The 144,179-nt window shown below is 33.1% G+C and overlaps 3 protein-coding genes across 10 annotated transcripts; 1 reads left to right on the forward strand and 2 right to left on the reverse strand.

Annotated features, from left to right (window-relative positions):
- Window positions 1-7,249: 7,249 nt before the first annotated feature.
- C1H18orf54 (chromosome 1 C18orf54 homolog) lies at window positions 7,250-44,262 on the reverse strand. 5 transcript variants are annotated; one of them, XM_031945944.1, is made up of 10 exons: window positions 41,766-41,783; window positions 41,324-41,392; window positions 40,489-40,793; window positions 38,706-39,452; window positions 38,271-38,421; window positions 34,751-34,853; window positions 33,126-33,257; window positions 22,851-22,901; window positions 15,500-15,561; window positions 7,250-7,470 (listed from the first exon to the last, which is right to left on the reverse strand). In XM_031945944.1, exons 3-10 carry the CDS (start codon window positions 40,787-40,789, stop codon window positions 7,401-7,403), a joined length of 1,617 nt encoding a protein of 538 aa, XP_031801804.1. In that variant the 5' UTR covers window positions 40,790-40,793; window positions 41,324-41,392; window positions 41,766-41,783; the 3' UTR covers window positions 7,250-7,400. The 5 variants fall into 5 exon arrangements, 4 of the variants coding, with proteins under 4 accessions (XP_031801804.1, XP_031801806.1, XP_031801805.1 ...); XM_031945946.1 differs by lacking the exons at window positions 41,324-41,392; window positions 41,766-41,783 and adding an exon at window positions 44,179-44,262; XM_031945945.1 differs by lacking the exons at window positions 41,324-41,392; window positions 41,766-41,783 and adding an exon at window positions 44,128-44,227.
- A 220-nt stretch (window positions 44,263-44,482) lies between these two features.
- Window positions 44,483-121,279, reverse strand: POLI (DNA polymerase iota). Of its 4 annotated transcripts, none has more exons than XM_031945940.1 (10): window positions 121,043-121,279; window positions 119,627-119,752; window positions 117,184-117,348; window positions 113,345-113,497; window positions 110,126-110,362; window positions 104,956-105,134; window positions 97,500-97,591; window positions 94,344-94,474; window positions 92,449-92,654; window positions 83,652-90,769 (listed from the first exon to the last, which is right to left on the reverse strand). In XM_031945940.1, the coding sequence occupies exons 1-10, from the start codon at window positions 121,194-121,196 to the stop codon at window positions 89,948-89,950; spliced, it is 2,265 nt and encodes a 754-aa protein (XP_031801800.1). In that variant the 5' UTR covers window positions 121,197-121,279; the 3' UTR covers window positions 83,652-89,947. The 4 variants fall into 4 exon arrangements, with proteins under 4 accessions (XP_031801803.1, XP_031801800.1, XP_031801801.1 ...); XM_031945941.1 differs by having other exon boundaries at window positions 119,627-119,749; window positions 121,043-121,263; XM_031945943.1 differs by lacking the exons at window positions 83,652-90,769; window positions 92,449-92,654 and adding an exon at window positions 44,483-44,618.
- Window positions 44,609-84,310, forward strand: STARD6 (StAR related lipid transfer domain containing 6). The gene is made up of 7 exons (XM_003759551.4): window positions 44,609-44,739; window positions 50,253-50,346; window positions 50,526-50,575; window positions 76,535-76,661; window positions 77,856-77,973; window positions 81,600-81,693; window positions 83,743-84,310. The coding sequence occupies exons 2-7, from the start codon at window positions 50,257-50,259 to the stop codon at window positions 83,939-83,941; spliced, it is 678 nt and encodes a 225-aa protein (XP_003759599.1). The 5' UTR covers window positions 44,609-44,739; window positions 50,253-50,256; the 3' UTR covers window positions 83,942-84,310.
- Window positions 121,280-144,179: the final 22,900 nt, after the last annotated feature.

The raw sequence follows: 144,179 nt of genomic DNA on the forward strand, positions 1-144,179 counted from the left end.
TAATATAGATTAAACATGTATAATTCTTCTCAACATATTTCCATATTCATTATACTATGCAATAAAATTCAGATCAAAAGAGAAAAAAGAGGGGAAGAGGCAGTTAGATGATACAGTAGATAGAGCACCAGCCCTGAAGTCAGGAGGACTGAGTTCAAATCTGACCTCAGACACTTAACACTTCCTGACTGTGTAACCCCAGGGTCCCCCAACTGCCTCAGGTAAAAAAAGGGAGGAAAAAAACCCAGCAGGCAAATAAACAACAATAACAACAAAAAGGTGAAAATAGCATATTTTAATCAGTATTTATTCTCCACAGTTCTCTCTCTGGACACAGAATCTATTGGAATTGCCTTGAATCGCCTCATTGTTGAAAAGAGCCAAGTCTATCATAGTTGATCATATAATCTTGTTGTTACTGTGTACAATGATCTCCTGGTTCTGCTCATTTCACTCTGCATCAGTTAACGTAAGTCTTTCCAGGATTTTCTGAAATCAGCCTGCTCATAAGTTCTTATAGAATAATAATATTCCATAACATTCATATTCTATACTTTATTCAGCCACTCAATTTCCAGTTCCTTGCCACTACAAAAAGGGCTGCCACAAACATTTTTGCACATGTGAATCCTTTCCCCTTTTTTATGATCTCTTTGAGATAGAGGCTCAGTAGTAACACTGCTGGATCAAAGGGTATGCACAGTTTGATAGCCCTTTGGGCATAGTTCCAAATTGCTCTCCAGAATGTTGGATCAGTTCACAACTCCACCAGCAATGTATTAGTGTCCCCATTTTCCTATATCCTTTCCAACATTTATCATTATCTTTTTCTGTAATTTTATCCAATCTGAGAAGTATGTAGTATGTAAGAGAACCTCAGAGTTGTCTTAATTTGCATTTCTCTGGTCAATAATGATTCAGAGCATTTTTTCATATGATTAAAAATGGCTTTCATTTCTTCATTTGAAAATTGTCTGTTCATAGCCTTTGACCATTTATCAGTTGGAGAATGGCTTGTGTTTTTATAAATCTGAGTCAATTCTCTACATATTTTATAAATGAAGTCTTCATCAGAAACCTTAGATGTAATTTTTTTCCCCTCAGTTTTCTACTTCTCTTCTAAACATGTATGCATTGGTTTTGTTTGTTCAAAAACTTTTAAATTTAATCTAATCAAAATTATCCATTGTGCATTTTATAATGTTCTTTAGTTCTTCTTTAATCATAAATTCATTCCTTGTTCACAAATCCGAGAGGTAGACTATCCCTTGTTCTTCTAATTTGCTTATAATATCATCCTTTATGTCTAAATAATGAACCCATTTCAACTTTATCTTGCATATACTATAAATCATTCAGCTATTTCCCAACTGATGAGCATCCAACATTGTCATATGCCAAGCAGAACATCAGAGAAGATTCAAAATATTCAAAATACAAATTACCAGATCAAGAAAGTATATATATTAATAGAAGAAATTATATTCATGAATGTCCATATTTTCTTTACTTCCTTGTAAATTGTACTTTTGTTCTCTGCTTATTTACATTATTCTTTTTTACCCCTTTCATCCCCCCCCACTCCTAAGCAAACTATAGTTAAGAAAAAATAAATTTATGTATACATATGTACACACACCCATCACATACACATAGACATATCTGACTTTGCTTTAATTCTGCTTCTTAACTTGCTTTGCTATTACTTAACCTCCTCTATCCATGAATCCCTCCCTTATTTTCCTCCCACATCCTTTGCTTCCCCATCCATCCATCCATACCCCACTTATTTCTTTATAGATTTTGGAGGGTGCTATACCTTTCATGGTATAAATGTAATGTTGCTTATTGAACCAATTCCTGATGTGAGTAGGTTTTCAGAACTATGAGCCCTCCTCCCCCTAATGCTTCTGGGTCTATTCTTCCTCTGCACTGCATTTGTATAGTTACTATTTTTACCTTAGTCCTGCCAATCTTTCTTTTGAGCTACCCTATTGTTGATGTGAATCTTAAACATAGAGTATACATTTCCCATGTAAAAAAAATAAATAAATAAACTATTTGTCCATGTTGAATTCCTTGAAACTGATCTTTGAAATTGGCTTTTATATGTTAAATTTTTTAAGTTCGAGTTTGGTTGAAAGTCAAAAAATCTGCAAATACATTGAATATCCATTTTTTTCTCATTCAATATTTTGGTGAATATAATGTTTTTGGCCACAGGCCTAGTTCTTTTGATTGTCTGTAGATATGATTCTCAGACCTGTGATTTTTTATTGTAGCTGCTACTAAGTTCTGTTCAATTCTAACTGTAGCTTCAGCATATTCAAATTGTCTTTTTTTTCTTGTTTCTTGTAAAATTTTCTTTGATCTCGGGTTTCAAAACTTGACAATAATATTCCTATGTGTATTCCACAAAGGATCTCTTTGAGGTTTGTGCATTCCATCTATTTCTACTTTCCTCTCATGTTCTATTATTCTAGGACAATTTTCTTGGATTATTTCCTGCATTATTGTGTCAAGGTTTTTTTTTTTTTTTGCTCACAACTTTCAAGCAGTCCAATTATTCTTATATTTTTTCTTCTTGATCCGTTCTCTAGTTTTTCTTACAAGATGTTTTACATTCTTTATAATGTTTTGTTATTTCTTGGTCTCTTATAACTTCACTGGTTTTTCCTTGCCCAATTCTAATTTTCAAAGAATTATTTTCATATTTGAGACTCTCCTTTTTCTGTTGGTTAACTTTTTTTTTTTCATAATCTTGTTTTTCTTGGATTTTATTTTAGTTTTCCATCAATGTCTCTTATTTGATTTTAAATTCTTTTTTGAGTTCTTTTATAAATTCTCTCTGGGCAAGTGTAGGGAATCCTAGTGAGGAATCTCAACGAATCTCAGGCATGCCTTTGTATAAATTTGTTTGTTGAGAACTTTGGAATATGCACCCAGTTATCTAATAAATCTCAGTTGGCCATTTTCCTGGTGCCTTGATTAATGAACATCCTTTATGATGAGCCTGTGTTTACCCCAGAAACCTGGCCAGTTCCTGAAGCAAACATAACCCTCCTAAAGGAATAAACAAATATTCTCTTTGACTGACCTCTTTTGACAGAGTACATCCCTGTACCCAAGGGAGCTGTTCTGTCTCAAGAGTCACTTATCAAATGAGAATATTAAATGTAGTGCCTTTTTGGTTCTCAGCCTACAAAAATCCCTTAGTGGAAAGGAACTTTGAGAACTCAGTTAGGAAGTTTGACCACTTGCCTAACAGTGCTTTCTGCTCAAAACTCTGGATAGTTGTATCCTGGGTTCTTCCCACCTGTTGGAATTCAGATGTTGGCAATTCCTCGTAGTGGTGATGATGTGTGTTTTCTGTCGTCTGTTTGTTTCTTATATTGTCTTGGTGATCACGTTTGTTAATTGTGCATTACTTTTATGCTATAAGTTTCCTCTTTTTCTTATATCTTGTTTAAATCAAGGCTTTGAGCAGTAATAAACTTGTATCCACTCTATTTAAGACTATGCTTGTTGAATGTGAATTCTGAACCCAGATTAATCCTACAGCAGGTAGCCATTTCATGGTATTCTTTGAGATAGAAGTTTTTTTTTACATAGTGTCCTCCTCTGAAAATGAGCTCTGGTCTTCCTCAAGTAGATTTCTATGGTGGGGTTCTTCTCTGCTAGTTCATTTTTTAAAAATAAGAGGTGTTAGTGTGAGAACCTTTAATCATGGGGGAGGGGAATGGTGTCTCAAGCTTTCTTTCAGCTCTCCCCTCGACCAGGAACTCCAAATCAAGAGCTCCACCCTCCTGCAAGTGCCCACAGCTAGTAGCCCCTGCCCTATTGCTTCTGTACTCACTCTTGGTAGTGGTGACATCTCAGCAGCACTGCTGGCCCTGGTGTTCCTAATCAGCTAAGGTTCCCTCAGTCTTGTGGGACTCCACAAATAGTCTGGGAGGTAAAAGTCTCTGTGGTTCCTGCTGAGGCTCTGGACACAACCCATAAACCTTAGGGGTCCCTACTTGATCCTTCTGCAGAGCGCTAAAACCCTGGAGTGTTTGCACTTCACATGGGTTAATCCCATGCTGGGGTTTTACTTCAGATCTTGTTGAGTTGTAGCAGGGGTCCTCAAACTATGGCCCTCGGGCCAGATGCAGCAGCTGAGGACATTTAACTCCCCCCTCCCCCCACCCAGGGATATGAAATTTCTTTATTTAAAGGCCCACAAAACAAAGTTTTTGTTTTTACTATAGTCGGCCCTCCAACAGTCTGAGGGACAGTGAACTGGCCCCCTATTTAAAAAGTTTGAGAACCCCTGACCCTGCTCTGCCCCAAATTTTGATTTTTCACCAATCTATGTTTGTTCTCAGGTGCAAATTTGTTCTATTTGTGAGGAAATCTGGAGAGCTTGAAATTTACCAACTTACTCTGCCATCTTCCCAGAATTTTTCCCTGATAAATTAGATTTCAAGAAATTTTAAAAGAAAATTGTCCAGATATCTTACAATCAGGAGGCAAAATGGGAATTGAAAGAATCCCTTATCATTTCTTGAAATCCCCAAATAAAAATTCCCAAATCTTATAGCCAAATTTGAGAGGTCCCAAGTCAAGAAAAAAAATATTACTGTCAGAAAGAAAAATTCAAAAGTGTTAACATCTAGTTAAGTCATCAAATACAATTAACCCTAAAAAACCCCACCACTACCAAAGATACATTGCCTTGTACCACCACTGTTCAGACTAGACTATTTCAATCAGTTCTGGTAGGAAATTCTTTTCTGAATTATTTTTGCTTCAATAATAAACAACCAGGTCAAAGAATAAGTATCTCACCTCTGAAAGATTTGATCTGAAAGATTAGACATGGTTTTGCTTATATCTCAACCACACGGATATTAACAATTAATTTCATTCATGCATTTATTTTGTTGAGGCAGTTGGGGTTAAGTTACTTGCCCAGGGTCATACAGCAAGGGAGTGTTAAATATCTGAGGCCACATTTGAACTCAGGTCCTCCTGACTTCAAGGCTTGGTGCTCTATCCACTGCAACTACTGCCCCAACAATTAATTTTGTGAATCATAAGCTGTATTTAATATTTTCTTGTCACTTCAGAAAGTAGTAATTTTGTTAGTCTGTGAATATTTTTCTATTTGTGTAAGTTATAGTCCTTATGAAAGTTTTTGATAACTCTTTGGAAAGTTTTTATTACCTGATTTTTCATTTTTTCATTTTTCATTCAATTCAGTTCAGTGAGTGTAAGGTTTGTTTGTAATAGGGAGAAAAGTATTCTGTAGTGAAGTAGGTAAATGCCTATATCATACGAAAATAGGTTCAGTTGCTCTTTGATATTCCTTCCTTTCTGAAATTCTTGTCAAGGCCCCTTTCCAATTAGCAATTGCAAAATCGATTTTGCAAAAGCACAGATCTATACTGTACCTCTACCCTATGAAAACTCCAATAGCTATTGCTTCCAAGATAGAATATAAACTTCCCCATTTATCATTTCAAGCCACTCACATGATCCTAACTTAGCCTTCTAAGCTTATTATACGTTATGTGACATTCTATTTCCATTATTAATCAAAGTCCTTCTTTCCTGGAATGTATTCCTTCATATTGATATTTTCAAAATACCTATGTTCTTTAAAAGTCAGCTTGATGTAATGGAAAAGAGCACTGGCTCTGAACACAAGAGCACTTGGTTTCAGATCCTGACTTGAATATCCTGTATGGATTCGTACCTTATGCAAAGCACAAACTTCTTGGATAAGACATTTATTTATTAAGCCAGGCACCCTACAAAGCACTGGTGATAAAAGCACATGCAAAAAGGCAGCTCTTGCCCTTAAATAGCTTATATTCTAATAGGGACAACACCCACAAAGGAGCTGAAAAGCTGAGGGATCTGGAAGGAAAGGTATCGCTATATGGAGGGTGTGGACATTATAAACAGTGCGATGACACACTAACAACATATTTATTGTCAAGGCTTACGTCAGGTCCCTTTTTAATGAGTGATCACTATAGTTAGAAACTGGAAAAACAGAAGGTTGTGATTCACATATCTTAAAACAACAACAATAAGAAATTAAAAGCCTCTCAAATTAAAGAAAGGAAGAAGATACAAAGGATGTTTCAAAGTCTTGGAGCAATTTTAAGATAACAAAATTGAAACCACACTAAGACTTTTAGGATGCTTTATATTTCACAACTTTGCTGGAGGAGAATTCTTACTTAAATACAGAGATGATTAAAAAAAAAAGATAATCTGGACAATTTTGATTACATAAAATCAAAAGGGTTGTGACAAAAAAAGGCAGAGAATTAAAGAACCAATTGGGTAAAAGTTTATAGCAATTTTACCTGATAAATGTCAAATATCCAAATATGTAAGGAATTAATCTAGTAAGTCTTGAAGTCTTACTATTTTGTATTGACATTTTATAGATATTAAGCTTAATCTTTTACTTTACCTTATTTTTCAGAATTTTTACGCTGATGTCTCCAGACTTCATATTCCCTTTTTCCCCCAATCATTTTGATAGCATTTTTTTTTAAAGTTTCTAACTTAAATCCTTGGAATTTAGTCTAGCAAACCAGCCACCAGTCTTAAGTAGAAACCACTTACTGACATTAAGTATTACAAAAAGATAATTCTGTGAGACTAAATCCACACAGAATTTTTATTACAAATGTAATAATAAATTACAAAAACAATCATAAATAAAGGATAAAATCTTACATAAACTTTTAGTACTTAAGGTAGAATCAAATAAATTCTGTAACTCAATAAATAAACATCTTAATTTATTAAGCCATCTCCTCCACTTGTAAGACATTTTTTTCCCTAAAGTTTTACTATAGAAAATACTCCTTTGGGAGGGGTATTTGCATTAGGGACTATTTAAAGTGTAAAACCTATTGCAAAAGGTGCCTCCTCTTTTCGATGACTTACTCCAAGGGAGGGACACAGGCCTTTCAGGAGAACATCCTATAAACTTTTGCTTTGCTCCTAGAGATCTCTCCAGCTTTTTATTACATTATTTTATTCACCATTCTGAGCTACACAGTACTAAAACAAAGGAATAGATTATAGGAAAAAAAATTCATTGAAATCTTGAAGGAAAAGAACAGAAATTATTCGTTTAATGTGACAAACATTTACTAGGCTGAAAACAGGTAGGTGGGGCTTTTTCATACATCTCCAATTCTATTATTTGAGTATGTAATGAAGTTAAGGTGCAAAACAATGTCACTTAAAATTTTTTATTTTAAGGGAACAGGATGATTTACAGTAATTATCTCTGAAATAACAAAAAAAATTAGCCCATTTATGAACATTTAAAAAGAAATCTCAATTTTTGTTTTTAAACAGTTTTTAAAATCTTCATTCTTCTGTAATTATATTAGGTTCGATTTACCACGAGTATCCTCAACTAGTTCTCTCAGGCGGGACAAATGGTGCAAAGCCCTTTTAGAAAAACAACAACAATAATACACAGTAAATATTAAGTGCATAGAGGAAAAAGATAGTACAATTCTTATATAAAATAAAATAACTATTTAATAGTTAAAATATATTATATAATATATATTGCATTATATATTATATAACATATAGTATATATTATATTATATAACATGCTATTATATTGTATAATATTATAATAATGTTAGTATTGTATAATAAAATAATAAAAATATGTTAGACTATTCGATTTTGAACATATTTCTCAAAGGAACTTCTTGTGTTTTTTTTAACTTAGTTATTTAAAAAAGGCATGTAAATGCTATTTAGGACTAATAAATAATTAATCTTAGTATCTTTAAGTATTGTGAATAATTCCAGGAACATAAGTATTTTATTTTTACAGCATAAATATCCTAGTATTTAGAAGTATGCTTTTGTATAAGTTTATGCAAATATAACTCTTTGGTGTGAAATAACGTGCAAATATAGTAACCTTTTGGCCCTAGAGGCTTTCTCTTTAGGAAAAGAAGTAATGTGAATCCCTTCTCCACTTAGCAAGAACATTCTGAATTTAATTGATATTTAAGAAAATGAAAAATACTGTGCACTCCCCAAAAGAAAGATATTATAGCAAAATGATAAATGTTTTAAGTAGATATTGAATCTCTTACTTTTCTAGGCCTCTATTTTTCATCTGAATGTAAGGTAGCACACATTCAATTATATGAAAATATATCCTATTTTCTATGGCATTCATATGATGCTTACTCTATTATTATTATTATCACCATGTCCCTAATGTGTAGAGATCATAAGTTTCTAGGACATTCTCTCAATGACATTTTCTTCTGTTATTTCATTACCTGGCTCACAAACTACTCTTTCCCAAAACCTACCATTATCATCATTGATTTCAGTATTCAACATTGAATCCCCTTTTAAAACTAGTTTCACAGTTTATTACTTCAACTCCCATGGCCTCCATCTTTATTATATTTCATCTGCACAAAATGAAAATGCCTTAAATCTCAAGATCACCCAGAACTATTTCACTCCTCCTCCTATTTATTTTTACAATATTCTACCTTATCATTCCCTTTTCCCTCCCACACCCCACTGATAGGTTATTTAATTTAGGGATCGAGTTGGCTTTCATTAACATATGAAGCACTGTGATAAGATCTAGCGATAAACAATTTTTTTTTTTTAAAGTGAATCAGAAATGGTCTAAGGATATGAACAGACAATTCTCAGACAAAGAAACTGAAACTATTTCTAGCCATATGAAAAGATGCTCCAAGTCATTATTAATCAGAGAAATGCAAATTAAGACAACTCTGAGATACCACTACATACCTGTCAGATTGGTTAGAATGAAAGGGAAAGATAATGCGGAATGTTGGAGGAGATGTGGGAAAACAGGGACACTAATATGTTGGAATCTTTACAAACTGTTAAGCCATTGGAGTTGATTTGATCTTAGAAAGAGATATTTTGGGCCAGAACTTGAAACAAGGTACTAAGTGAAGCTGATAGAAACAATGGTTAAATCTAGTTTAGCATTGATTTAATCCTACAACAAATAATGGTTTCCCAGTGATATAATGATGGGTGTGTGCTCAGTGCACAGTATATAAGCAAGAAGCTCTTGGGGCCAGAGGAGACTCTGGAAGAAAGCCTATAAGCCCTATCTTCGAGGCAAGAGAGATTCATCATATCTTCTACCTTGCATGCCAACCCTTGCCCAAACTAGGAAGCTCTGCCCTGTGGGATCCCTAACAAGGGGTCACGGCTTCTGCTTGAAGATTTCCAACCAGCATCTTTGGGCCTCAGTTCTTTCATTAATACATTGTTGGTGGAATTGTGAATACATCCAGCCATTCTGGAGAGTAGTTTGGAACTATGCTGAAAAAGTTATCCAACTGTGCATACCCTTTGATCCAGCAGTGTTACTACTGGGCTTATATCCCAAAGAGATCTTAAAGAAAGAAAAGGGACCTGTATGTGCACGAATGTTTGTGGCAGCCCTCTTTGTAGTGGCCAGAAACTGGAAACTGAGTGAATGCCCGTCAATTAGAGAATGGCTGAATAAATTGTGTCATATGAATGTTATGGGATATTATTGTTCTGTAAGAAATGACCAGCAGGATGATTTCAGAAAGGCCTGGAGAGACTTACCTGAACTAATGCTGAGTGAAATGAGCAGGACCAGGAGATCATTATATACTTCAACAACAATACTATATGATGATCAATTCTGATGGACCTGACCATCTTCAGCTATGAGATAAACCAAATCATTTCCAATGGAGCAGTAATGAACTGAACCAGCTACGCCCAGAGAAAGAACTCTGGGAGATGACTATGAACCACTACATAGAATTCCCAATCCCTCTATTTTTGTCCGCCTGCATTTTTGATTTCCTTCACAGGCTAATAGTACATTATTTCAAAGTCCGAGTCTTTTTTGTACAGCAAAACAACTGTTTGGAAATGTATACTTATATTGTATTTAATTTATACTTTAACATATTTAACATGTATTGGTCAACCTGCCATCTGGGGAAGGGGATGGGGGGAAGGAGGGGAAAAATTGGAACAAAAGGTTTGGCAATTGTCAATGCTGTAAAATTACCCATGCATATAACTTGTAAATAAAAAGCTATAATTAAAAAAAAAAAAAAAAGAAAAGAAAAAAAAAAGTGAATCAGGCTTTTCCTTCAAGTGACTTCCATTTTTATTTGAGGAAACAACACATATAAGGAAATGGTGACCAAGGAAGGGAGTTTTGATTTGAACAGTCTCAGGAATGGTGATAAAACCACCAATTATCCTTCCTAGAAATAATGACAGTATTATTTTGATAAGATGTTTAGGTAAATGGCTATAAGACATGCTCTGACCTGGCTAGATAAAATGAGCTAGGTGAATTCACTCACCAGTAAAGACATTATAGACTCAGGGAGAATACATGATCACTGACATTGAGGGATAAGTCCCGAAAAATAGATAATAAAAAGTAAACCAAAACTTGAAAAATCAAGATTATTTGAAATTATTTTGTAGAGACAAATAGTTTGAAACATTTCCATATCTACTTCAGATTTTCATCATAGCACAGAATCATAAATGATAATAATAATAATGACCTGAATCAAGAAAAGGATTAAATACTATAGGTATGGCAAACATCTATATAATAGTGTTTTGAAATTTTTTTATAAATGGAAAGTGATTAGAATTTTTAAAAAAATATTTCAATATTTATAGTGAGGCAGTTTACTTTAGTGGATAGTACATTGGTCTCAAAGTCAGAACTACTTGAGTTCACAGCTACCTCAACAAAAATTGGCTTTGTGACCTGGGACTTAAATTCTTAGTTCCTTAGAACTATAAATTGCAGAGAAGATATCAACTTGCATCGTAAAGGGAATTTTGTCACTCTGGCATTCCCTATACAAATCTAATCCCATGTATAATCTCTCCTACTTAAATCCTTACATATGGATACTTATTTGGAAAATTAGATTTTGTGGTTAGGATAAAGGATTGCTCTATCCCTGAAAAGGGAAAGTGAATGGAGATACCAGATTATAATATGTGTTTAAGGTCTCTCTGGGGGAAAAAAAAAACCAAAAACACAAAACAATGAATCTTAATGCTCAAGAAAAATGCTCAAGAAGCCCTTAGAAATGTTTTACACCTTCTCCAAGGTTATTTTAACAACTGTTTTTCTCCCTTATCCCTTGACTTTTAAAGATACATTGGGAGAAAATATTTATGATTTAGTGATAAGTAAAATGGGTCTAAGAAAAAATATAGCATATCATGTATAATGATGCACACCTGTAATTTTTGCTATTGAGGGAAGCTGAGGCTGGTAGTTTTCTTGAGCTTCTGACTCTGGGTTATAATTAAGCTAACACTGATTAGGTGACTAAAAAAGTCAAGCATTAATATTATAAGTCCCAGTGAACAGGGAATCCCTAGGCTGTTTAGGAAGAGACAGATGGTTTCCTATCAACTATAGATCAGCAGCACAACAAGCCTGCTACTTCTAGTTTGAATCCCCTCCTACTGCACTTCTAGTTTGAGCAAAATAGATTGACCCAGTCTTTCTTCGATTGCTTCCCTCCCCAAACCCCACCATAGATAGATAGATAGATAGATATGGATGACTATAGGTTCTTAGTAGTATGTTTACTCATCTTAAATCACTTTTATTTCTCAAACTTTCTCTTTTTGGAATCCACAATATTAGAATGGGAAAAAAAGATGATTGTAACTCACATTTGGGAGATACTTAGGTTCTACTTCGGTACTACCCTCATTTATTCAAAACTTATTTAATAAATTATTTCTAGCAGTCAAAAAAGGAGCTCAAATTCTATCAAGCAGGAGAAACAGTCTGTCTCCATTTCTCATCAAGCTGCACTCTAGACTTCTCTATCATGTCCCAGAAACCTCTTCATTCTGGAAAATCACATCAACCCTAGAATTCACCTTGGAAATATGTTCTGGTAGTCTCCCTCTGATTGGATAGCTTCTCTTAGAATCTCTATCTAAAGAGGATACCCAGGTTAGACATTTCTTTATTTCCAACCAGGATGTACTCCAGACTTTTCCATCATGTCCCTCTGCTTGGCACTATCCTACCCACCTCTCCTTTTATGTGTTGACTTCTCCAATTAAAATGTAAGCTTTGTGAGCACAGGAACTAATTTTCTTTTTGCTTTTATTTGTATTCACAGCACTTAGAACATTATCTGGCAAAAAGTAACTTAATATATGCTTGCTGACTAACATGTAATTATCAAAATATATATACAATAAATAGGTATACATATGTTGTATTTAACATATACTTTAACATATTTAACATGTATGACTCCCTGCCATGTAGGGGAGGGGTTGGAGAGGGAAGGAGGGGAAAAGTTGGAACAAAAGGTTTTGCAAAAGTCAATGTTGAAAAATTACCCATGCATATGTTTTGTAACTAAAAAATTAATGTAATGTAACTAATAATAATATATGTATGTATATATATGTATATATATATATATACACACACACACACACACACACAAAACAAATGTATATACATTTATGGGCATATAAGTATATATTGCATATAGTATTCCAAAGGTCATTGTTTTAAGTTATTAAAGTTGCAAATTTTTTGTATGTTGTTTATATAAAAATAGAGGGTAATTTTGGGAGAAGAGGCACAGGAATGGAAGACTGAAAGTGGCATCTGAGCTGAGTTTTATTATGTATAATGAATTCTCTTTGTTCTCTCAGCAATCTTAATTATCATTGAGATCATCAGAAATTATTTAAAAGGGAAAAAGGAGAACTTATAACACTTTTTTGATACAATAAGTACCAAAATAGAATCTAGAAATAATATTTCTTCTTTTCTTTTTCCATGCCGTTGCTAACAGAAAGCTGCTTTAAATGAAGTCATGAATTTGAGGGAGATGATTTGTGACTGAAAGATTAGATACACACACACATACACATACACATTTCCCTTTTAAGAATCAGGTTTGTTGTTTGAGAACCCATGAGACAACGAATGACCAGAAAACTGCTAGGACCCCATTGCACCTCTTCACAGGATTGATGGGACAGGATGAGATGTAATGAAATATCTGTCTGTACTGCTATCCCAGGAAAGGCAGGGCAGAGAAAGTAGGGATCTAGTATCCAATTCCTTTTTTCCACTCAGTGTCTACTTTACTTTATCTCCCTTAGATTATTTTAATGGCCTCCTAATTGGTCTGTCCTTCAATCCAATCCATCCTCCAGAAATGCCAAAGTGATTTTCTTTATTCAATAAACTCCAAATCTTTCTGATCTCTAGGAGAAAGTATAAACTCTTCTGTTTAATTTTTTAAAACATTCACAATCTGGCTCCAGACTATCTTTTCAGACTGGTTCTATATCACTCTCCTTTTCACACTCTACATTTCCAACAGATTTGGCTGTTCCTCACATACCTTTTCACTGAACATCCTTCATGTCTGGTTTGCAATCTTTTCCTTCCCATCTCCCTCACACTATCTTTCCTTCCCTTCACAAATATCACTTTCTACATAAAGCTTTTACTGATTCTTCCAATTGCTTATGTCTTCTCTTCGGAATTTCCATTTATTTATTTGTACTTTATCTCTTTATATATTCTCTGCATATACTTATTTATGTATTTGTTGTCTCCCTCATTAGAATATAAACTCCTTCAAAATGGAGATTATTTCCACTGATTGTATTAGTACTGTTAGCCTGTAGTCTAGCCTGGACCATATTAGGTACCTAATAAAATACTTGGTGATTGATTGACAAATCTCTTAAGTCTATAAATTAGACGACTTGCTGCATTAAAGGAGGGAATTTCCATACAGATGAAATCATAGATCTGTGTCCAAAAAAATCACTACACCAAAAAGTCATGCTGGTTTTTCAAATCATGAAATACTACTGACAGGGCAAGAACAAACTACTTTTATCATGGGAAAAATCAATGTTAATGTTCAATAATTTGTGAGCCTGCTGTAGTAGAAAAGTACTGTATATACATTTGTTCTAGGTACAATTTGTAAAAGGAGTCATGTACCTGCCTCTATAGGTACATTTATGAGGGTTGCATTTGTATTTGCTTTACCTCTGCTTAACTGAGACTCAAATAGTATTTGAAAATTTCAATCTGCTAGCTAAGCACAATGAATAAACAAATCATCAGTGTTCACTTAATCTTGCTTGACAAAATCCATTTGCTATTCAAAGAAACTAAAAGCTAAATGAACAGTCTGTGTATTTGGCTTGAGATAGTTAATGAATAAAAGCTAAGACCTAATCAAGGTCTTTACAATATAATTACAAAATTGTATGTAAAGGCAAAACAACAGTCACCACTTAAGAAAAGAATCTAGAGTCTTGTGGCATTCTTTGGTTCAGTAAATATTTTAGGGATAAGTAGATTATGAAAACCTAGGGTTTGTTCATTTTTATAAGCTAAAGTATCTATCACCGTAAATAATATCTTTTAGATTTGAAGTTCAGTGTCTAAAAATTGTAGTCTGCTAAGAATCTTGCTTCTCTATATCGTTGTGTTCTAGAATCCACTTCTTAAGACACCTAGCTTACTTTGGTGTCTAAAAATGGTTCTAAATGGGCTGAATCACTTTGTCACTTAAATCCTAAAACCTCAACATATGTTTTATAAACAATGAACTTACACTGACTTTTCTTGTGGACAGTCAATACATTTGGCAAATGATTTTGCTAGATGGAATCTAAAGTGAAACTTTGTGGAACATTAATTTAAATTTTTCTATTCTGATTCTCATTACTGCTAAGGTATGAAAAGGATCTGAGATAGTCTACAATGCTCTTAACCTATGTGTCTATGAACTTGTTTTTTAAATATTTTGATAAATATATTTCAATATAATTGAGTTTCTAACATATGCATGTACATATGTGTGTGTGTGTGTGTGTGTGTGTGTGTGTGTGTGTATGCATTTAAAAACATTATTTGAAGAAGGGATCTATAGGCTTCAGCAGTGTGCCAAAGGGTTTCATGACTAAACAAAAGTTAAGAATTCTTTTCCTAATATCTATGCTTTAAAACAATGCAAAAATAGACCTAAAATTTGGAAGTAGAATAAAACCTCTATCCAAGACCATCAAATAAGTCTTAAAAATGTATTTAATTATACACCACATACATACAAATGTTAGAAACTCACTTGTATTGAAATATACTTACCAAAATATTACAGGATCCTTACATGGAGAAATGTGCCACAAAAATTATTAATAACTTGTTCTCAAAGGAAACTCTTTAAGTTATCAGTTAAAGAAAGACAAGTGGCCAAACAGATTCAAATAAACAAGAAAGATTTCTTGAAAATATTCAATAATGTTATACCTAGGAACTTTTAATCTTTTTTAAGGCAAAGGAATAAGTTAACATATTCATTTAATATTTGAACTAACATTTATGCTTATAAGTAAGAATACTTACTTTTGAAGAGATCTAGTAATAGGAATTACATCTTCCTTTATAGAACTTTCATCCTCTGGACACTATCAATAAAAATAGCAAATCAAGTTAAATATTAAAATTTACATTATGTAACATATATACATTTATATGTATATATGTATATAAATGTATATACATAGCTCAATATGTATATCTACATATATAAAAATAATAAAATTACAATGTATATTTTAAACAATCTGGTATATAACATGTTTAAGCAAAGAGAACTTTAAAAAATATCTACTGGGGCTAGAAACTGGAAACTGAGTGGATGCCCATCAGTTGGAGAATGGCTGAATAAATTGTGGTATATGAAAATTATGGAATATTACTGTTCTGTAAGAAATGACCAACAGGATGATTTCAGAAAGGCCTGGAGAGACTTACACGAACTGATGCTGAGTGAAACGAGCAGGGCCAAGAGATCATTATATACTTCAACAACAATACTATATGATGACCAGTTCTGATGGACCTGGCCACCCTCAGCAATGAGATCAACCAAATCATTTCCAATGGAGCAGTAATGAACTGAACCAGCTATGCCCAGCAAAAGAACTCTGGGAGATGACTAAAAACCATTACATTGAATTCCCAATCCCTATATTTTTGTCCACCTGCATTTTTTATTTCCTTCACAAGCTAATTGTACAATATTTCAGAGTCTGATTCTATTTGTACAGCAAAATAAAGGTTTGGTCATGTAAACTTATATTGTATCTAATTTATATTTTAATATATTTAATATCTAGTGGTCATCCTGCCATCTGGGGGAGGGGGTGGGGGATAAGAGAGGAAAAAGTGAAACAAGAGGTTTGGCAATTGTCAATGCTGTAAAGTTACCCATACATATAACCTGTAAATAAAAGGCTATTAAATAAAAAAAATAAATAAATAAAAAATAAAGGAAAGAGCAAAAAGGCCCTAAAAAAAAAAAAAAAAAAAACTACTGGTTTTCTGAAGCAATAATATCAATAAATGAGGTTCAACAGTAAAACAAGAAGAATGCTTTTTTAGATGATTCATCTTTCCATGGTCCTAAGACAATTTTTGTGAATATCTGTATTTAATATGATTACACTAATACATCTATTAGTGTAATTTTTTATTGATTTTTAATACAACTGTATGTATTTTAGTATAACTGTATAATTATCAAAAGAAAATGATTCTATTAGGGTTAATAACTGAAAATAAAGAAAATGTGTTCCAAAGTAAATAGACTACATAATTTGAATACTATATAAATTCAAATATTGGCCATAATTTTTCAAGACACAACTCATTTATAAACCTATAATCTTGGACAAAAAACCCAGTCATATGATCAAAAGTAGTAGATACTTATCTTTTTTAAACCTATCCAACTTTTTCAATGTGCCAAATCTAGAGTGATTACTGCTGAATCCACAAGATAGGAAGTTAAATAACCATGGGGAAAAAAGCTTCATGAAATAATATAAGAAACTGAAACACTTAACGCTTCCACTTCCACTCCCCATTCTCGATCAACAGTGGTAAACAAAGCTAGTTTGAATAATCTCTCCCAGACTTGTGTTTCATATCTTAACTGTGTAGAGCTTTGCCAAATTATCCAATGGCAAGGATTCCTCCTAATTCTCCTTCAATCCTCCCCAATACACAGGGAGTTGCAAATACTGATGATGCTCAGTCACGGGAAGGAGAGGAAATTTTTTTTAAAATTTTTTTATTATAATAACTTTTTATTGACAGAACCCATGCCAGGGTAATTTTTTACAACATTATCCCTTGCACTCACTTCTGTTCCGATTTTTCCCCTCTCTCCCTCCACCCCCTCCCCGAGATGGCAAGCAGTCCTATATATGTTGAATATGTCGCAGTATATCCTAGATACAATATATGTGTGCATAACCAAACAATTTTCTTGTTGCACAGGGAGAATTGGATTCAGAAGGTAAAAATAACCCGGGAAGAAAAACAAAAATGCAAACAGTTTACATTCATTTCCCAGTGTTCTTTCTTTGGGTGTAGCTACCTCTGTCCATCATTGATCAATTGAAACTAAAGTAGGTCTCTTTGTCAAAGAAATCCATTTCCATCAGAATACATTCTCATATAGAATTGTTGTTGAATAATGATCTCCTGGTTCTGCTCATTTCACTTAGCATCAGTTCATGTAAGTCTCTCCAGCCTGAAATTATCCTACTGATCATTTCTTATATACAATAATATTTTATAACATTCATATACCATAACTTATTCAGCCATTCTCCAACTGATTAATGGGCATCCACGCAGTTTCCAGTTTCTAGCCACTACAAAAAGAGCTGCTACAAACATTTTTGCACATGTGGGTCCCTTTCGCTCCTTTAAGATCTCTTTGAGATATAAGCCCAGTAGTAGCACTGCTGGGTCAAAGGGTATGCACGGTTTGATAACTTTTGGGGCATAATTCCAGATTGCTCTCCAGAATGGTTGGATTCGTTCACAATTCCACCAACAATGCATCAGTGTCCCAGTTTTCCCGCATCCCTTCCAACAATCATCATTATTTTTTCCTGTCATCTTAGCCAATCTGACAGGTGTGTAGTAGTATAAGAAGAGGAAATTTAACTTGGGTGGGGAGAGGGAAAAGGTGCAGAAGACAAAATATTATAGAACCAGCTAGACAGACTGGCTAGAAGAAGTTTTCATGTAAAAAGGAAAGGAGACTAAAAAACCACCCAAGGAGTGGGACTTTACTTTGGGCAAGGATCCAACCAAGGTCCCACATTTCATAAATGAGAAAATTGAGGGCACCCAACCAGATACAGGTTCAGAGAAAGTATATCAGAGAAATAAAGGGGGAAAGGAATAAGATAAAAGAGAGGTACCAGAGAAAGTTATTCTGAATAAGAAAAAAAAAAAGGCTAAAGAAGAAAAAGCCTAAGAGCAAAAAAGCCTGGGTATAAGCATAGCATAAGATTTGAAGCAAAGATACTTACAACAAAGTGTTTACTCAGTGTGATTGATGAGATAATGGTTCTCTAGTTCACCTATACTTAGTACTAAGTATGGTGATGTAACACATACTTAGTGTGCTGTAATGATGTAATCATACAGAGGTATTTAAGGGCTGAGAAGGACTGGAAAAGAGACATTCCATTTTTGACCATCCTCCTGGTGGCTCTCCTGCCTCCTGCACTTCTCCACTAAGGTCAAGAGTGGATTAGACTGTGACAGACACAGACTGTAAAGGAGACAGACTGTGAAGGAGACAATAAAGATTTTAGATTCATAGTGGCCATCCTGCTGAGCCCAAGGCCCTTCTGGAGGACCTCCAGAAAGTTAGCTCAGACATTACAAAAACAGTGAGACTGAACGACAGAAGAATTAGTAAAAACAAGCAAACAAAAAAGACTATAAACACTGAACAAGTATTACTACAAAGAAAAACAAACCAAAAATCTAAAATGGAAAAAAATTCTACAGATTTCTCAGAAATCATAAAATAACAGCGAGAAAATCCAGAACTGTTCAAAAGAGAAATAAAATATTTAAAAGATGATATTAGGATGCTAATTAGATAGTAAAATACAGTTACTGATACAGAATTAAACAGCAAAGCAGAAAACCTAAAGTACAAAATGTAGAAAGAATGTATCAAAATTGTAGAGGCTATGAAAAAGCAAATGATATATTAGGAATTTTTCCACAAAAGAGGAGATAATTTTTTTTTCCCCTCTGAGGCAATTGGGGTTAAGTGACTTGCCCAGGGTCACAGAGCTAGGCAACTAGGTAGTGTTAAGTGTCTGAGGTCAAATTTGAACTCAGGTCGTCCTGGCTTCAGAGCTGGTGCTCTATCTACTAGGACCCCTAACTACCCCAAAAGTGGAGATAAATCTCACAAAAGAATAACAAAAGTTTTAACCAAACTAATTCTTTACAATCCAAAATGACTTGACTGTGACCACAGGATAAAGAGAAATAACTTTAAGTCCCACAGAATTCCCCCAAATGCATTCTACATTAATAGACCTGAATACCACATAAGGACAGGAAACATTTCAAGAAAACTGACTGTAACTTTTGAACTTTTGAAGCAGCACAACACATTTGACTTGCAAATGGAACAACCAGCAAAAAAGAGATACACAGAGTCAGAAGATAGAAAAGCAAACAAATATATAAATGTAAACTCAAGAGAGAGACAAAAAACATAATAAATGTAAATTAAGAAGAAAAGCCTGAGAAATGATATAAATTCTATTTTGTTTATGGGCAATTGTTGCCCTCAAAAAAGAAAAAAAAAGAAAGTTGGATTGAAAGGTAAAAGAAAGTAGTATTGTGTTGTGGCTATTCTTCTTGGATAGAGGGTACCTAGGAAAAGGTAATAATTTTTTTTTATGCTCTCAGGATCAGTTTGCATTATAGAAGTGATAGAGAAGACATAGATCTGGAATATAATTTTATAATGAATGGGAAAGACCGTGCCAAAAGCAGATGGGCCCATCAAAAGGAAGAGAAAGAAATAGAGTAAAATCTATAAAAACAGAAATATATAAATGGGAGTTAAAATGTTGTATCCTAAAAGCTCCACTACTTATGACATAAAATAAAGAATAAATAAACCCAAGAATGGGAAAACAGATCCAATCCCAATAGACCTTGGACAGAAAGAAATGCCATTTACATCCAGGGGAAAAAAAAAAAAAAACTATAGAGACTGAATGTAAATCAATACATTCTCTGTTCATTTCTTTTTTTTCCCCCTCTCCTATGGTTTTTCCCTTTTGCTCTGATTTTTCTTTTCCAACAAGATTCACAAAGCAATGTGTCTTAAAAATAAATAGTTAAAAAAGGATTGGAAAACAGGATTAAGAATCAAGAAGAGGAAAGAAATAAAAAGTACAAAATAAATGAAAACTTTTTGGAAGAATATATCACAATCAAGAATTATATTTAAAGTTAACAAACTTTTTTTTTTTTTAAATTCATGGATTTTCCCTGAAATTTAAATATAGATTCTTGGTCAAGAACTTCTACTTAAAAAGAACCCTAGTTAATGAACCAAAATAATATAATGTATAGTTACAAAACATAACATCTAAATTCATAAAGTGAAAGTTAATTAAACTAAAAAAGATATTTATAAGAATACAGTAACTATGAACTTTTTTTGTTCTTTTTTTTTTTTTTTTCAATCCTGGATAATCTAACAAGGCTTAATTAGGAAAAAGAAAAGTGCATAACTGAATGCATTATCCAACCATTCTGGAGAGCAATTTGGAACTATGCTCAAAAAGTTATCAAACTGTGCATACCCTTTGACTCAGCAGTGCTACTACTGGGCTTATATCCCAAAGAGATCTTAAAGAAAGAAAAGGGACCTGTATGTGCAAAACTGTTTGTGGCAGCCCTGTTTGTAGTGGCAAGAAACTGGAAAATGAATGGATGCCCATCAGTTGGAAAAAGACTGAATAAGTTATGGTATATGAATGTTATAAAATATTATTGTTCTGTAAAAAATGACCAACAGAATGATTTCAGAAAGGCCTGGAAAGACTTACATGAACTGATGCTGAGTGAAATGAGCAGAACCAGGAGATCATTGTATATAGCAACAAGAAGACTAAAGGATGGTCAACTCTGATGGTCATGGCTCTCTTCAACAATGAATTGATCCAGACCAGTTTCAATTGTTCAGTAATGAAGAGATCCATCTACACTCAGGGAAAGGACTGCGGGAGCTAACTGTGAACCACAATAGAGCATTCATTTTCACTTTCTGATGTTGTTTGCTTGCATTTTTGTTTTCCTTCTCAGGTTTTTTTTTTCTTTTTAGATGCGATTTTTCTTGTGCAGCAAGGTAATTGTATGGATATGTATCCATATATTGGATTTATTATGTATTTTAACATGTATTGGAATACCTGCCATCTAAGTGAAGGGGTGGGGGGAAGGAGAGGAAAATTTGGAACAGAACGTTTTGCAAAGGTCAGTGTTGAAAAATTACTCATGCATATGTTTTGTAAATAAAAAGCTATTAAAAAAAACTAAATGCATTATTGAGGGAATCCTATTTGAAAGATTTATAGTCTTTTAAATGGGAAGATTCAAGAATACATATATATTTTCATAACTACATTGTACCTTTGCAAAAATAGACCATGTACTACTGCACAAAAATTAAAAATAAATATAAAAACTCAGTATTACCCAGATACTTTGTAGGCCATAGCACATTAAAATGAATATCAATTAGCAATAATTAATAAAAATTCGATTATACATAGGGAATAATTATGGATGACAACATAATTATTAATAAGCAATATTATATAGAGAAAACAAATAAAAGATTCAGATATAAATGGAGACTTAAGAAGTACTGAATAATAAGAAAGTCAAAAAACAATTTGTTGTTGTTGGTTTTTTTTTTGGGCAGATCCTCAATAATTTTAATAGTATAAAGGAATACTGAATACAAAATTTGAAAACCACTGATCTAGACACTCTGGCTTTCATTTCTTTGTTTTTGAAATTGAAAGTTTGGACTAGATTATGTGTAAGATTCCTTACAATGCTATTATTTATGCATTTTTCTCACCCTCCTTCCTGATGTTACATTTCAGTTTATTGTGCAACAATTATTTCAGTTCCTATTTAACAAGGCTAGTTTGATATGATGAGTATTCCCTCAATGAGTTAGACTAACTTTATTCTAGGACTTTATTGCTTTTCTTATCAGCGTACATATCTGAAATTTTAGGGGTATGATACTGGTATTGATTGTTGTTCTTTGTTCTCAAAGGAGACCAAACTGACATCACTATGTTAGAATCTAGTTGGTGTGTCTATGACTGATCAGATCAATATAAGCTTGGAACGTTCTTCCACAAGTCAGATACAAATACTCTCTATGAACATTTGAGGTGGATTCTCTAATTTTGTGCATCATACATTTCTTTTGAGCTACTTCAATTCTGCTTTGCTCATAGAGCACAGCACCTTCTCTGATGAGGGCACAGCATGCTGAGTGGTCCTGTGCCAGTGTCTCCCATGTCATAAAATCAATTCTAAAGTTCTTAAGAGACCTTGAGAGTGTCCTTGTATTGTTTTTTTTTGACCATCTTGTGAGTGCTTGATTTGTGTGAGTTCTCCATAAAATGGTCTTTTTGGCAAGCAGAAAGAACCTCAGTGTCTGGTATTTTCTCTTGTCAAATGATCTTCAAAATCTTCCCTAGACAATTCAAATGGAAGCAATTGTTGACTGACATGGTCTTGATATACTGTCCAGGTAAAGAACAATTTGTAAAAAAAAAACAACTATACAATAAAAAATAGTAACAGTGACACAACATACCAACATTTTGGAGATGCAGCTAAAGCTATCATCAGAGTAAAAGTTCTCTCTCTGAAAAGGTAACAAAACAGGAAATGAGAAAATGAATGCATTCAGTACACAGTTAAAAACTAGGAAAAACAACAACAAAGTACAAAATACTGAAAATTATGGGAGAAATAAAATAGAAAACAAAAATACTTATAAAGTTATAAATAGGAAAACTTGATTTTAAAAGATTATTTTAAAAAGATGAATTTACAACAAAGAAGAAATTTTAAAAATTAACATTCCTTAGACAATTATAGACTAGCCTTGATGAGAATTTAAAGGAAATTAATATTTATTTATAAAAGTGTAAATTAAAACAGTATGAAATAGAGCTCTTAATTCAAACCCAGAAAATAAAATTGAATAAATCATAAAAAACAGAAAGGTAGAGTTGGCATATAGGTATATATGGATTTATAGATGAATTCTATCAAAATCAATTCATACCTGTACTACAAAAATTTTCTAAATATTTTTTTAAAAAGCTACCAGATTCCTTTTATGAGAAAAAGTATAGTTCTTATAAATAAAACAAGGAAGGGTAAAGCAAAGAAAGAATTACATACTAATGTTACTAATTGATACTGGTGCAAAATTTTAAAATAAAATACTAGTAAAAGCTTACAGCAACTTATCTAAAAATAATTATTCATTACTTCAAAGTTGGTTTTATTTCAGGAATACAATGATAATTCAGTATTAGAAAAACAATTAACATAATTATGTTAAAAACAAAAGCAACTACATTTATATCAATATATACAAACAATAAGCTCTTTCAAGCCATATAGCCCTCATTTATGACAAAAATTCTAAAAGTTTAAATGGACCTATTTAAAAATTTTTAATATAATTTTTATTTAAAATGATAAATATAATAATTCTTTAATATGATCAAAAGCATAAAACTAAAACCAACAACAGAATTAATACCAAAAAGAAACAATGTATGTTTTCATAATGCAGTACAGGAATAAAATAAGAATGTGTTTCCTCTGTACTATTTTTGACATATCTAGAAACATTATCTATAGGATTAAGACAAGAAAAAGGAAATTAAAGGTATAAAATTTTGATAAAAAGGAGCCAATTACCTCTATTTTCAATGACATGATGGTTTACTTAGAAAACTCTAGAGAATCAGCAAAGAAACCAAAGTCTTAATGGCTTCATTAAAGTAGAAGATAAAAAATGAATCTACCTAAAATGTTAGCTTTTTATATAATAATAAAATTTGGAAGGCAATAATAGAAAAAAAAACTTATTCTCAAAATAATAGGGAAAAGGCACAAATATCTAAAAGTTAATTTACCATTGACAAGTCATATAGATACCATTATTTTTAAAATAATAATAATCTTTTAGAGAGAAATAAAAGACAAAAAATTGTAGAGATATTCATTGTTCATAGTTTGGCTAAAATACAACAAAAATGATGATATGACCTAAATTAATATATAAGTTTAGTGTCTTAATGAGGCAAACAACCAATGGATTAGATTATAGAGTTAAGTTTTTAAAAATCATTTAGAAGAATAAATCTTAAGTAAATTAGGATCTTAAGGAAAATAATTAAGAAAAAAGATTGAAAAGGCAGAAGCATTTCCAAAAACTAAGTTATATTACAAAGCAGTATTTACCAAATTTATGTGACATTAGTTAAAATAAGTTTAGTAAACTAAAGAACATAAAACAATTGGGGAAGTGCTCTCTATTTAACAATAACTTCTGGGAAACTGGAAATCAATAATAATAAAAAAGTATTTAGATAAGCATCTTATACCACCTAACACTATGGAATCAGTACCCTAAGCTTTTTCTATGGTGTGTCTAAAGAGCTTAACATCATTGTGAAGTCCTATTGCTAACCTAGGTATTGCTAACCTAAAAATAATAAGTGCAGGAGAAATTTTCTCTCTCATTGGAAAATATAATTTCTTTAGAATAAAGTTCTTATATTACTTGATGTAATAACTATTTGTTAAAATTTCATCTTTCCTTAATAATGCCTAGCTGTGTGACCCTGGTCAAGTCACTTTAACCCCCAGCAAGTCACTTAACCACAATAGCCTCAGTTAAAAGAAATTCACCTTTCTCAAAACATCCTAAAACTTTCTATATGTATATTAAACAATAAAAGCTAAAATATCCACTATAGATCAATACACAATATAAATAATCATTAGTTTAGGGACCAAAATCAAAACACAGATCTAAATGGAGATTTAATTTAAAAAATTCTAAACAACATATTATATATTCTAATATTCTAAATAACAAATGGCTCAAAAACACAAATTATAAATACTTATGTGAAAGTAAAGGATATTAAGGAAACAACATACCAACATTTCTGAGATGTAGCTAAAGAAGTCCTCGGGGGAAAATATTATCTCTACAATCATCCATTAACAAATATAAAGAATAAGGACTAATAAATTGAATATGGACAAAAATTAGAAAGCCAACAAGTAAACCTAAAAGAAGCACAAATGGAGAAATATGAAAAATTAGAAAAATGAAAAAATTGGAAACATAAAATTGAAATAACTAAAATTAAAAGTTGGTTCTTTGAAAAGACTAACCTAATCAAAAAGAATAAAGCAGAAAATCAAATTAATAAAGTAACAAATGGACAAAGTGAAATCACAACAAAACCAAAAGAAATTAAAAAACCCCAACATATTATGTAATTATGTGTTAACAAAAATTGAAAACAAAAGAGGAATGCCATGAAAAATGCAAAATATTAACATTATCAGAAGATAAAATAGAGATCTTATATAACTCAATTTCAAAAAAAAAAAAAAAAAGAAAGAGAAACAAAGAAGAAGAAAAAAAGAACAAGAAGAAATAGATGTATCTGTGAAGGAACTACCTAAGAAAAAATTCCTGGTCTTGATAGATTCATAGGAGCATACCATCAATTTAAAAAGAACAATTGGTAACAATTCTACAACAATTATTCTCAAAAATTTAAGAAAGAAAGAAACTATTTACCAGAATTCTTTTATAATATAAATATAGTGCAAAATGAAGGGAATAAAAACTATAGAAGAAAACTAGGTCAATATCATTAGTGAATACTGATTCAAAAAAAAAAAAATTCCTGTCAAGCTACAATAATTTATCCAAGAAACCATTTATTATGACCAAGTGAGCCTGGGGATGTAAAGATGATCTTGTTAGCAATATACAGAAAGACTTATGCTTTAACATTCTTTATTTTGCTATTTTTCTGAAACAAATATCACTATTAGATTTTGAAAAATTAATTCTCTGGGGATCTCTAAGTACTACATCATCTGAAAATGAGATAACTATCTCCTCCCTCCCTGTGCTGATTCTCTATAAAAAGCTTCCTGTTTATGTTTAATAGTAGAAACATTTTAGCATTATTTCCAATTTTAATGAAAAAATTTCCAGGGTTTTTCCGAGTCAAAAAGCATTTATCTGTTATTTCTTATGTATCAGTAACTATGCTAAATGCTGGGCATATTTAAAAAAAACAAAAACGCAAAAACAGTCCCTGTTCTCAAGAAGCTCACAGTCAAATAAGGCAGTCAAGATGGAAACAACTATGAACAAACAAGATATCTATCTATATGTGTGTGTGCAAATACATACACACATATATGTATATCTACATGTAAACACATATATACACACCTATATAAATATATATTTATATAAGTATGCAATACATATTTATATGTGAGATCATTTGGCAATAATCAACAAAGAGAAGTCACTAACATGAAGGGGAATTAATAAATTTATGAAAGGGTTCTTGTGAAAAGTGAAATTTTAGCTAAGTCTTGAAGAAAACAAGGAAAACCAGGAGAAGGAAGTAAGGAGAGAAAGAATTTCATTCATGAGTGACAATCAGGGAAAATGTATGAATCCAGAGGTGGAGTATATTGTATGAGGAGCTGTAAGACAGTGCCACAAGATTGAAAAGTATTTTGGGGAGAAGATATGTCAAATTTTCTTCTGGAAATGCAGGAAGGGGCAAGTTTATCGAGGGCTGTATAAGCTAAACAGAAATTTTAATTTTTGATTCTAGAGGCAATAGGAAGCTGCTGGAGTTTAAGGGAAAGACATATTCAGATCTGTGCTTTAGGAAAATCATGTTGAAAGCTGGAGAACAGACTAAAGTGGGGAAAGACTAGAGATAGAGAGGCCAACCAGAAGGCTGCTGGAATAATTCATGTTTGAAGTGACAAGAGCCCACATCAGACTGGTAGCAATGTCAAGACAGAGAAGGGATTGTAAATGAGATGTTCTCCATTACAAATAATGATAGTTTTGATTATAGGTTATATACTTTAATCATATTAAGGAATGGTAGTTTTCATTATTTGTATTTTAGTGTTTTAAACATCATGAGTCTTTCCCTCCAAAGACTTTTCTGCCTTTATTGACATAATTATCTTTATTACTTATACAATTGTGGAATAAATTTCCTACAACTGAAAAATCATTAGTTTTAGTAAAAATTTAAACTAGTTAAAAAGTATGTCTTTTAAAGATAACGCTGGTCTCTGCTAATATAGTTAATATTTTTACATCATGCCACTATAGATAATATTTTTGCATCAATAATTATTAGTGATAATAAACTTTTTTCTCTACTGTCTCCTCTCTGCTTGAGGTAACAACTATATTTGCCCCAAATAAGGAATTTGCAAAGTTATCTTCTTTCTCTATTTTTGTTTTTGTTAACTTTTTGTAGTAGAGGGGTTCATTTTTTGTTAACTATGTGATAAAACTTTACTTTAAATCCATCTGCAACACATTGTTTAGGTTTTCCATTTCCTCTTCTTTAATTTGGTGTTTTATACTTTAACATTCCTCCATTTTAGTTTGACATCATAGTCATGTAGATAAGATGACCTGGCTTCAAAGCCTCTCTGTCCCCATTCTTCCTACCAACACACCTACTGGCCATGTGGCCTTCATTTTGCCAGAGATCTTTATTAGCCTTTTAGTATTCCAGGAAATTCTCTGAAAAAAAGAGCTGATCTGCAATGGTAGAGGAAGTTTCATCATCTGGGAATTCCCTATACTAATGAAATCACAGATAAAATCTACTATCTCTAACTTTATATCTATAGTTTATTTTCCTTCTTTCTCAAAATCCATTCCTCTTCCTACTCTCTGTTCTAGCTCAGGCTCCTACTTACTAGACTGTATTTGTACCACTATCTTTTTTTTTTTCTTGTTTAACCTATCCTTGCCTGGGTAGGCATTTGTGAACAAAAAAGTCCCACTCCCAGCTATGTGTTTAAATAAATTTCTTCCAAGTTTAAGAAATATGTTCCTATACAATTCTAGCTGAGATTCTATGATACTGTTTTTAATTTGACAAAGCTTTGGACCTTTATAATCATATGCATGGGTGTTATGATTAAGAGAATTTCTCTCTAATGATGACATATATATTAATTTAGACTTTGAATTCTTATTCTAAAGTTTCTGGGAAATTTTCTTTATGATTTCTTGAAATACAGTTTTTCTTATCAGGATATCCTACTGCTATGCTAAAATTTTCCACAATTTCTTCTAAGCCATCAATTCTTCTGTTTCATTAATAGTTCTAATTATATTTTTCTTCTTTCATTATTTTGATTAGGCCCTCTGACATCTCTGAAAATGATCATTCTTTTCTCTTTTTTCAGGTTCTAGTTGAATATAAATATGACTCACAGCATGTGATTGCCAGTATCAGCAATTTGGAATTCAGGAAATCCTGGGAACTCTCTCCACTATCTATAAATTAGCAACTAAGTCTGAGGAAATTACCTGAAGCACTGAGAAGTTAATTGCCCACTATGGCAGAAATATTATCTACTAAGGTCTCTACTATATAGACTGGGATGTTACTTTTTCTAAAAGACAAGAAAGCCATCCATAATCCTTGATTAGTCCAGTGTATAAGAGCTCATATTGCTAAGTGACTTCCTGGTTTCCTACACAGGATATCAATGACCTTCAGACTTAAAGGATGTTCTACTGCTATTCAAGTTAACATGCCCTTCCGATTAAACTCATGTTTTTCTATATATAGAGACCTGAATCACCACTGTGCCCTTGCTGAATGTTCATTCTATATTCTGGCTTAGTAATCCTCAAATTGGATCAAAATTCTAAACCTAAACATAACCCAGGAAATTGGCCTGAATAAGGATTGGCCTACAATTGGCTATAGTTGGTAAAATTCAATTACAAGAAGCTTGTAGTTCTCAAAGTGTAGTAGTACAATTAGGAGGAAGAAAAGTCATAACTAAAAGGATGACCCAATACAGTTACCTGCAGATGTTACAGATAAGCCCTCAAAACAGTATGGAAAGCCATCTTTCCCACCCAACATGATGGATGCTAAAGAAAACTGGTAGAGGATAAAGATATCCTAAGAGGGAGCATACCATATTTATTCTTAATAACCCTCGAAAAACAAAAGGTTTATTATATAAGGAAAATGAAAGTAATCTATCTTTATGCAAAAACTATATACTGTTCTTGATTTTTAAGCATTGTATCTCAAAGGCAGAGAGTGGCTAATTTAGGGAAAAAAAAGGACAATATTCACAGGGACTGGAGGAGGGGGTCATCAGGAGTAGGCAAGAAGTTTGGTTCCCAACCCAGAGACTGGACTGGAAAATGGAATTCTTTTGAAATCAACAATATAAAAAATAAAAAAAAAGAAATAAAAAAAGAAATCAACAGTATAAAAGAAGAAAATAGGAAAGAGAATATTAGAACTAGGAATCCTTAGTGGGTGATGAGAAAACTTCAGGTTTAACCAATCACTACCATCACTACTTTCCTCCACCCCACTTTCACCACCATGATTTTCTCCAGAGGGACAGGAGACTTGAATGGGCTTTTACTACCAAAAAACTTGGACAGCCCCAGAAGTTTAAATAATCTGTCTGGTGAATGGGACAAAGGTTAAGGTTTAGTCTGAAGAAACTAATTCATCAGTGTCTTATCAAACTGAGAGACTTATAGAAGACTAGCTTTTACACAAGTAAAATCAGTTAAAGGCCCCAAATGGGACCCATCTTTTCTCTCCTTTTATATCACTAAAATGAGGAACTGTGTACACTTAGTCCCATAAAAATGATTTCCTTTTATAGCTAGTTCTCCAATGGAACTTCCAGGGAGACCATATCTTGGATGATGAAATAGAAAAATGGTAAGAGTGGTATAACACAAGTCTCAGAATATTCCCTAGAAGAGACTGAGGCTACATATGAAAGGATAATGAGCTCTTAGATAAAAATCTGTTAGAAGAATAGGTAACTGTCATAAGTGTATTTATCTGCACTGTGGCACCAATATTCCAGGTACTGACAAAACTGTAATCACTTCACAGTACAATATTGAAAGAGCAATATTGTCTGCCTGAACAAGAACTGTATTATTGATATATAACCTTTCCTTGCTATGGCTAAGTAAATCTTTTATTACAGAAAATTAAAAAAATCAATATGTATTCAGAAACTGTTTTTTAAGCACTATTGGAGAAGTATTTATTAGTAGTATCAAAAATTCAAGGAATAATACTAATAGGGGTTTGAGATGGGGGCTATCAGTGGCAGAAAGTATGATCCCCAAAATAGATATTGAACTGGACAATGGAATTCTATTGAAATCAGTACTATATGAGATAAATTTGGGGTGATCTTGAAGAGAAGACAAAAAGATTAAGAATAAAGGAAAAGATCTTCTTGCAGAAAGCAACAGTCTAACTGAGACATGAAGAAAGTAAAGGAAGCCAGAAGGCAGAAATTTTTAAGGAAAGTCTCAGGCATGCAGAAAAACCAAAGGGAGTTAGATATAATGGTATGTTCAAAAAACATTGTCATTTTATTGAAAAAGTGTGGAGAAGAGTTAGGTGTTAAAAAATTGGAAAGGCAGGAAAGGGACAGATTATGAAGAACTTTCAAAGGCATAAAAAAAGTATTTCTTCATGGAGATGATAGAGAGTCACTGGAATTTGTTAACTGTATGTATCAATTCAGGTGTGTTTGTGTGTGTGTGTGTGTGTGTGTGTGTGTGTATGTGTGTGTGTGTATGAGATTGTCAGACTTGCATTTTAAGAAGATTAATTTCATATCTAAGTTTCAGATGGTCAATGAATCTTTCATTCTATTCCAATGCTGGACCCAAACCACCAGATTAGTCTAGGTCAAGCCTGGTCCACAACAATCAGTCGAATACAGAACAGGTAGTAAGTATTACAATCAACCTTTAAACACAAAGATTTCTGAGTTAAAATCTTGTATTCTATCCTTATGTCATTCTACCTCTCTAATTGTAGTCACCATAGAATAATTTTCAAATACCAACACTACAAAAAAATTACCCTCAAAAATAGGTAGAAGGGATAATGAATGGTAATTGTTTTGTTTTGGTTTTGTGAGGGGTAAAGAGGAGAGGCAATTGGAATTAAATCACCTGCCCAGAGTGTAAGGTCTCTAAGGCTGCATTTGAACTAAGCTCCTCTGACTTCAGCGCCAGTGCTCTCTATCCACTGGGTCATCTAGCTGCCCCATGAATGGAAACTGAGGTAGATTTAAAATCAATATAAGAAAAAAGTTTTCTAACAATTACAAACATCCAAAATTAGGACATGCTGCCAAAGAAGGTCTCTTAAATAGAGGCTAGATAACTATTTAATCAAGGGTGATGCACTGAGCATTCCTGTTTAAATATGGGTTGAGAGAGATGACTTCTTAGATTCCATTTGACTCTGAAATTCTATGAAAAGGAAGAAGTTTCAGGTGTTGGGGTCCCCAGCTAGTGCAGACCTGCTGACACCAGCTGGTGTCTGAGCACTTACCCAATTATAGTCGCCTCTATGACCTTCGGAGACTCCATCTCCGGTTCTGTCAGAATAGTTCTGACACCCTTTATACAGTTAAAGAAGCTTTATTGCTTGGTTACATCATCTTGTCTCTCCTACTTTCTCTCTTGCCTGCTTCCCTGCATCCTCGTTAACCTCATCCTTACATGCTGCTTCCTTCTTCCTTATATCCCTGCTTCCTCCATCCTTACATCCTTACTTCCCTCATCCTTGCTTCCTTGCTTCCCTCTTTTCTTTCCCTCTGCTGTCCTGTTCTTATACCCCTCTCATCTCCACTGCCAACGTGCCCCAACAACAAGTATGTGTTTGGCTTGTGTATCCAGGAGCCTCACTTCTGATGGTGGGAGCGAAATTGATTTGGCGCATACTCAATGCCTGTCCTGGCCTGTCTACAGGACCTTTAGCCAGTGAGGCAGAACTCACACCGAAGCCTCAACATCCATTCCTGAGAGTGAGCTGACTGAGATCCAACCAGCCAAAGACCACAAGGGTCAAGTTTACACAAGACTTGTCTTTGCACAGACTTGTTGCCTATACAAATAGGGCATTATGTGCAAGGTACACCATAAAGGATCTCAAGATTAATGCAGACTCCTGTTATTCTGTTCCCTAACATTCTTGTTGCTAGGTACTTTAGTAGTCAGGCTAATAGGAAAGGGTCGTAGCAATCTTTCAGACTTTCTAATACAGTCCTTGGCTTTACCATTTATGGGTGATCAGAATTAATATCATAAATCTGACCAGGCCCCAAATTACCAAAAATCCTCTGTAAATGGATGGAATCAACCACAATCCCTCACATGATCATAATGACAGTCACAGAAATTCCACCCATCCTTCCAGATGTTTGGCTCTTTTAAGATATAGATTATACGGTAATTTTTATGTAGATACCATCTGTGGCTCTGTTAATATTTTCTCTCTGATCAGGTAATAGAGACTGAATAGTTGTAGTGTATTTTATGGAGCACTTCATATCGGTATAAATATTGTTTTAAATATCAACAAGCTAATATCTAAAGCAAATATATATACATATATAAATTTTATTATATATTTCTATTTTTAAAAAATTTAGGCATAGTAAAATAAACTTTAATTTTGGACTTCTCATATTATTTCATTACATTTGTTTCCTTATGTATAATATCTCCCTAATAAAAATATAAGTTTGATGAAGTTAAAAACATGTCTTTTCAATTTTTTTAACTGACATATTACTCCAAACAGAGTAGATACTTAATAAACGTTTGTTAAGTTCAATTTACTGGACTAAAATATAATAAAAAAAATAAACTGGAATTAAAAAATAGTAAGATTTTTTTTAACAAGTTCACAGATCTTAAAAAATAAGTCAAATATTTGCTTACTTGTTTAATCTCTTCATCTTGCTCAGCATATTTATGCCGATTAAAACTTTCTTGCACTGCTTGAAGGTTAAACAACATTTGTTTCAGAGCTTCAACAGGACCATGATGTTTACCTCCAGACAGCATACTTCTCTAAAACCAAAACATATGCTTGATCTTCCAAAGTCATATAGAATTAATAGAAAAAAAATTCGCCTACTATTTTTAGAATCACAGATTGTCGCGCTGGAGCAGAACTCCCTTATTTTACCATTATTTATTATCATTAACAATAACAGCATATACTTAAATAATGCTTTACAGTCATAAAAGTGCTTATTGCCTGTTCTATAAAAACCATTCTGTAAGATAGGCAAAATATTATTCTTCTTCTCTAAGAAATGAGAAAATTGAAGTTCAAAAACTTGTTCATGGCAGTTCGGACTAGCACATGGGTTTTCTGATTTTCAAGTGGTATATTTTATTAATATGCCTACATAAGTGTTATTTTAATAATGTTTTAAGATTTATCCTTTCAATATTGCCTAATAATACTCATGCCTTAATTCTTGTTGTCTTCACTAATAAAAAACAAGACAGCCAGAAAACAAGATTGCTTCTATAATCCTGGAATATTTCATAAAATCTTTTAAAAAGTTTTTGATAATGACCAAGTCATTATTATCTAAGCTCTAGTAGAAGTGTTAAGTGTTCTAAATAGTTTCTTTTGTCAAAAAAGTATCAAACAGAGCCAGTATAAATGAAAGCAAGAAGCCTGAACAGCACTTTTTCTTTCATAGTCAGAATTTAGGAAGATACTGAGTAACTGCCCTTTTACCTTTTAATAAACTGAGAATGTAAACAAAGTAAGGAAAAAAAACCACCGAGCCATCCCTCCCCTTTACAAAAATGTTTTGGGATGGGAAAAACATCATCAACAAACATTTATTGTGCACCTAATATATAGCACTTTAAACATAGTTTTACTAGGGTTAATGGAAAGATTCTGAATGATTTTGTGGAAACTTATCATGAGGAAGGTATCGATATAAATCTCATTAAGGAGTTTTGAGATTCAAATCTCCAAAGTTATTTTTAACTTGAATATTAATCATAATGTGTCAAGAAATGTGACTTCAATGTACAATTGTAATGGCTAGCATAGTAGTTTCATTGTCAAGTTTATCGAAGCTATATTTGCATATTCTATTTCTAATTTTTGTTGTATACTTGGTTTCTCATAAAGTAGCTGTGTACAGAATATTGATAACAACTTCAAAGGACTGGAGCACAATTTATGATTTGAAATTATTACAAAGATTTAAAGTAATAGGTCAGTAACATCTGATTTATATGATGGCAAGTCCTTGGTCTTAGAAATAAAATCCCCCAAAGATAATACTATGACAATAGGAAAATAAGATTCACTTTCTAATACTGTTTTCAGGAATTCAGCAAAAACAAAATTTGTTAGTAGTGTTATAGTCACAGCTCTTACACATGGTATAGTATCAATTTTAGTTACGTTGGGATAAGTTTTGCTCCCTATTAAAATAACTTAATTGATGACTCAAGAGAAACTCATCCCAAATGAGAAACTAATATTTGTCACAAAACCTTTTCAAGTGAACAAAAAATCAACTTACCGGATTTTCTGCATTTAAACAATCCTCAAGGAACTCATTAACACGTTTCACTTTTACAATTTGTTGAGGTCTTTCACCACAATCCACAGGCACAGGAGATTTGCTAAGCAGAAATACAGGGTAAACAAATAATACTGGCATCTAGGAGTATAATTTTATTAGCCACAAATTATAGTAAAGCCCCATTAATTTCAAGCTGGAAGCAATATAAATTGAAAAATACAAAGAGTCCATTTTAAGAAGAAACACAGTTTTATTATTTCTAAAGATAAATGATATTAAACTAAGTTGACAAATTTTTGTGGATAGTTTAATTGATTCAAATGGCTAGATCTAATGATCTTTTAAACAGTACTTCAGAAATCAAGTTTGCACAATAAGCATGCAATATGAAGATGGAGTTGCTTTAAGCAAAAGTAATCTTAATCTCTGTTCACCTATCAAAAAATCCAAAAGAGGGCATTCTGAATTAATGAGTACATATGTTATTGAAGACATATTCAAAAACTCAGTGAATGTGGAATAGGGATAGAAATTCACAAGGAAAAGGAAGATGATGTTCTTTCATATAATTTTTAAAAACCTTATAGTTTTCAAATTTTCAAGGTATAAGCCAATATATTGATTTATGAAAATTTATGAAAGCTTGCTATGGTAGATAGGCTACTAAACTTGGATTCTAGAAGATTTGAACAATTTACAAACTACATGACCCTGGGCAAGTTAATAATAATAATAATAAAATTTATATATCTCTCTATATATAGAGATGTAAAACATATAACAGATAATTATATAATTGTATATATACATACAACTTAAGATTCTCATTTGATCCTTACAAGAATTCTGGGAAATAGATGCTATTATTATCCCCATTTTATATTAGAGGAAACTAAAGCTGAGATTTCGGCTTAACCTCTACAATCCTTAGTTTCCACATATTTAAAATGAGAGTTAAACTCAGTTGCATTTAAGGTTTTGTCTAAATTCTAAATCTATAATCCTATGATTTCCATGTTACTATAAAAACAAATTTACCACTTTAGTGTCATATCATTCATGTAAACAAAAATGGGAGAAGAAACACAAAAGGATTTTAGTCAAATTCTAAAGAGCACCTAGAATCTATATGAATCTCTGACAACAAATATCTAAAATCTAGTAATTCAATATTTTTACTGGTCAACAATATAGTTTAACTTTAGATGTTAATGCCAAATCTGTAAGACACAAACAGACCTCTTTCCATATCAGCCCCCAAACTATTCACATCCTATACCCCAACAGGTTAGTTTCCAAAATATTTTCTTAGAGTACCTGACAATCCCAGACTAATTTCTGTTCTACATGAAAGTTGTCCTTTTCATAAAATTCCAAAGCCAATAGGGACTTCAAAAGATGAATAAACCTCCTGCTATCACATATTTCAATTACTACTTATCCCCCCATAGCCTGTTTTCAAGACAATCATTCCATACTTCTTTAGTCTTTATTTTGAAAATCAAATGAGTATTTAGTAACTACTAAATGCTTAGAACTATACTAGGTCATAAATTAACTTTACAGCCAGAATTATTGATGTACTTTCTATTTCATATTTTTCCCTAGAAACAGTTCTTGAACTCTTTCCCTCCAATACTATACTATACCTATACTATTTCCACTTTCCAGAATACTCACCTCCTTCCTATTCTACCATTTCTTCAAGGCTAAGGTCAAATCTCACCTTCATAAAGCTTTCCTCTAATCCCAATCAATAATAATCTCTTTTCTCTCCATTCTCATATCATTTATTAGCCATATCACTTATTTACTTTTTATGTACAACTTTTCTCTCTAAATTGTAAATTCCTTGATGGCAACAAATTTACATCTCCCATATTACCTATCACAGTTCACAAAACATAAATGCTTACCTTTGCAATCCCAAGAATTTTATTTTATGTAATTAAATATCATCCTAAGAAGTAGTCTAAATGCTTTATCAGACTGATACCAAGGTCCATGACATAAAATAGGTTAAAAGCATGTTCTATATCAAGAAGATAAAAACAATTGGAAACTAAGTAGAAGTCAGCAGACCCGTGTATTTGTCAAGCACTAAATAATCTAGGGACCTCAAATAAGCCATTAAATTATCCAATCTTGGTATTAGTTTCTTCTTCTGCACAATGAGAACCACAATTCTATGAATATAATTTGTGAAGATAGTATCTAATATATGCAAATACTAATTCCTGATTTTCTGTCATATTTTTCACAATTAAGCACTTTATCATCTTATGCAATACAAGCATTAGGATTTTCAATCTATAATCATTGAGGGAATACTAGGTAACTAGATCTGTGCTAGGTCCTATGATTTTCATTTCTATTCCCAATAGCCTATATGGGAAAGGCAAATGCATATATATCCTTTCCTAACAGCTTAACAATGATTTCTTCCTTATTATTATACCTCATAGACAATAGAATATATAATAGAATTATACAATATAAGTTCCAAGTACACAACAAAGGAAGTAAAGAAAGAGGTTATAGAATCACAGATCAGAGCTAAAAGGGCTTTTTTTTTTTTTTTTTTTTTTAGCATTTATGATCGTTTTTCCACTTAAAGTTCCTTTGACTGAGGTCATCAAGTTTGGTCTTTACAAAGAGAAATTAACAGTTATTAACAAATCCTATTATTCTTATACCCATTGCAATATCTTCATACTTCTGATAATACATTAAATGTTACATGAAGGCACCTATAAAACAAATTCTTTGAGTACTCTTATAAAAATAAGAAAGAATGGGCTTGTTTTCGTACCTTCTAGAATAAAGACAGGGGGAAGTGGAAATTATATATTGTACGGAGTTGTAAGACATTACATCAACTTGTGCAAATAAGAATCACAATTTAAGATATGCAAGACTTAAGGCTAAAGATTTACAACTATCATCTTTGTGTTCATATATAGGATATCTTAAACGTCTTAGTAATAAGATTTCTGTGTCATTCTGCATAAAGTCCTTTTTTCTAAAATAACACTCCCAAGGCAAATTACCATACGTTCAAATCTGACTACATCATTTCTTTAATCATTCCAGTAGCTTCTTATTGCTTCTATGATAAAAGTCCTCTTTAGTGTTTTAAGCTCTTCACCTTCTTGCTCCATCATATTTTTCCAATCCTATATCCTCTTCACAATCCTGACAAAGTAAACTTTCCTCTGGTTCAACATAACAGCACACACTCTACTCCATCTCTCAGTCTCCATGTGTTTGCACTGAGGTACCATACCCCACACCTCACAGAGGCCATCATTTCCTTTAAAAAAGAATTTAGGCCTTATTTTCTGGATAAAAGCTTTACTGATTCCTTGAGCTGTTAGTCCCCTCCCTCTCAAACTTACTTGTATTTAATTATTTCCCAGTGCTTGGCACACAGTAGGTACATAATAAAGACTGGTGGGTTAATTTCTAATTTTTCTCATCCCAATAACACATTGAATACTCATCATTGCTTACTCACAAAGTAACTGGAATATTTTCCCATGATCTTTCTGTTTCTAGTTTATCTAGGGAGCAGGGATTGACATCATTTTTCATAGTACTTGATAATCCTTCAGGAGAATGTTCTAGACTTCTCTTGGCCTTCAGGATAAGCAATTCAATTTTGTCATCTATTTTTTTTTGAAAAATAAATTTAGACATTTAAGTAAAGTGAAATGCAATATTGTTACTGTAAAAAAATATTACTCAGATCACAAAAGTCACACAATTTGAATTATGTGTAGTAGCAAGAATTTGTATAAAACAAGTAATGCTAAAATGACATTTTAGAGAAACAAGGAAAAATGCATTTAAAAGAATATATAAACTCTATTTCATAAAGGGCTAACTATTAAAATGTTATTAGATTTTTTTCTCAGTTTTAGCAAAATTGTAAATAGAAAAGAAGAGTTACCACTGAATGGCTTTTTTGATTGCCCTGAGAAAGGTATATTCTCATATTGAAATTGACCAAGTTCACAATTCTGTTGACAATTAACTAATACTTTGTCACTGGTGGAGTCTGAAATGCTGCTGCAGTGTTCATAATAATCCAGTTTATGAGCAAACTGAGTTTTCTTTTTCTCCATATAAATGTGCTGTTCTTTTCTTTGCATCTGAGGACTACTTTGACAGGATGAATCAGGTAACAGATCTTGATCGTGTAGCCAAAGTGGATAATTGTAATTAGGAATACTCGTTATCCCTGACACATTAAGGTCAGACTTCTGACTAGTAAGCCATCTTGGGTAATTTTTTCTAATATGGTGCTTTGACTTTTCTGTGAGAGAAGGCATTTCTGAAGAATGTGCTGATAAAGCAGAAATATATTTGCAATGTTTATTTGAAGTTATCACACCACAATGTTTTTCATTGGTATCTGAGAACAGAACAGGAGTAAATAGGTCCTCATTCTCCACAGAATTGCAAGGATCTAGAAATCTGGTATTCCTTTCATTTTCTGATGAAGTCTTTTTAAGAAATTTTCTGTTCTGCTTGCTATTTTGATGTAGTGATCCAATATAAGTATCGGTAGGCAATGATCCATCTGGTGGAAAATGTACTAGATCATCAGTTGTTAGGCTAATAGAGTCTATATCATTAATCATCTGGTTTCTACAAGACAATGACTTTGATCTTTTGAAGTCAAAGTCTTGAAAACCTAAAAAAGAAAAAACATATTTTGCTTACCTTTGTTTCATTCATAAATATAAAGACAAAACCAGTTAGGATTTTAAATACCTTAGTTTTTTTCTTTATCCCTCTTTCCCCCTCCAAAGTACTTTACTTTGCTATGGCTCACAATAACATTTCATCTCACTGTTTTTGTGGCCATAAGTCACTGCCATTCTCTTACCTAGTATACTTCCTGTTTACTCTTTTGATTATTCCAATTATTCTCTTTTTCTCTTCCCTAGGTTTTTTCTGTTTCCATCTATTTTACTGAGCTTTTTCTTTCATTCTGTCTCAAAGCCTGAGTATAAAGCATCCCAGCTTTTTTAAAATGATCCCTCCCAGTCTCTCATCCCTGCCAAGTTAAAAGTACCTTTGATTTTTCTGGAAAAGACAGAAGGATCAGGCCAAGGATTTGGAAGAGCAATATTTTTAAATAACAGCAAAACACTATCCTGCATTAATCAAGCACTTAATTTTTATCTTGTCAAAACTAGTATGAAAGGAAATGGGGAAAAACACAGAATCAAAGAAATATTCAATAAGGAATCCAAAATCATGCAATCCAAATTTTTTTTTTTTAATAGATGAGGAAACCAGGATCAAAATAAGTAGATTAAGTAACTTGTTAGAAGTTATTATTAGTTACCAGGCCAACAACAAAATCCATCACTAGTTCAAAATTCTTAATTGTGAACAGCAGGAAGGTAATCAAAAAACTTGATTGAAAACCATAAGACTTATTTCCTTAAATGATCCAATATATGTTATCCTACCGCTTCCTCTTTCCACTATCAATGAAGAGAATGTCAAAACTCAGTTATTAGAATCAAAGTACAATGAACTCAAAAGGAATCTATGAGTAAAAAATTGGCGAACCAAATAACAGAGTGATGTAAGATCAGGTTTTATAAACTAATTCTTATCTAGCTTCCTCTCCTCACAAAATCTAATCTTCTATAAGTGTAATGCATCATATTATTATACAAAGTTAAAAAACATAGCAAGATATAATGAAAACATACCATTTGAGGATTTTGAAAGAAATTTGGAGAACTTAGAATACTGATCAAGGTCAAATTTTCTAATATTTTTATCATGAGACATACAATCTAGCTCAAAATCATCAATGTAGGCCTGTAATGCCTGAGAAGCAGAGCTGTAAAGCTTATCTTTATACTTTATTGAACCACCGGAGTTAGAAGAATTACTGTTGTTCAAGCTGCAACTTGCTAGAAGAGAAGACACTGTAGATTTAGGAGGATAAACAATGCATTTTTTAATTGTCTCTGCCATTGTTTTCTCAAAATCCGCTCCTATTTCCATTCATCTTTAAAAAAAAATAGTAAACACATAAAAAAGATACATGAGATTTGAATTCAAACAACCTATGTAGCTATATTAATATAAACTGCAAATATGTTATCACTACTTTAAAGCAGGAGTTCTTAATCTTTTTTGTGTACTTTGGTAGTCTGCTGAAACCAGTGGATCCATTCTCAGAATAATGTTTTAAAATGTATAAAATAAAATACAATGGAAACCTTTATTAAAAGTTATCAAAATATTAATTAGACAAGTTTATGTATCCCAAAATAAACACCCTTGTATTTAAGGATGAAACAGTCCTTATTAAGATTCTCTCTCAAGCTTTCTATAGAATGTCCCAAAAGACTTTTAGGATACCCCATTTATAGCGGCTACTCAATAAATATGTTAACTTTATTGGTAGGGATAACAAGAAACATTTTAGAAAGAAAATCAAGAACAGAAGGAATATTTAATGATAACACAATTCTGATATATTTATGATACACTTTATTAAGCTACTAGAACTTGAATCTTTAGTTATGTCCATACCATATATTCAAACTCCAGTATTGTCCTGTAGGTCCCAATATTATCAGGCAAGGATAGAGAAAAGGCCAACTAGGAAGTGAAAATTATAGTGAAAGCAGGTGAGACTAGTAAAATTTGGATAGGAAGTAGTAAATAGGATGAAGAACATTTTTCAGGTATCTGCTACTTTTTTATACAGTACATGGATGATAGTAAGTAGCATTTTATAACCGGTATAGAGAGAAACAGATCAGAAAACTGGGCCAATGCTTTTGGCCAATCTATCCTATGGCACCAGTATTTTGGTCAAAAGGGCAAAACTTAAGCCTGAATACAGTATGACCAAGAATTAGATACCTATGTTATAATACCTATGTTATAATAATATCTAAAATCAATGTATGCTGGAAAACAGCATTAATTTGATTCAGCATATAAAAGGAGAGTACCAGACAGTACTCACTTTAAGGTCCTATAAAATACAAGTGAATGCTCTGTTGTACTCTTGTACTTTTCAGAGTGATGCATTTTGTGACATCACAATAGGAAACACTTATTGCTTTCTAGCTGTATTTTCCAACCTTTAAATGTTTCTCTAGAAGGGAAAATGGAAGTGGGAAGTGAAAAAGAGAAAAGGGAAAAGGAAGACTTTTAAATGAGGGTGGGGGAAGAAACAATAATCTGAATACCTACTTGGCACATAAATCATAAAAATCTAATTTCAAATAATCTGGGATAACATACTGGCTGTATGACTAAGAAATCATTTAACCTTAGTGCCTCAGGCAACTCTAACAATTGAAGTCACAATTACTGATCTAGCTGCATAAACAGAGTTTTCCAAACTGGCATGAAATCAATTTTGCCAGGAAAAAAAAATTCATTTGATGGTATGAAAGTAAGCCCATTTTGAAAGTCTTTTAATTTTTACAGATTGCTGGGCTTCAAAAACTATATTTACTTTTATTTTTGTAGAATATAATATTGAGGTCAAAAAGCTAAAAAGCTTGTCCAAGATCACACAATTTTTTAAAGGCCAAGCAAGCTGTGAAACCGGTCTTCTTTCAATATTGGAAAAGCCCTAGATTACAGAAGGAAGCTATAAAAAGTAGTTTAAAGCTTCCATTTCCCCAGGTTTTATTAGTGATCACTAAGAAGGAAAGAAAGAGTAACAGGTTCAAAACAATCATTTACACTTAAGAAGGTAGAGAAAAGTATTGTTATATTATCACCTAGCTAGTGATTTTCTCCATGATAACAAATTGCCACTATTTTAAAATCCTTTAATGTGCATATATAGTACAGTTTATTTTCTTAAGGAATTATAAAACATATGCTGTGAATTTGTGGAAAACTATACTATTAAATAATTGCCCTTTACATGAAAATAGCCATGAAAAGTTATTTTTTTAAAAAAAATGATCTTGTTTCTTTCTAGTTGTCAATTAGGAAACATAAGTTATATTATTACTATGCGCCAGGGACTGTTCTAATTTCAGGGGATGATGGTCCCAGCCTTCAAAGTTACATTAGAAGATAACATGAGAATAACTGTCCACATACAAAATACAAAGAGTGGATGGAGGGTAATCTTAGAAGGCACTAGCAATGAGATTATTCCCTTTATCTTTCATAAATATGCTTTTAATCAATGTAAACCACTCCAACTTTTTTCAGTGCTTAAACTAATGTTGATGTTTCCTACTTCCCATTAAAGAAGTTTAAGTATTTTAGAAATAAACTCATTTGACTCTTTTCCAAGATGCCTAGCAATCTTACAACACTAAAAGTGCTTGTGCTACCTCAGAAAAATTAACTCAGGGCTTAATTATTCTACTTTTAACACAGTAATAATTAACAGACATGCTGTCTTAAAGGACTTAATTTTTAGCATTTATTTCTCATTGTAGTGTAAAGTTAAAATAAATTTGATTTAATCACTTAGCTAAAATGTTTCTTCTAAACCTAATTTTATATAAAACTATATTAATAACTATTTTTATTTCAAAACATCTCAGTTTTTATACTGGATAACATGAGAAAAAGCAAACTATAGCTGCCTTAAAGACAAAGGGTATGGATGTGACTGGCAATTAATGTGGCAGGGATATAGGAAAGTTTAAGTTGTATATAAACTGTTCTTTCTCCAATTTTTCTATCTTCTGATATAAGCAGAGTTGCTAGAAGAAACGATAAGGTATCTGACCTCCTGATTCCCAGAACTTTCTCCTACTGATGACATACAAGCTTGGATTTACCTGATTCTCAAAATGCTACTTCCATATCCTAAGAGTGCAATTGAGAAGTATCATCAAATGTTTTCTGGAGGGTCTGAATTATACAAGAGAGCTCACCAGACATCAAAGAACCTACCTAAAAAAAATTTCAACTTTAGTGCTTTAAAAAACATTCTTCTGCCAAACAAAAGCCCAAGGAATAAAATAAAAACAGGGTTTCAGCATTCCTTCAGTTTGGTTTCAGAAATTTTTAATAGAATTACTCTTTTCAGAAAGTACAAATATGTGATGCTATTACTTTAGTCTAAAACGATTAATATTCATTTAAATGTTAAGTGATTTTTCATTAACTCTGACACAAAGAAAGAATATTAAACACGGATAAACACGGCTCTGTTTGAACAATAATTTGTCCTTCCCTCCAGTTTCTTCCTTAACTCCAAATCATCCCCAAAACTCGAATTTATTATCCCAGCTCTTTTTCAGAGCCTCGGATAACTATCCTTTCTTCCTGGCAGGCACTCCTCCCAAGAACTTAAAATACTTCTTTCATTTAAAAGCCACTCAAGGAGAAGCTTCTGTATGTACATAGATAGCTCTTGGACGAACTGATAGCTTCTCAGTCTCCATCCTCCAGACCTGGGGCACGTTTTCTTCTCTGCACCCGGGCCCCGCCAAGCTGCAGCCCCAGTCCCGGGAGGCACAGGTGCGCTCTCAGCGGAGAGCCCTCTGGCCGTCGCCCGCCCTTTCTTTCAAACCGATTTCCAACCTGGAACTCAGGCTGCACGCATGCGCGGCATTCGTTCTCTTTGTGGGGCAAGAGGGTGGGAGGCTTGGACCGAGGAAATGTGGGGTAGCGGAGGTATGTTAGGCGCGGAGCCTTCTGGAAGTTGTAGTTTTATCTCCAGCATCCTTCCCCTCCCCCATTTGCAGTGATAGGAGGGGAGGTGCTGGACCACTACAGCCTGCTCTGCCCTCCTCCCCACCTTCAGTTCATCCTCTGCTCTCTTGCATCACTGGACTCCTCATTCAGCTCGGGCTGGAGATAGGCCTTTTCTTCTTCTGCCCGATCTCAGAGTCTGTGTGAAAGGAACAAGTGAGCGAGAGTGACTCTAGGACTTTATATCTGCTGCTGCTGCTGCCGCTGCTGCTATTGCTGCTGCCGGGAGAGACCCAGCCCTGCAGCTCCAGTTCCTCCAGGTGAGCCTCAGTTTTCTCCTTACCCAATCCCTCTCCAAGAAAAGGAACCCTACAATGAATGGAGATAACCCCCCTGGTCTCACTGACCTCCCCTTCTATGGGATATACCCAGAGATGCCCAACACCCCTCCCCTCTTATCCCATCCTTTCCTGGGCATCGAGCTCTCCTCCCTGAATTTTCTTGCCTGACAAGGTAGAGTCAGCATTGAAGGAGAGTGATTGGTGCTGAATTTTACATAAATGCGTTGGAGAAGCTGACTCCCAGGGAAGGATGACAGTATTCCAAGCTCAGATTGGAGTGGAAGCATTTCAGAAGAGGGATTATGTCAAATGTTGATTAAAAAACAAAAACTCTGCTTTTTTTTTCTTTTTTAAAGTATTTGTATGGTAAAGAGGGAAAATGGGGAGAAGTGCCTAGTTTCAAATGGTGTTGATATTATTAAAAAGGTGTTACTCTTTTAAAGATTTTTGCACTAACTAAAATAGAAATATTACTCCTAATTTCTGATAAATATGGATAAATTTCAGCTGATTTGACCACTGGGTAAAAATATAGTTTTACCTCTCCTCTCCTCTGACCTATAATAGAATCAAATAATTTTGAGTAAAAAAAAAAAATCCCTATATTCTCTATTTGGCAGATCTCTAAAGTCCAAAGCTATAAAACTGTGACCCTTCTTAATTTGGTGATTTCTAAATCAATATTCAAGATCGATAGCAATATACACACATATATTCTATTAGATATCTATTGAATGTATATGTATATAGACTTATACCTATACATATATATACCTATACATATATACACAGATACACTCTAAAGACAATCATAAGCCAATATTCAAAGATATGAAAATATATCAAATATGTGATAATGTTAAATAGAGGTCAATGATGTGATTTTTGAGAAGCTTATTTTGTTCCAATTTCAAATACCTTTTTTTAAAGAGATTGTAGTAAGCATTTTATTGTTTAGATAAGGATTTCCCAAAAAAAAAAAATTCCTGTAAATTTTACTTTAAAATTTTCCCAATACATTATCTTTTTAGAGTTTTTGAGAAGTGTAGTTCTTCATCTAATTTTGTAATCAATGTCAACAAAACCTCATTTTAAATGTATATAAAAATGTCCCTCTAACTAGAGGTTTAGATTGTAAATAATGAAACATTTTACTTTATTTTAAAAAAGAACAGAATATAAAAGAAATGATCAAATATATAAACAAAATTAATTCATCAAAATACATTTTTTTTTTTAGTTTGGAGAAATATAGAAAACTTGTAGAGATTCATAATGTATATCCTCAGTGACCACTGGAAATATGATAAAACATTTATTGAATCTCCACTTTATGCAAAGACTGTGTTAGATTACCTGAAAGTGGAAAGAGTTTAGATAATACATGATCTCTTAAATCATGAAACTTTCATTCTGGCAGAGGGATAAGATACAAATGCAAACAACTATAGTTTAAAACAAGATAAGTACATCAGAGAAATTTAAAAAAAAAAAAAAAAACTTTTAGTGAAGTCCAAGAGTAAAAATAAAACTGTTAGTAATAAAGTATGTGAAGACATTTGGTTGGGTTTTATAGGCTAAATAGGAAATGCAACAGGCAAAGAAGGATAATCCAAACATAAGTAACCAATGAGCCAAGATAAGTGAGCATAAGAGCTCAGGAATTGAGGGACAGAGAATTGCCTTTAGGCAGGCAGAATATATAGAGGGTATTGTCATAAGATAAGGCTGGATAGATAGGGTGACAATAGAGAGTAATATTTGAGCACATGGAAAGGAATTTAAACTTCATAGACAATTGAGAGCCCCTAGAGCTTTTTGAGCAGAGACCTAATGTGATGTAGGCAAAAGAAGAATTCTAGTAGTGATATGAAGGATGGCTTCAAGAGGTCAGAAAGTAGAGGAAGACCAATTAGGATTTTACAATAGTAGAGCCAGATAGTACTGAGGCTTTGTACTGGAGTGATCAGAGTGAAAATCAAGTTGAAGAAACAGCTGCAAGAGATGTTTCAGAGATAGAATCAAAAGGACTTAGTAACTGAGTAACTTTGAAAGATGGGCAAGTGAGAAGAGTCAGATATAACCCCAAAGTAATAAACCAATGAGACAAGGGTGTTCATGATTTCTCAAAAAATCAAAACTAGTAAAAAATTTTGAGAAACACATCTACATAAATTGCATTTCATGAATTAGTGGGGCATCTAGATTAATATAAGCTAAGGGAGTTGGAGTTATGGGTCTGGATTTCAGGAGAAAGGTCATGATTAGAATGCGATATTCTGCAAAGACAAAGACTGAAAGAATGAGATTGTCAGGAGAAAATGAAGAAGAAAGAAGGGCTGAAGACAGGCTTTTACACCTACATTACAGATTCAAGTAAAAGGAAAAACAGTTGTTAAAGCATCAGAAGTAAAAACCAAGAGAGTATAATGTTTGTAGTCAGTGAATGAGAGAATATATAGGAAAAAATAGTGTTCAAAAGCTTCATATGAGTTGCAGATATTAAGGACTAAAAAGAGGGAATTAAAAAGTTTTTTGTCACATATGAGAGAACCATTTCAGATTGCAAAAGATTTGAGAAGAAATTGAGTAGTGAGGAAGTAGAGGACCAAGTATAAAAAAAAAAAAAAAAAAAAACTTTTCCCCAGAAGTTTGAAAGGAAAGCTGGAGATAGAAGAATATAAATCAAGAGAAGACCTTTTCTCCTTTGATCTTCCGCCTTCCCTTCCTTCCTCCCTTCTTCCCTCCCTTTCTCCCTTCTTTCTTCCTTCCCTTTTTCCCTTCTTCCTTTCCTTCCTTCCTTCCTTCCTTCCTTCCTTCCTTCCTTCCTTCCTTCCTTCCTTCCTTTCTTCCTTCCTCCCTCCCTCCCTCCCTCCCTTCCTTACTCGATTGTCAACCTCTAGTAGTTGCAGTTGCCCAGGGTTCAAGTCTTGAGTTGGTACCATATATGAGTCGAAGGATAAATCCTCATAGTCAGTGTATTCGTAGCTTCAATACCATTGATGTCCTATGGCCTTAACTGTAAGATAAAGGTTGAAAATTTCATCTATTATATAAAGAATATGAAGGGGAAGGAAGGGCAATTAGGACTAGGATAACTGCTGGTATAATTGTTCAAATAGTTTTGACTTCTTGGGCATCTATAGTACTGGTGTGTGTTAGTTTTGTTGTGAGCATTAGAATTAGCTCATAAAGTAGCAAGGAACTAATTAAGAAGACGATTATGAGCATGTGGTCATGGAAATATATGAGTTCTTCTATGATGGGAGAGGTAGCATCTTGAAAGCCCAACTGTATAGGATATGGCATGATAAGATATACAGAGGTTAAACCAATAATTTAACTATGGCAAAGTTATGTAATTGTTATTACTAATATCTTTTGGAGAAAGTCATAATGGTTATGGGGTTGACTTGAAATCAACTTTTTGGGGGTTCGATTCCTTCCTTTCTTGTCTGTTTAAGCTTTGATGAAAACTGGTTGTTCAAATGTATGATATGGTGAAGGGCAACCATTCCTTCCTTCCTTCTTCCCTTCCTTCCTTCCTTTCTTCCTTCCTTCCTTCTTTCTTCCTTCCTCCTTCCTTCTTTCCTTCTTTCCTTCCTTCCTTCTTTCCTTCCTTCCTTCCTTCCTTCCTTCCTTCCTTCCTTCCTTCCTTCCTTCCTTCTTCCTTCCTTCCTCCTTCCTTCCTTCCTTCCTTCCTTCCTTCCTCCTTTCCTTCCTTCCTCCCTTCCTCTTTCTCTCCTTTCCTCCCTCCTTTCCTTTCTTCCTTATTTTCTTTCTTTCTTCTTTCCTTCCTTCTTTCCTTCTTATCCTTTTAGAATTGGGGAGAGGGCAGTATGTTTATAGGCAAGTAAGAAGTATTCATTTGAAAAGAAGATTGAGATGTATGATAGAGAAGGAGTGATGATTGGGACAATTTTGAAGGAGTGGAAAGGAGGAAGAAAGAGAAGATGAAGTTGTTGAAAAGGTTAGAATAGAAGGAAGAGAAACTAGATTATATTTTCCAAGTGAGAGGGTAGGAGGTTATTTGGGAGCAAGAAAAGAAAATGTTTAAAATAGGTGCTGTGAGGAATGATGTAAATAAAAAGCCAATAGAGTAGAGTAGTATTGTTGAGCAAGGCACCAATCAAGATTATATATCATGAATTTACAATAGCTAAAATCAGATCACTTTCAGAACTTTTTCCATTGACATTTAGCAGCCCTAGAGTAAGAACAAGATAGTGAGAATAGTCTAGGAATGAGGATTTAAAAACAGGAAAGAAGGTCAGAGACAATGGCAATAGCTAGGAGATTGGTAGACCAAATATAGAGAGGCAAGTAAGCCAGAGTAGTTATTTTAAATGGAATTTTTCGTATTATTATTTCTTTCCCATTTTTGTTAGAACTGTAAATATCTACAGTATAATATATATTTATCTTTATCAAGGCAGAATGTATGTGATATTTCCAACAAGCAAGCAATAATCATTAAGTACCAACTTTGTGACAAACTGTGCTAGGTTCTGGGCATATAAGTACAAAGAATGAAACCATCCTTATTCACAATATTGGGAGAGAAAGCAAGTACATATGAGTATAGATAATTTACCATGAAATATAATTAATACACATAGATGCATACATTGATATATATGCACAAATTAATTAAATACAAGGTAGTCTGAGAGCAAGAGAGCTAGGAGTTAAGAGTATCAGGAAAGATTTCATGCAGAAGATCCTTGCCTCAGTATCTGGAAAGGTGCTTTGCATACAGTAGGAGTTCAATAAATGTTTAGTATTTCTGATAAGTAAACTCATCATTGCTGACAAGGATAACATAAGTACTGGAAAGCATGTTTAGCATTACTTGCATATGAATGACAATTGTTTGTTTTTAATTTAAAGAGCTTACTATTGCTACCAATCTACTTCATTCTCTTATTTCTGCTCCTGAACACTAAGAATGTTGTTCTTCAGACTCTAGTAATTATTAGTTAATTAAATTATAAAGATTGTATGTGAGCCAATGCAAGGCCTGCATGTGAACTGACAGCTTAAAATGCTTTTTGAACCCATTCACATTTTTTTAAAAATCATCAAAAGTTGTATGTTACAAGAATGTCAGAAAATCAAGGAAAGTGAGGGAAAGATTAGAAAGTCAATGGCTGTAATAAAAGATAGAATTAATGTTTGTGAATTATCACATATTTAAGGCAAAGAAAGAGAAAATTATAGTTAAACATGCTTTGATTGTTTCAGTTCTCCATACATATATGTAGGTACCATTTGGATATGTTATTGAACTGAATTCCTAAGAATACCCAGTAAAACTGGGATGACTGATTAAATAACAAAGATATACAGAAAAAGTCAGCATGATTATATTTTTCAAAACAGTAAGGATTAGTATGAAGCAAAGAGCCAAAGTGCAATATAACTGTGGAATATTTTCATTTTTTTTGTATATAAGTTTCTTCTACCAATCATTTGTTTTTAAAACTTTACAGATAGATGGACTTTAAAAAACTTGCTGATGAAGTCTCCCAAGAGGTTTTAGCATTCAGCCGAGATACATCGGGCTGGAAAGTGACTAAAACTTCAGTAAGAAAACAAGTTATTATGTTTCCAGAGATTTTATGATATGCAAATTCATCGTAAAGCTATTTTAAAATGTTTTTTTTTCTTCTTGTAACAAACAGAAAGAGATTTGTTTGTGTTTTTTGTTTTTGTTTTTGCAACTGACAGCTAATTTATTTTGTGGATTTTTATTCCCCTTTGAGAAAAAGATAACAATTTCCTGGAAGCCTTCTAGAAATTACGACGGACCTTTGTGAGTACTTCAATTATCTATATAAAATAATGAAATTTGCAGTTTTAAAAATGTAATGACACTAATATAAGTGGAATCCGCAATTTTTATAAGTCATGTGATGGAGGTCAAAAGGTAAAAAGTGAGTTACAAAATCACTTTTTAAAAATGATATTAAGAAAATATACTAACATTGTATCATCTAATTATTTTCAAATCTAAAGATAAGAGAAGAAAAAAGACATCAGAATTGCTAATTTAAAAATAATTATTTTACATGGTTAAGGTTTAATTGATTTTTTCTTTTTCTGGAGTTAGACTCCTTTCATCCAATACTTTTGATTTTCTTTTTAATCTTTTATCTGCTTTGTGGATGCCTCTGACTTTCCATTATATGAAGCATTAGAAAGGAAAAGCTGAATCTCCTGATTTTAGTTTTTTATAAGCTGTTTTTAAAGCAAGTTTTATTTTTTGATCATGCAAGGGTTGACTAACACAAGAACTCCAGGGAAATAGTCAGAAGTGACATTTTTCTTTTCTTTTTTTTTTTTTTTTAACCAGTGTTAAATATATTAAAATATAAATTAGATACACAATAAGTATACATGACCAAAACGTTATTTTGCTGTACAAAACGAATCAGACTCTGAAATATTGTACAATTAGCTTGTGAAGGAAATCAAAAATGCAGGTGTGCATAAATATAGGGATTGGGAATTCAATGTAATGGTTTTTAGTCATCTCCCAGAGTTCTTTTTCTGGGCATAGCTAGTTCAGTTCATTACTGCTCCATTAGAAAAGATTTGGTTGATCTCGTTGCTGAGGATGGTCTGGTCCATCAGAACTGGTCATCATATAGTATTGTTGTTGAAGTATATAATGATCTCCTGGTCCTGCTCATTTCACTCAGCATCAGTTCGTGTAAGTCTCTCCAGGCCTTTCTGAAATCATCCTGTTGGTCATTTCTTACAGAACAGTAATATTCCATAATATTCATATACCACAATTTATTCAGCCATTCTCCAACTGATGGACATCCATTCAGTTTCCAGTTTTTAGCCACTACAAAAAGGGCTGCCACAAACATTCGTGCACATACAGGTCCCTTTCCCTTCTTTATAATCTCTTTGGGATATAATCCCAGTAGTAACACTGCTGGATCAAAGGGTATGCACAGTTTGATAACTTTTTGAGCATAGTTCCAAACTACTCTCCAAAATGGTTGGATTCGTTCACAACTCCACCAACAATGCATCAATGTCCCAGTTTTCCCACATCCCCTCCAACAATCATCATTATTTTTTCCTGTCATCTTAGCCAATCTGACAGGTGTGTAGTGGTATCTTAGAGTTGTCTTAATTTGCATTTCTCTGATTAATAATGACTTGGAGCATCTTTTCATATGACTAGAAATAGTTTCAATTTAGAAGTGACATTTTTCAACCATACATTTAGAATTTCTCCTTAATCATATTTATTACCAAAAGTAACACATAACTATATCACATTTATGTGTTCAAATTAAAAATTAAGTGAGTTAGTATATAAACTAAATTATATGCATTTACTTCTTTCTCCTTTTATTCTTATTCAATTATGTTTTGTTCCTAGTTTTTGTCTTTTATCCTTTATCAGACACACCCTACTCCAATGATATTTATCTGTCCTATATTTTGTCCCTGCTACTGGTTTTGAGTTATCATTTAGCTAAATGGATAAATAATTTTCTGTTTATAGGAAAGAACTAGAAGTCCAGGTGGTCTTCTAGAGATGATAGTTCCAGAGGCAGTGTGTTATTGCAAAAACACCTTAAATTTGGATGTTCAAGTTTGAACCTCAGAGTTTTAATATCAGCTTTGTGACTCTGGACAATAATTCTGTAAAATGGAGTTAAAAACATTTGCAATACTATTCCATGGAATCATTATAAGAATCTTATGCAGTATTTTGTAAAATGCTCTGTAAATCTGAAATGCTTGATTAATGTCATCTTTAAATTTCTTTAATATGAAATTGAAAATGAGAATATAAATAGTTTCATAGTCATACAAAGTTTTTTCCCCCTGAAACTCCATGAAAATTCTAGGAGGATAATTTAAGGAGTGTGAGCATAGCATACATCCTTCACATTTTCAGTTTCATATTAAAAAATGTAAAGATGATATAAGGGATTCTTTCAATTTAATATTTTTACCAATAACCAAAAAATTGATCAGACAAAAAGTGGACCTCTTTTTCCTTGTGGAAAGTTTCCTTGTGGAAAGTGAATGAAATTGATTTGTCTGACACTTGGCACAGTCTCCATTTCAACAATTCTCTTCTAGGTTCTCTATAGATCCTCCAAAGGGGATCTACCCTAAATACTCTGGACCTTTCTGAGGGTCTCTTGATACATGAGTAACAGTGAAGCTCACATAAGGGCTGTCTTTCCTCTTTTTTTTTTTAATAGCTTTTTATTTATAAGATAGATGCATAGGTAATTTTTCAGCACTGACAATTGCAAAAGATTTTGTTCCAACTTTTCCGCTCCTTCCCTCCACCCTTTCCCCCAGATGCTGCCTTTCTTTTTGCTCTCTCTCCTTAGTTATCCATCTTTTTCTGGCCATGCATCTGTCTCTTCAGTAATATCTTTGATGCCATTGTTTATGGACAATTTAATGTTGGCAATCTGCTGAAGTCTCTTTGCTCCTCACTTTGCATCTTCTCTTTACCCTTTGGCTTGACCCAAACTCTTGATTCCTCAGAGATTTTGATGAGATGATAATAACATACCAACTAGATGACACAGTGGATAAAGTGCTCAGCCTCAGGAAGATCTGGGTTCAAATCTGATCTCAGACACTTATTAATTAGCTGCGTGACCCTGGACTGTGAAGGTTTTCTGGAGGCAGCCTTAGTCTCAGTTGAAATAAATAATTACTACAAAATCGCAGCCAGCTGGTAAAAACGCAAAGTTTATTTCTCCTTCCAAATTATCCCGGTTAGCCCAGAGACCTATCTCTCTGCTTGAGCTCTTGCAGCTTTGTCCTTGGCTCCTGCCTCTGCTTTCTTCAGCCTCCAGCTCAGCTCCAACTTGTGGCTTCTCAATCTCCAACTGAGGCGAGTAGGCCCCTGTATCTCCCAGAGTGCTCTATTTATACTACTTCTCCAAGAGTGGGATTGAGGGATATCTCCCAGCATGCTCTCTGGCCCTAAGGGAGGTGTGAATTCAGATATCTCTTTCTAAACCCTGAATCTCCCAAACGTGTGAACTCCATTGAGTACTTAGATACTCATGAGCTCTTTAAAGGTATGAACACAAGCATTGTTTCCATCAGTATTAGCAACTTATCACCTTGTAAGGATTTGCTCTAAGGTGTGAACCAATAAGCACTGTATTAATTCTATTGAGTTAACAACAGGATTCTGACATCACCTTTGAGTTTTAACCTTGTTTCAAGTTGAGTTGACACTAGGATTCCAACATCTCCCCCTTTCTTTTGATTTAGAACATAGACGATCATAACCTCCTTGACTTCTTAAGAAGGTGAGAACTCCAAAAAGGTAATCACACCTTCCCTGACATCTGAGGAAAGGAGATGAAAATACCAAAGGAAATAGAAAATATCATAGAAAATCGAGCTGTGGCAATTCTTTATACCACACCTACTGAATAGGCTGAATCAGATATTATATTTATATCGCCTGGGTAATAAGTGAGAGCTAACATGATTGCATATAATTCGTTCTGCTGGGTGGACTGAAAAGGAGTTCTGACTACTCTTTTTATTGTTAAATCATAAGAGTATACAGCACAAATATTTTGTTTAGATGCGTCTGTAAAGATGGTGGGTCCTTTAAGAGCAACCTTAGAAACCTTCTCCTCAAAAATCCATTGCCAATTATGCAATAGTCTGGTCATCTTTAATGGAGACCCATGTGCAAAATTTAGAGCTGTGGCCAATAAAATTTGCCATTCGGGATGGTCTCGCAGCATACATTAATTTGTGCGTTAGTATAAAAGGTGTATATCCTATCAGGTCTTGTCCCAGATAATTGTATTGCTCTCTTAATGGCCTTTAATAAAATTCTAGCCACAAGCACTGCATATGGAGTAAGGCTTTGGTCTGGTTGTGCCGGGAGGTTCACCCACTCTATCACACTGTCTCCTTGATGAAGGACTGCTGTGGGTGCCTCTTTTGTAGCAAAAACTGATATTTCCAAGGGTTTTTGAGTGGCTCTTTCAACCACATTGGATAAAGCCACTTCAACTTCTCTCAAAGCCGCTCGAGCTTCTTTTGTAAGCTGGCGTGGTGAATTTAAAGCAGTGTCTCCCCTTAAAATGTCATATAGGGGTTGCAATTGATTGGTAGCTAAGCCGAGCACTGGACGCATCCATTGGATATCTTCTATTAATTTTTGGAAATCATTCAAAGTATTTAACTTCTCTGTTCTTAAAGACAGTTTTTGTAATGTAAGTGCCTTAGGATATATTTCATATCCTAAATATTGAAAAGGAGCATTGTGGTGGGTTTTCTTGGAGTCAGCCTTAGTCTCAGTTGAAATAAATAATTATTCCAAAATCACAGCCAGCTGGTAAAAGTGCAAACGTTTATTTCTCCTTCCAAATTCAGCCCGATTAGTTGAGGCCTATCTCTCTGCCTGGCTCCAAGAGATCTTGCAGCTTTTCCTTGGCTTCTGCCTCTGCTTTCTTCAGCCTCCAGCCAGCTCCGACTCGTGGCTTCTCAATCTCCAGTCTGTCCCAACCTCCAAGAGCTCCCTCTATTTATGTGATCTCCCAAAGGTTAACTCCGCCTTCTGGAGGGAGAGGGATTCTGGGTTATCTCCCAGAGTGCTCTCTGGTTCTAAGGGAGGTGTGAATTCAGATCTCATACTAGCCCTGAACTCTCCCAAAGGTGTGAACTCCATTGAGTACTTAGATACTTATGAGCTCTCTAAAGATGTGAACTCAAGCGTTGTTCAATCAGTTCCACTTTGTACCTAGTTCAAGTTCTGGCACAAAACTCTTTCTAAGATTAAATTAACTCCAATGTCTTAAACACTTTGTAAATATTCCAACAAAGCATGCCTTTGAATTTTTTCCGTAGCGATATGAAGTTTGTAGTTTCTTAGCATTTCTATGGTCTTTTGTAGACATGCTTCTAACATTTGTTCTTCAGGTGCATACCCCAAAATATCATCCATATAATGCAACAATATTACCTTTGGAAATGCTTTTCTCATTCGAGTAAGAGCAGCAGCAACATATATTTGGCACAAAGTAGGGTTGCTTTTCATTCCCTGTGGCAAAACTGTCCATTCATATCTTTTATAAGGCTCAGCTAAACTAACACTGGGCACTGAAAAGGCAAATCTTTTCATATCCTCCTTTTTTGAGGGATAGAATAGAAACAATCTTTGATGTCTATAACCCAAAGAGGCCATTCTCTAGGCAACTGAGTAAGAGATGGAAGTCCAGGCTGAAGAGTTCCCATAGTTTCCATCTGTTCATTTACCTTTCTTAAATCCATTAACATCCTTCATTTTCCAGATTTCTTTTTTATAATAAATACTGGAGAATTCCAAGGACTTAGAGAAGGCTGTAGATGTCCTTGTTTCAAGTTGAGTTGACATTAGGATTCCAACACTGGACAAGTCACTTAATCCCATTTTCCTCAATTTTCTCATCTGTAAAAATGAGCTGGAAAAGGAAATGTCAAAAACCCCTCCGGTATCTTTGCCAAAAAAACCCAAACAAACCCAAATGGGGTCACAAAGAGTTGGCCATAAATGAAAAGACTGAACAGCATAATAACAAACAATGAGGAGGAGGAGAATAAGCATAATAGTTAGCTGATGTTAGCTTGCTAGCTAAGATGTTGAGGGCATGGATTGTTTCCTTTGTAACTTTGGCATGTTTCCTTGCACATATTTAGATAGCTTTTAAGGTTTGTAAAGCTCTTTATAGCTGATCTCATCTAATCCTCACAATCACCCCTGGAAGTGGGTACTATTATTGTTCCCATTTTACAGATAAGACAATTGAGGCAGCAAACAAAGGTTAAGTGATTTGTCTGGGCCCCCACAGCTATGAAGTTTCTGAAATTGTACATGAACTTGTGGAAAGTCCTGTTCCTTTTCTTCATGGTGAAATAAGGAAGCAAGAAAATTGAGTTTTCCAACTCCCCAGTAAAGATTTATCATTTTTTTGAAGTTCTACAAATTACCCAATAAGTAAGACAAATGCATACTCAAATATAGTAAATAATAAATCCTTGGTGGCTAAATACTAAATTCTAAATCCTGATGCTTTTTTGGATTATCTCCTGATATCTATGCTACTGTTTTCCTTATTTTGTATAAGTAATTGGCAGTTGACATGAAACAAGCTCTAGAGGAGAAAACTCTTTCATTCAATGGAAATAAATTTGTATTCTGCTGACTGTGTATGTATGTAAATTGGTAGTTACATTTCCCCATATGCAAATTTGGAATTTTATAATTTCACCAACCTGCTTTCATAGAATTGCTATGAGAATTAGTTTTGTGTGGTAAAGATTCAGGTACTACTTATAACAAACACTAAAATGTGAGAATAGTCTTTTCTAAGTTTCTCCCATGGTACATACTTTAGAAAGAGCCCATATTTAGAGTCAAAAGGAGCTATACTCTAATCCTGGTTCCAATTATTATTATTTGGATAGCCTTGAGCAGGTGTCTGGAGCCTCAGTTTCTCCATCTGTAAAATGAATAGTTTGGACTAGATGATCTTTAAGATTTTATAAGGCTCTAGAACTTATGACCTTTGAGACACCAACCCTCCCCCCCAAAATGCCTGAAATTATCCCCGCTTCGGGCAGAAAAAAGACCATTTTAAAGAGTAAATTGCACCAGCAGACACCAATGATATTTTATACTTTCCAAGCCAATCCCATTGGAGATCAGTCCATTGCTGATGCCAACTTGGCCATCTGGTTTGGTAGCTGCAATTGTTCCTCTCTCTTCTGTGACTTGTGAGCATGTCTAGCAGGAAAAGTGATAAGGGTCCAAACTATCTTCCTGTCCCTCAATTCCAAGTTGGCCATTCTTCCCCAACCCTAATTTCCTTAAATATTACCGTCATCATTCCTTTGTACTCCCACTCCATGGCCCCACAAAATTCTGAATAATCTACAAACAGGATGAAATTATACATTTTCATTGTGTTCTCCCAGCTACGGGGTGACCAGATCAGGTACTGGCTTGTCCTTGGGAGACCTGAACAGCAAGCTGGCAACTTAAAATTCTTTGAAAACTACCTTCTGGAATGTAGTTCAGAGGAAGAAAACATTAGCAGCATTTTTTTTTCTTACTGTGCTTCATTACTTTAACAATTTAAAACACAAAGGCTTTTTTCCAGTTGGTTTTAAATATAATATATGGAAAGCACTTGCCTGGAAGGTTGGGATGAAAGCCCTTGGGGCGCTTCTGCTCTCAGATACCCAGTAGGGTTGGCACTGTCTCCCTCTAGTGTCAAAAGGCAGTACTGACAGATTCCCAATTCTGTGTTGGAACTTTCTTACCATGTTTACTGTCAGACGCCTGTATGAGGTTTAAAAATTAGCAACATACTCCCCAAAATGGATACAGTGCATTATATTTTTTAGTTTTTGTGCCCTCTTGTACTTTCTATCACCTCAACTGGATACTTATTTCTAAGGTGCCTCTCATTTCCACCTGGGAACAGGCAACTAATGGGTATTATGAACCTCTAAAAAGGAATTAAGGTTAAAAGGATTTTAAAGGAAATTAGTTCTCTAGATCAGGGATTCATAATTTTATTTTGTATCCTGTACCCCTTTGACAATTGAGTGAAGCCTAAAGACTTTTCAGAATAATGTTTTTAAATACATAAAATGAAATATATGACAATAAAGAAAATCAATTATGCTGAAATAATTATCAAATTAAAAAAAAAATAAGTTTGAAGATCCCAGGTTAAAACCTCTGGTGACAGACTCCAGAGGACAGAGTTGTAAAGAGCTAAAAAGATGTTGTGGTTTTTGTTTAATTTTATTTTTTAGAGTTAATTTTAGATGGAAAAGGACTCTTGGTTAGATAAACAGATATTTGTGTTGCTCTTGTTTTCAATTTACTAAGTTGTTTCATACTAAATTTACCATTGTCTCCCTAGGATGCTATGCCAGGGGTTCTTGCCATAGGAATATGTTATAAGTGCAGCTGTATTATACTTCCAATAATAAACTACTTTGGATGGAGTTGGATCTAAAGTGCTGAATTTTGAATCAGGAACACTTGAGTTCATATTCAGCCTCAGACACTTAATAGTAGGATAACTTTGAGCAAATCATTTAACTTTCTTTCAGCTTCCATTTGTTTATCTGTAAAATAGGTATAAGAATAGTCACCTACCTTCCAGAATTAATGTGAAGATTAAATGGGATAACATATGTAAAGTATTAAAGCACTTTGCAAATTTTAAAGCATCATATACATGTTAATTATTATTATTATTCCAAGTGATCTTTGAATGTAAAAGGATGTCCTAATTATAAAACCCTCTTCAGTATTTATATGTGTAATTCCATGCATAGTTTACAGGTCTCCTACCACTTGGATTGAAATAACCTTCTTGATTGACCATCTGACTCTTTAAAAGTAGTACAGTGGAGCTGTTTGCTCTCTTTCTCTCGCCTATGGTTAGCTGGCTCTTCTTTACTACAGCCCAGTATTTATTGCCACATCCATTGCAGAGTTAGGGTGATTGATAAGCTAGGAATTTCCATCTTTAGAAACTACATCACACTTTTGATAGTGACTATTTGATAGAATTTGTAATTTCTTTACCATCATTGTAAAAGTTCTAAGGTAGTTTAGGCCATTTGAAAGGGTCATATTTTAGCTACCAGTGAAACTTTTATCTCTAAAGATCTGGTTTGCTATACTACCGGCTGTGATCAGCCACAGATAACTAGAGAAGTTGGTGTATATTTTCTTTACCTCTAATAAACAAACTTGTGAAAAAAAACCTCAGTTGTTAGGTAATTCAGTGATGCAAGAAGCAGCCATTCTTTTGTAAATCAAAATTTGAGGTTCAAACCAGGACTTTTACACCCACTTCTGTGTTACACAAGTATAATCTTCAGAAGCTTTGCCAACAGGAATAATTCTGACTAATGATTCATACTGGACGTGGGAGAAGGAAAATAATCTCACAAATTAATAAATACCAATTTTTAAGGAAAAATGTGATTAGAATGAAATTTTTAATTGTTTACAAAGAGTAATTGCAAAAGGCCAAGTAACACATGGAATACAATATTTTTTCCCTAAATGCTTAGAATTTTGTTGTTATTGTTATAATATTGGAGAGCAAATTTAAATGTCATTTTCACGTGAGGAGGAAGGAACCCATTTTTAATTTTTTTCTCATTAACATGTACAAAGTTAATTCAGAGGTTAAATCCCTTGAAATCACATAAAATCTCAAAGATTCTATGTTATATAAACTTATACACTCCACAAATTATGAATATCAATTTTACAAATGTCTCATATTTAATTAGCTGCTTATATACTGCCTCCTACTCCTTTCACCCAACCTGAGGCTGCTGCATATACTTCCCTCTTTTACCCCCAACTCAAATCATAAGGATCTTCAGTCTTTTCATATGCGAGTACACAGCAATAATCCTAGAATTTATCATTAGAAGAGACCTAGAATTCATAATTGGAAGAATTCAGAGATCACCAGATCATGCTTCCAAATCCAACACACTTTTCACCACACTTTTAACAGGACCATTTTCAAACTGTATTTGCATATGAAGCTAATATAGGGAGCAGCACCAGAGTGAGTGAAGAGGCAGAGAGTTGTTAGAATAGTTTCAGCTTGCTCTGAGCTCACTTTTAATTATCACCAAGTTTAATTACAGTTATTAAGATACTATCTAGCTGAAACAGATTTTTATGTCGAGATCTTTTATTTGATCTCCTATGTTAAATGCTATGGTTTTAAAATCTCTAATGTGTCAGAATTTGCATCTCCACAGTGTCAGCACAAGTGCTTAATAAATTCTGGCTGAATGAGTAAATTCTTCATCCATTTGAGAGCACAGATATATTATACTTGGGGTGGTTAAAGGGGCAGAGCAGCTCAGTGTCTTTTTCAGAGGGGATAATGTAATAGGCAGCCCTGGATACTTCTGGCTCTACTGAGTGATAAGTAATATCTTAGCATTATTTTAAGATTCCAGAAGTATTTGCCAAACACAGAAATGCCAAAATTCTAAAGGGGAGTTTCCCCCTCCATCTTCTTTGTTTTCTCTCATCTTTCTTGTGGAAGAGCATTGGAGAGAAAAGACAGAGTGAAGCTGGACAAACTTGAACTGAATTGATTGAATTGTTGGGAGGACACTGAGATTTCTAGTCTTTCCAAACTAGTCCTGACAACTTAATTCAGGCATGTATAACCTCTAAGACTCATATGTGCAGTTTTTTTCACCATCAAACACTTCTACAAAAGCACAAGACAAAGTTACAAAGCAAACAAAATCTGTCTTTAATATTCTACAACCACCAATTTTGAATCTCACCTTTTGCAGTCTATTTTCTGATCCTAGTCTTGCTACTCCAAACTCCCTAATCCACATAGATTTACTCTATTCCATAATAATTCCTTCTACCTTCCTCTTCCAATCAAAAATGCCTATTTCATGAATGCTGCTGATCTCATCTATACATTGATCCAATTGTCAAAGTTATGAATAACCAATAAACTTTACACTATTGTGGGAGTTTTTATCTTAAAAAAAGCTTCATGAACAAAATGAATCTCTAGTTACTTCAATATATGTGTATGGTCTGGGGGATTTTTTTATAAATCAGGGAGCTCCCCATTGCCATACTCATGCCCCTATTCTTTACCTATCCTGACAAAAAAAAATAAAATACATAAAATCAGCATTGTGTTTGTGCACCATTGCTTCTTCTCCCTTCATCCCTCTTTTCCTAACATTATAATTGGTTCTGACTTCCAAAAGCCTCATCCCTTGAGAAAAGAATATGATCTGTCATAGCAGAAGATGAAAACATTCAAGTCTCTTCTTTAATGCACAGTGTCTAGTGTATTGTTTATTGAATTGCTTATTGCTCCTCCAATCATTTGAAAATTATCTTCTCCAACCTCATATCAAGGTGTCAAACATACCTCTACTTGAATAAGTAGTAAAATCTCTGGTAAACAGGAAGTTGTAAATATCTAATGAGTAGGAATTTAAATACTTAGGTTATAAAAATCTCTTAAGTAAATAGTATCTAATAATTGTGTGGCTTTTTAGAAGCCAAAAGAAGCAAGGAAAAACAGGATTGTAAAGGCAGATTGGGGTTGCTCACTAGTGCCTAACCCTGAAAAATGGTTCTAAGTTTTGACTTTCTAAAACCTCTAAATTTTCCAGTTATCTAAAGAGATATTTTTAACTATAGAAGTTTAGCAGGATCAGGACCATGGATCGGACTGCAGTCACAGATTACAATTAGAGCTGCCATTTCCTGTTGAGCAAGATCTAGGTTAAAACCAGACTATAGGAATCTTTACAGGCAAGGATAAGGAAACACATGAGATTTTCAATGAAACTCTTCTAAGAGTTTTATCTAGAGAACAAAATCAGATTTAGATACAAAGAGGTCAGGAACATGGGAAAAGGAAATGTGATGCTGTCATGATTTATCTGTGTGGAGTTATGCCCTGTTCTTATGTGTGAACACTGACCACACGCAGGATGACATTCCTCCTAAGACTTTTCATTGATCTTCAGGGTGAGATAGAAACATTCCCATCTGAAATCCTTTGCCATTTTATCTAGTCTATAGTTTTCTAAGTTTATAAAGCACTGCTTATGCCACATTTTGAAACTAGGAATCAATCCTCTTTTTTGTATGAATTCATCATATCCAACTCTAATCATTGGAGACAGTCAGAGTCAGGAGGTAAGGGTCATAAAAAGTGTGAGTCTACCAAATTAATGACAACTCCATGCACTTTAATTGGAAAGTCATCTGGCATTACCAGCAAGAGTCTAATGTTTCTGTCATCTAGTTTCTAGGAACGTTAATGGCATGGAGATTCTGAAATGACAGGCAGACCTGGTCACTGACCCAGAGATTTGGGGGGAAGGGTAAGGAGTCTGATGACTATTAGAAACCCACTTATATGTGGCCTTATTCCAAACTAGGCCCTGACTTATGGCCCCAAAAAAGCTGACATATTCAATTATTGTGTTATGTTTTTGTCAAAGCTTCCAGATTTATTTTTTATTTCAAAAAAATTTGTCTTCCAATCCGTGTTCTCTCTTCTATATTAAACCATTGCTCATTTGTAGTGCATATGCAGACAGAAGAAAAGTCTAGTCTTCATTTGGTAGCAATAAGGCTTAGAAAATAGAATGATCTACACCATATATCTGGATAGTTACTTGTTTCTTCCTCTACATTTTCTTTTCTGATAGCTTATCAAGCTGGCAGAAAGCTATAATGAATGTTGTAGTGATATTATCATTTGGGCCCAGAAGTTAGATTTTTTGGTGTAACAAAGTTGAATCTTGTCAGCCTTGTAGATTAGTGCCATAAGACCCTAAGGAAAAAAATCCTGGCCCTCTGTTTTCATCTGTCTGGCCTGAGGATTTGCAAATATTATAGTCTGAGGGATTAAAAACTGTTGGCGCTATATAGGAAAATATAGGTTGACAGCAATTCCAGAATGGACAGTCCTCAGTGAGGCAAAATTTAGATAAACGCCAAGTCATTACTGTTGGAATATATTCAGGGAAGAGGAAGAGACCAAGATAATATTTCTGATCAGACAAATCTAGAAAGAATTATTGTTCTATAAGAACAATTAGCAGGATGATTTCAGAAAGGTATGGAAAGACTTACATGAACTAATGCTAAGTGAAGTGAGTAGAATCAAGAGATCATTTTATACAACAACAATAAGGTTATGTGATAATTCTGATGGACATAACTTTTTTCAACAATGAGGTGATTTCAGCCAGTTCTAATAGACTGGTAATAGAACCATCTATATCTAGAAAGAGGACTATAGGGATTGAATGTGGATCACAACATAGTTTTTTCACCTTTTTTGTTGTTGTGTACTTGTTTTTTTCCTCATTCTTTTTCTTTTTGATCTGATTTTTCTTGTGCAGTATGATAAATGTGGAAATATGTATAGAAGAATTGCACATGTTTAATAAAAATAAGAGTTAAGAATGCCAGTTGAGGTTCAGTTAAAGTAGTTTATGATGTAGGGAATTTAATAATCAAATCAGAGTTGATGTGGTCAGAACTAGAGCCTCTTATGTACAAATAACACTAGTTCCCCTTGAATTCATACGTATATGAATGCCTTTCAGTTATTTCAATAATCAGACCTGCACAATGAGAACCTCAAAAATTCTCAAAGCAAAATTATTTTAAATTCATGAAAAAAGTATATGTTTAATATATTCTACATACAAGATATTAGTCTAGACACTGAGAGAGATATGAAGATAAGTAAGATATTGTTTCCTTCTTCAATTACAGTGTAGGATTTTGTGTAGTTTACAATCTAGTGATGGACATAAAATGTTTGCAAACAATATGTAAGGCATAATATAAAGGAGATCATATGCTTACCTTATATGTATACATTATGATAGAAGATGACCCACATACAGTCAAAAAAAAGAGAAGACTATCTTATTCTCCATGCATTTTATACTCTGAGTCTATCAACACTATCCTAGACATTTTCTTCATTATGACACTTAGTTACCACATTTGCCTACAGTACTTCATCATTGCAGCTTCTCCAAATGTGCTGGGGATTAGCAGTGGGACTTAGCATATATTCAGGCTCAGAGATCCAAGTTGTAATGAATTTTGCCAGTTTCTACATGCTAATCTCAGACTTTAATCACTTTATATGCTTCCATACCCACTCTGCTTCTCAAATACTACCGAAAAATTACCCAAAGGCTCAAGTCATATTGGATATTCTATGAATTAATTTCATCAGAAGAATGTCCAAAGACTCTTATAGCTGAGAAGGGAGAAATTAATCCTAAGAGAAGACATGAACTCTTTGGCATTCATATGCCTTGCTTTCAAGTCAGATGACCTGGTCTAATACATACTCTTCAATGACTTTATACAAATTTCATGGAACTCTGAAGTTCACAAACCCATTTCACCGAAATGTACAGCAATACAAAAATAATCGTTTTCCAAAGTGGGTAGAAACATCTGTTGCCTACACTAAAACTTATAGCTAAATAATCAGCCCGAGTGAATCCATATAAATCTTGAATGAGGATTGCAGATGGACAATGACCTTGGCCTAGAATTTAGTAGCACAGTTGGTACAAAGAGAACTGGCTCTGGAAGTGGAGATCCTGGATTCAAATCCCACCTCTATTGCTGAATACTTGTATTTCCAGGGCAAATAAAGGAATCTCCTGCAGCCTCAATTTTCTCCTCAGTAAAATGAAGGGTTGGACTTGGATTACAAGGCCTCTGAAGTACCTTCCAGTCCCACAGCTAAAACTAGGTTCTGTGGCATTTCAGAAACTGCATTGTTTCCATAACCCCTCTCTGCTAGCTGCTACAAAAGACTATTTAACATAACTATTCTGTTAATGCCTAATGACTATGAATCATCACGTACATTTGTGACTGCCGAAGAAGAAAACTGCAAGGAATTCAAAGGGCAATGTGGACATAAGTCCACACATATTATTAATAAATACTTGGAAGTTGAGAATTGGGATAAAACACATCATTGAGGACCTGGATAACTAGAAAAGTAGTGATGATGGGACAACACATACAGAATCCCAGTGCCACAGTAGTAGTTCTAAGATATTAGAATCTGGAGTATTGGAAGGAACATATGAAGAATAACAAGTTATAGGAGATGCTTATCCTAAAAGGAATGCAAGGGAAATCAAGGGAAGATTGCCATCTTCAAATACTTAGAAGCCATGATTTTTAAAAAGGTATTGGTTCAGAGAGCAAAACTAGGATTAAAATGTGAAAACTAGGTATAAACACGTTTCTTTAAAACTGTCCCAAGAATGGATCTAAGAATCTCTTTGGAGTTCATTTTTTGGCTTTCATAGCTCTTAATATTTACTAAGTGCTTAACAATAAGTCCTGTTTGCAAATGAAAAAGTCGAGGGAAGAAAATGTTACCTAAGACTGGGCATTGCTATGGGTAAAAGGGAAATGTCTTTATGCATAAAATTGTAGATTGTTTGCTAAAGAATTTTATGATCATCATCTTCTCTGACTTTTAAAAAGACTGTTTTACAAAATTTTTTCCTCACAACAAAATTTTGAGGTAAGTAGTACTAGCATTATTATTTCCATTTTATTGATGAGAAAACTGAGGCTGAAAAAGTTTAACTACCTTGCTCAGGGTCACCAAGTTAAGTGTGGGAATTCAAACCCAGAATTTCTGATTTTAAGTCTGATACTTTTTTCTAGCACATGCCCTATAGAATCCTTTGTGTACAAAGTTCTATCAACAAAGATACATATATGAGCAGAAGTTTTAAGAAACATGACTGGCTTCTTTAGGAAAAAAAATTAACATTTGATTTATCTTAAATCTAAAGGAATGTTTACTTTTAGATTAGTAATAACAGTTATTATAGGCATTTATATTTATGAAACATTTAATGATTTCATAGAATTTTATATGTAATATATAATTTCATGAGTCACCATCTCTAAGAATCTACTTTAGAACATCTATAAACATTAATTTAATTATTGTTACTCAAAATTTGATTACTTGCTCAGTAACTGAATTGATATACTCCTGGAAGAACAAATTTCAGTCATATTATCATTCTAATTTTAGATTAAGCCAGGAAAAAAACTCCTTGCAGATAAGTTATAGGTTCTCCTTGGAGAGGCATATGGAGGAGTTGGTAGATTTTATCTCATTGTTCATTAAAAAGTTACACGAAACATCATTTCATGGATTGGTCATTTCACATTGCAGTTTTAATAATTATATGTATATATATATATAAAGAGAGAGAGAAATCACCATAAAAATAGTAGCTTATGGGCCAAAATTAGATCCAAAGGATGAAGTAAAAAACAAATTCTATGGGGAAACTGCCAAATCTTCTAAACCAAGTTAGCATATATCTTCTTTTTTCCACTGCAAAAATAAGTACTGGGGAGGATGGTTACAAAAAATTGTAGGGTCTAGAGCTAGATGAAAAAAGGAAGTGACGGATCAAAGAGTAATTGATTACTCAGAAGCTTCACATCTCTGTGTTATGCATATTTCTTTCAAAAAGAGAATCAGAAAGTCCTAAGCATTGTGATTCTTAAACTGGAAATAAATGGTTATTAACATGGTAGGTACCTTTCAGATTCAGGTGCCTATGGCAGTCAAATCACTGACTCATTAGAACAAATTAGAAGAAAAAATAAGAATACACAATGCATTAACAACAGTATTATTTTAATAGGCTGTTTTTTACTTTATAAATTTTCTATTTTACAAAGTCAATATGTAGATTCTGATTATTGCCATACTTTAAGGAAGTTTAACTGATATAAACTAGTTACCAAAAATAGGCTAAAAGAGCCTAGAAATTACCATAATCAACAAATATTTTATATTTTTCCTAAACAGAGAAAAAGGGCAGGCAAGGGCAACACAGGCAACAAACTCAATGGAAAAATATGACACTGTCCCTCCGCCAAATGGCTAACTGAAGACTGTAAGCATCACTTCACAAAAGAATGAAAATCAGTGAAAAGGAAAAAATACTGCAGAAAGCCAGATCATCCTGAGAGCATTGATTATTGAAGTTGAAAGTAAAAGAATACATGGATATGAAATGGAACAGGAAATATCAATGGTTCTGCAGACATTTGATCCAGGTTCAAATTCTTTCTCTGAAAGTTAATGCCTATAAAATCTTGGGGAAGTCACTTGACCTCAGTGTGGGCTTCAATTTCCTCATCTGTGAAATGACAATTCACTCTTTGGCCTCTGAGGCTCTTACTATAGTGTTCTAGATCCATGAATTTCCAACATTTAAAAAGTGATTTCTGTTCATCAGTGGCAGTAGACCTATGCTATTCAGCTTCTAACAATTTAGTACTTGATGACTCATTTTAGATAGTAGAATTGGCACTGAAGAAGAAATTGTTGGTACATCATTGAGATCTAGCCAAATACATTATACAGAGGAAATCTCTATATAGACTGCACAAATTTTTAATGTAGTTGGAGATCAATTTTCAAAATTTCAAAAAGGCTAGAAAGGATTATAGTTAATATTGATCAAGAAAGTAACAACAAATCTATATGCCTAATTTTTAGCTCTATTTATCATTAGAATGCTTATCAAGAATATCATTGAAGATTCTATCTTTAATAATATGCAAGTAGACTCTTGTAAAAATAGCAAAATGAAGTGTTCTAAACATTTAGATTATCAGTACCTTGGGCACTGTGTACTTCCATTTCCTTTTTCTTTATATAACATTAGGAAAACTTCTATCTTCCTTATTTATAAAACAAGGATTTTAAATTAAATCACCCCTCAGGACTCTTCCAGCTATAAATCTAAAAGCTTATAAGATAATTCTTTAGATCATATCTTTACAACAGATTATTGGAGTAGGTAAGATCCCACTGTGCTAATTATTATTATCATTATTACAAAAACATCACTGTAACAAAACAAAACATTTGATTTGTTAGGGCAAAAAGAGTCTTGAAGGATTTCCCTTAAGGTGTTACTTTTGCACCTGTTCCATCTTCTCAAAGGCTCAATTAGAGAATAAAATTAAAGTAGGTGTCAAATAACAAAAAGTACCTTAGAGAAAAAGGACAGGCAATCTTACTATTATAATTTGGACACCTACTCAAATAGATACTGGCAATCTATTAAAAATGTATTTACTAGGACTAGCTTGAATTTATATGTAATACATTTATAATATATTAATAAATTCAAGCTAGTCCTAGTAAATACATTTTTATAGTTCAATATTAGTAAAACTATATAAGTCACATAAAAGTTTAAAATGTACGATTATATTAATATATTCATGTTTTCAAAAATTTAATATTCATGTTAAAGACACTAAAATGTATCTTGTTCATGTTAAACATACACAAAAAACCAAGAGCTAGCATTATCAACGAGAGAAAAATTAGAAATTTTCCTACTAAAGATCAGTGACAATACCCATTTTTCTCCCATATTTTTAATGCCTTACTAGAAATGCTAATTGTATAGTATACAGCAAAAATTATTTGAAGAAAATGCAAATGAAAAAAGAAGGCAAAGTCATTTCTATTTGTAAGTGTAGGTTTACTTTAAAAATCCAGAAAATCAATTTTAAAAGTTAATCAAGATAGCTTCTATTAAAATTGGCATTACAATATATACATATCCACAAGTTATCTGCCTATTTGTTTATATGTATGCACATATCTACCATCTATCTAGATATAAACATGTTATAAATGTATATATTTTATACATGTGTGTTCACATAAATTAATTTATAAGTATATATAACTATATGCCCATATTTAAGTTTGGAGCTCTCTATTGCACTCAGGCTGCAAGGGCAGTGACTACTTAGTCCTCATTCTACTACTGATCATTGAGTTTTGATCTGCTTCATTTCCAACTGAGGCTATTTTATTCCTTCATGGACAACCTAGTGGTCCTTGTCTCCTGGAGTTCACTATAGTGTGCCAAACTTAGTGTGAACACTAATCAGCTTAGCCAACTTAGTTCAAAACTCCTGAACTCAGGTAATGCTCCAACTTCTGCCTTTCTGGTAGTATAGATTATAAGTATATGCTACTATATTCAATCTATTTGAATATTAGTAAGAAATATATGAAGACTTCAAAAGAGAAATCTCACCTCCAATAGCTACAAAATGCACTAAAGAAATATACATTTAATTATATATAGTTAGTTATTGTTCATGGCTAGGCTATACCAATATAATAAAAATGATTCTACATAAGTTAATTTTAATGTTACAAAAGGACAATTTTACAGAATTAGACAAAAAACATTCATCTGGAGGGGCAAAAAAATCAAGTATTTTAAAGTCATTAATAGGAAAAATAGCAATAAACAATGTGTGCCTATCATCATCAGACCTCAAAATAAAGAGGAATGACTATCAAAATTATTTTATATCAGTTAAGTAGAAAATTAGATAAAAGGAACAAGCTGAATAAGAAGTGGAGGCAAACATATTAGCCTAGTGTATGAAAATCCAAGAACTTACATAACTTGAAGGGGAAAACTGTAACGCAGTTTGGCAGAAAATAAGTTGAGCCTACCATTTCATACCATTTAACACAGTAAACTCCAAATTAATAAGCATGCAAAATGAAAAAGATCATATAAGGCACACAGGCTGAAAGAGAGGGAAGGGGAGAGATGGAAAAAGAGAAAGAAAAAAACAAATGAATGGCAGTACCATGTATAATTATGATTAAGGATATAATTCATAGTTATTCAATGGGTAGATTATCACAAAAGAAAATTTTGATTATGTAAAGTTAAAGAGCCCCTTTTTATTTAAAAAATAGAAAAAAATAGAAAATAAAACAGAATAGAACATTGTCATATGCTCAGCAGAATAACAGGTAGGATTCAAAATAGATAATAAATTATCAGTTAAGGATATATAATAGAAGAAATTTTACTCATGAGTGTCCATCTTTGCTTTCTTCTAGGTTTTTTTTGTTTGTTTTCTGCTGTGCACTTTTTTTCCTATATTCTTTTCCCCCTCTCACCCTCCCCACTTTCTCCAAACAGGCATAGTTAAACACAGATATATTGATATTTACGTGTTTAGATTTATACATACATACACATTCACACCCTTCCACAGACCCATACACATATAACATAAGAGCAATGTTTGTGTATATTTCCCTGCTAACTTTCCGCTTTATTCTCCTTAACTTGCCTTGCTATTACTTAACCTCCCTCTATCCATGGATCCCTCCGTTGTCTTCTTCCCTCCTCCTTTGCTTCCCCCTCTATCCATCCCTCTTCCCCTCTCCATCCCTTCCCTCTTATTTCTTTATAGATTTTGGAGGGTGTTATATTCTTCATAGTATATATTTAGTATTGCCAATTTAACCCATTCTTGATGTAAGTAGGTTTTCAGAACTATGAACCCTCCCCCACAGTACTTCTGTGGGTTTTCAGAACTATGAACCTTCTCTCTGTGTCTGTTCTTCTTCTGTACCTCATTGGTATAACAATTACTAGTTTTACATTTTCGTAGGTGGTTTTGCTTTTTAGAGTGAAATTATACTCAACTTTGCCCCAATCTTTCTTTTGAGCTTTCCAATTGTTGATGTCAATCTTAAACATATATTATACATTTTCATGTAAATACACCTAAACAATTTGTCCATGCCAAGTTCCTTGAAATTGATCTTTGATATTGGCTCTTATAAATTTTCTATTGTTTAGTTTTTGGTGAAAGCAAGTCCTGAAAATCTAAAAGTTCATTGAATGTTCATTTTTTTCATTCAATATTATGGATAATTTTGCTAGATATATTTTTGGCCACAGGCCTAATTTTTTGATTGCTGGTATATATGATTCCAGTACTGCAGTTTGTTAGTGTGGCTGCCGATATGTCCTGGACAATTCTAATTGTAGCTCCATAGTATTTGAATTTTTTTTTTCTTTTTTCTTATAAAATTTTCTGGAGGTTTCAAAATTTGGCAATAATATTACTATGTGTTTTCCACAAAGGATCTCTTTGAGGTAGTGATCGACACATCTTTTTCTATTTGTTTTCTTCTCATGTTCTATATTCCAGGACAATTTTCTTGGATTATTTCTTACATTATTGTGTTCTATTTTTTGGTCACAGCTTTCAGGTAGTCCAATTATAGTTTCTCTTCTTGATCTGTTCTCCAGATTTGTTTTTCTTATGTTTCACAGTCTGTTCTATTTTTTCATTCTTTATATTGTTTTGTTCTTAGTTTCTTATACCTTCACTAGCTTCCCCTTGCCCAATTCCGACTTTCAAAGTTATTTTCATCTTTAAGAATCTATATCTCTTTTTAGTTGATTAATCATTTTTTCAAAATCTTATTTTTCCTGTATTTTTTAATTTTTAATTTTTTCCTTCTCATCTGATTCTTTAAAAATTTAATTCTATAAATTCTCTCTGGGCAGGGAGCCATTTGACATTACTCTTTGGGGTAGAAGCAGCTTTGCTTTTTACTTCAGTGTCCTCTGAAGATGAATTCCTGTCTTTCCTGTTCCCATAGTAAGTTTCTATGGTTAGGTTCTTTTTTTTTTTTTTTTGCCCAATCATTTTTTTAAGTGAGAAGTATTAGCGTAAGCACCTCTAATCTTGGGATGAAGGAGGATGGGTGCCTCTATCTTCACTATAGCTTTCCCCTTTGACCTAGGTCCCCAAAGGAAGAGCTCCACCCTCCAGCAGGTGCTCATAGCCAGCAACATCCCCGTCCCACTGCTTCTGCACTCATCAGTGCTCTGATTCTTTCTCACTCAAAACTGCAACTCTGCAGCATTGTTGAACCTGGCATTTCTAATCCACCGAGGTTCACTCAGTCTTCCCGGACTGGGACCCCCAACTCCACATGTAGTATAGGAGGTGAAGGTTCCTGTGGTCTCTGCTGAGATACCAGCCAAACCCAGCTTGTCCCAGGGCTCCCACTTGGTGTTTCTACAGAGCTAGCCTGAAGCTGTCTGCACTTCACACTGGGGTCTTTCTTCAGATCTTCTGAGATTGTAGGACCCTTGTGCTGCTCCAAGTCCTCTAGATTTTTCACCAGTCTATGCTTGCCTTTAGGGGCAAATTTGTTCTGTTTGCAAGGGAAATCAGAAGAGCTTGAAATTTACCAACCTACTCCAACATCTTCCCAGAATCCTTCTTCCCTCACTTTCTCATCTCCTCAAATCACCCCCCCATTAAAAAGCCCTTTTACAAATATTATCAATACAGCTAGAAGAAAGAAAACTTATTCTGAGAAAAATCTTTACATCAAGCATTTCTGATAATAGTTTGATATTTAAGAAATAGGATTTAAACAAAACTTCATTACAACCTTCAAAAGAAGAAATGCAATCAACCATGTGAAAAATGCATCAAATGACCTAATCTTGAATAAAATACAAATTAAAAGAACCTTCAGGTATAATGCCCATAACCCTCAAATTGATAATGATGATAAAGGATAAAAATAATCAGTTCTGGAACTAGAAAACAACCTAGAATTATTTGAGAAAAATTAGTACATTGTACATATATTTTGACTCATCAGTCTTACTTTGGAGATATACCCTAGTGAGGTTAATAACTGATAAAAAAAGTACTATACATATCAGGATGCTTAGAGAAGCACTTTTTGTAGTAGCAAAAAACTGAAAACGAAATGCCCACAGATTATGAAACTGCTGAACAAAAATTGTGGTAGATGAACAATAAGATTCTATTATACCACAAGAAGCAGCAAACATGAATTATTTCAAAGAAAACATTAGAAGACTTTTTTAAACTGCTATAGGACCAATTGAACAAAATAAGGTAGATAATATAAACAGTGACTACAAATAATGTAAATAAACAGCACACTAAAAAGCAACAGAAATTTGATACAGTTAGGTGTGGTGGTTTATCCCTTAAATTCCTGATACTGGGGGAGCTTGGCAGTTTTAAGCTGCAGAAGGCTAAACTGATCTGCTGACTGCATTAAGTCTGGCTCCTGATTGACTAAGGAGGGCCCATGTTGGAAATGAAATACTTTGAGGCAGATAAAAATTAGGAGTGATTATAAAAGGCTGTTCTAGGAAATCAGGTAAGTCTATTTAAATATTGTGAAAAATCCATTAAACTTCCTCTCAAAAAAGACACAGTGTCTAAAAAAGATAAAAAGGAATCTTTAGTTGAAAGAGACTATTACTCATGGCAAAAGGCCAAAATAGTAAGCATTCCACATATTGCCAATAAATGAACATTGCCTGCAAATAATTTTACAACTGTCTTTACACTTTTCTCATTCCAGATATATAACACCATGTGTTAGCTAAAGAATTCTGTATGTTGGTTAGCATAAAATTGTGTAAAATTTAAATAGACATAACTTGTAAATGCTTTTGAAATGACAAATCCCATCCTGAGGACCTTCAAATGAGTAAAGGTATATTGTAGAAGACGCTCTCAGTTACATTGTTAGGTGGTCATACTCTTCAGGGATGGAATATGGGTAGAATTTTTTTTCATTTTTGTATAATATAGGCTATCCAATAAAAGCATAGGATTTTATATTTAGGGCAGGAGGGAAACATTGAAATCATTTAGTTGAACTCCTATCATCTTACAGCTCAAGATACTGAGGTCTAGAGATGTTAAGTAATTTGTACAAGATCATGACAACACAGAGAGAATTTCAGTTGGTACTTAAGACCCCAAATCCAGTGATCCTTCCATGCTATTTTGACTAGGACCTAGTAGAAACAATAGTAGTATTGAACTTAATACATATACTCAAACACAGTTTATGTTGAAATCCTTGAGTTTCATATTGAATTCTCAACAGAATCCAAACTGTTTGCAGACACATGGAAGTCAACATTCACAAAGAAATTTGGCAATGAGATGCAATCTCTGAAATGATTTGCTGCCAGCTTGAAAATGCTGTTCCATAATCTTGACTTGAAAATTTAGAATCAGGATTAATGAAAACACTTCCATTTGCCTATTAAGTATGATGGTTTTGTGGCATATGTCATCCTAATGCTTCACAAAAGCCTCAACAATTTCTATGGTTTGTGGAGGCTGATTGGCCTAGAGGTAAACCTTAATAAAATACATTTGGCTATAAGTGTACATTGGTCACAAAACATGGTATATTACTTGCTGTTTGAGAAAGTACAGCAGTTTACTTAACTCAGATCAATATTAAGAGCCTGGACAGAGAATAGACCAAAAGAAGCAAAGTCATTTATAATGGTTTTGGCAAAAACTTTATAATGTTGCCATGAAAATCATGACAGAAATGTTCCATTCTGTAGTGCTGTTCAAAATAAGCTACAAATTAAATGCTAATCCATAATAGAGTACAAAAATCATAAATATGCCATCAACTAGCTACAATGAAAAGAGCAAAGTGTGGAATCTTCCACATAATCACTTGGCAAGTCCATATTTGCCTCCATAGCCAAGAGAATGGGGGAATATGGAAAAGAAATATATACTTATAAACCAGGCATTGTGCTAAGCACTTTACAAATACTTTGATCTTTATAACGATCCTAGGAGACAGGTGATATTATCTGCATTTTACAATTGAGAACTGGCCAAGCAGGCTTAAAAGTGACTTGCACAGTCACATAGCTAATAAGTGTCTGAGGCTAGATTTGAACTTCAGTCTTCTTGACTCCATGTTTATCTCTCTATTCATTGTGCCATCTAGCTGCCTCAGACGTGATAATGTTTCATATTTATATAATGTTTTATAAAGTATTTTCTTCACAGAAAACCTATGAAACAGAAAAAAATTCTCATTTTTCAGATAAAACAAAAAAGACCCAAAGAAGTTAGCTGAACAAGATCACTTAAGTAGTAAATGGCAGAACAGAAAATTGAATCTATCTTCAAACTCCAATCCAGTACTCTTTTCACAATACCATGTGACCTCTCTAATACCAGAGGCAGTTTGAAGTGAGCCATGTAACAAGAATAGCAGACGATTCATCCACCAGCCAACTTTTAGACTGAATTACCTAAGACCACAAAGAGCTAAGAATAAAGTTGAAAATTCACTAGGATGAGCTATTGGCTTAATTGCTTGGAATGCTTGGACAGAGATGGAAATTTCAAAGAAAGCATCAGTTTGGGAATATTTATTTGTTTGATGATGAATCTAAATGATTGAATGTAGCTAATTGGTCATTGTAACAAGACTTCAGAGTAGTGAATCAAAGCATCACTATCCCTATTTTTAAGCTGAATAAACTGAGCACGAGAGATTAAATGATTTGCATGCCAAGGTCATATAGCTAATAAGAACCAGGATTTGGACTGTCAAGTTCAGTGTTTCTACCATACCATGGTACCACTTTTATTTAAGGAAAGATTATTATTAAGGAACTCAAAACGAAAGTTTTTCTACATTCTCCTCATATGCACTTAAATTTTCAATAAATGGGTTAATACAATTTGGTCAGTATTTTATTAGACTTTCTTCTAAGGATCTCTAGCTTGTGATAAGCATGATCACATTTCCCTTACAACATTCCTGTTATAGATGGATAACTGGAGCCTCCATATTGGATAATGTGGTTTCTAATTCAGTACAAATACTTTTAGTTTATTTTTTCTCCACAAGGCAACCAAGGTTGTGTCTTGCCAGAGGTCATACACAGCTAATGCAAATGATTTTTCCACTTAAAACACATTGCACACTTTTAATTATTAGGGCCATAAGCTATGCTCTATATGCATATGTTTTGTACTGATTTGTTTATATCTTCAGAACAATAAAATGATTAAAAGTGGGCTTGAATCATTTTGATATATTTTAAGTAAACTGAAAATAGATTTCAATTCAAATGGTCTATTTAAATAGATCTGTGATCTCACTGATTTGGGAGCTTTCTCCTTTGATGCAGATAGATAAACCATCCAAATTGAAAACATTTCTTTTAAAAAGGTAGCTGTAGATACTCATTGGTTAGTTATTAATAATTACATACTTTAAAATAATTAACATTTTTGTAAAGAAAATCAAAATAAATTGGCTTTTGTGTAGGTTTGCTAAATGTGTTTGTCATAACTATACCTTTTTCATTGTTTTCATTATTGCTTTTGAAATTTAGTAAAATTGTTCCATAGTTTTCAACCATAGCTTTGTTAACTTTTAAGTGTTCTTTTCTTTACTAACTATAGATACCGGGCAGAAGGAATAATACCAGAGACTCCAGCTAAACTCATTCAGTTTATGTATCTTCCTGAATACAGAAGCAAATGGGATAGATCATTACATACATACAGAATATTACATAGGATTGATTCGGTAATTTATTACTTAATGTACAACTTTTACTGCATACTTATTAAATGTTTTTTGGATTGCCTGATTAACTCCATGAGATTTGATTTTATTTTGAACTTGACTTCATTATGTCACAAATACTATTTAAAGAATTCAAACTGATATAACTTTTTCATATAAAAAAGCCATTTTTGTAACACTTCTTGATCCCCAACCCTAAATAACAGTATATTGCTAATAAGCCAAGATCAGTGATTTTATTTCTAAGAAGGTCATTTAGATTTGTTTCATTCTCTAGCTGTCTTAGCCCTCAACCTTGCCCAACCATTTTATAAATGTGTGTCTTTCATCACAAGAAAAATGTAGAGTGAGCCTCAGTACACATACACTACAACTTTTTCCAAAATGATACACAGCATGTTTCCTTCTAATGGTGAGTCAATAGACTCACTGCACATAAAAAATGGTATTGCCAGATAGCAATGAGTACTCATTTGTTATGAGTAGTGAAAAAGGGAATGTTATCTGAGAAGGAATAGAAGAGGGAGACAGAAATAGGAGAGAAGGAAACATTTAAGAGTAGAAAGCAGGACAGATAAGGACAAAACATCATGGAGCAAGAAATGGTAGCAAGAGAAAAATAGGATGATAAAGTCAGGCAATGGGTTTATGATCATAGACACAGGAAAAGGGCACTGAACTTTGAAAGGAGATATTATTTAACTGCTCATTAAGGTAGCTATAAAAGTAATCACTGGTGCCTGTATTATTAAGAGGAAAACAAGGTGAATCTTGATGGCAATTCCTATAGGCAAATGGGTGTGGTCTTTTAATCCAGTGATATAGCCATAGGAAACAGAAATAACATTGTTAAATGTGGGTGGTATCAAATAGAATTTTTGGAAGTCCAGAAAATTGTTCATACTATTTGCAAACTATTTCCAAAACAGTTTTTTCATTTCCTTGACCCTCTAGATCTCACATTTCTCTGACCCCAAGGGTCTTTCCTCTGTGCAGGAAGAGAATGTGATTCTGTATTTTTATGATTATAGAAATAAGATCTCTTTGACAAGTGTGCTGTATGATTTGGTAATTTTCTATGCAATTCACAAGTTATATTTTTCTTTCAAAGAAAAACTTTGGAGAATAAAGTATTTTGAAAATGCAAAATTTTTTTTTAAAAGTAACTGCAATTTTTATCTATTTTTCTTACAGGATACATTTATATTACACACCATCACTAATAGTTTTGCCATGGGCTCAATTGCCCCCAGAGATTTTGTTGATTTAGTACACATCAAGTGCTATGAAGGGGATAAAGTGATTGTCAGTTGTAAGTTGAAACATTTTGGTCATAATTTGGTATAGATTATCATTTATTGATTTTTCTTTTTATTTGCCCTACCAAAAATAATGTCCTCAAACATTTGTTTTTGGCTTTTATTTCCTAATAATAGACTATTGAAATAATTTCATTAGTCTCCTTTCATCCAGCTACTCTCCTCTCCAATGTATCCTTTATACAATTGTTAAAATTTTCCCAATGTATGGCTCTCTGTATCACTCCCTTGCTCACAAAACTTCAACAGTTCTCCACTTATCTCTAGCATGAAATACAAACACATTGGCTAAACATTTAAGGACCTTCACTATCCAGCTCTATTCTATCTTCCCAGTCTTCACATATCTTTTCTGTGCATTTAACATTCCTGTCAAACTGTGCACACTATTTTCCAGATTCGGTATTCCAGAAGAGATAGCCTCCCTCAAGTTTATCTCCCTCTTGGGTTACCATCTTTTGGAAAGTTTACTGCAACTATCTTTAGAAACATTGCAGCTCTTGAAATTCCTTCTACTTATCCATAAATTGAAATTAGATCCTTCAGCTAAAGATCTTTCATGATCTCCCTTACTGTGAATGGCTTTCTCTCTACTTCTGACCCTGATTCTGGATGAGATTTACCCAGCTCCTATAACTTTTCCACCCATCCTTCCCCTCCCTTTCCCCAAACTGAATTACAGGCACTAGGGTCAATACATTTTTGTATTTTATATTCATGTCTTTCAACACTACAGCTTTTATCACCTCCATAGAATGGTTATTTTATAAATTCCTGGTTTCACTGTATTTAGGAAGTATTTAATATATGCATGTGTTGTACTTGATAATTTTTTTTGTGCTCAATAGTATTTTTTCCAAATACACACAAAGACAGCCTTCAACATTTACTTCTGTAAGATGCTACATTCCAAATTTTTCTTCTGCCCCCAAGACAGCAAGCGATATGATATAGGTTAAATGTACATTTCTTCTAAACATATGGAGAGAAAATATTTGTCAAGTTATACAAGAAAATCAGACCAAAAGGGTAAAAAACATGAGAAAGAAAAAAATATGAAAATACTAGGCTTCGATCTATATTTACCATAGTTCTCTCTGAATGTAGATAGTACTTTCCAAGTCTATTGTAATTGCCATGAATCACTGTATTGTGAAGAACCAAGTCTCTGATATTCAAGTTATTCTCCCTTCTCCCCCCAAATCTAGTGTCTCAATGCCATTCAATACTAATACTATCTCATTTATGTAGTACTTTTAAGGTTTTCAAAATACTTTCCTCATACCACTTTTGTGAATTGGATGGTGTATTATCTCCATTTTACAGATAAGAGAACTGAAGTTAATCAGTGGAGTACTTTGTCCATCCTCTTAAAGTGGCAGAGATGAGCCCCAGGTCATCTGATCAATTTGACCCATTACATCGTGGACACATTTGTCTTTCTAGTATAGGTGGGTCCAAATGATTGCAACAGAGCTTAGTTGCTGTCCTGTGTAAGAAGAGAAAGGGAATAGAGAGGCCTTAAGCAAGTTAAGGAAGAGGGGCATTACATGTAACTGACCAATTTAATTGGACATATAAGACCCAGCCAGTGATTCCTAGTACTACCTGTCACATGTCCCAAAACACTATACTGCCTGTATGCTGCACTTGAGCATAAAATACTTCATTTGATAATTGCTACACTAAATGCAATCTGAAATTTTAATTATAAATCACATTCTTGCTATTTGTATCCTATTTTAAATTAGGGGAAATTAATATTTCAAATACAACTGCCATCTGTCCTTTGGAAAGCACTCTTCTGTATTGAAAATAGTTGCCTTTCAGTGTTTTAAGATTCCTCATTTTTCTACGCTGGTTTTCTTTTAAACACTCCTACTGTAGTGGGTTTGTTCTTGAGTTAGCTGCCTGTTAACTTAAAAATACATAAACAGGCTTTATTCTCTCATATTTAAGTTTTAGTAACAATTTTTATTGAAATTCAACCTTCAAGCTAAAAGAATATCAAAGTTAACATAAAGTCTAGAAAATTTATATACCTTATATTTGTACAGCATTTTATGTTTTTATCTCATTTGATTTTTACAACTACCCTGTTCTACCACAACTACTGGTATTTTCAATTTTACATACAAAACAATTGGAACTCAAAAAGTAATAAATCATCTAACCATTTTTAAGCTTTTCAATATCTATTGGAAGAGATATCTTTTATTTTTGAGTTTTTATCTAAGAAGATGCCAGTGTATCTTCTGTCACAATTGTGACACGAAGTGGGAAGGAAGCTAATGGTTAACAGCAGGAGCTATCTTTTTTTTCATTTAGTGCTCTGCAAAATGGTTAGCACATACTAAGGGTATAATAAATGCTTTCCCATTCATTCATTCCCATTACAATTACTTTAACATCTAGGAGTAGTCAGTTTGCCTGGAGTTTAAGATACTTTTTTTTTTTCTTCTCTGCTATTTTTATTGAATAATCAAAAGTAACCTCTCCTTTATGGAATATATCACATTAAAACCTCTGCTCTCAAGATAAACCAAGAAAAGAATAAATTCAGAGAGCAGAATCAGATGGAGAGGTATAAGAGACCTTAGAGGAACCCAGGCCATCCCATTTACAAATAAGGATACTGAGCCCCAGAAATTAAATAACTTGCCCTGGATCATAAAACTAGTATAATTTTAAACAGAGAAATATTTTAAAGCTCTTTTGGTATTAATGAAAAAGAATATTCTCAATCTTACATAACATCCACCTACTGATTTTTTTTTTTTAAATTTTGAACCTGACCAACACTAAATTAGGTGAACATTTCTATACATAGAGTAGAATAGGAAAAAAAAAACTGCTTACTTATACATAGGACTGCAGATCTATGTTACAGGTCTTTTTTAAAAAATAATTTTCATTAGCTATTTTATGTATATTATAGAATGCTATCTTCAAATTTATCTTTCTTGTTTATATCTCCTAATGATCTTTGTTCTATTTTTTGCTGATTTTTTTGAAATGAGGAGGTACATTTTGACTGAAATTCTGAGTTGATACAATACAACCAAGATGCAGGACACTCAACCTTACTTCAATAGTAGGCCCAGAGTAACAGAATCAAGACCTGTAATCATTCATTTAGCAAACATGTAAGTCACCAGAAGATTTATAAAGCATAAATAAGATCATTTTTGCCCTATGGAGTTCAAGATATGAAAATCTTTAGAATAGGCAGAGTGAAGCACTAACCAAACTTAATGATTCTTCCTTCTATAACTTCACTAATTTGTCTAAGAATAACCTAAAAATCTTTGATATTAGGTCAACCATCTGATCTTTGTTCCTAGGGATACAAAAATGGAAAACCATTTATTACCCTTAAAGATCCATATAAAACAAACTCAGATTCTTAATGACACTTAAAGGCAGTTTGAGACACTAGAGTATATATAACTTTGTATATTCCTAAAGGTAAAAGCTGACAAATATTAAGTAAAACTGAATGCCGTTTCATGTGTATTTTCTTTAGAGAATATATTGCTGTATATTTTATTATATATTATATTTGTCTTGTTTGTGGAAAAGTTTTCATTAAAATGCATTTCTTTTTTAAACTACTTAGCTGTTAGTGTGGAATATCCACAATGTCCTCCAACTTCCAGTTATATCCGTGGTTATAACCATCCTTGTGGCTACGTATGTTCACCGCTGCCAGAGTAAGTAACTGACATGCACATTAAAAAAAATGTTCACTTTATATAATACTAAATACAGATAATCTTTGCTAAGGAGACAAACTGTATTCTATTAAGATTTGCTGTGAAATTCTGCTAAATCCTGTCATGCCCATTAACTTCTATTACAGAGATGTACTTTATTGGGGGAAAAAACATTCTTAGGTTTAAAGTCATTCTTAAGCATAAGCAGATGAGCAAATTACAAAGTTTTCTATTCACAAAACTATTACCCTACTAGCCTATAACAGATGACTTTGCATTTCTATACAAGATTCATTCCTTTGTGTCATTGATCCCTATATATATATATATATATTTTTTTTTTTTTTTTAAAAGCAAATAGCCACGGATAACTAATGCATTAAGTCTTAAGAATTAACACCTCACCATTAATGAATTTATCAAATCACTTCCATCTAACAGCTAACTGGGGGCAACTCCCTGCAGAAGCAAGCATGTAATGGATGAGCTTGATAGGAGAAATGGGAGAGGGCCAGACCCTGGATCAAAGCAATCCTCAGGTAAAGTAGGCCTGAGTAGGATATGATAGTGACCTAGGAAGCAGGAGGATAACACGAAGAAACTGGGTACCCAGAAAAAGGCAAAATGTTTACCTGTTTTAAGAATTTTGTTCAAGCTTATACAAACCTGCCTGGATATACTATTTCAGAAATGCAATTTTTAAAAAAGTATTTAACAGAAAAACCTCAATTAAAAAAATTTAAAAACACAGTTTTTAGAAATATTACTAAAATTACTCTTCTTAAATTAGTTACAGGAAAAAATATTTGAAAGTTGTGTACTAGAACAACTGGCAATATAATCTACTTCACAGAAAACTTCCTTAAAGTTGATATAGTTCATTTACTGAGTGCTAGGAAGTTAATTTCTATTAAGAATATACCTATATAAAAATTGCTCAATTACTTTTTAATATAAATCTTTTGATTTAACTATCAAATTTATAGTCCCAAAATTTTTAAGTTTTTTTTTTTTTTTGGCAAACAAAAATGTCTTAAAATACAGCAAAATTTGAAAAAGGAATAGGTTTGCTTGAAATGAAGGATTTATGATAATACCTTGCAAGGACAACTTTTTTTTTTTAAGGCAAAATAAAAGTTGAATTAGAAAACCTCATTTCTTTTGCATTTTCTGCTCTTATTTAGCTCTGCTGATTATTTACACCAATTGGAATGATCACAGGTTTAAATAGATAATTGTCAGCTGTCCTGGATGTCTGACTATCAGAAAAGAATAAGAATTAAGGCATTGTCAACAACTGATGACTGGGTGACATAGGGCCAACAGTAATCAGTCCTTTGTTAGCTTTCTCTATGCCCAAGACCTATATTGCTTGCAGCACTGGCTTTCCATGTGAGACATATGACCTTGATATGTTTGTATGTCACTTTGTTGGCAATCCCAAGTTGGGGCTCATTATGGCTATTTGCAGCAGCTATTAGCTTTCTCCCAAATAGATCTGTCTTCTTGATTATATAAACCACCATTTGTGCATGATTAGTTTATCTATGAGGGGAGACCCTTACTGAAAAGTTTTGCACTATCAATTTTATGTATCCCTAAATATTTCTTCTCTCTAAGTAAGTCCTTATTGCTATGATAGAGAGAAGGAAAGCCTCCCTGGCCTAAATAGACAGGATAGAAAATAATTGGATATTTTTTAATATTATGAATGAGGGCCTTCCAGTGGATTCATTTTATCTAGATAGCAAGGAATTCTATAGGCAGAAAACAGGAATGCTTTAAAAAATAGTTCTCTAAAAGACATAAGAAATAGGGGCTATAGACCTAGTACCACAGATGGGACATTTTCTAAGTTATACACACTCCAAATAATAAGTAATTGTGCTCTTAAGCAAGAAATGTTTAGTTTTTACAAGTAGTATAGAATTACAAAATAAAAATTATAGCAATAACAACTTTGATTATATATTTAAGCATGTTCAAAATAAACAGATTAGGTAAATCCAAGAATTTTTTTTATTGCTTTTCTTCCCTTGTCTGCAGGAACCCTGGCTACTCCAAACTGGTGATGTATGTACAACCAGAACTGAGAGGAAATTTATCCCGTGCTGTGGTTGAGGCAACAATGCCCACCAACTTACTGAATTTGATCCATGATGCAAAAGATGGAATAAAGGCACAAAAGGCTCATTCAGCACACGCATCCCCAAAAGGCCATTCATCATCACTACATAAGAAATGAGTTGGTTCTATGGCTCCTGAATCATGTCCTTTCTTCAATCCTCTTCTAACAGTCAATGTGGAATATATACATGCCATTATGCTATGTTAGTATTCTCATGTACATCTGCAGGGGTTCTTACTAAGAACTGTTATATAAGGAACAACATTAAATATAGCTTTTATCTCATAAACAATGTTAACTATCAAAAGCATTACTTGTACTTTGCTTTTTTCTGAGAAATATTACTGAGTAAGATTAGAATCAAGCAAACAAATGCAGCAGTGAGCGCTCAGCATAAATTAAAGCTAAAAGAATACTTTTTTCATTCACTTTACTGACTGTTCAAATTTGATAAATGTTATATAAGAAGAGCATAAATAATGAAAAATTCAACTTATATATCAAATAAAATGTCAAACATGTAAAACTGGATGTGACAAATCACAAAATTATATGGCTATCATACAATGAATAACATAACAATTATGATATATTAGTTTGCATGTTGCACACTTCAAAGATGTTTTTCTGCACTAGCAATTTAGCTGGTCAGCATTCCTGATTCTTGTACAAATCACTGATTTCTAAGGAGATAAAATCTCCCAAACCACTATTTCTGTTGAAAAGTTTTTCAACAGAATTCTACCAACCCTTTGAAAAACCGTATACTATTTTAATACCTTGGCTTTAACAATGTCGGAGTTTTTCCTTCAAAAAAGATGATCAGAATATTTAAATATGGAAAGGCCAAAGTGTCAGGATGGAAACACAGTTCCAAAGGAAAGCCACTTCCAGCCACTCTAATGATCTTCTGACTTTCCATTAGACATATTCCTCTGTCTTTTTTAGGAGGAAAAGTTAAAAAAAAGCAAGATTCATAGGAGAAAATATCACTTTTGAAACCACTGTGACCTAAGAGCACACTAAAGAGAGAATCTAACAACTCCAACTCCCTTAATACTAGCTTTTCTTCCTGATAGTTGCTAGATTCTTTGTTTTCTCTGGTCAAAATATTCAGAAGATAGTTTTAATAAAGTTGTTATTAAAGTTACAGCTTAGTTATTTTAAGCTGTAGCTTAGAATGCTTTTATTATTGTATCAGCTTTAATTGAATTCTAAATGGCACCTGTCCCAAGAAACAGTAATTTTACAAATCCTTGTAATTCTCTCATGTAATATAGAAGTAGAAATATGCCCATTTTGCCGTAGTATGAGTGAAGATGGTAAATTAAGTGACGTCTTCTGTGTAATAGATGAGGTTTAAGGTAAAAGATTAGACATTTTTTCTTACTCTGACCTCTCATTCCTTTTTTCATATAAAATTCCTAAATTAAGACTAAAGCTTTCCTAGACAGCTAGGACTTATGTTGCTAACCATAAGAAAGATTAGTGCAGGAAACCAAGTAATAAACAAAGGAATGATTTTGCATTTACTATGACCTCCTATAACAATTCTAAATTTTAATAGTCTTTATTAATTTTGGTGAGTTACACTATACAATTTTTCTGATATTTGAGAACTGTATACTACAGTGCCTTAATACTTTTGAAATTTCAACAACATTTTGACAAAACAAAAAAAATCTTTTCTTAGATTCTCATAATTACCCATTAATAATTAGTATTAGAATACTAGTCTGCTGCCCTATAGAGGATTGTGATATGATTAAATCTACAACTAGAATCTTTAAGATTGTCTCTTTGTAATCCTCTAGACTAAACTGTTCAAGGTTCTTAATAAAGATACTAGAACAACTTGCATTTCCTCCTCCAGTGGATTAAGGCAAACAGAGATTAAATGATCTGCCTGAGGTTTCACTCTTTGTACTCAGGTCTTCTAGTCTCTAGGTCCAGTTCTTTATCCATTTAGGCATCTAATTACTCCTAATAAATTGCTTATATTTCAAAATATTCTTTCTCATTTTCCTTATCTTTTATTAATAGTATTATAGAAAATTTTTGGTAATTAAAAAAAAATAAAGTATAGCTTATTTTGATCAGGTCAGCTACAAATGAAGGGTTTTTTTTTTTTTGGTAGGATTTTAGTCATTATGTGAACTTAAACACCTTTTGATTTTAAAAAAGCCTTTCAGTTAGATAGTAAACATATTTTACAAAGTAATTAAATGTTCAACTCTTATAAAAGAATTTCAGTAATCCTTTCAATTGGAATTTTATATTTTTCTTTAGATGTTTTTAACTCATTATGCTTTTGAATTTCTGTCAAATGGTATTCAGAAAATCAAGAAAATATTGAAATCCTCATTATTGTCAAATATTTTATCAATAACAATTTCATATCTACATTCCTATTAATTCAGACAATTTAATATGTAGCAAAAGGCATCATGATCATGCTAACTTAATGGGATGTGACTATTAAAATGAGCTTAATTTATAGAACAAATGACACTATTTCAGTTTCTCATTATTAATAGATACAGCGTCAAAAGATAGCAATAAAAAAAGGATATACCCTATGCCTATGCAATTGGTAATAAGAAAATATAGATATTATAGGTAATAAATAACACAAGATTTTGAGGTTTATCAAGAAAAATAAGCTCTTTGATTTGTTAAATAGAAAAATTTGTTAAAAAAAAGAAAAAAAACCTTATAAAATGTTCCCATGCCTTATGCATTTTTTGATAGGCAAAGGTCACCCATATGGTAAAATTTTCTTTTAATATGTATTCTATATAATGATTGAGTAGGAAAACAAGAAGAAATTTAATATGCTCCTATTATATGTTACTCCAGGATAGGATAAAACATTATAGAAAGGGGGATAATGGTAAGCTGATGTGTTTTTATGAATATTTTTAGCTTGCTCAGTTTGTCCCAATATTCAATAATATTACCTATAAATTTGTAATTCAGAAAATCTTTTGATTTTTTTCAGAATAGAAAAGTGGAATTTGATTTCTACTGCCATTCTCATACCACATTAAATATGGTAAAATTATTTTGAGATGAAGACCAGAAAATATCATTCATCCTCCTCTAAAGATCTGGCTAGCAAATTCTTTTTAACTTTAGTCCTCAGCAACTGAAAATAGATATTAAGCTCACTACAAATGCCATAGGACTTAACCTGGCCAAATAAACATGATATAAATTATTGTTCTCCCTAGAAGTTCACTTTTTGTTTCATGTATGATGGATCTCCTTGGGCTCCTCTTTGCTCACTACTAAAATTAAGAAAAACCTTCCAAAACAAAGGCGTACTCAATTATGTATTTCCCAAACATGACTATTGCTATGATTCTAAAAATGAAATTCAATGCCTATTTATGTATATATACAAGAGTACCATCTGAACCAATGCTTCTCCCTCCATGTTCTGTAAAAAAAACAAGAGTTAAAACAGTTTACATTAGTGAGTTCACTTTAAAAGTTAAGAGTGTCTTACAACATAAGATCACCATGCCTATACCCCCTGATCTTGCCATTGCTTCTCGCTTAGCATCTATGACATTAGTGAATTACCAAACTATTGAAGTCATTAATGAAATGTGGTATAGTGGGAAAAATGCTGATCTTAACAGAATACTTGTGTTTGAATCTTAGCTCTGGCACTCACTGTGGCATGCTGAATAACTTTTACCTTTCTATACTTCATTTTTACAATTTGAAAATAAACATAATTTGTAATAGTTATGTTGCACGTTGTGAGGAAAAATAACTTTAACATTTTTTTTTAAAGTGAGCTATTATTGTCTTTTCTGCACTCAAAATCCCCATGGGATTTAGATCTGGACAGAACCTCAAAAATCATCTAATCCAAAGTTCCCATTTCATAGATAAGAATTATAGCCCAGAAAGGTTGTTATTGGTATGAGGTTACTGATTACTCAGTGGTTATGTATATAATGGATATGGTATTCAAACTCATGTATTCAGATACATAATTCAATGTTGTTTCCAATCTACCACATTACCTCTTTAGCCAGATGTGGTCTCTTTGAAAATATTCTGGGAAAAAAGGGTATTAATCATAGAGAACAAAAGCTCCCTAAAGGCAGTAAAAGCATAATTTTATAATCTTTGTATCTTGAGTGCCTGGTACTATGCCTTTCATATAAAAGGACTTTAACTTTATTGCACTGAATTGAAACAAACTCATTTTGAGTATCAGCCTTGAAAAAGGACAGTTGAGTAGTGTGACTGACAGAAATAAGACAGAAATTTCTCAGCCTAAAAATCATAATAATTTTGAGAAAAAGGATGTAAAAAGGCATAAATGCAACATTCATATTTCTTCTAATCTCCTTTTTTAAGATTTTGTAAAACTATATTAAAAAGGTGTATGCATTCCTAAAAAGACTTGTTTTTTTTAAACTGTCATCACCTAATATATATCTCTTACTTTTCCCTAGCTATTCCAAAGCCTTAATTCTATTCATCATGACATATGCTTGACTGACAATTGATCATGATTAGCTAAGTACATCTTATAATATAACTAAAAGCTTAGGTCAATATACTTTAAACAGCTATGTTGTTAAATTCTGAAAGCAGCCATAGTGATAGATTGCTTAAATGTCAAAAAGTAAATTATCTGAGAGAAGTTATAAACTCTTATCAATTTTCTGATGATTTTAACCTTATAGACCTTTTAGAATTTGGAAAATTAAAAAATGTTTTAAATAAAGTACATCTATATAGTGCTCCAAATAGTTACAGGATCTTGAGAAGCTTTTAACATTCCTGCTATAAAGTTCATTTTAGTTGCCTTCAAAATATTTGAGCTATAATCTTCTCTTGGGTTACAAAGAGGAAATGTTCTCAGTAACCACTAACTCCTTAAATTCTCTGAGGAGTACAAAAACTAAATTATAGGATTCTAAATAGAAAAAGGATATTAAGAGTCTTTCTTGTACTCACTTGTATGCATATTGCTTTTTAAACATTCTCAAGTTTTTTCATGACTATCGATTATTTCCATATATTTTGTAAATTCCTTAAGAGGGGTCAAGTTTGTCGGTTCTTCTTTATCTCCTCCATATCCTTAAATACCACATTGTTTCCTAACCAATGTTCCAGGATATTCTGATGTGCTATGACATACTTATGTCACAAGCATAGAGTGTCCTTACTCTGCCAATTTTTGACCTGGATGGGGAGGCTGGAGATGGTAATAACTGAGATGAAAATAACAATTTTCTCATATTTGATGGCAAGGAACTTCCAGCTTCAAATATACATCAAAAGCTATAGAAATATATCTTTTCCCCACAATCCTATGTAAAAATGGCAAGCTAAAATTTCCCTTACCATTTGGGTCAAAACAAGGGTTCTTATGACAACCCCACCTTTTATATTGAAGTCCTAATGCCAATTTATCCTTATTCTTTTCCTATGGAGTCTTCACCTTCTGGCTCCCATTCACCCTACCCACTGCAGCCAATAAAAGCTTGCTGAACTGTTTGAATACATAGTGTTTGAATCCATCCATTTAACTTGAATATTTTGTTGCCAACTTACGTTATGGAATATATGTTAGTTACTTGAGGCAAAGTCTATGTTTTTAAAATAAGTTATCTGGAACTAAAGTTTTTCATATTTTCATACCTCTCAGGGAGCTGAGGTTCTTGGGCTGCTTTAAATTTCAAAAAGGAAACATTTATTACTGTTCCTTAACTTCCTCAGCTCAGCATTATGTGAATATTTTAAATTTACATATGAATGCATACATTTCCCAAATTTATGGAATATGTACTAATGCTGACCATGATATTCTTTTTATTGAAAATCTTCAATATAAAATAGCTTTAAAAATGAGAGGAAGATAATATATTACATTATTACTTCTGATATGAACACTTTTATGCTTTATGTAAGTTTACCTCCTTTATGCTGTTTGTGTTTTATCTGTAATGTTTCATATTAGTCAGATTTCTACATTATTGAATACCTAATAAACAGTTTAATATCAAACACCTTAATAAGCTGTTAGACTGAGGGGAACATAATGTTGTTACTATTTGCTTGGCATATTTTTAGATTTTTTTCTCATCATGCTTATTCATGTACAGTTTGGAAAGAGGATCCTGTTCTTTTCCACTCAGCCAAAAGTTCTTTTTGAACATCTTCTGGTAATTCAAAAAAAACTGCAGGGTCAATGCCAGAAGGAAAAGTAATTTCCTCCTCTGCAGATTCTTGCTCTCTGTTTTCTGTAAGACTGAGATGCTGAGAAACTGAGCCTGTAAGCTGCTTATGGCTATCGGAGGTGTGATTTTTGGAAAATAGTTGCTGACTTTGTAAGTTTGGGAAAGAATGGAATATAGACACAGCAGGGTTTGTATTTGAAAAATGGAACCCTTGGGATTCTTTAGGTCCTTGACTCATTCTTTCATCTCTCAGCTCACTGTCTAAATAGTGAGGAGAATCCTTGCGGCTAAACAAGTAAGTGGAACCAGTGCTACTTAAACCTGATGTACCTGGTTCACTAGTAGATATAGAGGCTAATTGTTTGCTACTGGATAAATGATCTCTGGGATTTGAAACAATGTCATGCATTTGTTTTGAAGAAAAGAAAGATAACACCCCTTTAGAAGCATGTAATGGGCAACTCAAACTTCCCTTTCCTTGAATTTTTTCTCTAGTTTTGCCAGAAAGGATTTCTTCTTGAATATCTACTGGAAGCTGCTTAAAGACTTCATGGTCAATACCCTCAGGAAGTGAGTGAAATGGAAAATCATGAATTTCTTTTTCTTTAGTAAAATTTGTAGTATCTAATGGAGACTCTCCAGTTCTTATGCTTTCAATTCTTCCACTTGGTAGAAAATCCCAGTTTATCTCTTTGTCTTGTGAAAATTCTTCCATATGAGTATCTTTCATTTTCTAGAACATATAAAAATTTTAAAATATAATTATATGATCTCCTAGATAAACTGCCCATGACACATCCATGTTCATGCTACGATATTTCTGTCCATCTTAAGATATGAATTAATATTCATTATTCTAGATATAAATCTGGGATTATGCACTTTCCCCCAATAGGCTTCAAAACCTCCTGTGGTTACTTTCAAGTGCTAAGTATGATTAAACCATTCCTCACTTACCCTATGCCTCATGACTAACCTTCCAGGTATATGAATCACTAGTAAGTTACAAAGTAAATATACCTGGTTAAAGACAAAATTTTAGAACTGGAGGGAGCCTTAAAGATCATTAAGTTTAACCCCTTCATTTTAGAGATAAGAAACTGAGACTCAGGGGAAATTAAATGATTTGTCCAACATCATTTTAAAGATAAGTCCTTTCATAGTGCAATAAGGACAGTTGTTTGAGAAAATTACTACTCTGAAGAATAATAGAAACACCAGAGAAGAAAAACCATTACTATGATATTTATCAAACATTATTACAAATACATAAAAGATAATTTTTAAAATTTATATCCTATGTAACTTAAGGCCAAGAAGTTTTTTAACATCTTGTCCCAAAAATGATATCTACACAATCTCACTGAATTTCTTGCCGTCTCCAGCATCATAATAGCATATAAGCAACTAGATATTATTTATATTATTAATATTTTAAAATTAAGTGCCTACTTAAACTTATATAACTGACATAGGCTCACCAAATTAATCAATTTTACCATATAAGCAACTAGATATTATTTATATTATTAATATTTTAAAATTAAGTGCCTACTTAAACTTATATAACTGACATAGGCTCACCAAATTAATCAATTTTACTTAGTAAATCACTATTTAACATTCTAAATATTTGTTTTCACTTTAAAATCACATTTCAAAATTACAAATTAGTATTTTAAAATAGTTCCAGTAACATATTATAATGAACAATAAATCACTGCAAATTAAGAAGTGAATTGACAGCCCACATGTGAATTATATAGTTGAAGACAGTATTTTTGTTAATCATTCCATTTTGGGTTGTCAAAGTAAGAACCAACAAATTATTATTTTTAATCACTGAAAAATATCATTGACTTTTACCAGCTTTTACTATTGTCTACTTTTTACATGAATGTCATTCAATAGTAGATCTATATAAATGCTGCTGTTAAAGCTCATATTATGCCAGGACATAGATAAGTGAATTATGAAAAAACATTTGCTTTCTGCTAATATCAAATGGATGTTTATAGAAATGAAAATTGAAAGGTCTAGCTTTTAAGCTTGTTTTACATTATTCAATACTGTACATAAATTTATTCCTACTTCCAAAATTACCTAACTTTCTCTACTGTTATGCTATATGATGCATACCATCAAAGGAAACCCTCAGCTATTTTAATCAATGGTGAAAATGTTCCATTACTAGATTAGATGAATAGTTAATGTTAAAATTCATATGCACAAGACTCTAGGATAATAGCACCTGGATAGCACTAGGATAATAGCACTAGGATAATAGCACCTATAAATGAATAAAAACATAACCCACAGAAATCAGCACACAGCACCAGAGCTGGACTCTCATGATCTTAAACTGAACACAAAGTGAACAACCCAGTTTATTTCCCTGATCTCTGCACTTACATAAGAGCGCTTGCCAGAGTGTGAAGTTGTTGATGATGACGGTGTTAAATAAAATTCAATAGATCCTTTCTTAGAGGTGGGTAGTGATTTAAGATTGGAGAAGCACACACTTAGAAGGGTAAGGTGAAATGGCATCTTCACGTTTACCATATTTCGAAATAGTTTCATAAGTATATCAACCATTGGAGTCATAACATCATAATTTCCTAAATGAATTATTTAAAAGAGGTAAGAAAAATAAATGCATTTGAATGAATTATTAGAATCAAGAGCTTAATTATGGATAGATTTAAAATGTTGATAAAATCAAGAAAAAAAATCTGAGATATCTCACTATTACATAGAAAGTCAAATGAATTACAGGTAGCATTTAATTCTAAAATTGGCAAGAGCTTCATCAAGTTCAAAGAAAAAAGGATTTTTGATTGCTTTTAGAACAAGTTAAGATTACTGACTGTAATAGAAATTAGAAGCAATACTGTGCCAAAGAATAAGCAATTCTGACCCCTTTAAATAAGGAAAGCCTTTTTAACTGCCTTGTGTTTGAGTTTCTTTATCTGAAAAAGAGAAAATAATTAGTTTGACTTTTTTAGTGAAAAGTGAGCTGCTGGAACAATCCCTACTATCCGATTTAGTCGCTTAGACTTTCTAAAGCTCTGGTTCTTTCCCTATAAGACAATGATAATAATTCCTGTGGTGTCTGACTCACTGGGTTCTTGTGAGAGTCAATAGATATGATGTATATTATCAAAGAATGCTACAAAACTGTTAAAGTAATAGATAATTATCTCCTATTATCATCATTATTGATGGGGCAAAAGTGGCAGTCCCCTTATTCCTATAAAAACTGTTTACCTTGACTTGATTCCCACTGATTCCACTACTATCTTTATATTGAATACTTTGGAAGCAAAATTAACTCATAGCCAAAAATGACAGTAGGGAACCTAAAGAATAGGTTTATCATTAAGATACTTGGAAGAAGGTAAAAAGACTCCAAGGGATGATATGAGAGGCCTAAAGAGCTGCCAGATAATTTTCATACATAATTTTACTGATTATAATAACTATAAATTCTGTTTGTATAGGATTTAAGGTTTACAAACTGCTTTGAAGTAGGTCTTACAAATGTATTATTCCTGTCTTTCAGGTAAGAAAACTAAGGTTTGGGGCACTGAAGTTACTGACCTAGGGTCATGAAGCTTACTTATTGACAAAATTTGAACCCAGATCTCTTGACAGCAAGTCCACTGCTCTTTGCATCAGAGAATATTGCCTTTAACATTTGGCTTATTCTAAAGAATGCTAAAATGAAAGTAAGTGTTTAAAGCTGCTTAGTTAGCCTACAAATTCTCCATATTTGAAAATAGTTTTCCTATACCTTGGCATAGGCTAGAACTGAACACTATCTATGACAGGGTAGCTCTACCCAAAATTCTTTTCTCACTTGGAATTAAGTTTCTTGAGACTTGATATAACCAAGCAGTTGGTCAAACAAATAGTTACTGCTAATGGAATATCCATGAGAGGAGAGGATGTGAAAAGTCCTTAGGTTTTTTTCTCCTTAATGTAAGATATTACTTTTTTCTTTTTTTTCTTTTTCTTTTTTTTTTTTTTTTTTTTTTTACTAATTTGTTTAAAAATGAATATTCTTTTAAAGATAATTCTTAACTATTATTTAAAGAAAAGGTGTTTTACACGTGTTTCTGATTCAATTGTGGGACTACAAGGGTAGTCTGTACTTATGATATAGTTCTACTCATTATTTAATTGTTGTTAAAAATTCAAGTGATACTTAGTACAACCAAATTTCTCAATACAGAAAAATTAAACCAATGCAAAAGTCTATTCAGGATAAAGAAAAAATCGAAGAAGTCAATAAAATAAGCTCATACCTGTCCCTAACTTCTGAATTACATGAGATGGGATAGGACACTGACGGCTCTCACGGTTAAAATGTCTATCAGATGAAAACCGACGGATGATTAATCTTATTGTATGTGGCTTCCTTCCATCTTTACATACTCTGAAAATAAGGAACCATAATATTTAATAATTTCCAAATAAGACATAGTAACCCCTCACTTAACTTTGGAGGTCTCTTATCTATGAAACTGCAACTGTTACCAGGAAATTTAAAAGACCAAAAAGCAACAAAAATAATTATCATAAAGTCCATATACTTGTAAAATAGCCTCTCAAGCTCTCACTATTTAGTCTTAATTTAAACACAATAATTCTAACAAGCTTTTTATCTACTTTCCTAGGCCATAGGAAATTAGTACTGACATGCACTCTAAGAGACAAAGGAGAAAGCCACTAATATGGAAGAATGCAAATAAAATTTTAAAAGTAGTTATACAAAAAAGCATACTATTTTAGGGCCAATTAATCACCATGCAAATTGCAGCCAAAAATCAACTACCTAGCAAAATTAAGCATAATTTTCCGGGGAAAAAGATGGACATTCAATGAATTTCATTTATTTTCGATGAAAAGACCAGAGCTGAACAGAAAATTTGTTCTTCAAATACAGAACTCAAGAGAACCATAAAAAGGTAAAAAGGAAATTAAAATCTTTTTTTTTTTTAATTAAAAAGTTTACATTCCTATATGGGAAGATGGTATTTAATTTAACTCTTGAGAACTGTATCTTTGTTAGGGGTATATTTAGAAGGTTTTAGGTGTAGTTTGATGTTATTGTGATGATATAAAAAAAGAAATTAGGAATGGAAAAGGTATTGTACTGGAAAAAGAGGAAAGGGGAGATAAAATGGGGTAAATTACATCTCATGAAGAAACAAAAAAGACCTATTACAATTGAATGAAAAAAGGTAGGGGGATGAGCATTGTGTGAACCTTAATCTCATCAGATTTAGCTGAAAGAGAGAATATCAGATTTAGTTTGATAAAGAAACTTATCTCACCCTATAGGGAAGTAGGAGGGAAAAGGGAAAAGGAAAAAGGAGAAACTAATGGGAGGGAGATCATTAGTAGAAGAGGAAAAAGAAAGGGAGGAAGTGCTATAAAAGGGGAGGGCTATTTGAGGGAGGTGGTAGTCAGAAGCAAAACTCTGGGGAAAGAGGAAAAGGGTGAAAGGAAAGAAAAAAGTATAATTTGGGAAAATAAGATGGCAGGAAATACAGAATTAGTAATTTTAACTGTGAATGTGAATTAGATGAATTCTCCCATAAAACAGAAACAGACAGCAGACTAGATTACAAGCCAGAATACTACAATATGTTGTTTACAAGAAACACATTTAAAGTAGAATGATACGTACAGAGTAAAAGTAAAAGGCTGGAGCTATGCTTCAGTTGAAGTAAAAAAAAGCAGGGGTAGCCATTCTGATCTCAGATCAAGCAAAAGCAAAAATAGATCTAATTAAAAGAAATAAGGAATGAAACTACATCTTGCTAAAGGGTACCATAATGAAGAATGATAATATCAATGCTAAACACAAATGGAAAAGTTAAAAGAGTTCCAAGAAGAAATAGACAGCAAAACTATACTAGTGGGGGATCATAGAACTAGTAATATCAAACCACAAAATAAACAAGAAAGAAGTTAAAGAGGTAAACAGAATTTTAGAAAAGTTAGGTATGACAGATCTTTGGAGAAAACTAAATGAGGACAGAAAGAAATATACTTTTTTCTTGGTGGTATATGGAACCTACACAAAAACTGACCATGTATTAGGGTATAAAAACATCTAAATCAAATGAAGAAAGTCAGAAATAGTAAATGGATCTTTTTTCAGATCATGATGCAATAAAAATTACATGTAATAAAGGGCTGGAGAAAAAAGACCAAAAATTTATTGGAAACTAAATAATCTAATTCTAAAGAATGAGTGGGTAAAATGTCAAGGAGTTTAGAATAACCTTAAGATTTGGATAAGATGATTTGCATGACCCAATTCCACAATAATCTTTCCCAGGAATAGGCTGAGTCATAACATTGGAGCTGGGTCATACTCATCTGTCCTCAACTGATTGTAGCAGTCTAAACTGCATAGTTATGCTGATCAGATGAGAACCTTGCTTCAAGTGGTGGGGAAAACTAGAAAAATTCAACGTTAGCGGCTCATAGTCAACTTCTACTGTCTTTGTAATCACTGCCTCTCTGCCTTTACCTACTAGATTTGTTTATTGTTGAATTCTCTCTTCAGTTCAAAAGTAGAATACCACCATAATTTATACCCTATAAACCTGTAGTACAGGAAATCCAATCAAGGAATTGGGGAGTGGGGTACAAAAGGAACAATGTTCTAGAGAATGTATTTAAGTACATCAAGTGGCAAATGGATCAGAAACTGAATTTGCTTGCCAAGCCTATGGTCCCAGAAGAAACTCAAATTCAAATTTTCATTCTTACACAGTACTAGTCAATTTTTATATAATTTTATTTATTTAAGTTAGCCATACCATTATAATGTTAATAGTCTGAGAAAAGGTAGGGAGGGACTATAAACTGAAAGAATAAGCTTCAAAGAATTATATATTCATGTCCTTAATTCCTCTTTAATCTAAGAATGAATATACATCTTCCAATAGAGATTTAGAAAAAGACCCTGTAGATTACAGCAAGCTCAAGGAACTGCCTTTTCTAAATTTTGGTCCCTATGTAACCCTTTCTCTTTTCAGGAAGCAGAAGAAAATAGTGATACTTTAATTTCAGAGATGGCAAGGCACATCAATTGTTGCTGAAAAAAAAAATTCAAGTCCTTTCTTATTATCAAAGAGCAGATCAAAGTAGTCTTTAGGACAAGTAGAAAACTGTCAATCCTTTTTAAGAGCCCTGGTATAGACACTAAGTTACTAAAATTTAACTGATAAAAGTAAAAAAAAAAAAAAGAAAAAAGAAAAAAAAGGCTTATAAAAATGGATGTATCATTTCTCTTGTTATATCATAAAATTCTATAGTTAATTTATCTTTTAATTTTCAGCTTTCAATTTAATCTACAACTTATAAAAGGAAAGAATCAATTATCCTTTCAATGTACAATATATAGAATACAAATAAGATAATTCAGCCAGAAGGCAACTTACCTGTTCAAAAGTTTAGCAAGGAGTTCTTCAATTTTTTTTTTAGCTTCCACTTCTGATGAGCACTTTTTAAAGGAATCTTCTTCACTAAAGGACTACAAAAATATACAGAAATGTTAAAAGATTATTTCATACTCTGATAAACAATTTCTACTCTTAGAATACATGTCAAACTTCTAAACGTGTAAAATAAGAGACTGTTTTAGATAGTCTATAAATTTATTTCTAGCTCTAAATCTAGGATTCTATGTTTCTAAATAAGGGCACTTATATAAAGTCTTTACTAATATCTATCACACATTATTTTTAAGTATTGAGTTCCTTAGAGTTAGTTATATTTAGTTATATTTTAACAGTGTCTTTTAAGCTAATGAGTGTCCTTAATAGGAGTAATATTCTCTTATGGAAAGCATTCTGGAATTGCTAAGGAAGCTGTCTGATTTGATTCTGTGCTTGAATACCAGTCTTTAAGGAAGCTTCCTGGAATCCTGGGGCTCCAGTGACAGCTGGAACCCTACTGTGATTTCAGGAAAGTTCTGCTTCAGTTTCAGTATAATGAGAATGTCATCAACCTCATTATACTGAAACTGAACTTTCCTTCTTCCCTCACACCAGGCTGCTAAGATAACTCGATTCAAAAAGTATTTTATTAAGTGCTTCCTAATAAAAAGCTGAATATGATAGAGATGGAGGGCAATAAAATACAGGGTCCATAACCCTAAGAAGTTTAAAATCTAGCAGAGGAGACAAGGTGTATACATAAATACATGAGCAGTAATGATAATAGCCTTTACAGTTTATGAAGCACTTTCCTCAAAATAATCTTCTCAGATAATTAATGAAAATCTATTTTATATATTTAAAGGTCTGGGCTCCCTTTGAGAAGTTAATGATATGCACACAGTTTTATGGCTAGTAAATAGCAGGCAGGATTCAGCCCTTATGGAAAGTCAAGAAATTTCAAAGTAGATAAATGACCTTGATCTCAGGAAAGAACAGGACTGAATTACAGTTTTTTTTTTCCCCTTTACTATGCCATGTTGCTTCTCAGTGACACAATCATATCTATATGTGAAGATTGATCTGAAAAATTGTGCAAGAAGAATTAAATGGGGAAGATATCAAAAATGGGAAGATCAGTTTTAGTAATTTTTATAATAGACACGCCAAGGTGATCTGGAGTAGGACTGTAGCATTGGCAAAGAAGGATGGCCTCAAAATAAACTCAATTCACAACTAGTAAAACACATGCTCCTTGAAAACAGTCATGGTCTTATTTACCTTTGTATTCCCAATGCCCTGCATAAAGCAGACACTTAGAAGATGTATGCTGAATTTAACAAAATAAACATGGAAGGTAAAAAGAGAGAGACAAATAAAAATTGGCATTGATGATGCCCATAACAATGGCTACCCCATTAGCAGAAAAATAAACATCAAGAATATTACCATTTGGAGATTTAAGATAATCAGTTTTAACATAGCTTTATACTTTATAAGTAGGCAATGAGTTAGATAGTCTTTAAGGCCTTTTCCTGTGTCATGCTTCTTTAAGTCTCATTTTGGACATATTGAATTTAAACAAAAACTGAGATCCAGAGGTCAAGCTGAAGACATTCTTTGGGTTTGATGGTATCCCAGCTCCAAGAGGCAATGAGGTCAGCAAGAGAAAGCAAAGATAAATAAACTAAGGACAAAACCCTGGGAGACAAGATACAGCGGGAAGAGAAAAGTAGTCAATGAAGAGTTTCTGGAATTACTCTAGAAGTAATTGTAGGAGAAGACAAAAAGGGTTGTGAATATTGTTAAATGAAACATCAACATAAAGAATAAAGAATGAGAAATGTCACTGGATTTGGCAATTTGGAGGTTAATAGTAACATAAGTTTCTGTAGAGTAGAGGAAAATAAAGCAATTGCATGGAGTTGAGAAGCTAGTTACTGATAATCATCTAAGAAAGCACTAGAGGAATGCATAAAATATTTTTCAAGAAGTTTGCAAGCCAAGGGACCAAGGTAAGACAGTGAGTGTGACCAGTATGAAGAAAGGAGAGGCACTGACTAAATAGCAGATAATGTTATAGAAGAGTGAGGAAAATTAGGTGAGATTTGAGCATGTTTATAGGTAAAAAGGATAAGAGCCACTGTATAAATGAAATTTAAAATGTATGAATTAAGTATGGATGATGAAGAAAGGTCCTGGAAGTCAGAAGAAAATGAAATGGGACCAAGGAAGAGGAGTAGACCTTGGAAAAGAAGCTTATTCTAAAAGAGGAGAAAAGGAAGAGAATATGAGGAAAGTCAAGGAATTTCAGAGTAGATAAATGCACTTGATCTCAGTAAAGTAGATTTTGCAAACTGTAGAAGTCAGGAGTGGGCTGCAGACTTGATAAGAGTAAAATAGGTTTGGAAGAGCACTTTAGAGAATATGATATGAATTTTAATCAACATTAAATAAAGATTGCCACACAACAGAAGATAATGATTAAAAAAAATTTAAATATTAAACAACAAAGCATGAATCAAATACAGAAGAGGCACACTCAAAAAATAAATTTACCTAAGGATTTCATCATGAAGGTGATTGAAAAGATTAAGAATGGGACACTAAGACATTGTTGAAGTTGTGAACTTATCCAAACATTCTGAAGAGCAATTTGGAACTAAGCCCAAAGGGCTATTAAACTGTGCATACCCTTTGATCCAACAGTGTCTCTACTGGGCCTGTATCCCAAGAGATCATAAAGTAGGGAAAGGGATCCATATGTGCAAAAATGTTTGTAGCAGTCCTTTTTGTAGTGGCAAGGAACTGGAAACTGAGTGAATGCCCATCAGTTGGGGAATAGCTGAATAAGTTAGGGTATAAGAATGTTATGGAATATAATATAATATGGAATGTTATTGTTCTATAAGAAATGATCAACAAAATGAGTTCAGAAAATCCTGGAGAGAAATTTGGAACACAAAGTGTGCAAGGCTGAATGATGATGACTATTTTTGCATATATTTTGAAAATAAAAACCATTATTAAAATTTTAAAATTAAATAAAAGAATTGTATTAGTTTTTGTAAGTGCCCATATTCTTGACATTTACACTACACTGCTAATAATTTAATCCTCATACCATGTAAAATGTGTTATGGGCCAGAACTTTGAAACCAGGATTCTTATAAGGTGCTAACTCAGTGGAATTGATGAGACAATAGTTATCTATATAGTTTAGCATGGTAATTAATAGTTCTCTAGTTCAGTATGATTGATTTAATCTTACAACAAATAATGGTTTCCTACTGATATAATGATTGTTTTATACTGAAAATAAGAGCATAGAAAGCTGCGACAAACTCAGACAGAGTCAGAGCCAGAGACATATTCAGAAGGGCTTGGAAAGAGACTCAGAAGGGCCAGACACAGACTCGGAAGGGACTCAGAGCCAGATTCATTTGCTCCCTCTCACACCACCATGATGACAGGGCTCTCCTCCTTAGCTTCTCCACTGAAACTAAGACTCGGGAAAGCTTCTAAGAAAGCTAACCTGGCCCCCACACAAGGAAACTAGACTGTGAAGGAAATAATAAAGGATTTGGACTTTAACACTTGGCTATTCTTGTGATGATTACTCTACTGAAAGGAAGGCTAGCCAGAGACCTCCAGAAAACCAAGGAGAATATTACATTTTGGTGCCTGAAAGTGAGCCTAAGGAACTACATTTGTGACCCAGAAATTAGGGTGAGTCCAAAAACAGACAAGAAGGAAACTTTGGTAAGAGCTAAATTAGTGTTTCTGCTAAAATGGGACAAATGTGTAGAAAAGGAGCCTTTTCCACCTCAAGGAAAATGTGTCGAAAGTTTAATTAAACTCATAAAAAACCAAGGTTTGATTGTAACTTGGATGCAGATCACTGAACTCTTTGAAATATTAAAATACACATTTCCTTGGTTCTCTAAGGAAAAAGAATCAGGTCCAGATGAGTGGAAATTAGTAGGAGAGTAACAATGTGAATATTACAATCATAATGGCCCTGATTCAATTCCCAAAAAAACATTTTATACATATAACTTAAATCAATTGATTTTAAGGAATTATATAAGTATTAGAATAAGGAAAAAGAAGAAAGTGAAGGAGAGGGAGAATACTGACAAATTAGGAGAAAAGGATGAAGAATTAGACAAGAAAGGAGTTAAGTACAATTCTGATGAAATTAAGGAATGTGGTGCTCCACAGCAGGAGCCATTAGGGCATTTTCCATCTCCCCCCTCAATTAACCCCTTCATGGGTAGGGAGAGAAAGTGGAGGTGGAGGGGCAGTAACACAATCAGCACCACCTATGAAACAGCCTATGACAAGATTAGAAAAGGCACTAGTTAAAGCTAAAAAAGGACAGGATATCAGATATATCTGATTTAATAGAAGCATACCCTGTGATAGAAGAATTTGATTCTTCAGGTCAAGCCAGGAGAAGATGATACACTTCTTTTGATCTGGAAATTATCAAAGATTTTAAAAAGGGTTGCACTCTTTATGGGGCTACATCATCTTATGTTGTTACTAGAGAATTTGGCTTATGAAATTTTAACCCCTAGTGACTGGAAATCTATAGCAAGGACATGTTTAGAATCTGGACAAAACTTGTTATGGCTTTCAGAGTATAATGAACTATGTAGAATACAAGCCCAACAAAATAGGCAAACTGTAGTTAATATACAAATCACCTTTGACCAACTAGCAGATAAAGGTCAGTATGCAGATGCTTCAGCACAAATTAATTACCTTTTGGTAGCATATGATCAAATTGCTGCTGTTGCTGTAAAAGCATGGGGCTCCATCCCAGGAAAAGATCGAGGGGAAGCCTTCACAAAAATAGAGCAAGGTCCAAATGAACCCTTTGCTGATTTTGTGGAATGTCTGTAAATGAACTGTCACACGAACGATTGGAGAAAATGCAGCTACAGGAATTATGATAAGACAACTCGCTAAAGAAAATGCTAATGAGATTTGTAGAAAAATTATATGGGGACTATACAAAGATGGTCCTTTAGAAGAGATCATAAGATACTATACCACAGTCGGCATAAATGCCTTTTATACCCAGGCTATGATGCAGAATATGGGAAAACAGGGTCCCTCTTGGCAAGGGACTTCCAGAGAGATTCATCAATGCTTTCAGTGTGATAAAGTAGGGTGTCTGAAAGCTCAATTTAGGCATAGAGAAAGAGTGAGAAGTCAGGGTGAGAGAAGACCCAAAACCCTATGTCCAAAATGCAACCGAGGTTTCCACTGGGCCTCAGAATGTAGATTGACCCAGGGAAATGAGAGGTGGGGCCCAGCTCCAAGACCTAAAACAAAAAACAGGTGGTGGAGGATGATGGCATGATGAGTTCACACCCAGAGAGTCGTTAGAAGCTCAATACTCTGATATGATCAATCAGCCAAAAAGCAATCAGATGGGAGAAAGGGATTACAACTGGGGAGAATATAGGCTTTTTAATCCAACAGAAGGGCGGTGTTCAGTTCCAGCAGCTCCAAAGTAATTGCCAGGTGATGTGGAGAAATCCAGAAAGTAGTGAATGAAGGGGACTAGATAGATTAACTGCTTGGGATAAAAGCTTTGCTTGTATTTCTACAGGTGGAGAAGGAATCAGATGGGTGCCAACAAGCACCTGGAGATAGAAAAAGAGAAAAAACCTTAAAACAAAGGAGAAGATCTAAGAAACATATGACAGTGAAAGAGCATGGCTGATAATGAGACTTACAGAACTTCAAAACCCGCAGGAATCATTGGATTCCCTGACACATGATAAGACTGATAAAGGACTTCAAAATCTGCAGGAATCATTGGATTCTGGACACATGAAGTAATGGACAATAGATTGGTTTTGGACTATTTCTAGGAATTATGGACATGTATAATTCCTCATATTGATTCATGTTGTTTGTTATATATTACCTCTCATGTTGATGGACTTATGTATACCTGTTTCAAGTGACACCCTTCAGAAACCCACTAATCTCGTTTGATTGCCCATTTTCTTTGGTTTTCATCTCCCTTTCTGAGATGTCAGGGAGGGCATGATCACCTCCTTTTTTGTGTTTTCACCCCTTTTTTGAGGAGTCAGAGAAGGCGTGATCACCTTCTTTTTTAGGGGGTTCTCACCTCCCTGAGAAGTCAGGGAAGGCATGACCACCTATATTTTAAAACAAAAGAAAGTGGGAGATGTTATGGGCCAGAACTCTGAAACCAGGATTCTAACAAGGTGCTAATTCAGTGGAATTGATGAGACAATGGTGATATAGTTTAGCATGGTGATTAATAGTTCTCTAGTTCAGTATGATTGGTTTAATCTTACAACAAATAATGGTTTCCTACTGATATAATGATTGGTTTATACTCAAAACAGAGCATATAAAGCTGTGACAAACTCAGACAGTCAGAGCCAGAGACAGACTCAGAAGGGCTTGGAGAGAGACTCAGAAGGGCCAGACACAGACTCAGAAGGGATTCAGAGCCATATTCATTCACTCCCTCTCACACCACCATGGTGGCAGGCCTGTCTTCCTTAGCTTCTCCACTGAAACCAAGACTCCAGAAGGCCTCTAAGCAAGGTAGCCTAGGCCCCAGACAAGGAAATTAAGACTGAGAAGGAGATAATAAAGGATTTGGACTTTAACACCTGGCTATTCTTATGGTGATTACTCTACTGAAATGAAGGCTGCCCAGAGACCTCCAGAAAACCAACAAGAACATTACAAAATGCTTTCCCCCCTAGTAGTTTTACAATTTTGTAAATGAGGATTTTTCCATGCTATTTCCTTTCAGTTTCCTTTAGAGTATTAAAATGATTACTTAATCTATCAATGGAATTCATTTGACTGTAGCAGAAATTATTTTTCTTAAATCTCCTTTTATGATGTCAAAAACAAGAAATTAAAATAAATGTGTATTTATAGTATTCTAAAAGCTATAGTAATTACTGTGTGCCAGGCACTATATTAAATGCTTTATAATTATCTCATTTGATGACTGCATCAATTTAGCAACAATTCTATCATCCTTCACCATAACTTCCATCTTTCTAATAAATATCTTACCTCCTAAGCATATCTATTATAAAATTGATTCTAGATCATTAAAAATATCAGAGAAGCTAACTAAGGAAAGCTATATAAGAATAGAAATTCAAAACTTAATTTTGTCTTTTGTGCAAATGAAAACTGGCTGTAATTTATTCATATTAGTTATGTAAAATAGTAAACTTTTCTAAATTGTCTTTACAATAATTACTGATTTAATGCAACAAATTATAATTATATGAAGAAAGAATTGTTTGGTTAACCCCATCAAATTAGAAAAGTTTAATTGTGACATAGCAAAAATCTTAACATTTTAATTGACTATAAACATAGTATTCAAAACTGGTTTTGTTCTGAAAAATTACATAACACTACATGAAACATTTACCTGAGGTGGTCCTGAAGGAGTCACAGGGGAGTTATCTTCTCCAAAGCTGAGTTTCTGAATACGCTGAGCAACTGAAATTCCTAGTTCTTTCTCTAGGATTTCTGGTGAAAAGATTTGGAGATCATGGACACTATTGATACCCAATGATTCAAGGCGTTTAGTAGTTTTATAGCCAATACCTAATAAGAAAAAAAAAATATGAAGTGATGCAATTAATCATCTAAGCCTTTTAATTTTAGTGCAAAAATTTCCAAAGACCAAACTCATTCCAAATCAGGCTATAGTTGTGGGGAATTGTGTTTCCCTGAAGTGTCTGGCATACTGCTATCAAAAGTGTTATTTTTAAATGTTAAATGAAATGAAACTTTTAACTTATTTCAAATAACACTGAAGATGTCAACAATTTGCAGATATTTATTAATTGTTTTGTCATTCAATTGTTTAGTTGTGTCTGACTTTTCATGACACCATGATCCAGAGGGTTTTCCTGGTAAAAATATTGGAGTAGTTTGCCATTTTCTTCTCTAGTGGATCCAATGAATCCTTTCATTGGCAATCAGAGATGAAGTGACTGCCCAGAATCACACAGCTGGGAAGTTTTCTAAGTCTAGATTTGAACTGAGATCTTCCTGACTCCAGGCCCAATGCTCTATCCACTGAGACACCAAGTGCTACTATTTTGCAATAGAAAATTTTTAAAATAATTTAAAATTTATTTTATACAAGTACAAAATAAGAAAAAGAAAGAAAAATATTGCCATGTATATGGCAGAACGTGAGAGAATTCAATATAAAGCATTAAATTTCTATTTCAAGAAAACCTATAAAATCAAAAAGGGAAAAAATGAGAAAGAAAAAAGCAAATAAAAAACAAAAAATTACTGTTTCAAAAGATATCCAGCTTTTCTTTCCTTTCCTGTAAGTTTTCTTTTATATTCTGCTGTGTACCTTTTACTTTATTCTTCTCATGTCCAAAGCTAAAGAAGATTACACTTATATATGTATGTGTATATATATATATACATACATATGTATTTTGTAGATAGATATATGCAAACATATATATATATATATATATATATATATTCGGAGATAAATATAAACGTATACATCTATAACTACACACACACACACACACACATAAGACTGTACTACTAGGCTTATTTCCACTTGCCATCTGTTTCTCTGAAGGTGCACAGCATTTTCTTTTATAAGTCCAAGTCTTTCCATGTTTTTCTAAAACAATTGGCTTATTGTTTATTGTTTCTTATACCACAGCGATATTCCAACCTAATCATCTTTTATCTGAGAGATTGCCCATGAAAGATTTTTTTAATTTCTATATTCCTTCTATTCTTAACTGAATAGGTTTTATACAAGAAATTTTTAATTTAAAATAATCAAAATTATCCATTTTATACTTCAGCAATGCTTTCACCTTATAATATGATTTAAGTTCTGATGCTACTAAATTTGCATTCTTTACATCTTTTATTCCTTGGTTTCCCTTCAAGTTCCTGACCTTTTTTTCTTCTAAATGAACTTTGTTATTATTTTTTCTAACTTAATTTTTAGTAATTTAATTGGAATATAATTAAATAGGTTTAACTACTCATGAACAAATATTAATTCAATTATTTAGTTCTAACTTTATTAGTATAAAAAGGGTTTTTAAAAAATATTTGTATAGTTTCTGTCTGTTTTGGTAGGCATAAATTCAGATATTTTATACTGTCTAGTTATTTCAAATTGACTAAAATAATATTGAATAATATGGCTGAAAGTGTAGTTTCCCTATTCTTTCTCTTTTGATTAAATCTATTTTAGCTTCAATTTTGCCTGAAATTATGATTACTATGCTTTTTAAATAATAAATCCTACTTCTGACTTTTCTATTTGTGTATATTTCTCATTTTTGTAGCACATTTGAAAAGTAACATTGTTGAATTCTAATTTTTAATCTGCTATCAGTTTCCTTTTTATGGGTAAACTCATCCCATTCACAATTCTAAGCCATAACTATTTGCTGTATATTTTCCTCCTTCTGATTTTCCCTCACTATCTGTCTCACCCTATTCCTCTCTCCTCTGACCTTAGCTTAACTTCTACTTGTTGCCTTGCTTTTCTATTCTTTAGCATGCTGATTCCTCTAAGAATTCTTCTCTTATCCTTTCCCCCTAGTTTATCCCTGTGCCCTCTAAATTCTTTCTGAATTTATAAGATTTTTAAAAATCTTCTAGATTTCATCACAATAATAGTGATTATTTAATAATCACTTCATATTTTTAATCATCTAGGAACATTGTTCCTTCTTTGACCCATTCCTGATGATAGTAGGGTTTCAGCACCATCAGCCCTCCCCCTCTACTTCTTCCATATGAATTTTTCTTTTTTTTTTTTTGCCTCATTTGTATGAAATAATTACCTTTGTATCTCTCCCTAAATTTTAAAAAATTCCTCCATTATAATACTCATCTTAGTATAAGCCTACCTTTCAAACTATCCAAATAAAAATGGCAATCATAAAAGAACGGATACTTTTTTTACATGTAAGAAGTAAATAATTTGACCTTAACCTTGGTCATAACTCCAGCTCTTTTGCCCTCTAAAATATAGTATCCTAAGACCTATGGTTACATAATAACTGCTAGATTTTGTGTAATTCTTATTATAGATAAATATTTAAATTGTTTTTTCTTATTTCTTTATATTTTCTCCCAATAGATAATTTAAATAGAATATCTGATACTAATGTACCAATGCAAATAAGAACTCAAGTTTCAAGAAGGGCATCCATGTATCTCATTTGATTTTCATAATAACCTTGGAAAAGAAGCAGAGTATATATTTATTAACCATTTATTTTAAATAATAAGCTCTGAGTTTAGGTAGCATACCCGAGTCATAGCATGAATGCTGGAAGCAGGAAACAATTCCACATTTCCAAGTTAATCACTCAGTCTGCTATGCCATGCTGGCTTTCAGATGAATAAGAATGATCTACATTTATAAACTACAATTATTAAGTACAGTAACACCTGTTACTGAAAACCAATATGTTAGAGTGGAAAAGAACACTGAATTTTTAATCAACGTATCTGGTATTGAGTTGCAACCCTGCCACTTAGTTATTAGCTAGTTGCCCTTCACATCTGCAGGTCTTAATTTTCTTAGCTTTAAGTGATGAGGTTTCATTATATCAGTGATTCTCATTTTTTTTTTTTAATCTTAGGGACCCCTTTACACTCTTAAAAATTACCAAGGATCCCAAACAGCTTTTGTTTATATGTTATATGTTAGATATTAAAACTGTAACTTTAAAAATACTTATTATTTTACATTATTTTAATTTATTTTGTCATTTATATTAAAATACCTATTAATTCTGGTTTTTTACAACTATGACTAATATGGCAAGAGGTTTTATATGCTAGAACATATATAAACGATAGCAAACTGCCTATCATCTTTGGAAGAGGAAGGAAAGGAGTGAAAAAGAAAAATTTGGAACTCAAAATCTTGTAAAAATGAATGCTAAAATTTTCTTGGCATGTAAGTGCCAAATGTATTAAATACTTATTAATTTAAAATAATAAACTCACTTCATGATAACATAAATAATATAGTTTTTTGTGGAAAATAACCATATTTTTCAAAACAAAAAAATTAATGAGAAGTGTGGCACTGTTGGAAAAGGGAAAAGCATTTTAATAGAAAAAACAATTATTTTTAATTATTATTATAAACTGTTATGAGGAAAATAGCTATAACTTCATAAGATCCATGAAAGGATCTCATTGATCTCTGGGGTCCTTGAACCACATTTTGAGAAACACTAGAGTTGATGATCTTGTACTTCCCTTCATATTCTAACTCTATGATCTTATTATCACACATTTGGTAATCTTAAATAGCTAGACAGAGGCAAAGGAATGCAATGATAAGAGTGCTACATCTGGAATTAGGAAGACTCATCTTACTGAGTTCAAATCTGGCCTCAGACAAGTCAATCCTACTTGTCTCCATTTCTCATCTCCATGAGCTGGAAAACAGTAAATCACTCCAATATTTTTGCCAAGAAAACCCTAAATGGAGTCACAAAGAGCTGGACATGTTGAAAAATAATTGAATCACAACAAAATATCTAGAAAACAAATAAGCTCCAGGACATAAACACAAAAGGCCTTAAACAAAATAAATGCCAATGAATTGAAACTCTGAAGTTTGTTGACTTTATTTTGAGAAAAATACTTTCTGCCTTTACCTAAGAGTATTACTATTATTTTAAGGAAAAATTTTAATGTTTATTTGTTTTCTCAACCCACGGTAGTCAGAACTACCAAATTAGTACAGAAGGCTGCTGGGGACACATAAACTGAAAATAATCAAGTGACCAGTTAACATAACAATGGACACCAAAAATGCAAAAAGCAGACTCAACAGCTCAAAAAATATAGCAGATTGTGGCTGTGTGAGAGCAAAGAGTCCTATTCAGCACTTCAATATCACCAAAAAAAAAGGTGGCATGGTAATATTCTGATAATTCTTATAATGCAGATGGCAAAGGGGAAGGGAGGAAAGGCATAAGCATGATGCTAGGCATTGTGCTAGGCACTTTACAAATATTATCTCATTCAATGTTCACACTGTGATAATTATAAGAAAAGTTTAAATTATCTCACACAAGAAACCAGAGAAGTGTTTAATAGAATGATTTTCAAAAAACAAACTTCTAACCTAACTCTCCAACAATACAAAAAAATGTGGTGTTACTATTGTCAAATGATTCAAATATTTAACCTTCTCAGAAAATCAAAGCAAGAGTGCTAGGAGAAAACAGTCTCCTAGTTTATTATAATATATTCTTTGAGGGAATAGACAATGACCCAGATATTACTAAATTTAACCAAATTATAGTATGCTTCTTGTTAATAAGGAATGTTATATTGATACTTTTATTGCTCATATAAAAATATACATAGCAATCCGTTCAGAAATTATCACCATATTTTCTATGTATTAAATATGGGTTGAAATTGGAGGCTTACTTTTTTTCCCCAAATAAGTAATCAAGTAAACAAAAATCCTGTTAAAAGCATGAAATACATTTTCATTTCTGAAAATTCAAAAGTAATAAAACATAAATACCTTAAAAGTCCATCTTTCTTACCTGGCATTTGTTTTATGTGGTCCAAACTACCAATGAGATCTTGACAACTTTCCGGCATTAAAACTGTTTGTTGATTTGGTTTAAAGGTACCAGAGACTAATTTGGACAACAGTTTATTTGAAGCCACTCCAGCGCAACCTGTGAGACCCAGCTGATTAAATATGGCTTCTCTCATTTCTGCCGCAATCTGAGATCCAATGAGCAATCTCACATGCAAAATGTCATTTAGGTTTACAGCTATAAGAAAAATATACATGGTTAAATGTTAAATAAGTAGCTAGAAGGGGAATGAGAAGGCATCCTTCCTTATATTCCCCTCCTCATATTGCCATACATTTTGGCTTATTTTCCCTATTGCTCATAGGATTGTTATAAGCCAGTGATACTATCACCTCATTTCAAGTATCTATAACATTGTCAATATATTCTGTGGATATTCAATAAATAATTAGAGATAAGCCATTGGTCAAAATGATTTTTTTTTTAAAAGAAGAAAGCCAAATCACCAGTATCAAAAAATGAAAAGGGAGAACATACCACAGATGAAGATGAAATGAAAGCATTTATTAGGAGTTATTTTGTCTAGTTATATGTTAATATTTACCAATTTTAGTGAAATGGAACAATACTTACAAAAAAATAAACTACCTGGGTTAACAGAAATCAGAATATCTAAACAAACTTATTTTAAAAATAAAAAGTGAAGAGATAATAAACGACCTTCCTAAGAAAAAAAAGTACCAGGAGCAGATAAATTTATAAGTGAAGCCTACCAAACATTTAAAAATCAATTCCAATAATAACTAATATTATTCAATTAACTTCAATATTAAATAATTTTGGGGAAAAAAGGCAAAGGAGGAGTACTACCAGGTTCCTTTAATGAAACAATATAGTGCTGATGCCTAAACCAGGAAGAACAACAGATAAGGAAAATCACAGACCAAGTTCACTATTGGATATGGATACAAAATGGTAAATAAATTTATAAGTGAATCCTACCGAACATTTAAAGATCAATTGCAATAATTTCCAACTAACTTCAACATTAAATAATTTGGAAAATTGTTATTTATACAAATGGTTCTGTTTAGTTTTTATTATTTTATGCAAGCTTTTCCATTATTTTTCTAAAATCAATTAGTTCATCATTTCTTATAGTACATTTTTTATTCCATCACACTTATGTACCACAACTTGTTTAGCCATTCCCCAATTGATGGATATTTCTTGCCTTTCTAATTCTTTGCCATCACAAAGAGAGCTGCTGTAAATATTTTGAAACATGCAGGTTCTTTTCCTTTTTCCCGACCACCTTGGGAAATAGATCCAAGAGGAAATAGAGAGAAAAGAACTACTGGATTCTTTATTTTGTTTCTTTTTCTCCTTAGAAAAAGGTAAAACAAATATGGCTAAATGGAAACATAAAGCAGGATAGATGACCTAAGCACTTTAAATTAATTCAAAATGTCAGGCATGGAAAAATATATCCTAATGAGTTGAAAGATATTTCAGAAATAAATGATTACAGAATAATTTTGGTAATGTAGGGTCTTGAAACTATAGTTTGATGTCAGCAGCAAAATTTGAGAGTGTATTAAAGAAATTAATTTTGGGTACTTAAAAAAGCAAATGGTTGCCAGGGGTTTGCTAAAAGCAAGTCACTTCAAACTTGACAAATTTTTTATGAAGATCTAAGAACTCCATATAGTCTAGGTTTCAGGAATAAAAACAATAATAATGATGATGATAATAATGATAATAAAGACTAACTTGAAAAGTTATTCTTGTGGAAAAGATTAATAAAATGGCTTATTTTGTCTGACTTTTGGCCTTTCCATGAGAGCTAACCATTCCTTCTCAGGAAGCGGGTAGGGGATTCTGAAGCTGCTAGGGCTAGTTGATGCTAGGCTAAGATTCAGGAAGACTTGAGTTCAAATTCTGGGTAAGTTACTTAACTGCTGTTTGCCTTAATCCACTAGAGAAGAAAAAGACAAACCACTTCAATATCTTTGCCAAGAAAATCCCACTGACAACCATGGGAAATATTGGACACAACTAAATAACAACTAAATAATTTTGTTGTTATTATTGGCCCTAACCTGCCAAAAATTCATTAGTGTTCACCAGCTGTAGATAACAAAAAGGTAAGAACAATATTAAGATTCAGAAAGATCACAAGAATTTAGAAGGTAACCTAATGAAAAGTTAGCTAAGAGGAAAAATGATTGAAATAACAAGATATAAAATCTTACTTTCAAGTTCAAAAGCAGAATAGGATGTTTAGCATCAGTCTATATATAAACAGTTTAGGGCTTTTAGCTGGCTATAAAGTTAATATAAAAAAAACACTAAAAATTACTTCTAGAAAATCAAATAAAATTTGGAATTGTATTAATACAAATATAATAACAAGAACAAGTAAGAAAGAATATAACATCAAAGTTGGGAAGTACCTCAAGGGTCATCTTGGTGAAGACCCTTACTAATTAATGGTAAACCAATCTTCTTAGGCAGCCCACTCTATACTGGACAGCTCAATTTTTCCATAAATGAAGTCAAGTTCACTTTGTTTCTTCTATCTTTCTTTCTTAATTCTGTCCTTGGAGGATCCCTTAAAAAGTCTAATGATATGACAATCCTTCAAATACTTAAAGACCCCTATCAAGATCCCACAAGAAAGACAGGCTGAAATGATCTACTGTTAAAAATGTGGGACTTTGAGCAACCATAAAGACACAAAAGAACAAGTATTTAAAGAAGAGGGGGGATTAGGAAACTATTGAAAGTCCCAGAGAGAAGAGTAGAAGGAAACCAAAGACATAGAGAAACTACTTTTAAGTTCTGCCTTTAGTCAGGCCTAGTATGGGATATAGTAAAGAGGAAATGAAAAAGAATTCTCCTGAAGAAAAGGATGTCCCAACTTTTGAAGTTGGGACAGAGAAGCAAGAGGTAACTTTAAAACAGTGTTGAAAAGACCTAATAGTGGTATAGTTGTATGCCTAATTGTAATGACTTTTCCATATATCCAGTAATACTTGCTATTGTTTTCTAATTTTTAATGAAGGAATTAGATACTCTAGAAAGATAATCTAGAAAGATTAACTGTATAGATTACCTGAACTACAAAAAGTTATACTGTCCCCAAAACAAAGAAAGTTTCAGTATAATAAGTAACAAGTTACAAAATAGTAACTAAATGGGAAAATAAAGACTCACACTGATTATTGTAAACATGACCACAGACAGCTACTACAGAATAGTCATCACTTTGTAGCTGATGTAGTCTCTTCTCAACTGTCTGGGTTATATCCACAAAATTTTCATCAAATCCCAGTCTTTCAACAACTGGACTGAATTCTTCCAATAACTCTAAAGGGAAATAATATTAAAATACATATCTAAATTAAAATTATAATTAAAATAGACTAATACATATTTTAAGTACACAATTTAAAAATAATATGAATAGCATGATGCATATTTTGTTAAACAAAAAGTGGGTTGTTTCAAAATGTAATAAAACACAAGTTATGCAAAAACCAACTAAGTTTGAGAAATTTTAAAAAAACTGCCAATAAAAAAAATGTATACTTGTTAGTAATAAATGTAATTTCAAGGATAGATCTTGAGATCAGAATGTATTTAACAATCTACTATTCTTCTACATTAAAATAAGACTGGATACTGAAAGATTTCACATTAAGAAGGAAATTTAAGTTCTATTTACCAAATCATGCAAGTAGAACATAATACATTTTAGAAAAGATTTTCAAGAGGAGCTGAAAAGGATTTCCTAGTTAGCACTGAGCTAACTTGCAAAACTCAGTAAACAAAGTAGACTATTATTCAAACGTTCCAGTTAGTCAAATTTTACTGCACATCAAAATGATAAATCCAAAAGAACTGTCAGATTTGATACATTAAGATGAAAACTTTGGGACTCTGTATAAAAAGTAATTTTAAGAATGCACAATCAAATGCATAAGAATAATTTTCACTTTCCCCTGAATTTTCCCTACATCAAGGTATGCATCTTGATGTTATATTTGATTGTAAACTTCCCTACATCAAGATGCATACCTTGATTAAAAAAAAACTATATACAGTCTTAATTCCCCACTTCAGCAAATAAGTGAGGGCTATAATTTTTATCATCACAATTATGCATAAAAGAAACAAAATCAAGTGATTGCCCCATAGTAGTACAACTAGTAGTAAAAAAAGTTTTAACATTTACAGGTCCTTGACTCCTATTCCTATTATTTCTCCTTTCAGCAATCATTACTGAGAACAGTTATTTTATGTGAAGATACATAATTATAAGAAAATGACACAAAGACAGGGAAAAGAAATTCATTTGCAAGCAATCAATATTTTTATTTTTTCATTTTCATATTTTCCATTTAAGATGTTTCTTTCAAGTTTCAAGATTCCTCGTCCTTTCTGAATAATCGTGATGATAAAAATTGTACCCTATGACTGCAGATGTTTTTGTATACATATATATGTATATGTATGCACACACACATAACTCTATGTTGCATCTACTCTAAGTCAATTTTTGTGTTGGTTAAGTTTTGCTAACATTTATTTTTTTAAATCTTCAAAAATCTTTCTTACTGGGGATAACTTGCAGGGTGAATGAGACGATATATTTAGAAATTATTTAATCTCCCTAAAAATAGTATTTGTATAATCTACCTTACAAAGTTGTTAAAAGGAAAAGCATTTTATAAACTGTAATGTACTTACAGCATGGGTAGGCTAGTCTGTGAGGATCAATCCCTGAAATATAGTTACTTCCTGCCTTATTTCAGTCCCAAGTGCCATGTGAATGACTCAAATGTTTGTACTATGTGATGAATCTTCTAATTAGCTGCAAAGCTAAAAGAACTTTTGACTCAGATGTTGATGATCTGGAAGAGCACTCAAATGGATGATTAGCACTTTTCTCATTCATTTCCTTGATGGCATTAAGTGAAGACCACTTTGAAGTAGTCCAGAGAGTGAGTAAGGAAAGGGATGGTGGCGTTACTCCCTTTCCAGACATGGCAACTGTGAACACATGGATATCTTTGTTTCTGTTTATTCTTCTTTGATCCTAGGTAAGTATTCCAAGATATATGTATGTAGGCAATTATGTGAATTTGAGCACTCCAGAAGTTCCATCAAAGTTGAATGGTGGCAGCAGAAAAAACTACAGAGGTGATTATGACTGGTACTAGAAAATGCTACAGATGGATTCAGAGAGAACAGTTACCTTAGGACAGAGATAGCATCAGGGAGTGTGATCCTTTAAGGTGGAGTGTGTGGCAGCTATGAACTCCAGAAAGGCATGGACAAACAGAAAGACCTTAGGGAAATTTCACTCAAACTTTACAAAGTGAGGAAAGACTTTACGGTATCCCATGTGTGAGTATTCCTTCTGGATTTTCTGATTTCCTTTCCTCAAAGGTCTTCAAGCAAAATTAAATGGCTGCTTACTGGGCAGGTTATTGCATATTCCTTTCATGTTTGGACTGTATTAGATTACTTTGAAGTCTCTTTCAACTCACAAATTCTGTGATTCTGTATCCCTGTAGTCTCAGAGAGGGTATAACATATGAACTTCATCTAATATAATTTTTGAGCTCTTCGCATTTTTAAGGACCCTAATTTTCAGGGATGCAAAGGGAAAAATAAGTATAATTTCCTCCTTTGATTTTTAGGCTCATAAATGGGCAATCTTGCTAATATGTTCCCTTTCTGTCATCCAAGTTCTTTTAGAACAACTTTTGCTTTAGTGCTTATCCAATTTAAGAGTTTGGTGGTCAAGGAGTCAATAGATCAACAAGCATTGTCTATTATGTGTCAAACACCATGCTCAACCTTGAAAATATAAAGAAAAGAAAAATAAGTTCCTGCCCACAAGGCATTCTATTCTAATGGAGGGGAAATACAAATAACCATTAAGAAACATGCAGTATGCATGGAAGGTAATTTCAGAGAGAAGGCACTAGAAGAGGGGAAGGACAGAAAAATCTTCCTTTAGAAGATAGGATCTGAGTTGTACCTTAAAAAAATCAGAAAATTTAGGAGCGATATAGGAAAAATAAAAGCAAGTAAAAATAAAAGTTGCTTGTTTTTTAAGGATAATAATAATTAATGTTTCTATGACACTGAGGTTTGCAAAACATTTTTAAAAATTTATAGACATGTTTGCAGGAAGCAAAGAATGAGCTAATGGATATATATAGAGAAAAAAAAGATGAAAAGGAGAGTAGCAATCATAAAAGAATAAAGACTGATTTGTTTTGTCCAAGCAGTGGCTGCCACCTCAGTCTATCTTGGCAATTACAAAGTGTTTTATTTTGAAAGCCTCTGAAGTTACTATTTCAAAGTAAAAAATTTAAAAGCAGAATGAAAGATAGAGAATAGTTATAAGAAATCAAAATTTGAACTATGAACAGATGATGACAGATTTTTGTATGAACTGGTCTGTCCTTCAGCTTCTCATTCTCTCTCTTCAATCACTAAAACACTGCTGGCTTAATTTTAATTATGTTATGGTTTTGGCTTCATTAAATTACATTTAATACAAATTTAAAGTCCTTATTTTATTTTAGTGGTTTTAAAAAAAATCAGTGAAGTTAATCACTATTAGCAGAATGTTTTAAGTATTTGTAACTCCATATATTATATTTCTTTATGATTAAAATACTTCCTTTTAATGTCACTTATTTTACTTATAACTTAAAATATATAGCTCTAATTTTATTGTTTCTATTTTAAGTTGCTTTGTTTGGCATTGCTCTATTAATATTGGTAAAGCACAGTAAGGAAAATCTCATTTAGAATAATTGACAAAATTCCTATTACATTAATAATCTAGTCAGCATTATTACCCTCAACATATAGATTTAACTTTATGTAATTTCTTTCTTCACAAAACTAGTATGATATAACATGAAATGTTATATGTGTGTATACATATACATATATGATATGTATAAAATAAAACTAAATAATACAATTTCTTAAGCAATCAAAGAACCAGTCTTATCTATAAATTGTACCCGTAACCTTGTATGACATTTCTCTATAGCGTGTCAGGTCTTCTCCATTAACTAGCACCAGCTGTGGACACTTTTCTTTTGCATCTCTCACAGACATTAGTTTTTTAACTCCAAGCTTCCTGGCTTCATAGTTACAGGTGACAACCAAGTATTTTTGCTGAACACCTATACAGAAAACAGTGTTATGGGGAAAACTCAGCATGATGGAAAGGAATCACCTATTAAAATTATTTTTAAGCTATATTTTTGTCATATGTTATAATACAAAAATTTCCAAGTGCTCAATTTAGACCTATTACCTCTTCTCATTAGTAGGGCTGAAAGAAGCAGAAACACTAATATTTCAACTACTTCCTATTGATAAAGGTTTTTTAAGATACCAAAATATTTCAACAATATTTTAAATATCCAAAGTGAATTCTTATTAGCTAATCACAATCCTTGGGTGTTTTGGTTCAGAGAAAATTGGAATTTGAGTCAGGTAAAACTCTGTAGCCATTACCAAGAATTAGAGAGGGACAGGAACTGGATCTGTCATTTCATTGGTATAGAAAACAAAGATGAAAACACTATCTCTACATTGTGGGTCAGCATCTTTTCTCTCTTTAAAGTTTTCTTAGAAGTAATGTAGTGACTTGTTCAGGGTCACACAAAGTGCCTTTCAGAGCTAAGTTTTCTTGGCTTCAAAAACAGCTCTCTACCCATTTTATTGTACTACCACTCTTTAGATATTGAGATGCTGACTATAACAGTGGAAAAGTATACCATGCTTATATGCATTATAATACAAACCATGAAACACTAATAGGTTTTTGAGTTCCACAGATGAAAAAGGTAATTTGTTATATATATTTATAAGGGGGGGGGGAAGGTTTTTTAACAGTCTATGACCAAAAGCTCAGATGTTTTCCTTGATGAAATTTGAATTAAAGTTCTACATATTTTTCAGATAGTACAGAGATGCAACTATTCCCTTAACTAATAATCATAGGCTATGCTATATTAAAATTTTTCAGAACTGGAAGAACTGTCAAACAAAATTAATTACTAGTTACTGCTAGTAAAAATTCACTTTCATCTTCTGAACATTTTGACACTGAATAAAGGAGTGTTGTTTCAAGTACTAGCTTGTCATAATTATTAGGAATACCTCCTTCAAATCTTAATTACTCAACTTTCTTCTTTGTTGGACTATATAGGAAAGGGAAGGTATCCAAGAAAAGTTACCCTCCAAGGAGAAACAAAAGGTAGAAGAAATTATGATAGGCAGTGTAACATATTAAAAACTCAGTTTTCCCAATTTTTGAAGGCTTCTTAAGTTTTACATGAAATATTTCAGCCAGGGTACCATCTTGAAAAATTAATTACTTTGTAGAAAACCATTGGAGCTAAATTATTTCTAAACTTTTAATGATCAAAAACAAGCTGCTTTGCCTAGACAGCAATTTACAAAAAGATTAAAATAGTATGAAGCACAGCAATTTAAAGCAAAACATATTATTATTCTTTTATTTTCCCCTACACTAGTGACTAGTCTTCAGTTTCAAAAGTTCTCTACAAAGCAATATGCTCAAGGACTACAAGAAAAATATAAGACAATTGCTTCATAATTTAAGATGTATCTTTTTTAAAAATATGGTTTAACATGTAATTTTACAGTTGCCTAAAGAATGTTTCCCAAAGATATGCTTATGGAATTACACAAATTCCAGTTTGAAGAAATCATTCCCATTCACAATTTAATAAATATATATTAAACATTTTCTATGAGGAAAGTACTTTCCCAAATCTAGCAAGCTATATTCAAATATTAATTAACAATTAGGTTCATATGAAGAGAAAGCTAATGGCACAGTGGAATTCTGGGCCTAAATTCAGAAAGACATAAATTCAAATCTAGCCTCAGTAAATTATATCTGTGTAATCTTAAGCAAGTTTTTTCCTGCCTGCCATTTTTTTCCACTGTAAAATGGGAATAACAGCACCTAATTTCCAGTGATGTTATGAGGATCAAGAGAAAAATTTATAAAGCACTTAACACGTGACATGATTATGACCATAACAACCTCAAAATAAGTGTTAATAGTCATTTTCACTTTTTAACTAGAGAAATTCAAATTCAATTAATTTACTTATATATGCAAATAGAATAAAACAGTGAAAACTATGCCTGAAGTTCAATCCAGAAATAAAATTAAGCTATTTGTTAATTTTGCACTGAGTGTATGTACCCATAACTAAATTTCTTGCTATCTTTGAGACTTCAGATGATCCATTCATAAAATCTGTAACTCCTCATTACTGCTTATTATAGTACAGGATAAAGTTTTATAATACTTAGCTGACTAAAATGGAATGTAATAAAAATAAAAAAAAAACAATGCTTATAGATTTAAACCATAAATATAAAAAGGGAAAGAAAATATATTAAGTCCAGAAATACCTAAAGGTTTGCCTTTTAATTCTGGATGAGAGATCATTTCTACTTGTGCATAAAAGCAATCCAGATCCACGTGTACTATGACTCTGTAGGAAGCACTTCCTGCCGGCACAACTTGGCTGTGAACTGCTGCAACCACATGCAAAGAAATGCAAAATATTTTCAGACTCCTAGTAGTCAATATTGGTAAACGACAAAAATGAGGTCTGAGATACATACAAGTTTTTAATCTTGCCCTGACTTATCCAAATCAGATAAGTTATAGAATTTAGAATATTCCAATGGATGTAGAAAAAGAAAAAAAAATACTTGGCATTTATATAATTTCAGTGCTTAATTGAGAAAAAAATTCAACTTGGTATTAACCAATAATGAAAACACAGGGTATCTGTTACCTAAAAATTAAGAGCAGAGAGTAAATATTCTCTTGGAAAGAATATTAAATGATTCAAACAACAACCTCCAAGGAACTTTGTCAACCTTCGATTCCTTACAAACTTTATTATATTTGGCCCACTGGGTAATATTAGAACTCAAAATGGCGGAGGCAGAAAAACTGCTTTAAAGAGCTTACCATCTCCGTTGCTAGACTTCTAGCAGTGAAAGCTCTTAAGTATCGGAGTGATAAGAGCCAAGGCGAGGTTGCACCTGCTCTTCCGATAAGGCTCATTCTGGTTTACTCCAAGCCACAACAAAGCCAGATCTTTACAATCCACAGGCCCTTCTGGCTCCGAAAGCAAAGCACTGGGTGGGGTAAAGTTGGCAGAGAAAGCCTCCCCACTCCCACTCCCAGGTACTGGGGGAGGGCGCTGATAGCACGACCACTGCCACTTCCTAAACTTTCACCCGTAGGACCCATCAGATCCATGCCTTCCCAGGGACACGGCTGGCAAGAGAACAACTCGTGCGTAGAAGGGAATACGAGGGTTTGCCTTTGGGTGGGATTTCATAGCTTTTCAAAGCTTTAACTCGGTGGGAGGCCCTGGTTTGTCTTTTTTTTTTTTTTTTTTCGGTTTTTTTTTTTTTTTTTTACAATAGTTAAAAAAATGTTTTTGGGGATGCACGCTCGCTTGCCTAGCACGTGGAGGGACTAGGAACAAAATGACCCTTAACCCTTCAGCAACCTTGGGCTACACGGAACATCCCAGCAGCCTCTGGGGCTCACTCCCGCCTTCCTCTCTGGGGCTCACTCCCGCCTTCCTCAGGGCCAGGGCGATTCCAGGAAAAGATTAGAACCAGAACCCAGGTACAAGGCGCCATCCCGGGCCCTGGGACCGCCCGGCGAGAGCCCTGCCTGGAGACTCCGCCTCTGGGGCGGAGCCTCTCCCTCCACCCCCGCCTAGGCCTCCTGGTCCTCCCGGTTAGGAGACGGGCTGAGGCCCCTCCCCCTCTCCCCGCGGCCGCTCTCATTTCATTTACACGGAGCGAGGCGAACGGCCTCCACGGGCTCCGAGGAGCTGCGAGGGCCTCCTGCTGCCCCCAGGAGCTGAGGATCCATCGTATCTTCCTCCTCGTCCTCTTCTTCCTCGTCCTCGTCCTCCTCTTCCTCCGGCTCCACCCCCAGCATGTCCATTCCGCGGCGGCCAACCGCAGCTCGGGCTTCCTGTGGCCTCCTCCCCCGTCGCCCCGGGAAACCGCGAGCTCAGAGGCCCCGCCCCTTCTCGGCCATCTCTCGCGCGCAGCGTCTGCGCAGAAAAAGGCCCAAGAGCTTGTTGTCGATGTGGCGCACATGTGCGCATGCGCTAACTCTAGCCTTCCCACTTGCACTCAGGGGAAACTGGTAGTAACTCTGAAACTTACACCTAACACCCCTCTTTTGACTGGGAAGTCCCTCCGGGGCCGAGGTGGAGTTAAAGTCCCCACAAGAGAGATCGAAACCTCTAGCTTAGCCATTTTTAGTAGATACTAACAGAAATAGATCCACACCCCATAAGTACTCATCCCTTCCCTAGGGTCTCACCCCATTCATTATCAAAATGGACCAATTCTCTTATTGACTGACTGAGGATTCGAGAACGGAATGCCAGTTCTAGGTTGAAAACAGGATGTAAAGTAATACGAGTAATTTAACTATCAAGAGATTATAGAGATCCTTTTTTTTTTTTTTTTTTTTTTTTTTTGGTTGTGAATGGGACTTGTCTTCCAGCCCTCATTACATAATGGGTAATGACTTACACTCTGTCAATTACATTTTTTTTTTTTTTTTGGTCTGAGGCAATTGGGGTTAAGTGACTTGCCCAGGATCATACAGCTAGGAAGTGTTAAGTGTTTGAGTTCAGATTTGAACTCAGATCCTCCTGACTTAAGGGCTCTAACTCCTGTGCTACCTAGCTGCTTCTGGCAACTACATTTAAGACAAAAATATTAGCAGAACATTCAAAATTAGAGCTATATTTAATATATATGGAAATTGAAGCCCGTAAGTGACTTATTCAAATCACTAGGTTGAATTTGAATTTGAACTTGATGTTAAAAAAAGGTATGAATGCCTTAATTGCTACTAAATAGCAAAACCATCACATAAATGCTGATGGGAATCAAAACATAAAAATGAATGTCAAAAACTACAGTTCTAGGCAAGTTCTCAAAAGGGAAATCTTGAGAAACATATGAAATGGAGTTAATGATGTTATTGTTAGTGATGTGATTAGAGGAATGTGGAAAGAGGATACCTGAAGAAGTTACTAATGCTTCTAGGTATCATTAGGGTAGAATAATTTTATTGAAAAGTAATCATTCAGACTTCTCTTGAAGAATTTCAGTTAGAAGGAAGCTACTACAGAATCACTGAATTAAACAATTGAAGGGAAAGTCAGATTTGAAAGTACTCCTCATTATATATAGCATATTAAACTAGTGAACGTCCAACCTTTGTTTGAAGACTTCTGATGAAGGTAGAACAAAACTGCCTATTTCACTTTTGGATATTTCTATTACAACAAATCTAAATTTGTCTCTTGGTTATTTGTATCTAACTGAACTATAACTCTAGTATTTCTCTAATCTACTAGCTTAATAACTGTCAAAAAGGAAATTAATGTCTCATGACCTATCATGAACCATGAAGGCATTTTGTTACCACCACTTCCTTTTCCAGATGTTCACTTAACATCTCTTTAATGATTCATTTTGTCACATCACACTGTTGATTCATATTAAACTTGTAGTTCACCAACACCTTGAGATCTTTTTTAGACAATCTGCTATCTAACCATGCTTTTCATATCTGATTTGGAATACTGATATTTATTTACTCCAAGTATAAGTATTTATATTTATCCTTAAAATTTTTTTGTTTAAATTTCATGTTGTTATATACCATTCATTATTTTAACCTATTGGGATGTTTTTAGAACCTTACTATATCAGCTAGCATGTTAACTATACCACTTTTCATCATATTCAAATTTGATAGACATCTATTCATCTGTTAATTTGATCGTTCCTATGGCTTTTTTTTTTTATATCCCTGCTTCCAGTTTTTTTCTCTTTATAATCTATCCAGAATACAACTGGAGAATTAGTGTTAGTAAAAGATAGTTCTAATTATGTCACTTTCCCGCTCAAAAATTGTTCGTGGCCCCCCATTTTCTCTAGGCTAAAATACAAGCTGCTAAAAAACTGATGCTTAAAACTTGACAGTTTGTCTTCAGCCTACTTTCCGAGACTTATTTTATAATACTCTGAAGTGCTCTACATTCTAGATAAAATGGCTTACTAGTAGTTCCTGTAACTGAAAAACCCCCACCCCTTTTCTGTGCCTGTGCACACGATTTCCCTGCAATACAGTCCCTTTTCATTTCAGCTTCTTAGAGTTTGTAGCTTCTTTTAAGGCTCAACTCAGATGTCACATTCTATAGGAAATCTTTCCTAATCCACTCAATTGTTAATGCTTTATATGTCTTTATATTAGCTTATGTTTATAGACAAATAGAGATACATAAATGCTCACTATGTGATGCCAATGTAAAACTGTCTTTTTAATCTCTTTTTCGTATTCCCAAAGCTTAGCACAGTGCCTGGCCCAAATGTATATTGATTGATTATGTTATGTTTTTTATTGTATATTGAATACATGCTGGATATCCCAGTTGAATGTAATGTTCTTGAGTATGAGGACTATTTCATTCTTTTTTTTTCTTCATATCTTTATAACTTAAAACAATGCCATTCTTACACATAGGTACTAAATGAAAGTTTGTTAACCTGGATTAATTGGTTTAGAATGGTAGCATATGAAATATTGATATCTACAGTTTTCTAGAAAGGAAAATTTATATTCTTAATATGGAGGAAACAAACTGCTTTTATTCTTTGTCATCATTGCTCTGATTTCATAAAACATGAAGTGGGGGAGAGCTAATAACCCCCCCATATGGATAAAATATAAATTTGGTTGTTGTGTTTTTATTCTGAATTTCCTCATAATTTTAAGTTAATAATCTCAGGAAATGAATATTTTTGAACCATAAGAATAATTTAGCACATAGAACAGCTGAGAAAAAATACAGTAGGGCTCAAGAAGCATTGTTTTTAATTAAATACAATTATAAACAACACAATTCAATATGAGAGCTTTGGAGAAAAAAAAATTTACTACCTCATATTGCCTTTCAGGTCATCTTAATTTACTCAGACAAGAAATCAGACAGTTTATTTTTATTTATTTTATTTCATTTAATTTATTTTTTATTATTAAAGTTTTTATTTACAAAACATACATATGGGTAATTTTTCAGCATTGACCCTTGCAAAACGTTGTGTTCCAAATTTTCCCCTCCTTTCTCCCCCTCCCCTAGATGGCAGGTAATCCAATACATGTTAAATATGTTAAAATATATGTTAAATCCAATATATGTATACATATTTGTACAGTTATCTTGCTGCACAAGAAAAATTGGATCAAGAAGGAAAAAAAAAACTGAGAAAGAAAACAAAATGCAAGCAAATAACAGAAAGAGTAAAAATTCTATGTGGTGGTCCACACTCCCAAAGTCTTCTCTCTGAGTGTAGATGGCTCTCTTCATCTCAAGGAAATCAGACAGTTTAGAGACATTACTATAGGAAGCTTTCATGGAATAGTGTCCTCAGGAGGGAGTGATGGGAGAAGTAAAAAGAGTTTCATGGTGATCGAGAAGGAAGGAGACAGAACAGTATATGAAATTATATTAATAATGCATTGGGAAAACTGGAGACATTAATGTTGGTATCATCCTAAGAAAAACTAGTGTAGTTTTTTTGAATAGCTTTTTATTGACAGAACGTATGCATGGATAATTTTTCAATATTGACCCTTGCAAAAACTTTTGTTCCAACTTTTCCCCTCCTTCCCTCCACCCCCCTAGACAGCAGGTAGTCCCCATACATGCTAAATATGTTAAAGTAAATGTTAAATACAATATATGTATACATATTTATACAGTTGCCTTGCTACACAAGAAAAATCGGATTTAGAAAGAAGGTAAAAATAACCTGGGAAGAAAAGCAAAAATGTAAGCAAAGAATAACAGAAAGAGTATGAATGCTATGTTGTGGTCCACACTCATTTCCCAATTTTCTTTCACTGGGTGTCGCTGGTTCTGTTCATCACTGATCAATTGGAACTGATTTGGATCCTCTCATTGTTGAAGATAGTCACTTCCATCAGATTTGATCCTCGTATAGTATTGTTGAAATGCATAATGATCTCCTGGTTCTGCTCATTTCACTTAGCTTCAGTTCATGTAAGTCTCTCCAAGTCTCTCTGTATTCAACCTGCTGGTTATTTCTTACAGAATAATAATATTCCCTAACACTCATATACCACAATTTACCCAGCCATTCTCCAATTGATGGGCATCCGTTCAATTTCCAGTTTCTAGCCACTACAAAGAGGGCTGCCATAAACAGTTTTGCACATACAAGTCCCTTTCCCTTCTTTAATATCTCTTTGGGATATAAACCCAGTAGTAACACTGCTGGATCAAAGGGTATGCACAGTTTGACAACTTTTTGAGCATAGTTCTAAATTGTTCTCCAGAATGGTTGGATCAAAACCAGTGTTCTTAAGAGCATTGTCCATTTCTAATGAGCTATGGGTTTCCAGATATTTGTGTTTCCAGATATTTGTGTTGTGCTTGTTTAAGTAGCCAAATCAAATTACTAGTGTCAAAAATGAAAAATAAGAATTCTCAATAAATGAAGAAGAAAGCAAATTGATAGAAACTGTTTTGTCAGTATAGCAATAAAACTGGCAACTTAACTAGATGAATATTTTTATTAATATAAAATTCCCCAATTTAATAGAATAATAAGTAAATAATTTAATTCAATAACAGAAAAAATTGAATATTCCATAAATAATTCAAACACAAAAACTTCAGTACCAAATGGAATTAAAAGAAAATTTTACCAAATAAAAAATAATTTTGATATTACATATACCAAAAAAATGAAAAAGTAAGGTATCCTATAAAAATACTTCCATGATAGAAATATGGTAATGATACCTAAACCAGGGAGAATCAATACAGAGAAAGACAACTACTAAACTCTAATAAACATTAATGCAAAAATATGAAATAAAATTTTAGCAATGTTTATATACATTATGATTTGGTTGGGTTAGTAGTAGAAATGCACGGTTGGTTACTGCTTTAGAAAACTTAGTAACAAAGCAGACATTAATAAGAAAAATAAAAAACACATAAATAATAGTTGCAGAAAAAATTTTGATAAACTATAATGCCTAATCCTACCAAAACAGTAGATAATACAGGAGTAAAATAAATTTGCCTTAATATGATAATTAGTATCTAAAACCAAGAGCCAGCATTGTATGTAATGGAAATAAAATAGAGACTTTTGCAATAAGGCCAGAGATAAAGCAGGAATGTCCATTATTTCTACTTCTATTTGATAAAATGCTGCCAGTGCTAGACATAGAAATTTTTTAAAAATGTTGAAGGGATAATTATAGGCAAAAGAAGAACAAAATTATTACTTTTTTTTTTTTTTTTTTTTTTGCAGATGACGATGGTTTCCTTAGGAGAATCTTAGATGATCAAGTAAAATTAATTGAAAAAATGAAAAATTTCAGCAAAGTTGTGGGATATAAAATAAATCGTCAGAGATAATCGTTATTTCTTTATGTTATAAACAACAGAAAGAAGAGATAAAGAAATGTCATGTAAATACCCAATATATAAAATGTATGGGAACCATTTTGTCAAGTCATACACAGAAACTGCATAAATTCAAATACAAAATATTCTTTACAAAAATAAATACAAAACTAAATAATTGGAGATATATTAATTGCTAATGGGTAGACTGAACCAATATAGTAAAACTATAATACTACCTAAACTTATTTACCCAGTGTTGTTCCAATCTAACTATGAAAGATTCACTTTATAGAACAAGCAATAAAATTCATTTGAAGTAACAAAAGATTAAAAACTTCAGGTACCATAACAGAAAATAGAAGGAAGAAAAGGGACCTAAAGATACCAAATTTGAAGATATACTACAAAGTATTAATGATCGTGATGATTTTGTACATTAAGAACAAGAGTGTTTGATTCTACTATTTGATATTTTCTACTATTCAGTAGAATAGATTAAATAAATACATAATATCAGCCACAAATCAACACACTATAGCCTAGTGTCTAATAATTTTTTTTAATCCCAATTAATTAAGTAAAAACTTACTATTTAAGAAAAATGGCCAGAAAAAAAAAAAAACTAGAAAACAGTCTGGCAAAAATTAGATATAGAGCAACATCTCACATTGGATACTAAGATAAGCTCCAATTTATTAGACACAAAAGGTGAATATATAAGTAAAATTTGAAGATCAAGGAAGAAATTATCTTTTGAATTTATGAATAATTCATGACCAAACAAAGGATAAGGAGGATAACAGAGGATAAAATTGACAATTTTAATTATATAAAATTAAATTAAAATTGTCAATTTAGCCAAAATGAGAGAGGAATCAAGAAGCATCAAACTTCTCTGAGAAGAGTCTGATTTCACACACACACACACACACACAACTAATTCAAATTTATAAACAAAAGAGCTATTCTCCAATTAGTTAATGTTTAAATAACATGGACAGGCAGTTTTCTAAGGAAGAAATCTAAACTATTAATGAAAAAGAATGATTCAAAACAACTAATAATTAGAGAAATTCAAATTAAAGTAATTCTGAAGTTCTACCTCTTACCCCATCAGATCACTATATCAGCAAAAAAGAAAAATGGCAAATGCTGAGAAAACTGCAGGAAAACATTAACTCACTGCTGGCAGAGCTATGAATTGGTTCAGCCACTCTAGAAAGAAATTTGGAACTATGTCCCCAAAAGTTACTAAATTGCAAACACCCTTTGACCTAGTAATACCACTACTAAAAACACATCCCAAAGAAAAAGGAAAATTTCCTATATTTCTAATACTTTTTTTGTGGTGGCAAAGAACAGAAAACTAAGGGGGTGCTAATCCATTGAGATAATGGCAAAATAAATTATGGTAAATTAATGAATGCTATAAGAAATTATGGGAGAAGGGAGATGATGCTGTAGATAGAGTACTGGCCCTGAAAGCAGGAGGACCTCAGTTCAAAATCCAACTTCAGACTTAATATGTACTAGCTGTGTGATCCAGGGCAAGTCACTTCACTTCAATTACTTCACAAAACAAGAAATGATGAAAGGGATGATAGCAAAGAAACCTGAGGAGACCTATATTAATTGGTACAGAATGAAGTGAGAAGAAAAAGGAGAATAATTTATGCAATTAAAACATTATGAAAACCAAGAACTTTGAAAGATATATGAACTTTGATGTATGCTAGGACCAACTACAATTCCAAAGAACTGATGATGAAGCATTCTACATACCTCCTGACAGAGAAGTGATAAATTTAGATTGTAGACTATATATATATTTGTACATGGACAATGAGAGAATTTGTTTTGCTTGACTCCATATATTTATTTCAAAAGTTTTATTTTTCTCCCTCTCCCCTGACTCCTCCAAATGGGAAACCTATTTTCTTATCTTCCCATCTTTCCTTATGGATTGGGGGAGGTGAGAGAAAAGAGAAAATAGGCCTTTCGTAGAAAAAAAATAAAATTTAACTAAAATATATTTAAATAAGCCATTTAAGACATAAGGACAAGGAAGGAAAGGAAGTAATGGAATTCTTTTGTAGCTATTCATTGTGCTAATATAGCACTTTCATCTAAAAATAGAGTACATTTGATTTTTTAAAAAAAATATCTTGTCCTTTAATAGGAACATTAGCACTTTTTATGGAGTTGTAAGTTGCTTCTGAGGGAAAAAAAAGATTAATGAGTCAGGAATGATTTATAAGGATTGGAAGTGAAAAGTATAAAAACCAAAAGGAATTAAATGGCTAAAAACAGACTATAATTATAATATAACAGCAAGGTGCATATAAGTATATTTAGAATTTAACTAATAACTTTATATCCTAGGATTTTCAGTCCCTTACAAAAGTCTGTCAATGTATTACATACTTCTTAAAGAAGTATTTTTCTTTCATCATTTTTTAATGCCATATCATTAGCTATCATACTATGTTATATAAGCAACACAATAGCTACTGTTAAAAAGCTTTTTATTTGTTACCAAAACGACTGAATATAATGTAGCTGGGGCTGGGAAAGGGTGTGGTACCAGATGGAGTTTGTATAATAGCTTTGCTTTAAGTTTAGTAGAAATCTGATAAAACAGTCTCAAAGTAATTTTAATAATGAAATTTTAAATGTTACTCAAATTGCAGTCATTTTAATAATGAAATTTTAAATGTTATTCAAATTGCATTTGAAGATATTACCTTGTCATTCTGCATGATAAATAGAATAAAAGAATAATCCTTGGATATAAGCTGGTATGATTTATGTTTCTATGTAATATGAATTGTTTTTCTTTGTTCTGAGATATATAGGTTATCTGCTTTGTCTAAAGCTAGAAGTGGCTTGTCCATTCTATAACTTAATAGAAGAGAGAACAATTGCTATTACATAGAAATTACTATTAAGGAAACCATATTTTTTAGAGAACTGAACTTAGAAGTATCTAATGTTAACCTGCTGTTATGATTCTTGGTTTTTATTCAGGCAACAAGTCAATATTCTTAAACCAAATTGAAATTCTTCTGCCTAGCATTAAAGGTTCTTCTCCTTTTCAAACCAGTTAGGCTTGTTTCTTTACTTTACCTCACCTAGAAGATACAAAGCACTGAAATAGATGTTAAGAGACCTCCCAGGTCTTGCAACAGTTTGGTTTGCCACCTTGGATAACAGACCTTCCTTCCCTATAAGTAAATATAATTGGAACATTGTATAAGAGAAATAATAATTAACTTTTATATTTTATATTCCTACATATCTATTTAGTGGAAAATATGCAGGAAGTAATAAAATAAATTTTTAATAGAATTTTTTGTTTTTTAAGGATGACAGCAAAATGGCAGTTATGACTTTTGACTCAAGAAATCTAGGTTGGAATTGTAACTCAGACACTTATAAGCTATGTTTATCTACCTGTAAGTTGGAGATGGTAAAACTCATACCATTTATTTCATAGGACCATTGTGAAATTTTCAAGTCAAAATTCTATACTAGTGGGAGTTATGTAATTTAATTCTAAAAGTAAAAGAAAGAACAAAGTAGATAGTTATTATCCTCGCTTTCTACTTTTAATAGGCCTATTTATATAAAATATCAAAAGGGATAAAGACAGAATGAAAATCATAACCTAGGATGTCCCTCACATCCCTAAAACCTTTGTATTCTGATATGAGCACTTGCATAGCAGGTGTTCACATCATTCAATTTACAATGATTTCAGAATAACTGGTACTATTAAGTATGTTGTTGTTTGTCCTTCATTTTCTAAGAGTTACCAATAACATTTGGTGATGTCTTGACTCGCTTATCTCTACCAGTGGAAACCCCAAGGAATCTGATTGAACCTGAAGCATCTTCAAAAAGTTATTCTCACTTCTAGGAGCAAACTCAATCCCCTCTGCCCCAACAGCTATATAAGCAGTGCCTTTATTATCTCAAAATAGCCACTTGTTCATAAGTTTAAAAAATTTGGTGCTGTAATGTCCTAACTCCACAAATGCCTAGAAGATTCTTTAGTAGTACAATTGTTCTGCATTACATTTTGTTATTAATATTAAAATTTTGCAGAGAATAAGGGACTTTAAAATTGCACTGAAATTTTATTTTTATATTATGTATAGAGAAAATGTAGCATATTAACTATATAATGTTAATATTCTTTAAATTATAAAATTAGCCTTCTTTATTCCAAAATAAAAAGATTTAAAAAAATTCTAGGTCTCAGTTTTTGAGTTGAAGTTAGAAGACAGAATATTTTAAAATTCCTAAAAGAATTGTTAACTTTAAATAGTTCATGTCCATTTAATGTGTGCAAATGAAGAATATGCTTGAATTTGTGTCATTAAATGATATTGCTATTAAATATAAAGTTTCAATAACAATTATGAATAATAAAAATAAACATAGGCTTTGAATTGAGCTTGCTCTTTGTTCGTCACTTGGTATGGGTACTTGGTCACTTAAATAAAACCCCCAAAAATTATGAAAAAGTAGTATTATATCAGCAAGTACTTTGTAACCTTTCAGATTCACCAGAGGTATTAAAATGGAATGCTAATAAATGCCAAATTTCTGAATAGGCGACTAAAGGGTACCAACTAGCAAAAAAAAAAAAAAAAAAAAAAAAAAGTTGACAGCAAGTAAATAAATTGATCTTATTTAGGTAGATAGGCAATCAGAATTACTCTGGTAAACTAGATAAACACAATAGCAAAATAATTATTACAAAATAACAAATGAATTATTCTAGAAAAATCTTTTAGCTTGTGTTTGAATTTAGAATAGATTATCTGTAGAAAATATTACCACACAAACATAAATATCAAAAGGTCTGTTACTAACTTTTCAAAAATTAGATATCTATCTTTAATGAAGAGATCCCAAACTCTTGAATTATTGACCATTTATCTCTTTTATCTCAGTTTCCTGGGTATTTATTTCAACATTACTAGAATCATTCTTTTTTTTTTTTTTTTTTTTTTGACATTTCTATTTCCATTTTAACAAAAGTTCCTTCCTCAAAATCAAGTAGAAAATAAAGAGCTCTGGAACTGATGTTGAGTCATGGATTCTTGAATTTTTTGCACTCACATCTGTTCCGATTTTTCCCCTCCCTCCTTCCATCCCCTCCCCTAGATGGCAAGCAGTCCTATATATGTTAAATATGTCGCAGTATATGCTAGATACAATATATGTGTGCAGAACCAAACAGTTCTCTTGTTGCACAGGGAGATCAGAACGTAGAAATAACCCAGGAAGAAAAACAAAAATGCAAACAGTTTACATTCATTTCCCAGTGTTCTTTCTTTGGGTATAGTTGCTTCTGTCCATCATTGATCAATTGAAACTGAGTTAGGTCTCTTTGTCAAAGAAATCCACTTCCATCAGAATACATCTTCATATAGTATTGTTGTTGAAGTATATAATGATCTCCTGGTTCTGCTCATTTCACTTAGCATCAGTTCGTGTAAATCTCTCCAGGCCTTTCTGAAATCATCCTGCTGGTCATTTCTTACAGAACAATAACATTCCATAACATTCATATACCACAATTTACCCAACCATTCTCCAATTGATGGGCATCCATTCATTTTCCAGTTTCTAGCCATTACAAACAGGGCTGCCACAAACATTTTGGCACATACAGGTCCCTTTCCCTTCTTTAGTATCTCCTTGGGGTATAAGCCCAGTAGTAACACTGCTGGGTCAAAGGATATGCACAGTTTGATAACTTTTTGGGCATAATTCCAGATTGCTCTCCAGAATGGTTGGATTTGTTCACAACTCTACCAACAATGTATCAGTGTCCCAGTTTTCCCGCATCCCTTCCAACATTCATCATTATTTTTTCCTGTCATCTTAGCCAATCTGACAGGTGTGTAGTGGTATCTCAGAGTTGTCTTAATTTGCATTTCTCTGATCAATAGTGATTTGGAAGACTCTTTCATATGAGTGGTAATAGTTTCAATTTCATGATCTGAAAATTGTCTGTTCATATCCTTTGACCATTTATCAATTGGAGAATGGCTTGATAGAATCATTCTTTAAAACATATACAAAATATCCCCAATTTGGGCCTTTCATTTCATTGATTTAATAACCAGGTAGAGTAATTAAGTATGCTAGAGCTTTGCTGTAAAGCCTGTCAACTTGTGGATGCAAGATTGAGTTCTTGTCCTGGATTTAAGAAGACAAGTTCAAATAAAGCCTCAGATATAGCTGTTTGACTCTGGATAAGTCTTTTAACCTCTGTGTGCTGTGGTTTCTTCAACTTGAAAACAGGGATAATAATAGTACTTATCTTACAACTCAAATGAGGTAATGTTTACCAGCTTATCATATTGTCTGGCACCTGCTAAGTGCAACATAAATGTTTCTTCCCTTCCTCCACATTGCATGGTCTATTTGTAGGGCTACATTTTAGCTGAGACATTTAAAGATATTTCTCTTGGGATTTAAACTGCTAAACTCTTTAATATGGGGCTAATTTACTGAATAGATTCTCAAAGAACTGGACTTGGAATTGGGAAAGACTTGGGTTCAATTCTACCTCTGATCCTTGCTATGTTACTAAAGACAAATCTCAATTTCTCTGAATCTTGTTTTGTATAAAGTGGAGATAATAAAATCTATCATACCTCCATGACAGGAATGTTGTTAAGCTCAGATGAAATGAAGTGTGTGTGTGTGTGTGTGTGTATACATACATATACTATACATATATATATATATGTATATATATATAAAACTCTGTAAACATCAAAGTACATAAATATAAGTGTTTTTTTATTATTTTGAAAGAAGTCTTTTTATCTCACTCATAATTCTCTAGTAAATGAAAATACTACAATCCATAACTAATTCTCTTATTTTCAAGGAAGAGATAAATAAATCCTTCTATCCCAATCTCAGATAAAACATCTATATTACAAAATGAACTGTATTTGTAGCTTTATATATTTCGTCAATTATTTAATTGAATCTTCTTCCTATACATGATAGATGCTTCAATCTAATCCTCTAAATTCATATTAAATGTTCATTATGTTCAGGACATTTTGCCAAATAACAAAAATAAAAAAAGATGAAAAAGGCATATTGTTCCCTGCTTTCAAGCAGCTTGCAGCTAACTGGGATGTTGAAATATTCACAAGAGCATCATATCTGATAGGGAAAGAAATAAAAACTAAATTCCCATTGCAAACATGGATAAAAAAGAAAAAATAATTTCTGCATTGGCCATGTCTTATATGTAACATATGAATAAATATGTGTGTATTGCGTATGCATAAATATATATATATCTAACATGTATATATACATGTTAATATTTTGTTTCATCATGAGTCCTCTGGAATCATAATTGGTCATTATATTGATTAGAGTGTCTAAGTCTTTCAAAGTTGTTTGACTGTACATTATGGTTGTCTTTATATAAATTGTGTTGGCTCTGCTCACTTCACTATCAATTCTTGCAAGTCTTCTCAGTTTTTTTCTGAAATTATTCTTTTCATAATTTCCTATAGTAAAACAGTATTCCGTTATGTAATGGGCCAGAATTCTGTACTTGAAACAAAGATTCTTACAAAGTGCTAATTCAGTGGAATTGATAAGACAATGGTTATCTAGTTTAGCCTGGTGATTAATAGTTCTTCTAGTTCTAGTATGATTGAATTAATATTACAACAAATAATGGTTCCCTAGTGATATAATGATTGGCTTATACTCAGTATGATAAATGGATTTAACTGTAATAAAGCATATAAACCAGAACAAACTCACTTGGAGACAGACTCAGAGAAGACAGAACACTGGAGGCTGGAGCTTAAGGTCTCAGAGACAAGGAGAGACATTCATTCCATCTCACACCATCGTGGTAGCTCTCCTCCTTTGCTTTTCTACTGAAACCAAGACTCTGGAAGACTGGTTAGACTTGAAAAAGACAGAGGACTGGAGAATGGAGCACAAGGTCCCAGACTCAGGGGGACTTCAAGACACAGACCATCATAGTGGTACTCCTGCCTCCCCCACACAAACCAAGACACATTCCAGAGGACCTCCAGAAAGCTAGCCCAGGCCCCAGGCAAGGAGACAAGACTGTGAAGGAAACAATAAAGATTTTTGGACTTTATCTCTGACTATTCTTGGGGTGATTACTCAGCTGAAACAAAGGCTGGTCCAGAGACCTACAGAAAACTAACCAGGACATTACATATTACATTTATGTATTATAAGTTGCTTGGCCATTCCTCAATCAATGGGCAACTCCCTCCCATTCTTTGACACTAGAAAAAGAACTATAAATATTTTTGTACAAGCTTAAAGTTTGTTTTACTTAGGGTTAATATCACTAATTCTTTAAACTACCTGTACTCTAATTTCCCTTGCTCCATTTCCCCTTTCCTCCTACTTCTCTGTTGAGTGAAATGTATCAATGTGCTCATTTTCATGTGTGTATTTTTCCCTCTTGCCAATTCAATGGAGAGTGAGGTTCAAGCATATGTGCCTCCTCATATATCTTCCTCCTTGTTTGCACACTCTAATTTTATGTAATAATTTCTCCTAATCTTTTCCCCCCCTTTCTTCATACATTTTAAACTTCTCTTTCTATTCTTCAAAATATAACAGAACCATTCCCTGGCAATCTGGTTAGTTAGCCTCCTCTATGATCCCCCTGATGATGATGATAAAATTTAGAAGGGCAATATTGCTGTTAGAATCAGACAAGCTTGACCTTTCTCCCAGCCTCTGGGCTTCATACTTGAAGGGATCTTCCTTCTCAACTTTGGAGGACCCTGCTTAGCATAGGCACAAAAAATCATTAAGATAAAAATGAAATATACAAAATAAAACAAACTAATTTTGAGTGATTTGTAAAACCAAATGGATGTTACCTTATTTGTGTATAAGATATTTATGTATAAAATGTTTGAATATATCTAAAATAAGCTAACCAATTATCCTGAATTATGTGGTGAAAATGCAATGTGAAACTCTATGCATTAAACATGATCGTCTTCACACCGATCAGGATGAATACATGGGGCTGATGTAGGAAGTATATAATGTATCCCCTCCTCAGTCTCTGCCACAGCAGCCTGAAGCATGAGATGGGCCTGGATGAGTGGGGATAAAAAAACTTTAATCTTTTCTAGAACCCTTGAGCCAAGGAGTAGACTTAGGTGCCAGTGAACATTTTCCCATAAGTGTACAAAGTGTGGTACTAAAGAACAGACCAAATCCTGGGGGAAATCCTGAGCTGGAACTAGGTCACTACCACTGCCTCACCATTTTCTGACTATCCCTGGAGCTCTCCATATTTTTCAGAGTTTCCTTGCCTGCAAAGTTACTCCCTGTACTAAGACACTATGGAGATGGCCTTCTACAGGATTTTCTTTTTTCTTTTTTTTGTTTTTTTGGCTGAGACAATTGGGGTTAAATGACTTGCCCAGGGTCATACAACCAGGGAATGTTAAGTATCTGGGGTCAAATTTGAACTCAGGTCCTCCTGATTTCAGGACTGGTGTTCTATCCACTATAACAACTAGCTGCTCCCTTCTACAGGATTTTTAATCTTCTGTATGGTGACAAAAAATGATGCAGCCAAAAGCATTAGTCTTTTCCCCAAAACTAAGATGAGGTTGATAAATGCAAGATTTCCACATCAATGTTGTGTTCCTTCTCCTAATACTTCTTTCCTACTTATCCCCAAATTTCATGAAAAGGACCAAATATATGGTGGAGACATACATAATAAAAAAGGTCTTATTCTTGGTTTCAAATTGATTTCATTACAAGAATGTGGTTCCATCTAAAGACATAGAAAAATTAGAGAGAGGGGCATATTAGGGAGTGGAAATGTATTGCTAAATTTTGGACATTTTTGAGGGAGTCAAGGAATATCCAGGGGAAAATATCCAACAAGCTATTTGCAATATTAAAAGTGAAGAGATTAGTGCTAGAGATAAATTTGGATGTCATCACAAAAGTAATCATGGAAGCTCAGGAAGAAATTATTGAGAGAATATGGTCAAGTATTAATCCTTAAAAGGTGATCTTATTTGAGGAGTATTAAAAAAAAATCACTAGCAAAGGGGACAGAAGGAAGAGTTAGGCAGATCTTGTACATGAAAATAACTAGATAAATTGAAAGAAAAAAAGCTATGGAGAATGAATTTTGCTTTCTGATTTTGGCTTAATGTGATTTAATCATGTACTGGTCATACAATTATGAGATACAAGTTTAAAACCATCCCTTACTCTATTTTGCATTTTAGAAAAAAAAAAACCCAGAGTAGTTTATAATGTACTTCAAATTTTGAAAGATCTCTGATTTCACTGGTGTGAATTTCATTGAGTCACCAATGGAAACTCAGATTCCTATGTTTTACTAAAAGTTACAGTCGTCAGTCTCCCCATCCTCCACTTAATAGTTTACTTTCTCTAATTCCTTTTAAAGATAGTTTTCAACAATCATTTTAATGAGATTTTGAGTTCTGAATTTTTCTCCCTCCTTTTCTTTCCCCTCTTCCCTAAACAGCAAGCAATCTGATATAGGTTATACATGTACAATCATGTTAAACATATGTCCACACTATTCATGGTGTAAAAGAAGAATCAGAACAAAAAGGAAAAAACATAAGAAAGAAAGAAAAAGAAAAATAGTATGCTTCAGCCTGCATTCAGACTCCATAATTCTTTCTCTGGATATAGATAGTATTTTCCATCAACTGTTTTGAAAGTCTCTTGGATCATTTATTACTGAGAAGAACTAAGACTATCATAATTGACCATTGCACAATATTAATGTTACTGTTATCATGTACAATGTCCTCCTAGTTCTGTTCACCTCACTCAGCATCAATTCATGTAACTCCAGGTTTTTTTTTTTTAAATCAGCCTGTTCATCATTTCTTATAAAACAATAGTATTCCATTACATTCATTTACTATAATTTGTTCAGCTATTCTCTAATTGATGAACATATACTCAATTTTCAATTCTTTGTGACCCCAAAAAGAGCTGATATAAATATTTTAAAACTTTTTATTTTCAAAACATGCATACAGTTTTCAACACAGGAATGGATGTTATTGCTTTGAACACCATAATCCCTTAATTCCTCTATACTTTATTTACAATAAATAATGCATATTAGGACTTTATTGCAACTAATTGTGTAAAAGAATAAAGAAAGAAAGACATCAATTCCTTTGGAAGATAATTCTAATTTAGTGTTACAATAATTTTTCCCAAAAAATATCTAACTGAATTTTTTTCCCTTTCAAAATTTTCTCTTCTGGTTTTACTTTCTCCTACAATGGTACCCACATTGCTTACATTTCTTCCCCTGTGTTCATACACAGCAAGTTTTTGGCAACTATCATGTTCCTTTTTAGCTTTATTAGACAAGTAATATTGTTTTTTCTTGACTAGGGCTTCTTAAACTTTTTCTGCCCACAAGCATTTTTTGCCAGAGAAATTTTTATGTGACCTCATCTCAAATATGAGCTGAGGTGTTTCTGGTAGCTTTTGTACATACAATGTGCAAAGTATGTAAGTTGTGTGTTCAGAACCAAGGCTGCAGTAAGGTTGTACAATGCAACATGGGCAAATGCTGCCAGAAACACCTCAAATTCATTACATATTTGATCTTTAATTAATTTTTGATTGTTATGTTCAGAAATCTAATTTGCTGTTGCCAAATTTTTCATGACTCCCACATTCAGTTAACCCCATATGGGTTTGGAACCTACAGTTTAAAAAGCTTTGTTCTAGGTATCAATAAAGCTAGTTATGTAATTTTTTCTTTTTTTCTCATTTATTCTCCCTGTATGTAAGTGTATTGTACACACACAATGCTTAATGTATGTATGTTCATATGTATATAGTTGGTATATACATACATATCTTTATATTTACATTAATATTATACCCACATATATGGCAATCATATTTGGAAAACATCTTTCAGTACATAATCTGCCTTACTAGAAATATATATATATATATATATATATATATATATATATTTTATCTATGTTTATCTATCTTGTGAGTACAGAACTGGGCTATTATCTTTCATGTTTTGACTACACTCAAAACACAAAACTCTAATCATCTTTATGGAGAATATGCCCACGAGGAGTCTTGTAAAACCCTCTTGAATCCTGTGTTTTCTTAATGAAGTGTACAATACCCTTCACAAATTTAATTTTTTTGGTCTGAGTTAATATCTTATTAACTTATTAAAAGCATATGAATCTTTGTTCTGGCAGTGATAATGTCTCTGACAGAATGGGAGCTTACTTTTTCTGGATCCTTAATTACTTGTCACATAGAGAGTCATTCCTTATAACAAAGAATAAAAAGGAAAGAGAGAAAATGATTAAGCAAAACCAACCCACAAGTTAGACTGGTATTATATGTAATGTTCTCACATTCCAAGTCACGAGATGAAAGTTCTGCTGATTATTATTATTTTTTAAAATAGAATAACTTTGGGGCTGTCTCATCTTGCATATGACTAGTCTGGAATGGGAAAATAGGTAGTTTATTTATTAATCCACTGTTATACATATAGTCAGACTTGGTCAAAACAGTGCCTTAAGGGAAGTTTTTCTTTGCTACTCCCCATTACTGCTTTTACAAAACAGTGTTGCTTTTACAATGCAGAATTGCAAGATTAGAAGTACTGAGACTTCACCAGTTCAAAAGAATTCAAGGGAAACTAGCTGATGGGGCCTTCAAGAACTAAAATAGGAATGTGTCCATGGAACAGTACAGAAAATTTAGAGAAATTTTGTCCAACTTGATACCTTATTGCTTACCTTGATTCTGAAGTACTGCTGCCAGATAGATAGAATGACAGATAGATCATTATTAACCATTTATCTAGTGCCAACTTCTGAAGGTTTAAATAAGGTCGTGTAAGATAGTCCCTGGCTTCAAGGAGTTTATAGTCTTTTTAAAGAAATAATTGTCATTTCTTTTTCAAAGCTATTCTCCTTGTTTAAAAAAAAAAATCCAATAATTAATTAACATTTTTTTCTTTTTGAATTTTGAGTTCTAGATTCTCTTCCTCTCTCCCATTTTTACCCCCACCTACTGAGAAGGTAAACAATATGATAGAAATTATGCATATGAAATCATATAAAACATTTCCATATTATTCATACTACAAAAAAAGAAAATTATACTTCAATTTGCACTCAGGGTTCACTAGTTCTCTTTCTAGAATTGGATAGCAATTTTTTCATTATGTGTCTTTTGAAATTGACTTGGACACTGTATTAATCAGTCTTTCACAGTTGATCAATATTACATTATTGTTATTGTGCAATGATATTCTGGTTCTCACTTCACTTTGCATCAGTTCATATATCTTTGTCATGTTTATTTCTGCTCTTATCATTTCTTATAACAAAATAGTACTACAACACCATCATATACCACTACAACTTGTTCAGCCATTTTCCAGTTGCTGAGGATCCCACAAAAAGAACTGCTATAAATATTTTGTATGTATATGTCCTTTTCCTTTTTCTCTGATGTCTTTGGGATATAAACACAAAAGTGGTATTGTTGGATGAAAGGATATGTAGAGTTTTATGATTATTTTGGGAATACTTCCAGATTATTCTCCAGGTTAGACTAGTTTATCACCCCACTAATAGTTTATTAATATGCCTTTTTCCTCTCCTCTTCAGTATTTGTCATTTTTGATTGGTGTGAGGTGATACCTCAGAATTGTTTCAGTTTGCATTTCTCTGATAAATAGTGATTTTAGAGCATTTTTATGTAACTAAAGATAGCATTTATTTCTTCTTCTGAAAGTTACCTGTTCAAATCTTTTGACCATTTATCAACTAGGGAATAGTGATTGTTTGTTTCTTATAAATTTGACTTAGTTTCCTCTATACTTGAGAAATGAGGTCTTTATCAGAGAAACTTGGTATAAACTTTGTTTATATATTACTTCATTGTCTACAGTACCTTTTAGCAAAATGTATTGATTATCTCTTTCAATTAGGTCTATTTTTCTATTTTTTCCTTTTGCGTTGTCTGAGATCATAATTGTCTTCCCTGTCGTCTTTAATTCAGCTGAAGCATGATAGATTCTGTCCCAACCCTTCATTTCAATTTAATGTATATTTCTTGTATATAACATATTGTTATTCTGGTTTCCAGTCCATTCACCTACTCACTTCTGTTCTCTCAGTTAGCCCAACCCATTTACATTCACAGTTATGATTACTATGTATTTCACTTAATTCCTTCCCTCATACTTTCTCCCTCTCTTCCTCTCTTCACCCCTCTCTTCCCCTTCTCTTCTCTCTGTCTCTGTCTCTGTCTCTGTCTCTCTCTGTCTCTCTCTCTCCTCTGTGGAAAGAATCAGAGTTAAGTGATTTTCTCAGGGTCACACAGCCAGTGAGTGTCTGAGAGTGAATTTGAATTCAGATCCTCCTGACTCCAGGGCTAGTGCTCTATGCATTCTTTCTCTCTTTTTATCCTGACATTTTTCAAAAGTGTAACTTGCTTCCTACCACTGCATCCCTCAATCTACTCTTTCTCTTACCATTTCTCTCCATATCTCTCTTCTTTTTTAACTTTCTTCCTCTGTCTCTTCCCTCTCCACTCCCTAAGACAGTAAGCAATCCAATATAGGCTATAAATATGCTATCATGTTAAACATATTTTCATATTACTTATGTTGTGAAAGAAGGATTAGAACAAAAGGGGAAAACCACAAGAAAGGAAAAAAACACATTTTAACAAAAGCAAAAATAGTATGCTTTAGTATGCATTCAGACTCCATGGTTCATTTTCTGGATGTGGATGACATTTTCCATCACAAGTCTTTTGGAATTGTCTTAGATCATTGTATTGCTTAGCAAAGTTAAATCTATCATAGTTGATCATTGAACAATGTTGCTATTACCGTGTACAATATTCTTCAGGTTCTAATCACTTCACTTAGCATCAATTCATGTAAGTCCAGAATTTTCTGAAATATGCCTGTTTATCATTTTTCTTTCTTTCTTTCTTTTCTTTCTTTCTTTTCTTTCTTTCTTTCTTTCTTTCTTTCTTTCTTTCTTTCTTTCTTTCTTTCTTTCTTTCTTTCTTTCCTTTCTTTCTTTCTTTCTTTCTTTCTTTCTTTCTTTCTTTCTTTCTTTCTTTCTTTCTTTCTTTCTTTCTTTCTTTCTTTCTTTCTTTCTTTCTTTCTTTCTTTTGCAATTGGGGTTAATTGACTTGCTCAGGGTCACACAGCCAGGAAGTGTTAAGTGTATGAGGCCAAATTTGAACTCAGGTCCTCCTGACTTTAGGGCTGGTGCCTGTTAGTCATTTCTTACAGAACAATAGAATTTCATTATATTCCTATACCACAACTTGTTCACACAATTGATGGACATCACTTTCTAACTTTTCACCCCCATAAAAAAAAGCTGCTATAAATATTTTAGTATTATATGAGTCCTTTCCCTCTTTTTTTAAATGGTCTCTTTGGGATAGAGCTAGTAGTGGTATTAAAGGGTATGAACAGTTTTATAGCCCTTTGGGCAGAGTTCCAAATTGCTCTCCAGAATGATTGGAACAGATCACAACTCTACAAACAGTGCATTAGTATCACAGTTTTTCTACATTCTCTCCAAAATTATTCTTTTCTTTTTCTGTCATCTTAGCCAATTAATAGGAATCAAGGGGTACCTCAGAGTTGTGTTAATTTGCATTTTTCCAATAAATAGTGATTTACAACATTTTTTATCTTACTATAGACTACTTTAATTTCTTCATCTAAAAACTCCCTATTTATATCCGTTAATGATTTATCAATTGCCTCCCCATATCTCTTATCCCCATTCCACTCCCATCTTATTGTATAAGATAGATTTCTACACTTAGTGGAGTGCATGTGTGTGTGTTTGTATCTATCTGTCTATCTATCTATCTATCTATCTATGGGGGTCTGTATACAAACACACACACACACACACACACACAAACCCCCCCACCCACACACACACACACATTTTTCCTCAGCAGTTTATATTCTGATAGAGAAAGACACTACCTGAAGAGAAGTTGTAAAACTGGAGAATTAAGAGATAGTCAGGAAATAGTGTGGAGCCTACATTGCAGTAGGATAAGCAAAAGTTCTCCCATCATTATCTGGGGATTAGGACATCGCCCTTCATTAATACTCTTGGAATTTATTCTGATATTTATTTTGACCTTCTGCTTTAAATACTACTTACCACTTCTGGCTCTTCATCTCTATAATCTAAATTTTGGAGAGGCACCAGACTCAGCTATGTTAAAAGCTAAGGTATATTGTATATCTAATTTATATTTTAATATATTTAACATCTATTGGCCATCCTGCCATCTGGGGGAGGGGGTGGGGGGTAAGAGGTGAAAAATTGGAACAAGAGGTTTGGCAATTGTTAATGCTGTAAAGTTACCCATACATATAACTTGTAAATAAAAGGCTATTAAATAAAAAAATAAAATAAAATAAAATAAAGGTAAAAAAGAGGTTAAAAGGTGAACAGGACTGAATTACCCATTACATAGATGGGATGATGATCATGGATGATAAGAAGAAAGGATTGTTGACAAAATTATCTACCTTTTGTTTTCATTTTCAAGAAGAATGTTGTTTTCACTGGGAAAAAGAGAACAAAAGAGTTGGAGATGAGTGGAAATGCAAGATTAAATGAGGAATAAGTACCTTCTGGCAGTTCAATGAATCAAAGTTACCATATATTGCATATCTGCATTTCAGAGCATTAGGGAGAAAAAAAATCAAGCCCACCTGATGATTATAATTGTGCTTTGAGATGGGAGAAGAGTATCAGGAAAGCAAAAGGACAAATATCCCAATTTTTCCAAAAAGGAAGAATGTCAGTCAATAAATAAGCCTATTGTTAAGCCTATTTATTAAGTTTCTGCTATGTGCTAGACACTGTGCTAAATACAAAGAATAGCAAAAGATAGTCCTTGCCCTCAAGGAATTTCCACACTAATGAGGGGGACAACATGCAAACAAATATATACAAAGTGACAATGAATTGGGAAGTGATTAGATGCCCATCAATTGGGGAATGGCTAAATAAATTATGCTTTATAAAAGTAATGGGGATATTATTTTCCCATAAAAACTGATGAACAAGCTGATTTTAGAAAAACCTGGAAAAATTTACATGAACAGCTGAGTGAAACAAGTAGAATCAGTAATACAGTGTACAAAAGTAACAGCAAGATTGAGATTGCATGATGATCAACTAAGAAAGACTTGGTTCTTCTCAGCAGTTCAGTGATCCAAGGCAATCCTAATAAGCTTTGGATAGAAAATATTATCTACATCCAGAAAGATAACAATGAAGAATGAATGTAAATCAACACATGCT

Source organism: Sarcophilus harrisii, chromosome 1 (genome assembly GCF_902635505.1).
Source record: "Sarcophilus harrisii chromosome 1, mSarHar1.11, whole genome shotgun sequence".
NCBI lineage: Eukaryota > Metazoa > Chordata > Mammalia > Dasyuromorphia > Dasyuridae > Sarcophilus > Sarcophilus harrisii.

Coding starts and splice junctions, on each gene's coding strand:
- C1H18orf54 (XM_031945946.1), bottom strand. CDS start 40,789: ATGGAAATAGGAGCGGATTTTGAGAAAACAATGGCAGAGACAATTAAA. Junction 33,258..34,750: donor GTTTAAATGCAGAAAATCCG/GTAAGTTGATTT, acceptor TTTTGGTTTTAG/AGAAGTATGCTGTCTGGAGG. Junction 15,562..22,850: donor GCTGCATCTCCAAAATGTTG/GTATGTTGTGTC, acceptor TTTTATTGATAG/TGTCCAGAGGATGAAAGTTC.
- POLI (XM_031945940.1), bottom strand. CDS start 121,196: ATGGACATGCTGGGGGTGGAGCCGGAGGAAGAGGAGGACGAGGACGAG. Junction 119,753..121,042: donor GGCCGTTCGCCTCGCTCCGT/GTAAATGAAATG, acceptor ATGTGGTTGCAG/CAGTTCACAGCCAAGTTGTG. Junction 97,592..104,955: donor CTCCTTCAGGACCACCTCAG/GTAAATGTTTCA, acceptor ATATTTTTGTAG/TCCTTTAGTGAAGAAGATTC.
- STARD6 (XM_003759551.4), top strand. CDS start 50,257: ATGGACTTTAAAAAACTTGCTGATGAAGTCTCCCAAGAGGTTTTAGCA. Junction 50,576..76,534: donor AGAAATTACGACGGACCTTT/GTGAGTACTTCA, acceptor TACTAACTATAG/ATACCGGGCAGAAGGAATAA. Junction 76,662..77,855: donor TATTACATAGGATTGATTCG/GTAATTTATTAC, acceptor TTTTTCTTACAG/GATACATTTATATTACACAC.